Source organism: Ostrinia nubilalis, chromosome 7 (genome assembly GCF_963855985.1).
Source record: "Ostrinia nubilalis chromosome 7, ilOstNubi1.1, whole genome shotgun sequence".
NCBI lineage: Eukaryota > Metazoa > Arthropoda > Insecta > Lepidoptera > Crambidae > Ostrinia > Ostrinia nubilalis.
The window spans coordinates 8,460,882-8,605,060 of NC_087094.1; the positions used below are offsets into that span (position 1 = coordinate 8,460,882).

At 39.0% G+C, this 144,179-nt stretch overlaps 2 protein-coding genes and 2 long non-coding RNA genes across 5 annotated transcripts; 3 read left to right on the forward strand and 1 right to left on the reverse strand.

Annotated features, from left to right (window-relative positions):
- The first annotated feature begins 4,553 nt into the window (after positions 1 to 4,553).
- LOC135073442 (transcription factor SPT20 homolog) lies at positions 4,554 to 22,090 on the forward strand. Its single transcript, XM_063967624.1, has 18 exons — positions 4,554 to 4,742; positions 4,839 to 5,087; positions 5,859 to 6,014; positions 6,145 to 6,384; positions 6,729 to 6,950; positions 7,234 to 7,386; positions 7,642 to 7,951; positions 9,138 to 9,277; positions 9,385 to 9,467; positions 9,693 to 9,753; positions 10,265 to 10,483; positions 15,638 to 15,787; positions 16,262 to 16,394; positions 16,819 to 17,039; positions 17,447 to 17,587; positions 18,014 to 18,203; positions 20,038 to 20,226; positions 22,005 to 22,090. Exons 1-18 carry the CDS (start codon positions 4,707 to 4,709, stop codon positions 22,088 to 22,090), a joined length of 2,979 nt encoding a protein of 992 aa, XP_063823694.1. The 5' UTR covers positions 4,554 to 4,706.
- A 5,090-nt stretch (positions 22,091 to 27,180) lies between these two features.
- On the reverse strand, positions 27,181 to 82,201 carry LOC135073201 (teneurin-a). Of its 2 annotated transcripts, XM_063967290.1 has the most exons (24): positions 82,134 to 82,201; positions 72,699 to 72,987; positions 66,040 to 66,099; positions 55,903 to 56,156; positions 49,248 to 49,367; positions 48,473 to 49,153; positions 48,188 to 48,382; positions 47,892 to 48,101; positions 47,628 to 47,813; positions 47,031 to 47,177; positions 46,475 to 46,682; positions 40,653 to 40,772; positions 36,164 to 36,328; positions 35,487 to 35,661; positions 33,926 to 34,168; positions 33,351 to 33,578; positions 33,046 to 33,236; positions 32,635 to 32,870; positions 31,808 to 32,536; positions 31,313 to 31,716; positions 29,311 to 31,196; positions 29,069 to 29,222; positions 28,626 to 28,980; positions 27,181 to 28,540 (listed from the first exon to the last, which is right to left on the reverse strand). In XM_063967290.1, exons 2-24 carry the CDS (start codon positions 72,824 to 72,826, stop codon positions 27,552 to 27,554), a joined length of 8,064 nt encoding a protein of 2,687 aa, XP_063823360.1. In that variant the 5' UTR covers positions 72,827 to 72,987; positions 82,134 to 82,201; the 3' UTR covers positions 27,181 to 27,551. The 2 variants fall into 2 exon arrangements, with proteins under 2 accessions (XP_063823360.1, XP_063823361.1); XM_063967291.1 differs by lacking the exons at positions 66,040 to 66,099; positions 82,134 to 82,201 and having other exon boundaries at positions 72,699 to 73,063.
- A 37,289-nt stretch (positions 82,202 to 119,490) lies between these two features.
- Positions 119,491 to 120,766, forward strand: LOC135073595 (uncharacterized). Its single transcript, XR_010257652.1, has 2 exons — positions 119,491 to 119,948; positions 120,040 to 120,766. It is a non-coding gene; the product is annotated as an uncharacterized LOC135073595 (long non-coding RNA).
- A 5,709-nt stretch (positions 120,767 to 126,475) lies between these two features.
- LOC135073202 (uncharacterized) lies at positions 126,476 to 128,254 on the forward strand. Its single transcript, XR_010257595.1, has 2 exons — positions 126,476 to 127,436; positions 127,528 to 128,254. It is a non-coding gene; the product is annotated as an uncharacterized LOC135073202 (long non-coding RNA).
- The last annotated feature ends 15,925 nt before the right edge of the window (positions 128,255 to 144,179 follow it).

Genomic DNA, 144,179 nt, shown 5'->3' on the forward strand with positions numbered 1-144,179 from the left:
TTCACCATTAGGCAGTGTTACCAATATTAGGCGGGGGAAATTATACAACCATAACTACCAATACTGTTGTCCTTCACTACCATCCTAATTCCTAGTTTTCCTACCAACGACAACTACCATTATCAACGACAAGTACCATCATCTACCACCAAGTTGAGCAACTACCACCATCATCAGAACATCACCAACCTGACAGCAGCGGATCAGTTACCGGCCTCCCGGAAATGGGTCTCACCGGTAACCGAGAAGTCACAGATGCTGTTCAGCGCAACATAAGCCAAGAGGGTACCATTCCAGAGGACAACATCTACACACCAGCCTGGCCACACCAGCGCCAGGCCCACCATCAGCCTGACCACACCAGCCTGGCCACACCAGCGCCAGGCCTACCACCAGCCTGGCCACACCAGCGCCAGGCCCACCATCAGCCTGACCACACCAGCCTGGCCACACCAGCGCCAGGCCCACCATCAGCCTGACCACACCAGCCTGGCCACACCAGTGCCAGGCCCACCATCAGTCTGACATCACCAGCCTGGCCACACCAGCGCCAGGCCTACCATCAGCCTGACCACACCAGCCTGGCCACACCAGTGCCAGGCCCACCATCAGTCTGACATCACCAGCCTGGCCACACCAGCGCCAGGCCCACCATCAGCCTGAACACACCAGCCTGGCCACACCAGCGCCAGGCCCACCATCAGCCTGACCACACCAGCCTGGCCACACCAGTGCCAGGCCCACCATCAGTCTGACATCACCAGCCTGGCCACACCAGCGCCAGGCCCACCATCAGCCTGACCACACCAGCCTGGCCACACCAGTGCCAGGCCCACCATCAGTCTGACATCACCAGCCTGGCCACACCAGCGCCAGGCTCCACACCACCAGCCTGGCCACACCAGCGCCAGGCTCCACACCACCAGCCTGGCCACACCAGTGCCAGGCCTCACCAGCGCCAGGCCCGGGAGCATCCTGGCATCACCAGGAGCCAGGCCCGCGAGCTGCCTGGTCAATCAACCAGCCAGGTGGACACCAAGTGGACAGCCAACCAGAGGTCCACCACCTGGGTCATCAACCACTCATGGAGTCACCGGTCTACGGTCATCGGGCAGCAGGGCAGCCACGTGCAGCATCCTCCGCGCCTTCTTCTTCTGCGAGGTGCCAATATGTACGAGCACGATCGTACATCCTGCTGCACCGTCAGCATCGACCGCCGGGCATCGCCGCATAGGGGTCACTTAAAAATTAGGTATTGATGGTCAAAACGGGCATAAGCCCCTAAAAGCTCAGTTTTGACACGTTTTAAAAAACAGGGCAAATGACCAAAGCGGCTGGATTTGACTGACCGTCATTTACGGTCAAATTGGTCAAAAACAAGTCATAAACTACCAAAAACGGTCAATTTGATTTCAGTAATAGTTAAGTACTTTTTTAAGTGTTTCTTAGATTTTGTGATTGATAAAAGACTACAACATCATAATTGGAATAAAAAAGTGGTTTGTAATGATTTCTTATAATTAAACATTTTACAGTGAGTACAACTTCTAAATTGAAAAAAAAAATGTTTTGTAATGGTTTATTGTGCTCTCTTTCTTTTCCTATGCAATTGCCTCGCACCCCGCTCACATTCATTAAAGGTGAATGGCATCTCTGCGCATGTCAACTTTGATGACGTCTTATTCTCTCATAATTTATTACAAATTAACGTTCCTTCATTTAAAATTGCATATAAATCTAAATAAATAAATTATTCGGTGGTAGTACACTATTGAGTCAAATTGACTGTTGTTGACCGGTCATTTATGGTATTTGACCATCGTGACCGGTCAGATTCAGTCAATTTACATCTCCAGTCATAATCCGTCATAAAATGTTATATAGATGACCCACGCTGAACTGTCCCGCCAAACTCAATGACAGGGGGGCGCTACCATCGTTCAACTATATGGTTTCCAACATGGCAAAAATTGGAACTATAGCCTGACCAGGAACATAAAAACCCTCGCCATGTTGCGGAAAACTAATGGTACTAATTTCTTTTAATGGCAACAATTACTGAAAACTTCATTAACATGTCACCTTGCATGTCAGTCTATTGCTGTCAAAGTGTAAACAAACTTTATTTTAAATGTGTGCAATTGATTTTGTGAATTAAATTGCTAAAATATTTTTATAGTCGTGAAAGAAAAGTGGTTCACAATGTGTTAATGTATTTGTCGAAGAGAAATACCAAGGGTTCGGACAATATTTTCATTGAATAATGTTTCCGACAAAGGTTGTCAAATTGACTGACATGTTTATCGTATAGTACAGTCCACTATGAAAATTAGCTGTAGTTTGTTTCAACTACCTATTTTAAAGTTTTTTGTCACTTTCTCAGTTTTGAATTTTATGGAATTGGGAAAGAAGTACCGAGTTTGAAGCGTTCATGAGCAGACATTGCAGTTGAATATTCAAGTTCTGAATTTGATTATTGATGAATAATAAAATAAATCCTACTAGCTCGATTGATGATTTCATTTAATTTATTTAAACCAGGTTACCTTTAATAATATTTTTTCGTTAATTTATGAAAATATCAAATTAGCCCGTAATCCTGAATCCTGATACATAAATTTAGCCTATTAATTTAACACAGGTACGACTGTACTCAGTGTTGCACTATCAAATGCAATTGACGCGCCTCTATGCCAGGGTTTTTATGTTCCTGGTCAGGCTATAGATAGCGTTCCGGTATTGACGGTGGCGCCCCACTGTCAATGTCATGCATAGGACAGTTCAGTATTTTGGAACTATAGTTCCAAAATACTGAACTGTCCTATCGATGACATTGACAGCGGGGCGCCATTTAAGAGTGCGTGCAACTTTGGGCACACTGACCGGAAGCGCGAAGTGCACGTGCAGTTTTACTCATACATAACGGTCAGCCGTAAGTTTCGGTTTTTCGATTGTTCGTCTAAAAAAGGACGTCCACAGCTGGACAAAGGCCCAAGAATTTCCACAACGACCGGTCCTACTCTGAATCGAATTCTTATAAAGAATCATCGTTTGACTATGGTTAATAAAATTAATCTTATTAAATAAGATCTAAACTTTTTTTAAATCGTAACTTTGGACCGTGCATTCATCAGAATGTGCCCTCATCTGTGATGTGCCCATGCGAATGATGCTGTGGAATATGCGAACAATAAGGTAAAGTGGCAGTATTTATTTTATTTGATATTAATCATGACGAGGGATTCCCTGCAGGTACTTTTATAGAAGTAATAATTACGTGCACTGTGCATAAAACGACACGACACTCCACACAGACACAGTTCTGTGGACTTATGGTAGGTAGGCCCATGAAGCTATAGATAAAAATGGAGGCCACACTCCTTGAAGCACAACCTATGTATCGCTATCTCGCTCTCTGTGGGCAGACTCTCTCTTTCTAAGTAAACAAAAAATATAAATTTGCTCAAAGTCAATCTTTATTCCTTGACATAGGTATCATTAAATGACAAGAACTGTGAAAAATGTTTACAATGATCCAATGTCGGAAATCACGAAATAAGCACTTACGCGTGGAATCTTAAGTGACTTCCGGGACACCACGTACTACCGCAACCACGCACTACAAAATTTTGCACCATTTGTTGTGAATTTCCTGTAAAAAATCTCAAACGAAATTAACTGCTTAATAAACAAAATAGTAAACAACCGCCATGATGAGCCGGATTGGGCCAATGTTGCCACATGGTACCGATTCCCCAGAAATTGGGATTGTAATTCCCTGATTCACCAACACATTAAACCTAAACGGCCGACAATTTTGTGATTTTTAATTCAACGAGGTAATCGTAGTTCAAATATTAAATTATTTATTTGTTTAACTTCTGATTTGGTTAGTGTATTGACTATTTCGAAGAATTTACTAGGAGATTTAAATAAGGAGATAGCAATACTACAGTCCACACTAAAAAGAGAGGTCGGCCCACAGAGAGCGAGATAGAGATAAGTAGGTATTTGACTCAAGTTTTTGTTCCAAGTCTGGCCTCCATTTTTATCTTTAGCTTCATGGGTATATAGGCCCGGTGTTCTGTGGGCCCATAGAGTAACTTGTGTATATGAGGCCCGGGCCCGGGCTGGCCCGGGCCACCCGGGCCCTTCAAAGCAAGTTTCCTTTGCTGGCGTTTATAAGTTTATAAAATTTTAAATAAAATACACTCCGTAGTTGAAAAAATGAAAAAAATACGTAGCTTGAGGATTTGGTGTATTCTTCAATAGTCGAAATTAGCTTTCTAGAGGTACATAAGTATTTTTCATCGCCAGTACCACCAGCACAAAGCAAATCCTTATCATTTATGAATGATAGCCTATTAATTAGTGAAACTGCATAAATCCTATTTGTAAAAGTAAGAACAAAAGCACTAGCATTTATTCATCCATTAAAAAAATATATGTTTAATTTTTCTACTGTATAGTCATTGATTCCTTTGCTATGGAGTATAGATAATTTGACCAAAAAATAAAATCCAGTTGTCAAAAATGTTGACGGACATTGGACATGTTATTTTACTGTCATGCAGTGTGAAACATAAATAAAGCTAAATAGTTTTTACAAAAATCATGACTTAATACTGAGGCCTAAACGAATAATATGAAATATTAGATTTGAAAATACAACCATCCATTAAATATTTGTTTTAATTAATGACATTATGGATGGTTTAATTCACGCGGCATTGGAGGCAGAGGTATTTCACTACTTTCTTCATTTTTAATTACATTTATTTTGCGAAGAAAACATTTGATCAGTGCATGTAATTGTGTTATTAAACCTTTTGTTTCAGTTAATACTTAATCGAGCGAAACATGTGAATTCTAACTCGTCACAATTTGACAGTGGTGTCCCAGACCATAAAATGACTTGGACTCATGATAAGATGCATCTGGCTGAGTCTGTTGATGAATCTAGAATGAAATTTCAAAGAAACTCTGTTGGCTCCAGTGCTTCTAAAGTGGAAAAGTTCGATTTGTTTAAGAAACTACATGAACTGTACACCGAGTTGAGTAGAGATGAAACGTCTCTGTCCAACTTTGTAAGTGCAATAATTAATGCTATTTATTAGCTTTTCAATCAGTTCTTAATTTGTATATTACTGGAATAAGAACCTCCAAGACATTTTAACCATATTGTTTGGTCTTGATATTTTTATTTATTTTGCACAGCAGTGTAATAGTAATATAAAAATAAAAGTTCAGTGAATGTATAAAATTAGTATTTCAAAGTTTACATAGAATTGTAAAAAAATATGATAAGTATCTTAATAACTGAAAATGAGGATGAAATAGAAATATTCCTATGAAATAATCCTCTTTTTGCTTATACACATCCAAATAAATTCTTAAAAAGTCAGTTGGATGTATTTTGTAATACAGCCCATTTTATGTTTGTTATAAGATTATGGTTTCACAAGGTTCCACTTGTAATAGTAATGTAATTAACTTTTTAATTTAAAATATTTGTTGTTGTTTCTAAGAATAATTTTATGTTATCTTACGAGGATGATAAGATAGACCACTCCCAGAACAGAACTTGAAGAAATTCTTGCAAATAATCATAAGTTTTGTCAAGTTGTTTGTGAAATTAAAATTAAAATTGAAAGTCCAAATGTAACATTTAAAACAAAATTGCTATTTATAATTGACTGAGCAGGTTGTGAATAGGTATATTATTATTTAATAATAATGTGTAAAAAAAAAAACTCAAATTTTTATATTTTATATTCCTCTGATTAAATTAATGATGTAATTAGTGTTAAGTATTGTCTAAGATCATTGGATGTTATATGACTTGTTTACCATTGCAGCAAGGGTTAAAGACTACATCAAATCTACTGGAAAAATTGTTAGCCACTTATAATCTCAATACTCTGATAATTAATTTATACCCTGGCAATAAAGGATATTCTCTGTCACTTAAAGTGAATGGCAATACACAGTATCTCCACCCACCTGATGCTAATGTAAGTATAATCACTTAAAAAGAAATTATCGTTATTTTTATTGAACTACTATTTCCAAAATACTGGTCAAAATTGAATATAATTTTATTTTTGATTAAATTTGAGTAATAAATGTACAATTTCTTTCCAGACCTCAGGAAACCAAGACGAAACGTTAATAGAAACTCCTCGGTGGCCTTACGAAGAAGAAGAACTATTGAGCTACATTGACAATGAAGAGTTGCCAGTGGTGTTGCTAGACTTATTGGAGTCTGAACACTCCTGCCTGTTTTACTCCGGGTGTATAATAGCACAAGTGCGAGACTATAGACAAGCCTACCCTAGTTTCTTATGTGATACACATCATGTCTTGTTAAGACCCACCAATCAGGTAAAAAGACAATCAGTTTATGACTAATTGATACACATTTGTAACGTTATAATACTAAGATCTAAATCATAGCTTCAGATTCATTATCTTCTTTATCATGAAGAATTAGAGTAGACAATTATTTGAACTAGTCATGTCAATGAAATCATCAATCATACTATCTTAGAGGAAGGTAACCATTGTGACATGGCCTTAAAATTACTTAGCCTGAATATGTCTTCTATAAACGCCATTGGCCTTTATTAATACAGAAATTATGTGGTCTCTTTCACTGAATTTTCTCACGCTGCAAAATCTGACGTCACGTCACGTAGCCTTTTCTAACTTACGTCATTCTGCCGCAGAGTATATTAACAGACGCGATGTGTATCGGCGGGCGGTGCGGTTGGGCGGGCGAGGATCGCAGCGCCCTAGAGGCAGTTGAGGCGGCGTTGGTTCACGCTGCGGCGCCTCCGCTATGCCTCGATCCTAGGCCTGCAGTAGGCCTGTTAGCGGCTCGCTTGCACGCCGCCCCTCGTCTATTCAACACGCCAAGAATAAGGCGGCAAGCGAAAAAATTCTCGCAGGTTGGTTTCTTTAACTTATCATTCATCATCTACGTGTTAAGGCGCTATTTTGTTACATGGTGCATGATAAGTACAACACGGTCGAGTTAACTGCGCACCTGGCAGCTGTGACGTCACATCGGTGCGGGTAAGTGGGGGAAAAGTCGCTTTCCAGCGAGGTGTGCAGTTAGCTCGATCGGGTCTTATCAGTTTTTTTTGTACAATTTTATAACATTAGGAATGTTTTGTGGTTGGTAAATTATGTTCTCTGGACTGTTATAACAAAATATTTTATTGTTTCAAGGTTGCTGTGAACAGGAAGAGAAAATTGGATCAATTCACTCACTATCACGGATTAGAGTTGCTCGAGCTAATACACAGGCAAAGGGCGAAAAATAGCCGGCAATCAGTACCTCACACTAGACTCACTTCTAAATACCCGAAGAAACCACCAGAGGTACACATATTTTCCATAATTATAGAACAAAGTATACAGGGTGTTAGGTAAACAGGTATATGAGCCGACACTAGCCCATGTTAACATATGCATATAAATGGTATGGTGAAGTCAGAAAGTTGATATCATTTTAATTATTTTAATTTTCATACAAATCTGATGTTATAAATTTTACCCATACCATTTACCTAACACCCTGTATAAATTTTTCAAATAAATTTACTATTTATTTATGTGTCATGTTTAATTCCACAGGTATTCAAGCCAATAGAGCCACCGAAAATGGATTCTCTTTCGCTAGCTATGCCTTCCGAGCTCACGGGTCCAATACGATTGGCGCGGGCCTATGAGCGTCCGCGACCAACTCCTGACTGCCAGCCCCAATTAGTTGAAGAGTACATTCTAGAAACCGAGAAGACTTCACCACACGCTGGCGCGGGCTTCTTCCACATAAAGCTCTCAATACTGCAGAGACCGTCCGATCAAGAGTTCCTGGGAGAGTTGTATGTGGACAGAGATCACGTTGAGGGCGAAAGAAATGGCGCCGCGTGTCGGTTTACCTTAGGTTTGTAAAGATTTAGGGCGTTCATATAACTATCCTCTCCTTGAGTTGTCTGGAAGAGATTGCTTCCTAATGATAACCTTTAACCGACGACGTGCGGTCTCACAGACCGCTCCGGTTTTTGAAATTTCTGGATTGCAATGTTCTACTTACTCCCGTGTCCCGAGCGTCTCAGTACCTTCGAGTTTAGTTGCCCAAACGCCATTACAGGTAGTGGTTACATTGATGAGGGCAGTTTTAATAAGATAATTCGATTTAAAGTTCAACAGCGGTCTGTGGGACCGCACGTCGCAGACTACGTGACATTTTTGTACCATACTAAAACTTGCGTTTTTGTTTTAGACGACTCATTTTTCGTAAAAATGATAGATCCTGGGCCAACACAACCTAGGAAAAGACATTTCCTAATGATATATTGATATTAGGACATACAATTTTGTAAAAGATGGTAGTCTGTAAAAATACCGCGAAACGGGTGGTAAAGCAAACAGTGACATGTATTCTAGGCTCTGATATGCCAAATCAGCCTGATTTCATTGCACCAGCTGCAAAAAAGACTCTACATTTCTACCTACCTAAATTGAAAACGAAATTATCTTACAGGTGTTACCTATGCATACCGAAAATGCTTGACATGCGCTAAAAAAAATGTCCTGATTTTGCCTAATGTTTACCCTTCGTCAAAAATTTTTTGTGCATGTAATGTACGTGTCATTTATTTTTCTTTTATTCATTATGTTCACTATATTAAGGAAGGAGTATAGTTTTTCTTACTTTGATTAAAATTTACAAGTTATATAGGTATTATTGAGCTCTAGTGTAATTTCAATGAAATTTAGGGTAAAAAAGTTTTAGCCACATTTAAATAAATACTATACATTGATTTTTCACAAATTATACGTATGTTAATACTATAATGTTCTCAAAAAATATAAAATCAGTATACTTTTTTACAAAAAATGATTACTTTTTGAGTAAACGGTATAGCGGTCCCACAGACCGCACGTCGCAGACGGCGTGACAAAAAAAACACGTCGTCGGTTAAAGGATAAGACCGCCTAAATTGTACCACTTCGATTTTATCTTTCTTTCTATTTATCAGTTTTGTGCGCTATGAAATAATATTTTTTATTGCATCTATAAAAAATATGAGATGACAGTTGAAACATTTTATTTATCAACTTTACAGGATCAAGAGTTCAAGCAAACAAGTACATACAACAGTTCACGGAGATATTTACAGAAGAAGGTCGTAAGTCAGTTAGGATAAAGCATATTGTGCCAGGACAGTTGCCAAGAGTCTCTTTCACTGGTGGCATGAGAGAACTGGTAAGTAACAATTTACAAGAGAATATGTGATGTATTCCTGGGTGTTAAGGTCGCATTTAGCGATCGGTAGAAATACGTTAATGTTTAAAAACTAATGTAATATACAGGGTCAGCAATTATTGCTGCAGCAAAGATCTTCAACCGCCACAAGTGCGACAGTTCAAACGCACGCCACAACTGTGCCGATCGTGTGAGTACAATATTTGTTTCCGGAAACCAAATCTACGGAAATTGTAATATAAATACATAACTCATAAAAATTTATTACCCGATTTAAATCTGTCTGCAATAAAATATAAATTTGCTATGCTCACCTAACATACACACAAATGAACACGGTGCTTAGATTAAGTATCACTTAACCTACAATATTTTCTTTAATAAGTTAGCAATAAAATTAAATGTTTGTCCACAGGACATCGGCAATAGCGGCAACTCCGAATACTCATACCAATGCGCGTCAGTTACCTATCCTGGTTAGTATACAAACAATTTCTCTTTACCTGATTAACAACAAAAACATATTTTTAAAGAATTTGAACCTTATTTTATCTTAATAAAGTTCAACATATGGTAGCAACGAAATACCCGTTCTTTGAACAAGCTAAATGCTCAATCAACTGACTAATAGTTTTCTGAAAAACATTTGGTGCCCTAAAAAGCGTCATTATTACCAGTGGCGGCGTAGCATGGGTTGGCACCCGGGGCGCCAGTGAGTACTAATCTGCGCGACTTGTGTCACCCCCTGATGCTTAGCACCCGGGGCGGACCGCGAATTTTCGAGTTATTTGGATTGGTTTTTTTATTTTTCAAAAACAACTTAAAATATTTTTTTATCTACATACTTGGTCATTCCTTACACTATCTTCTCATTATGTTTGGCACAGTTTTCTTCGGTCACAATATTTTTAAGACACCCTGTATTCAAACAATCGGTGGTAAGCACCACCACGGTAAGATCATAAATCTAACGATCGCTTATTCCAGCAGGCACAACTTCAGCAAGTAGGCAGCATAGGCACCGTGACTGCAGTCGGGAATGTAGTGGGCAGCGTGGGTGCTGTGGGCACCGTGACCAACGTGGCCAGCGTTGGCAGTGTGGGCAGCGTGGGCAGCGTGGGAAGCGTGGGCAGCATTGGCAGCGTTTCCGCCGAGTCTGCACTGAAGCAGCAACCGTCGCCGAGCACGCCGCGTTTGTCGCCGCAGGTAATAGGGTCAAAAAGCAAGAGTTTTAATTAGTCCGTCAGTTAACTTATCAAAAAATACTCTACACGTATTTTTCACTTTTTCAAACTAATGAAAATTGAAAGAGATAAAGCGCGCCAAAGTTCATAAGAAGAGGCCCGTGACGTCAATGCGTGCATAAAAGTGCCGCACGTTGTGACGTCGTGCGGAATTTCAACGCACCATAACTATGTAATTATTTGTTAGATTGACAAATAAAAATATATGTGTCCAATATTTTTTGATATTAAACATGACGGACTAAACTTTTTTAGGAAACTAGCCTATTATAATGTAACTCATAGAACCGTGTTGTCTACAACACTGGTGGGCATAGAGAAAAGTAATACATAGGAAATAGAGAACCCTCTCTGTCAAATTTTTGAACCTACTAATTGACAGCCTGGTGTTAAATTCCCTGTACTTTTTTTTTTTTTTTTTTTTTTTTTATGTGATAGGAGGCAAACGAGCAAACGGATCACCTGATGGTAAGTGATTACCGTCGCCCATAGACACCCGCAGACCCAGGGGCGTTACAGGTGCGTTGCCGGCCTTTAAGGTAAAGATACGCTCTCCTCTTGAAAGCTTGCAGGTCGTATCCGTCCGGAAACACCGCAGACGACAGTCCATTCCACAGTTTGGTTGTACGGGGCAGAAAGTTTCTAGAGAAACGTACTGTTGTGGACTGCCAACCATCTAAGTGCTGGGGGTGGAAGTGCTGTCGGGTAGATCGGTGGCGAAAAGTGGCGGCAGGAATAAGTCCGGATAATTCTTCGGAGCACTCCCCGTGATACATGCGATAGAATATGCACAGTGAGGATACATCTCTACGCAGCGCCAAGGGGTCAAGCCGATCCGAAATGTCCTGGCAGTCAACGATTCGAGCTGCTCTCCGTTCAATGCGGTCCAGAGGGAGAAGCTGGTACTGGGGTGCACCTGCCCAAAGATGAGAACAGTATTCCATATGAGGCCGAACCTGCGCCTTGTAAAGTTGCAGACGATGGGCTGGAGTGAAATACCGTCTCGATCTATTGAGCACACCAAGCTTCTTCGAGGCTAATTTAGCCTTACCCTCTAAATGACCACGGAACTGGACTTCGCTCGATATGTCGACACCAAGGATTCCGATATTGGCTGAGGCAGTTAGGGGAGTGCTCTCGAAACAGCGGGATACGACAAACGGCAACTTTTTGGCGGTGAACGCGCAAACTTGTGTCTTTGTAGGGTTAAATTGGACCAAATTGCGTCGACCCCAGTCTGAGACCTCCTTCAAGGAGGTTTCAATGTCGGACACAAGTTTGTTACGGCTCTCAAGGACGTTCTCCCGAGAGATATTTGCGCGGCCGGTATAAGCGGCATCAACCGTGCTGTCGTCCGCATAGCAATGAATGCCGCTAATTTGCAGCATATCATTGATATGCAGAAGGAAGAGCGTAGGCGATAGCACACAGCCTTGGGGGACACCAGCATTCACAGACATAGAGTCTGAGCATTTACTGTCGACAACGACCTTAATGCTTCTGTCTGCTAAAAAGCTGGCGACCCATCCGCATAATTTCTCGGGAAGCCCATAGGAAGGGAGCTTCGAAAGAAGCGCTTTGTGCCAAACCCGATCGAAGGCCTTCGCCATATCCAAACTGACCGCCAATGCTTCCCCCTTAGTCTCGATCGCCTGTGCCCAACAATGTGTCAAGTAGACCAGAAGATCACCAGCCGAGCGACCTCCACGGAAACCGTACTGTCGGTCACTTAGCAACTGGTGGGCCTCTAGGTACCGAAGGAGCTGGCTGTTGATAATGGATTCCATTATCTTCGAGAACAAGGAGGTGATTGCTATCGGCCTATAGTTGGACGGATTTGAGCGGTCACCTTTTTTAGGGATCGGGTGCGATCCATGAGGTCGGGACTATGCCAGAGAGGTAGGAGAGCCGAAAAAGGCGCGTTAAAACCGGTGCTAACTCTGGAGCGCACGTCCTCAGCACGATAGGAGGGATTCCATCGGGCCCACTCGACTTATGGATATCCAGGGAAAATAGAGCCAGGCGTACTGAGCTTTGGTGGAACCGGATATCCGGCATACAGCTCTCACACCTTGGTATAATCGGTGGCTCATGTCCCCCGTCATCCAGTGTCGAGTTGGACGCAAAGAGTTTGCCCAGAAGATCGGCTTTCTCCTTTGCATCGTGGGCCAACGAACCGTTTCCCATGTGCAGGGGTGGAAATGATGGCGTGCAGAAATTTCCTTGGATAGCTTTGGCAAGAGACCAGAACGCACGAGTTCCAGAAGGAAGACGCTCTAGCTTCCCACCAATTCTACCAATGTGCTCCGACTTCGCCCTTGCAATGACTCTTTTGAAAGACCTAGAGGCAAAGTTAAACTCCTTTTTTAATGCGCTGGTGTTTTCATCCCGTAGCCTCGCTGCATTTGCCCAGGCTTGGTAGGATTCCTGCTTCCGGCGTAAAACCTTTTTGCAGGATTGACTAAACCAAGGCTGAGATTTGCCACCAATGGGAACAACAGAAGACGGTATGAAAAGTTCCATACCCTGCAGCACCACATCAGTAACAAGATCAGCAACGACGCTGGGATCATCCTGCGTGAAGCAAACCTGCCTCCAGGGGTAAGATGCGAAGAAGGACCGCATCTCATCCCAGTCTGCTGACCTGTAGTGCCACACGCGGCGACTGCATGCAACTCGTGGTCGCGGCGAGCACGTGAGTGGCACCGTACTCCGGATAAGGCAATGGTCCGAGGAGCCCAGAGGGGCGCCAACGGATAGCTGATAGCCATCCGGATGGGAAGTCAGCAGAAGGTCTAACAGTGAAGGTTCTTGGCTCTCTACATCTGGGATTCGCGTGGGCGTAGTAACCAGTTGTGTCAAGCCATATGCGAAGGCGAAGTCGTGAACAGATCTCCCTGCATGATCGGTTTTGCTCGATCCGAGCCATTCGGTGTGATGGGCGTTGAAATCGCCAAGTATCACGATCTCTGCAGAGGGGATCTGCTGCTGCACTGATTCTGCAGCCATTTGGACGTGCTCAATGAGTCGGTCAGTTTCGGCATCACCGCTATGGGACCTATAGAGGCAGGCGTAGACGCGGGGGTGGTCATCGCTGTCTACGCGGAGCCATAAGGTGGAGAGGTCCCTGCTTTCGAGGTGGCTGAGGCGTCGAGAACTGATATTGCCCCCTACGTACACGCACACCCCGGCCCTAGGCACAAAGGCATGTTCCAGTTTATACCCAGGGTAGGAGAGATAAGATGTGTCCGCAGGAGACGATATCTGAGTCTCGGTTAAGAAAAGCAAGGCCGGCTTTGCTGTCTCAAGGTGGTGGTGAACAGCATTGAGGTTAGAGTGTAAGCCCCTGATATTGCAAAAGTCCACGGCCAGCGTGGCAGGGGGTGCCATGGTAAATTTGCTCTTGCCCCAGGTGTTGAGCGCGGTTTTGCCCTCCCCAGAGTACGAGGGGCGGCCTGGGCATCCACGCTCAGGTGTGTTGTGTCCTGAGCATGGATGTCCAGGGAGGGATTCTCCAACGCTAACGCAGCTGGTACCCTCCTGGGGTAAAATAGTTTTTAACTGCGCTATCATTAGGAGGTGGGGAGGGGGGGGGGGGGTGGGCCTCCGGTACCCTCACTCACTCGGCGAAACACAACACAAGTGCTGCTTCACGCCGGTTTTCTGTGAGGCCGTGGTATCACTCCGGTCGAGCCGGCCCATTCGTGCCGAAGCATGGCTCTCCCACGGTTAAAACGTACTTAACCTACGTACGTAACGCTCACATACATACATAGTACACGCACACATACATACATAAAGTCCACGCACACATACACACAGTTCACGCACACATAGGCCCTCATAACCTTCAAAGAATTATTGTTTTTATGATGTACAATGTAGAATTTTTTCAAATCCATTATTTTGAAAATATTTATCTTTATGGTGTACGTATTGTATTATTTTCAAAACAATGGATTTGGAAAAATTCAACATTGCACATGGAAATGCAAATAAGTAAACAAAAACTTATGAATTTAATAATTTTACTTTATTTATGAACACACATAATATTATACACCAAAAGCGTCTTTTCGCAAAGTTTTCAACAACACTAAAAAAGCATTTGCACATTGAGAAAACTCAGATCACTTGTGAACATAACAGAAAGTTTCTTCGCGATTCACGAAGGAACGAACAAAACTCCGATGAACCAGAACAGCAGCAGGTACGAAGGAATGAACTTGAATTTGACTCGACGGCTCTTCAATACTTTAATAGGGCCACAGAATACTTAAATGATGGCTAAGAAAACAAGAATGCATTTCAATGCATTTAACATAACAAAAACAACACCGGCCATTTTGGAGGAAAAACAAAGTTGCCATATGTTAAATAGTAATTTCTACTACTCTATTATGTAAATTATAACAAAAATGTCAATGTTCAGTTTTAAATTAAAACAAATTAATTTCATTTAAAAAAAGTTTTCACATTGTAATTAACAATATTCTCAAATATATTTTAATTAAGAAAAAAATGAAAATATGAAGGAAACAGGAGCAGCGACATCTAGAGCGTTTTAGGGTAGTTAAAAAGTATTTGAATTTATTCACCGATGTCGCTGTTTGGAAGCAAGTTTCACTTCGATGACCGTTGTATGGAAGTTTCCACACCCTGCTGGTGGGTATTACTTTTATTTCGAGGGAATCTACTGACTTCATTATCAAAAGACTGCCCTTGCCTACATATTGTAGGGTGTAGGTAAAACGTTAATTATTTCATCATTGGTTATCTGCCTAGTCCTTGAAGTATGTACAAGATAGGTTGAAGAACTCCGCTAACACATTCATTATTATCGACCAACAAATGTCAATAAATGTAGGCCGGAGTATAGCTTAGCCGCAAATAGCTTTGGTAGGATTATGTGCTATGCCTAAAGCTAAAGGTTTTTCAAAACTTCATAACCATTCTTCAGCAGTAACAGTGACGTTATTGGTCTATTTTTTTATCTTTTATAAATTATGATTATCTATTCAATCACTCATCCTTTGTAGTTGGGTTTCAATAAATCTCAAACTGTACATCCTTACTATAGTCCCGGTTTTATAAATGGTTTATTTCTTCTTCCCAGGTTCACGACATGCATTCGTCGCAGGCGTCGACAAACCAGCTGCTCGCGCAACAGTTAACGAACCCGCCGCAGCCGCTGAATCCACAGAAGATGCAGTCAGCTATCATACATATTCAGCATCCACTCATATCCACCGCTGGCACCTCACAGGTATAGTATTGTATGGTGAAGATAGTAACATTTGGACTTTATGAGCCGCCTAAGGTCCGAATAGGCTCCGAAGCACGGAATCATTGGTTTTCCGATAGATTGAATAAGCCTTTACAGGAAACGAATTTCTTTGTTACAAAATTTAAGGCTGAGTTCCACCACCTAACTTTAACTATAACCGATAACCGGTGTTTTTTGTATGGAATGTGACAGATTTTTGACGCTTGTAATAGTTAAACTAAGATGGTGCAACCCAGCCTTAGACTAAAGATTTATACGTCAGTTTTGTCAAAACAGTTCAATATTACGAGTATCACATCATCAATCCATCGCATTTAAGTTTGTAATACTTTGGTTAATTTATGAATTGACTGAAAACTATTAGTTTTATAAGTTCCACTCATAAAGCTAAAGCATGCGTATGCTGTAGCCATAGCATATAGGTAAGTCGAGTAATATCTTTGAACATTGCAGGTACAAAATATCCAGTACACAAGCAGTACAACGGGCCAACAAAAGGCTACAATCACAAAGCCACGGACGACGAATCCCGCTATAAGCGCGCTCGTCACCAGCCTTATGAATTCAGCACAACAGTTTCAGCAAGGTAAGCAGGAAAATATACTCTATGTTAATTATACAGAACACTACCTTCGGTCCATGTCATAGTTTTTTCTATTGATAGAGCAATACATGTTGGATGCTTATCAGATTTTCAGTAGGAATTTAGTATGGTTGACAGTAAATGAGATAAATCCCACTTGTTACAACTACAGAACATGCCACAAAGTTTATCTTGATCATATACCATCGTCTAGTAAATATTACTTAACACCAAAGATCGTGTCAACCATTATGGTTTGCACGTAAATTTCTCACATAAATATTCTTTATTAGTAGGCCCTTTTCAGAATCAGCACTTATACGCGTCCTAAATAAAGCTAGCCATACCTATCTTTATTTGTTTATTTAGCGCCATCTATTATCCAGCTAAGAAAGGCTTATTCTACGTGCTTAAACATGTTTTACAGCAAACGCGAACGCAGCAAAGACATCAGTAACCACAGCAGGCGGCAACAACGCCACGATATTGAACCTTCTGAACAGTGCGCCGGCGGCCATGACGCATGCTACGTCATCGGCGGACAACACTATCGACGCCCACAAGTTGCTAGGCCGAGTATCAATAGCTGGGGCCCGGCTTATAGCAGCAACTACTGCCTCGCATACCCTTCCCACTTATACTCAGCAGGTAAGACTTAAATACCAGGTACACTGGCTTATGACGTCATATAAATCAGCGCGATTTAAAACAATATTCTATGTGATTTTATAGAAAATATTGGATTTTATCTGGCACTTAATAGTAGCCATTAAAATTTGGTTAGTTGTCATAGATAGACATCTGTTATTCTTAAGTTGGCAGCACGGCTGCAATGCCAACCTACCGACCTATTATCTCGTAAAGTATAGATTACGAGCGTCTGGTATAATGAAAGCTAACAGTAGCTTAACGTCATTATATTTTTGTGTACATGAATCAAATTACATACATTATGAAGATTACACGCGATAGATTAGCTATCAAGCATTTTACAACACCCTAACAAACTTATTATGTATGGATATAAAGACTAAACAAAACCACCTGTGTTACAGGGAGTCGGTGTCCAAGTAATGAGCGGGTTCACGCGCGACAACGACCAGACAAACGTGTCGTCTAGCGAGAGCGCGTTGCTCGAACGGCTTATAGGGAACGAGCCGTCTGGCTCGCAGCCACAACCTGTTTGCCACTTACAGGTAAACTAATTACAGTTCAAAATAGCCTAGCAATTATATTACCTAAATGTAAAGTTACTAAAATACCACGAAATATTACCACCATTAAAGTCTTTTTCATGCTATGTGTGCCTATGTAAAGTGTGTGAACTTTTGAAGTCTTTTTTAGGCTTTGTATTTGAAGAATACAGGACGTAATGATTTAAATTAATTGTATTTAGAGATAGGGTGCAATTTATTATGACCATAATTTTCGAGGTTTCGACTTTGCTATTAGAACAGCGTTTGTGATTCTTTGGAATCCTTAGTACTAGTTTTTAGATGTTCACAGTTAAACTTAAAAAGAAAAAAAAATGGCATATCGTGCTTATCAAATAATGATACTTTAGGCATTGATAGAGTGCGACACTATTAAAAAACCTCACCTAAACTGCACCTTATTTCCAGGGCTTAAGCTTAGCATCGCTACAAGGGCTGCAAGGTCTGCAGAATGTTCAAGTGCAAATCCCCGGGTTCTCGGCGCCTATATCTTTATCGCTGAACGTATCGGGCGCTCCCAGTGGATTGCTGGTGTCGGTGCCGCCTACCACGTCTGTTGTGCTGGCTAACCAGCCTTCTGTGCTGTCGCTGCCTATCGGTAAGACTCAATTTTTCGCTTTCCCCATGCATAGAATTTGCCACGGGCCTCGGATGATGCATCCACGGCTTATCATACATGGTCAGGGCTCCGCGATCGAGGAGGCCCTCGTCTGTTCTCATAAAAGATCTTTTCCCAGATGAGAAGGGCTACCCAAGATCCTTATGTGCCCAGGGTAGTAGTAGGTTAAAGACGGCCCTGGACATAAGCTTAGTGTAAAACAACCTTCGTTGGTCTCGCGGCACATGACGTGAGTCGGTCAAACGATTGACATTCACTTACTCATTACAGCACCGCAGTTCATATTGGGTGGTCTTAGGGTGCCTTCAAATTAGAGCCAAGAAGAAGCGCTATACTGTGGCGGGCTTGCCGCGCATCGCGTTTGTCACGGCACTGGCGCTGTGATTCTAGTTTGAAGGCGCCTTTCTTCTTCTTTTTTGATGATGTTGATACACGTCGAGGTCGACTTGATTTGTGCCATTTTCAAGTACACTCAGCGGCACGGAATTTGGCCCAAGCCTAAACACCCAGATAACTCCATCCTTCTTCTTATTGTGTGCTCACTGATATTCACTGGGCTTGCTGTTTGTAAACGCTGGCGTATCTCAAACGTAGTGAGAACCCGATTTCTTGCTATTGCAAGCACGATAATCGGGTCATCGCGCGCTGATTTACACCTTAATTCCTGACTTCTGGATCTTCTTGTGTAAAAGGCGGTCTGGTCATGCCTTTTTAACGTGTATCTTAAGTTTGTACGCCATAAATTGAAAGTTTCAGCCATCTCCCGCTTCATACGCCCTTGACTTCTAAGCAACACTATTTGAGCAACTTGAGCTGGAGTAATGGGCATTATTCTCAAATTATGGAAACGAGAATAACCCTAAGATTAATTTAAAAACAAAAAACCAAACGCCAAACCCTTACAACATTTAATATCGAATTTAAACTTACCCGTACTCTTTACGCTCCAACAACGAAATGCGTTTCTAGGGTCAAAAAAGTTAAACAGACGCATTTTTTTAGAAATCTAGCCTCTTAAATTAACAAAAACAAATGTTCTGTTAACAAGTCACACGAAACTTAGGTATACAACACCAATTTGGACTCAAATCTGGTTGTTTAGGCTTTTGCCAAATTCCGTGCCGCTGAGTGTATATAAGTGATACGAGTTATAAAATGAGATCAAGTAATGATATAATGAAGGATGATAGATGATACCCCTTTCCACCCTTTGAGTCTCAGAAAAGTTGTCCTATGGACAACTTGAGAGGACCAGAAGAATCACGATGCACTGTTTTGCTTCACTTGCCCACACTCATGCACGTTCACGAACACTTAATGGTTAATAATCCACCATTATTACTACACCATTATTATTAATAGTCGCCCAAACACGAATTTGAGGAAATAAAACAAAACCGCTAACATGACGCTTCAGATTCCCGCCTAGAAGTCCGAAGACGCCTTTAACGCCACGGGTCTTTTTAATGAGGGCTATCGTTTTAGCGCTCACCAGTTAGCGCCACTGTAGAGTAAGGTCCTGTCACTTGCTAGTAGCGAAGACAGTGGCGCCAACTTGTGAGCGCTAAAGTGGTAGGAGGACTATCGTATTTGCACTCATCAAGATGGCGCCACTGTAGAGTAAGGTCCTGTCACTTGCTAGTAGCGAAGACAGTGGCGCCTACTTGTGAGCGCTAAAGTGGTAGGAGGACTATCGTATTTGCACTCATCAAGATGGCGCCACTGTAGAGTAAGGCTGTCAATCGCCAGGGGTGCCAACTGTTAAGTATAAAAACGATAGCCCTCATTGACGTTCACTTGTTTTTCATTCCAGCCCAGCTGATGTCGGGCGGCGTCAAGGGCGCGGTCCGCGGCGGCTCCGTGCAGGTGGTGCGTGGCACGCGCGCGCCGCGGCCGGTGACGCGTCTGGCGGGCGTGGCGCCGGCCGCGCGCCCGCACGCGCTCGCGCCGCTACAGCCCGCCGCGCCGCACGCGCACCACGCGCCGCATGCGCAGCCCGCCGGTAAGTATCATACACCAGTCTTATGCCTGTTTTCACCATCAATGCCTAATTTTTAAGTGAAAACAAAAAGACAATGCCGGAAATTGGCGTCTTCTTTTTTTCGCGCGGCAATTACAAAATAGTGTAATAAACCAAACTTACTATGACATGTATACCTCTAAACTCAGTCTGAACTGAGTTACGAGCATTAGAAGTTTGATGATTTTCATACTAGATTTGCTTTTTGCGCGCAAGTTTTGTAAGAAATTGCAACAAAATAGTGACATTGTATGTGTAAACAAACAATACCATCCATTAAAGGCTCCAGACATCGGTATGCAGCAGAATCAGCGCAATAAAAAAATAGTGCAATATTTTGTTGCAATTTCTTACAAAACTTGCGCGCAAAAAGCAAATCTAGTATGAAAATCATCAAACTTCTAATGCTCGTAACTCAGTTCAGGCTGAGTTTAAAGGTATACATGCCATAGTAAGTTTGGTTTATTACACTATTTTGTAATCAAAAAACAAAGTTTGGTCGATGGCCGCGCGAAAAAAAAAAGACGCCACCTTCCATACAAAATCTGGCATTGCCATTATTCTGTTATATGTTACCATAGGAGTCACTTAAAAATTAAGGATTGATGGTGAAAACGGGCATTATTCACGTAAAACAGGGTACTCATCTAGCCGTGTAGCGTGTAATGTATCAGATACTGCATCAAGTGAGTACTAAGGCACGAGCCCGCTGCGAGCTGCTCGCGCGTGGTTCGCAGGGAGATCGCAGCGACCCGCCGAGTGGCGGTATCACTGCGAGCACAAAGGCGGCTCGATGCACAGCCAGATACGCGATGACCGTGGACGAACCGTACTCACTTGAAGGTTGGTTACGTTACATGCTACGTTACGTGCTACATGGCAGGTGAGTAACCTGACAAAGATAGACCAGTGTTCCGCAAACTTTTTGTGTTCAGTGTGGTCAAACTAATTCTTTTGGAGGTACACCACAAATTGAAATCAGTTTTTAAGTAATTACCTTTATTATACTCGGCGCAAAGACTCGTGGCAGGCGGTGTCATAATAAAACAGTGCATATCACGTTTCCTCTTGCACTCACACTGGTTATGGGTGACGTCACATAGAGGCAGACATAGCGTTGTTCATAATACGTAATAATTAATAAAATTTTGGCGAGTGTGCAAGTGCATCTCTGTTTAAAAAATTGACCGCCTGACACGAGTCTGCGTCGAGTATAATCTTACCCTTCGTAAGACTACCACAGATTAGCTTGTCCAGCCAAGCTAGGATGTGTTCCGTGATAAAATCTTTTAGATGTTATTTTTTTAGACGACAAATGTATAGGGTTATCGCGTAAAATCGATAAAATGGCGCGATAAAAACTTATCGTGATGCGGATCCTAGGCCTATACTGATCATGTCGACAACTTTTTCTCGTACCGGAGGCAATAACGGTGTCCCTAGTAGATCGACTGTAGGTAGGAAAGATCCGCTAGATGGCGGGACGTGGATGTGGGGTCTGACTGCTGCGTGATTGGTGGATTTTGACATATCTGTCAATGTCATGTCAAAAATAACTAATCATGCAGCATTTGGATCTCGCGTCTACGTATTGCGCGGATTTTTCATTCGCGATTCGGTGTTACCAGATCTGTCGTCAACAACGAGAGTCACGGTATGTACCACATCACTAGCATTCGAGCTAACGTCATTAACTGTTGTATATTTACGTTTTTTTAATTTTACGTATTATTCTACAGTTAACAAAACTGTCGTTGCAGGTACGACGCAATTCATCACCCAGGCGCAGGCGCAAGTGCTGAACGCGCACCAGGTGAGGCGGAAATCTAACACGGACAGTTCATAGTGAACGCTGACCGTAGCTCACTGCCGCTCTAGTGAAATAATGTAAATAAACCATAGGTAAATTATTATCGTAGGCGTAATACAATTACAGTAACCGTATATGGAGCAACGACAATTTAATACGCTGTAACCGACTACAGGACTAACCACGTAAAGACTACCACGTTGCATGTTGAACTTTTTTATCATTGATTACAAAATATTCTTTGGTCAATACCGAAATTGATAGTAGATTACGATATGTATTTTCTTACAATGAACTTAGTTTTGTTTTTAATCATGTAATGTTACGAACTATATTGTTTATGTATACGTTTCACAATCATGTATTTTTTTATTTTATTTGAAGGTCACAAATTATAAATATCAACATGTAAATTAATTTTACTTCAGCTGACATTAGAGGTATTCGCATCATGACATGAAATTGTGACTAAATTTAAAGTGTTATACGTATTTAGTGAAGTAAAGATGTTGAGAGATACCAATATATTATGACTAGTGAAGATTTTTATTTGTTGTTAGGAATGTGGTCTGTAAATATAATTGTTAATGGTTTATGAAAATTTTAATTTCGCATGCGCTCTTAATTACACAAAGACCGAATTTAATATAAATAACGTGATTCGTTTATAAATTGGTACTTAAATTTGACTTCTGGACTAACTCCCGTTATAGAATCTGACTGCAAGCTATTGCTAAATCAGTATTAAAAACATCGGTTGTTGAGAGCTGACGATATTTCTTGGAATCAATAAAGTACAATGTCTTCATAGTAATTCGAGAATCTGTTTAGATAAGTTGTAAATATGTATCATATGTAGAAAGAGCGTTGTAAGCATCACAAGTAAGGGATAGTTGATGGATATTTGGATTTTGGTTTGTGGGGTCAATGACATGTTTTGTGGTTTTCGGTGTAGCTTATTTATGTCCAAAACTTTTACAGAAAAGGCTAATTGGGGTTCCATTGTACGTATCGCATGCATCCGTTAAAATGTTACTTATATTATTCTCGAAATATAGAAATCACGAGAAACAGAAAACATCTTAACACAGTGTAACAAATTATTAACTGAATATACAGGGTGGAAACGATAAGTGATCTCACTCGATTATTTCTAAACTATACAAGATATCAAAAAGCTAGTTACTGATCCTGAAAGTGCTTCATGAGCTCCATCAAACGGTATTAATAACAGGTTACAGAATAAACTGGATCTATCAGAAAATTCAATGTTTCCAGCTTCCATTAATTTGGTAAAGTCACATTATTTTAAAAACTACAAATGATACCGTAAAACTGATTACTGATTCTAAAAGTGCTTCACAAGCTCTATCCAATGGTATCAATAATGGGTTACAGAATAAACTGGATCTATCAAAAAATTCAATGTTTCCTTCTTCCATACATTTATTACTACCACAGTCATGACACTCATCTCTTCACAATATTATAGCAAGTAAAGCCTAAAACCAATGTTTTCCATGAATAATTTTAAATAAGAATACAATTTACGAGTTTATTTTAAGTTTATTATTCAATGAAAAAAAATACACTTCTAATATTGTATGTCTGGCATACATTTAGTATGGAAGCTGAAAACATTGACTTTTCAGATAGATCCAGTTTATTCTGTAACCTATTATTAGTACCGTTTGAAAGAGCTCATGAAGCACTTTCAGGATCAGTAACTAGTTTTCCAATATCTTGTATAGTTTAGAAATAATCGAGTGAGACCACTTAACGTTTCCACCCTGTATAGTATACATTTCATATTTTAAATGATTAGCCTATTATGAAAACACATAGGTACCTATTGTTGCGTATGTTTCATAATGGAACCCTCAAAATGACTGCCATGGGAACAATAAATTTATTTTCAAAACTCAATGCAATACAATACAAATCGGATGGTTGTACTATGTAGTTCAGTTAAGCTAAGATGTAATTATCTGCATAATAACATGTACAATATTGTATAGAGTTTGAATGAAACGGGTCTAGATAGATTTGGTTTTAAAGATTCTTAATAAATTGCTTTGAATCGCGTATCGGAAGTAAATTAATTCGGTAAAAAAATGTACCACGCGACTTCTTAATGTTAAAGCCGTTCATTGTAAAATACGTAGAGTGAGATCTAATGAGCATAGATTGAGGCCTGGGGTGTTGCCAGTTAATAAATAGCGTTATGTACAGGAGACTATGTATGCCATAATTATTACATATCTATATATTTGTTTAAACATTATATTGGTAGAAGTGTCTTAAACTAAATACTGCCTATCGACGGTAACTGTTAATATTACTAGTGATAATCACTTTATAGCTAATAACCCGTTACTTTATCGATTAACTCATAGCAATACCGGAAAGACTAATGCAATATTTCAAATATATTAAATATAGACTTTAGTTCAGAACGTGTTATAAGAAATCTATTTTTGTATGTTCTGTTTTCACTAAATATGCTTGGATACAGTTTTGACGGTAGGAGTAGAACTAATTGCTTGAACTAATAGGGTAGAAAAATGAACACCGATAATTACGTAAGTCCAAATAACTGATATATTATGATAACTTCTAAGGAATTGCTGTTAAATATTTATCAGACCTGCTAAATTTTTTAAAGTTATTGTAGCTTAATGCTATATAAATATTCATATATAAAAATATAACTAAAATGACGGTAAACACATATTTAATGAAGGTCCTGTACAGACTTGCCAACGTCATATGGTTTGTAGAGTTTGGAGGATTAAAATAAATGAAAACGTTAAAATTATATTTTGGCGATTCCTATTGTTCATTGATTTTAATGTTTCCAGTAACAACAGGCCATAAGACCTCGGTAGGCCTATGAATGTAGTATAATTTGTTTCTAGGTGGTAATGCTGAAACCATTTGTGTTTTTACGAGTTAAATGTTTTAAAATGACAGGCTTTTTAAGAATGATGATTTTTAAAGATTACGAGGACAAGTTGTTTAATAAAGTTTGACAAGTGTGGGCAGATCAAATAAATAGAATGGTAATCAGCTCTTTCACCTGAAGAAAAACTTGGCATTGTGACAAGTTATTTGATGATGGAAAAATTGGCCAAAAAATCAATACTGTCAAAACTATAGTTAAACTACAGTTTTCTTTTTTTCCTAAGCTCGCATCACTCAACCGTGAAGAGACGGTTTTGTAAAGATGCACAGTAATTGATCTTTTATTTTGATTATGCTCAACTTACCATTATGTCCTCTAGCAAATGTCACTAAGCTGCTTCAGCTTGCTTATTAATTACCTACTAATTTTATTATTACTACGTCAGTGTTGTTAGCGCCAATTCTGCTGTTCCATTATAGATAGTGTGTTTTATGCCTCACTAGTGGATAACAAGGTACAGCTGTAAAATTTAGAAGTGTCCAACTAAAATATGTCATTTTACGCCAGAATACTGTAGTTAATCCGCTCTTTATCGTTAGTTAAAATATTTCATTGTTTTTGGGACTATAATGATTGTATTCCCAGTATTTACATAAGTCATCTACACTAATATTATAAAGAGGAAATCTTTGTTTGTTTGTTTGTTTGGTTGTAATGAATAGGCTCAAAAACTACTGGACTATTTTTAAAAATTCTTTCACCATTCGAAAGCTACATTATCCACGAGTAACATAGGCTAAATTTTATTTTGGAAAAAAACAGGGTTCCGTAAAATATGTAGATAATGTAGTCCAAGCGCGCGAAGCCGCGGGCGGAAAGCTAGTGTATTATAACTTTATTTATTTATATCACCCTGTATTTGACAGCTTTTTAGTTTGACACTACAATGTGTTTACCATGAGTTTATGTTAGGTGTGCTCGCTAGCGACTGCGTTAAAAAATGTCATTAAATATATGACATATTGTGCAGCGCCCCTAGCGGCTACTTTCATAAAATAAAATGTTTGACGTACTCGCTAGCGAGCACACCTAACGTAAACTCATGGTAAGCACACAGATTTTACGGTTTCATTATAATAATGGTGCAACCGAATCGGCAACTTTGTTTATTGATTTTTAGCGGTTGTTTGTTTTATCCTATAGTTGAACCTCATTGGTAGATTAATCAATTTTAATATTTTCGCAATCATAACGCCAGACAAGAGTGATTTAATAATGCAACGATTATATGAATTTCTCTGATGCTATTTATACTACAGTTTTAATATTTTAGTGAATGATTGTTATAATTACCGCGACATGTTATACTGTCATACGCACAATTATCTTGTTTCATAGAATATGTTACCTGCCAAAATAATATCGCAGACATGTTGGATGTAAAGTCATGAACATTTAGTTTTCTATATTTTAATGGATATTGTGTACCTATACTGTTGCTGTAATTAATGATACTTGATATCAGAGATGTGTTCAAATAGGCATTCTATGATATGCCTAGTTAAATATTATTGTGCTTTGTTTTTCTATTTAGAATATTTCCTGGGCATTTGATAAGTAGCGTGAACATAATGTTGCCGAGTTATTATTACTACTGTTGCATTGCATATTATGAACTTTTAGTATGTGAGTAATTGTGCGAATTGTTGATCTCATTTGTTTACGGACATACAAGTAGCTCAATATGTAAATGTGTTTGTAAAATATACTTTATTCAGAACATGTAAATGACTATTTTAAGAGATAATAATATTATTATTGTATATATTTTGTAATGGAGATTTTTACACGTAATCCAATTTTATTCAGTTCGATAGTTGAATGTTTCCGATGTCCACATGCATTGATTTATCCTACTGCGTTGTAAATATTAATTTAAATGAGATGTGATATGCATACTGACATTATTTCTTAGTGGTGTATCATAAAATTTATATGATTGCGTTGACATGAATTTGTGTATAAATTGATATTGTAAAAATTAACTCGAGTACGTTGTTCAGACATTGACGTTTCGGACATAAATAAATAACTTTTACACAATCTCCTCTTTTATTTATGCATGATTTTAAATTTCTTCCTTGTTCATAATTATTATCTAATCTCTCTGTATGATTCTTGTGACACATGATAATAAAACGAGGAAATATAAAACTACATGTTAATTTGGTTAAAAAAGTATGCCTTTTTATTCTTTCAAATAGTCTTCATCTAAATTTTATAAGAACATTGGACACAATCGAAGCTTTTTACCGATAAATAAGTATAAATAATTTCATATTCACATAAATCGTCTTATTTATACATACATTACATTTATTTAATATCAGTCCTCTCAAAAGGTCCATTCTCTCCCTGCAAATTAAATTTTATTATTTACATAGCGATAGGGATTCGCGTCTACCGTACATACATACATCAACAATTAACAATTAATAGAGACTATTTACAAAATATATCACAATCACTCGCGCGTTCATCCGTCACTCAGTCGTCGACACACACAGATTTGGCATATGGATGGCGGCGTCACTAGCAGTCGTTCCACGCGAGCCACCAGGGCGCGCGGCAGTCCTCGCGCTTCCGCCGCCGGCGCTCGCTGCGGTCGGCGCGCTTCTTCACGAAGCGCACGTTGTACGGGTCCTCGGCCAGCTCGGGGTAGCGCGCCACGTCGTGCGCGTACTCGCCCTCGTAGCCGCCCGCCGAGCCCGCCTTCTGGATCTCGTCCAGCTCGGCCGCCGACCAGTCCAGCGAGCCGCCCAGCCCGCCGCGCAGCGCCTCGCGCTCGCGGTGCCACGCCTTGCGCACCGCCGCCGCCTTGGCGTGGTGCAGCAGCCGCTGCCGCTCCCGCTCCGCGCTCGTGCCGTAGCGCAGGTTCACGATGCTCGTCTGGCCGTGGATCTTCACGTCCGCGTACGAGCGGCCCGCCTCCGCGATCTCGTGGAACGTCACGTTCAGTTTACCCTGCATCCGCTTCAGCTGCTGCTTGTCGTCGGCCGCTCGCCACGTCTCCTCCTTCACGAAGTAAAACACGTCCTGCTGGTCGCCGTGTACCACGAACGAGAACGGCAGTAGGTGCGAGCGGTTGAACACCGAGGTGTAAACGTCTCGGTAGATGGCGTTCGCCGACGGGACCGTGGTGACGACGGCGCGGCCGCGGGAGTTCCGCGACACGAGAATCCCGCGGCCGAATGGCGGCTCCGAATCTGAGCCGATTCGCTTCGGAGCCAGGTCCAGGGCATCCGTCTTCAATGCGGACATGGCAGGAATAGATAGGCTTCGGAAATCAGCTATCCGCTTGTTAGACATGTGCGAAAGGAAGCCTGACTCGATGGTGACGCTGGGAAGTAATGCCATGGCGCCTGGCATGCCCGGTCCGGGATTCGTAGGAGCCGCGCCCCACACCGGGCGGGTGCGAGGCACACTGGGAACTACCGCTCCTCCTGGCAATTCATCAGGATACAGCTGTGGCGCCAAGCTCTTCGTGTCATATCCTAGTAGTTTCAGCCATGATAAATGATCTGTAAAAGAATAATGGTGTTAAAACTTGCTGAGACTAAAACTCAATTTTATTTTGATGATTAAGTTTTGATGATAATTATGTACCTGTTGGTTTCTTATCCTGCGGTCTAACATTGATAGGATCGTTTCCATTGAATCTGTATAAATGCAGTTGAGTTGGAGTATGTATTCTTTCAATGAGATTTTCCCAGAGAGGTGACATCCATTGGCCAATCAGAGGGTCATATACTTTTCCGTTTGCCATGTGGACCAGGGAAGTCACTTGGTCTAAGAGTCCTCCACAGAAGTCAACTGGCAGATACAAGTAGGGGTTGGAGTCGTAAACGATATGACCGTACGGTGATCTCATGATTTCTCTGATACCCTCTCCGTATTGATTGAAAACCATTACTGGTGTTCCACATTGATCAGTTGCAATGTAGTATTTATGTCGGGCGACCTGAAATTAAACAATTTATTAGTTACTGTACTAAGAAAACTGGGCCTTACAGTGTAGAATTCGTCTGAGGGATTTTTAAAGTACACACCTGCGTGTAAATAAGATGACCTCTGTCGTCGTAAACCAACGTCATGAATCTATTCTCACGAGGCGAATAAATGTGGCTCACTTCATGCGGCTTCTCTTTGTTGGTGTAGAAGAACTGCGTAACGTTGCCGAAGTTATCTTTTCTTGTAGAAAGCCTGCAAATAACAGTTTCATTAGATACCACACACTTAAGTACATCCATACTAAGTGCACGTGCCAAAAAATATGTGAAATAAAACATACCTATCCAGATGATCATAATAGTAGCGGACATCAAATCTTCCACGTTTAGTCGCCCTTATCAACAATCCTTTGGAATTGTATTGGAACCTTTCTTCCCTGGCATTTTGGGATACCAATCCACGGCTGTCGTATCTGTATTGACCTTCACCGAACTTGATTATACGGTCCATGTCGTTGTATTCCATTGGAATCGTGTTTCCTCTGTACGTCAAAGACAGCATGTTCCCGTTATCATCATACCTAAAGCCCCAAGGCTCTTGAGCCTCTACTCCAGTCAACTGCCCATCACAGTCCCAAGTATAGTTTTTAACATTCGTGTAGCTATTGACACCCACATTTCTAGTGTGAGTTCGTGTTTGTGATATTCTGCCATGTTTGTCGTAGGAGAATTCCATCCTGAAAACTTCCATCCTGTGAATATTTACAGTTACCTCCTTTTCTAGGAACTGTTCGTTCAGAGTGCGTGAAAACATGGCGATTCCATCGTAAACTGAAGTTTCATTCCACTTTTGCTTAGACGCTGTAAATTGTCCCAAGATTTCAGGAGCGCCTGTCTTGCTATTATAAATGATGTGATGTGGAATAAGGGTTTGGCCACCAATTCTGCCTTGCACGGATGTTATCCTGTAGTTGTTGTCATATTCGTAAATTATTTTAGCATTGCTAAGGCCAGTTTTAGCTCCGTAGTCCAGTCTTTCTTCCATCAGAAGACCACCGGCGTAGGTTGATTCCCATCGGTAGTCGACGTCTCGATCAACGTGTAAGATTTCAGATGGTAGTCCACTGTTCTCTGAGTAGTGTATTTGAGTTTGACCATCTCCGTGAATGACTTCTGACACCTTGTTAGTAGTAAAGTATCGGTAGACTACTCTTGCACCATCACCAGGGAACACTGTTTGCAGCAGTTCACCAGTATGAGAGTAATGTTGCAGATACTTCTTAGAAGATCCTGGGGGTGTGTATGTCACTCTCAAGAATCCTATTGATGGCTGGACGCTAAAGGAATGATTTGTCCCAGAGGGCAAAATAACATGAGTCAAACCACCATCTCCATCATATAAATATTTGAAACTTCTTTGACTAGCTAAAGTAATTTTAGAGACTAGATTGCCCTCATTATAGTAAATAAACTTAGTGCCATCTTGAGGACTTGTGATTTCTGACAGCATGCCGTGAGGATCATAGTTGTATGTTTCTTCGCTTTCTCCCCATTTCCAACCATTGATTCGGTAAAATCTGTCATACGAAATGTTGAGAGGCACTCCAGCGCCGTGCGGAGTAAACGATAATGGTAATCCAGCAACATCATAAGCTATAGTGAAAAGCGGGTTTCTGTCAGCATTGAAGAATGTTTCTTTACTCTTGAACTGATCAAATTCGATGATTAGGACTCTCGAATCGTTTACCCATATTTCTCTATTCAATGTTTGCTGGGGGTTTCGGACATCTCCTACCAAGGTGTATAGTGAGTACATGTTGTTAATTAGCCCATCGCCGAAGGTAGATGTTTGGTGTGACCACATGTGAAGCATTTCTGCTTCAATAGGTAAAGCAGCTTCAAGCAATGGATGTTTAGCAGCTGCAATGCTCTCAAACTTCCCAGACCATGGTGTTTCAAGCATCAGTGTATTGTTTGAATAGATTCGACCTTCGGTGATCTGTTTGCCATTATTTATAGTGATCTGCTTAAACGACTGTCCATGTAGTACGTATTCGCACTTCTTTGCTACACCAACCGGGATGGTACTGGCTGGGTTGGATACTGTAACAGCAAGCCCGTAGTTCTTAGCCAAACCTGAAGTTATGTGGACCTGTTCTCCAGAAGGCATAATAATCCTGGTGACGCGGCCGAGTTCGTCGTAATTGTAGATAACTGTTTCACTGGCCTGAAAGAAAAAAATAAGTATGAGACAAATTGCATAATACATGGTGTAAGGTAAATAGTTGAATATGCGGTTATTTCTGAAATTGCAATTATCGGGATTATCCCATAAATGCTTACCCCTGATCGACTGTTGAGTAAACCACTATTAGCATCATAATCTAACTCGATTTCGGATGTTCCCTTTTCGCTTATCTTTGTTAGGTAACCAATACCAGATATCTTCAGTTCCAACTTGTGATCTTGCGTATTTTCTATCGAGCTGACAACATTGCTGTAGTCCCTGAGCAGCTGTATTTTATTTCCAGACGCATCAGTAACCGTTGACAATTTTCCGAAACTGGTGTTTTTGGAATACAGGAATGAATATCTTGTTTTGCCAGAAGTCAAGTCTTTGGTAGTAATGTGTTGACCGTAACGGTTGAAGACATAGATTTCTGATGTGGGTGGATAAGGTATCCTGAATTCTCCATTCTCATCATGCGTTGGCAAGTAATGCTTCAGGGCTAATATGTGTAGGGAACCTGTGAAAAAAATACGAAGATTAATATCATATTTATAACACCAAAGTCTGTATCACATCACACCTTTAACATAACAAGTATAAATATTTACCTTGGTCTACAACATTCAAAACTCCATCTGGGGTAACGGCTAGAGCTGATATCGTTTGGAATTTGGCGTTAGACGATAGCAGAGTTTCTGTACTGGTGGGCGGTTCGTCTCCTGCTGCCACGCTTAGCCTGCATGGGCATCCAGCTTCTTCGCCCCGAGGGTTCATTGGAACTACTGTGGCAGAAGTAGAAGAATTGCATTCACAGCTAAGTTCTTTCAGATTCTCTTGGACCTTGCCAGCAAAGTGCATTATCTTTCCTGAAGGATCAATAGACTTGATCGTGTTCGATTTCTTGGAGTCAGACTCGGCAACGTACAAAATCCCACTCGGTGCGAATGCTAGAGCTAAGATTGTGCCTAAGCTGGAATCTTCTCTGAAGTCTGTATTCGTTTTGTTCATCGGCTTAGTAATTGGCTTTCCATCGCTTCCAAGCCTGCAGTGGGACGGCTGCCCAGCAACTACCTTGATCTTCATATCCGCGGTCAGCTTCAGTATTATTCTGTCATCGATGAAGTATAGCGACCCATCGAGAGGTGAAAGAGCTACTCCAGTCGGCCATTGCAGCTGAGCTTCATATGGTGGTATAGCGCCCCTGCATGGAACTGGCGACCAGTGGTTGTGATGACCATGGTGGCCTACCAATGTGTGGATGATGCCATTTGGATCAACTGCTCGAATGTTAGTTCCATCTGCTATGTACATAGTTCTATCTGCAGCAATAGCAAGACCTGAAAAGAAAAAAAAACGAAATGAGTAATCATAATTCTTAAAAGAAATTAAACTGCTGAGACTTGCATCATTATGGAATTGTAACTAATTTCCGTACCTTTGGGATGAGCCAGTTTAGCCTTAATAGCAGGGCCTTCATCACCACAGTTGGAGTCGTCTCCAGGCACACATCGATCACCATTGCCAACAACAGGTTCTGAATTAGTCGCCGGATCACGTACTTTCTCCAAGAGAAGCACTTTCCGAACTTGGTGCCTTTCCGAATCTGATATGTAGAGATTTCCGTCGGCAGGTGATATGCAAATGTAGTACTGGTACGCCACTTGGGTGGTTCTGTAAATGCAACGGTGTTTTATTATAACAGGTTTTATTAACTCTATAAAGCAGTAGTAAAATATTTTACAGGTATTACTCTTATTAACATTTTATGAGGGAGCTGCAATTAGCTTTTGTAGCACTTTTTGTTGGGTAGTATAATTTTGCTGGCTCATGAATTAGTAAAACTCACTCTAGTTTCAACACGGTGGTTACGACGCCCTCGGGGGTTATTCTTCTTACAAGGTTGAAGTCGCCGACGTATAATGAACCATCTGGGCCAGAGGTCAAAGCGGTAGGGGTTAGGAGACGAGAATCAGCTGCTTTGCCGTTGCAGTTGTCAGGACAGTCCAAGGATCGTTGAAGGCCTGTGCCCATCACGACCTGAAATTAAGCAGTTAACAATGTGATTACCTACTCCTTCCTTATTGAAAATAAGTTCCTTATTTACTAATGTATTTCAGTCAGAAATGACTGACTATTCATTTTTGTATTTACCTGGACAGTTCTAGGGTACTGCTTCAAATGCAGAAGCGCTCCGTCACCCTTTTGCAAGATGCCCTCATGGAAGTTGTAATGGTGGTGGATATCCAGGCCCCAGCCGCCGATATCGGAGATGTCTACGTCGAAGCCAGCCAATGTGGCTGTCTGAGTCTCCCACACGATGGAGGAACAGGATGAGTATTCGTAGCCGATGGAGATCTTAGCTTGGGCTTGACCGTAAACCTGGGGTGAGCAAAGATTGATGTTATTTTTTTTTACATAAAAAGAATCTGGTCTGGTCTGGTCTGGTCATAGATGGATCAGAGAATGATATTTTCTTCTTTGGAACTGTAGATCACAGGTAGGTTAGAGGTAGTAATTTTAAGGGAGTTCTTTATCTCTAAGATATCGTAAATTCTCCAAAGCGTTTCCTGTGTGTGGTGAGCTTAGCTTTTGCCTATTATTTAACTTTTTATCAAGGCAGCAGATGAAGAAGAGACCAGTAGTAAGACACGACCTCGATGCACGATGTACTCCATGAGTGCCAGATTAGAATATAATATCAAAAAAATCTATAGCCTGTTCCTTACCTTCTGCTTGTAAACGTTCCTCTTATTCCACGCGAACACATGCGTCAGGTCAGGGTCAGCTTCATACGTGTGCGTGTGCAGCGAGCCTTCTATCTCGACGCGCACGTGTACTCTTGCTAGCGCGGCGGGCACAACTCGGCGTGTAAGTTGCACGTGCACGCACGATAGGTAGCCCGCGGATTGGGATGACCGGTACGTCAGTTTGACAGAAGAGCCAGGGATGCCGATTGACTCGCTCACGATCTGTGGTAGATTAAGCAAGGTTAAGAAGGAAAGTAGGTGTAGGCAATTTCGTTTTCCCTACAATTTTGTTGAAGTTAGAATACGAGTTTACTCTATTTTATATTTTGGTACTTATTACTTATTTTGTATAAGTGAAAAAACTTTTTTCAGGAAGTTTCAGGAACTTTCTAATTGGGCACCAATCGATACCGTCTCTACAGTTCACGCATAGTAGTTAGTCGGTAGGTTACAAGGTAAAATTGTATCAGAACATCAGACTAGCACGATGTGACGATTGGAAGCTAAATCGTCACGTTGGAACGAATATGAACGGACATTTATTGCAAATAACTCCTGAAAATATAATGCAAAACCCGACTGTAGCTTTGAATATTTATAGGAAATGTAAGATTGCGTCATGGGGTAATTTTAGTAAATTGCCCGCAAATTCGCACAGAGCGATACGTGCGCGAAGGGAATAATAACACGCTCGCAGGACGATGACATATTTACGGACATACTCGTTTGAATGTACGGAACCAATTTAATAACAGTCATGTAATTTTGCTTTCGTTTTGATAAATGAACACATTAGCCTCATTCAGCTTGGGTTCATAATACTGTTCATTAGATACGTTATATACCTACTCGTAATTCTAATGTCAGCCGAGCAAATACCCACTATTTATATTTTTCTGGGTACCTGATTACGAAGCCATGACCTTTACTAAAAATATATTCGATTCCTGTTACTAAAAGTAACGAAACTGTTTTAGCGATATTTCAATCATGATTTCTTACTTGAAATCGATTGACTCAGATGGGACTTGAACCCACCCACACATGACCTTTCGCTTTTCGATTTATTTTGAAAGCGACGGAAATGTCTCAGTTATTTCACTCTGCAATCAAAAATTGTTTTTTTCTTAAATAGACCATTCTGTACCAATAATTTGAATTGATCGGCCTTATTTGTGAGACTGGTGAATTCCTTATTGGTAAATGTATTTTTATCAGGAAGTTGATCAAAGAGCACTACTTTCATACGGCAGATCAGGTTGAAATAGGTAGCCCAATAATAAGCTATCATTCATTATCATCAATTCACTGAAAGAGGAATTAACCTAGTACGTAAACCACGCTGGTAGGCTAGCCCTGGCGTTATCCCCTTTCCCCTTTAACCAGTATGGAGAAAAATGTAATTCTTTATTGGATTTGAACCATTATATTATGTCAATAAAGTTCAAATTACGGTGGCAACAATTCAGCCACTATCGGTAAAGTGGTTAACGGCTTTTCCAAACAGAAGTGACGTCATAAAATTTAGATCAACATTTACCTGAGCCTCCGGGTAGACAACGGTGTTGGGTGTGTGGTGTGAAGCAGCAGGTGCTGCTAGAGGCGGTACAGCAATCACTTCTGGTCGCAGTCGCTCGTGGTCGTGTGAAGGACATGGCCCAGACTCGTTTTCCCACCATTGTGGCGTTGGCGACCAATCTAGACGAGGTGGTGCTCTGGGGAACCGAAAGTGTCGTGTGAATAGTGTTGTACACGTTATCTTTATCTATGTGATGCGAGTACCTAATGTTCTTCATCGTTATCGAGAGAGAGCGTTTAAAGTGTGGTTTTAATTCAGAACCAGGAACTACTCATCGATTCCTAGATAGAGGGTAGTGGGTTTGTTTCTTGTTGAAGAAAACATGATGACTCTTATATTTTGGCATAAGTCTGTCGAATAGTTGAAATATAATACATATAGTAGGTAGGTACATTTTGAATCTCCCCGACTACTTACTCTCCGAATAATAGAAAGAATCTACATCTAGTTAGGTAAAGCAAGCATCTCTACATTTTGCTTAGCAAGCTTTAGTATACAATGTGTCAGTCTAAACTGTTTCTACATTACGTACACTTTAGATGTGGACAGTCCAAAACCTGTCAATTAAAACAAAACCTTACCCATTTGGTTTAGCTCCTATTTTCCTGAAAAGCTCATAAAAACAATAATTGACTAACCTCGGTGTGGGAACTTTGACGCTCTCGTCACTAAGTTCCATTTCAACAGGCGGCAGCACGACGATCTGGTTCCAGGGCACGAAGACAGTCTTGCGTAGAGGCTTGAACGGTGATCGTTGGAACTGCAGCGTCACGGCGCCTCCTCCGTTGACCAGCACGTCGAACCTTTAGGGATAAACAGCTTTAATGCCAAGTAAATAAAGCGTATACTTCCAAAATCACACTAATCAATCAGTTTACGTCAAACTGATGAAGGTATTGTACTACCGACATAATTAGGTACACATACAATAAAAATTAAGGGTTCCTAACCCACAACCGTTGATTGGTAACTAAAGACCCAGAAAACTGATAAGTTGAAGACAATGAATATTAGTATTGATTAGATCACTAAATTGTATCATAGAGATTTCACGAGAGCATTAGTTAGCGCATTTTTCTTTTCATACTCATTTTAATCTGCCATTAGAGTCAGTTAACATTAACCAGACTGCTTGGTTAATATAACTGACTCTAATTCAATTCGCTTCGCGACTAACGCTTGTAATTTTAACGTTTTTGCTTGGTTCCAAGCAAAAACGTTAAATCTAGCGCTTTAATTATTTCTATTCTAGTCTAATCATTCCGCAATCTCTAACCTAATTAGGTTAATTAACCTTTATTAGTCGAACAAAAAAAATAGATTCGAACGAACGGTATAAGTAAATTGCTGACGACCGTTTCATTTCAACTCATTCTCTTTTCAATAAAAATCAGTTTTAACGGGAAGTTAAGCCCAGAAGCTAGTTGCAGTAAGTTTTAAGTATCTGAAACGTATCTAACGTGTGAAATTGAAATCCGCAACGCGATTGTTTTTATGTTTAAAGCTTATTCTACGAACGAGGCGTGTCTGGGGCAGTGCACGGCAAATTGTTTTAAGTACCTACTTAAAGGTACCGCTGTTATTTCGGCAGTAGTGGGTGCTTAGGTTAAATCGACTGGACAACATTAAGTTCGTCTGGAGTAGATTATCGAGTTCTGTAAAAATCGTATTATTATTTGCACAAAGTTCAGACGGTTACGTAGTAAGTAGGTAGGTACTTCATGAAAAACGTATTCGTTAATATTTTAACACTATCCGGCTATAAGGTAAACTTCAAGGTAAACAAACTAAACGTATACTAAAAGATTCCCATTTCATTTTGATTCTAGAGTTGCGTGTAGATAATGTATTGATTTAACAATTCGTTACCCTTAAGTCCGTCTGAAACGTAAACGATTTTACAGCAGATTCACGTTAATCGATATTTAAATGCTCGAACGTGTCATGTTATTCGATTACACGTTCACATGATACCGGTTGTGTTCCGCTGGCGAGTAATTCGATTTCGTACGCGATGCTTTTACGGATACGCGCAAGGAATCCGTAACGACCGTGGCCGAACAATAATGATGATTGCTATAAAGCTGCCTCAAATATTTGTGTTGTTGAACGCTAGTTAAACTGTTTACGCACATCACGCGAGACGGAACGGATTGGACAATATTACTCAACAAATCGATTGTTATAATAATCTCCTAATTTTGTCTTAAAGTTGAATGACCTGAAGTCGTTCTTTTAAAGCTCTTTTCCATGGAAATGGAAAATTGAATTCAGCCCACTAAAAGACATGAATAGGATTTTCAATTAATAAATCTTTTTTTCTGTGTAGCTACTCTAATTTAATAAAACTGTTGAGAGTGTGATTCTGTCCATTGACTAGAAAAAATAGTTTCAAGGTCTTTTTTAGAATCAGCGGAATTCAAAAATATTCATGTTATTTGTGGACTACCGAGATGATTTTATTTTAATTGTTTAATGGGGCACATATTATCGCATTTCAAAAATACTAATGTAGAGTCTGAAATGTATTTTAACCAGGGATGTTATGTATATGAAGTTTCGGTTATGGATACGGTTACGGATATTAGAATAATATTATACCGGTTTCGGTTACGGTTACGGACAGTAAATAATTTCAGATTATCCGAAAGTTTCGGATAATTTCGGTTACGAATATTAGAATTTTAAAAAGGTAAAATTCAAAGATCAAGATGCTGCACGACCCACATAGCCACTTTATGTATACTATGACGGTACCTATGATGGAGGTAAAACAGGCGGGCATATCAGAATGGTGCCAGGGGATGCCAGACAAGTAACAAATATTAAAAATATTAAGATTTAGACGCCGCCTTTATCCGAAACTTTTGAATCGGTTTCGGTTACGGATATTTTTTATTTCGGATATCCGATAGTTTCGGTTACGGATACGGATATCCATAACATCCCTGATCTTAACCCTGTTGTTGTTAGTCAGTCTTGACAAATAAGAAGTTAAGGTTGATTAAAAATAAATATAGCCGTGACGACTACGGTTATTTAACAGAAATGTATTTCAACACGCACGTCTCCGAGCACAATAAACTATAGACAATGCCGGTTATGAACGCAAATGTCTATAACTAAATCCTTGAGAATTGGTTTTAATGGTCACTCCTGCGCTCTTCCAAGGTTCTATAATGTGCTATGCCTAGTCCTACTATTAAGTAGATGAAGTATCAACTGACACGAATTTTAATATATTATTATCTTTGTTTCTAGAGTGAGAGCTAGTGAACGCCAGACCTACGCCATTTTATAAAAGCTGAAAGTTTGTCAGCGTATGCTCCCAATATAGAAAGAAAGAAAGAAAGAAATGATATAATGTTGGTGAATTATGAAGTTTGGGTCATCGTGGCTTTCGGAGCTACCCTAAAAAACTGTCTGGCAGGGAGTTGGAACTGTCAAAACTGTCTGGCTGTTGGGGAAAATACTTCTAATTATTGTCCAAATATTATGCATAAAAATCAACAATGAGTTAATGGTAAGAGGCATATTTCCACAAAAAAAAAAATTTCAGGCAGGGGTGACATCTCCTGGCCACCAGAAAGCCTTGATCTCACTTCAGAAAACTCCTTTTTGTGGTGTTACCTTAAGAATAGAGTATGTATACTCTTATAATCCAACAACCATGTAGCAACTGAAGCTGACCATTTGGTAAAAAATGGAAAATAGGTTTCGAGGGAATTTTAACGAACGCATTTCAAGATTTTGATGTAGGTATGTTGATCGAATATTGTAAGCGTCAAAGAAATCTCCTGAACAATGTAATTCAATAAAGGTAAATTTAAAAATAAATTGCATTACATTTTATTTAAATTGTAATAAATAAAGTTATTTTAAATTGTAATAAAGTATTTTTTTCCTTGAATTTTCAAAAGTGCATTTCATTCTCGGCCACCCTGATCTGAATTAAATATGTAATTAATCAAACAAGCGCCTACCGCGCTATTGATAACGTTATTATATTTTGATAATTAGCCACAACTCTGTTTATTTTAATTAGCTGACTGACCGTTGTTAATGTTTGGCGGTTAATTCTAATAATGTATCCCAATATTTGCATAATAGATACAGTCAAAAGTTATACCAAATATAAATTCACAGCAAATTGATGTCGAATTTTCAGGGTGTAATGTTTAGTTAGGCCAGTTATTTAGAATATTTTTTTCTAATTAATAGATTATAAAGCGAAAGCAATTTTTTTGATTATGTATAATGTAGTTGGCATTATTAGTGTAAAAGTTTGCAAAAGTAAAGTTCAATGAAGTCAATAAACTTTAAATTATCTGTTAGTAGGCCAATTTATTAAGAAATCGACATAATAGTCGCTGTTTTTGAGGCAGACTGTACGCGATAGAACGAGGAGCAATGCCTATTTATTTTATAAGTAATAAAATTTCCCTGGAGCGAGCGCGAGTGCCACAAATTATAAAATGGCGATGTCTGTAGTATACGAGTATTATACAGCTTTCATTATAGAGCTGCCTCTACGATTTTAATCCCTGATACACGTCGGCTTTCATTTCTCATTTACAGAGAAGTTAATCATTTCGATTCCTATGGGATTTTCGCGGTATAAAGGGATGACGTAAAAGCTGTATTACTATGAATTACATCGAAGCGTAATATTCAATGAGAGATTATTTCTGATAGAGGTCGTAGTTTTTGAAGAGAGTCAATAATATGGTTTTAGGTAACTTGTTATTTGTTATTGTTCCGCAGATTATAATAAATTTTCGACGACATAATCAAGTAATATTTTATAGACCATATCACTATAATGTTTGTTTTGCTTGTTTATTCAAATGTTGTTTTTTAGTTTTTTTTCAGCGTTCTCTGGTGTAGAATTTCATGACAATTTCTCTCAATCACAAACCAGTATTTTAACATTTTTTATACCGACATCGGAGAAGCTTTATTCGTATATATTATTGTCTATATGTACTATACTACTATATCAAAATATCCCTGTTTTTTGTTGGATTTAATTTAACTTTTTCATCACGTCTTAAAAATAGATTAAAGGCTTAGGTACAATAAAATAAAATACCCAAATACTTTTTATTAAACCAAACTCATACGTACCATCCACCTTGCCTGGTCAGCGTGAATCCGAACCGGGCCTCCCGGTCCACGGAGACCCTGATGCCGATGATGCCCAGACCCTGGGGCGAGACCACCTGTCCCCTCATCACGGAGACTCGGCTGCACAGACCGGCCCACGTCAGTAATGAAAGGGGGCAAAGCACTAACACTGGGCAACACCGTTTTTAAAGACATTGATATTAAGAGCTGTGGAATCGCTGAAAGCCATATATTTTTTATTGCATTAGAACAGGGTTACAATAGAATAGATATACATAATAATGGGTTAGTCTTATAGTAGTTAAAATAAGTTCTTGTTCTTTGCCAAAAGAATAAATAATAGGTCAAGGAATTAAAGTTTAATCGACAATATAAAAAGCAACTTCTCTCCATCATTCTTAAGAAAGTTACCGATAAATATCGGCTATACTTATTAGGATTTTACTTTTATTTACACTTATTACTTAAGTACTTATTTGAAAAAATACTTAATCATTCTCAATCATCTCAGGGAGACAGCTTAGGAGACAGGGGTGATTTTTAGCAAATAACAAGAACCTTTGAAAAAGTGGTTCAATCAATCATCATTCATAATAAATTAAGTTTTGTTATATTACATAAGTACATAGTTTCAAATAGGTTGTCTAAAATCTATCTTCATATTTATATCCATCAGACAAAATATCTCACATATTGTTTTACGATTACATTATAATTGTATACATTTTAATAAACATTGAAACATACTTAGTAGGCTATTTGAAAACATTAAAAATAATGTGACTGACAACCCTTTAGTTAGACCATAGGTTCATAAACTGAAACCTTAAGTAAAAAATGATATCTTTGGATGAAACAATAAGTTTCATCCAAAGATTTGCAGCTTTAAAGTTTTGATGTCAGTTGTCTTTGTCTTTGACAACTGCACAACTCACAGCTTTATCATCTGACGATTCCCGTGATTCGTAGCCGTAATATAGACCACTAATAAAAATCGAAGGGGGTTTTTCAAATAGCCTATTGAGTATACATAATTGGATGAATTACTTTTACCTATTTATAGTTCTTGTCATCATCTTCATCATATAGCATTTGTCATCAAAATCGTTGGTCTATTAATTTATTACAGTACGTGTACTAATTTTTGCTCGAGTTTTTAATCACTCATCAGCAACCGAATAAAGGTTAATAAAATATGTCCGTCTCTACATTTTTAGATTTGAAGAATATTAAAATAAGGTAATTATTTTAATTAACCTAAATTAAAAACAATTACGTAGAGACGTTTATTTATGCCCCAGGTCGACATCCAGTGCGTTGGTTAGCATTTTATTGCAGCGATATTTTTTATCGCCACAACGCAATGCGGCATTTTCTCATAGCCCCAACGGGTACTAGGCTAATGTCAAAGGAAACAGAACATGAATTTTGCTTTGTTGCCTTTTGAATTTGCCACAATGCCTTTAAAACATTTGGAAAGTCTAAAATTCACTTTCAATGTGCTCTACATTTAACGAAAAGTATTTTTGGTTAAGATTTAAGTAGGTAATTTTATTTGTAATAGTAATAAAATACTTTATCATTTTATTGGTACGTAGGCTAAGTATGATACCAAGAATTACTAATTACTGTTGCTAGTGTAATTAAATGTTATTTTGGTTAATCAATTAAGACTACTTACGAGGCCTTCGAAATTGATGATCGTGACTAAAATTTAATATTATTGTGTTACGACTTAAAAACAAATACGATCTAATAAATACGAAGTATTACTTTTATATATATTTTATGGTTGTTATTCCATTATAAACACACATTTAAAAAAAAATTAAATAAGTTAGTATAAATTTACTTATATTTGTGGAGAATTAACTAAAATTATTGTAATAACAGGGTTAGTAATAAATAAACATTACACATTTTTATTATTTTATACATGTTATTAAGTATACATTATCTTATTAAATATGGCTTCCAGCAATTACAATAGAGGCATATTACTATTAAAAAATATGAAACGGTTTCACCCAGTGGCTACTCCGACTATTATAGTACGAAGTGTACGTGCTATGCTCTCAGTTTGTGAAGTAATAAGTATGAAAATAAAATATTGAAAAATAAAATAAGAAGTTTTAGCATTGCACATTCTCGTATCAGGAATCAGCTAATCGGCTAGGCTAAATTTTAGTTTCATAATTATAAACGAAAATAAAAGACTACAAGATTACTTTATTGCATGTATGTATAAATAGCGCGAAATTAACCCTTTATTATATTCACGAAACCAAAATTTACCTAGATAGGATGTTTTAATAATGCATGTAACAGCTGCCACACAAACCATAGTCATAATATTTTGGTACAATTTTGTATTTTTAGCCGGCTGATTTCATACTCATACATTATGTAGAAATTGGTGCAAGAAAAATATCTAAACGCAAAATTTACAGTGTAACTAATCAAATAAAAGAGAATCTAAAGCTTGAATTTGAACTCGATGAAATTATATTCGCAGAACATTAAGCTATTTACTAAAAAGACGGTTAAAATTCGCATGTCACAGTACCTATTACACATGAAGGTCAGTCCTGTTGTAAGACACTATGTAACAGCTGTAACCTTAACAAGAATTCAAAATGTGGATAATGTTGGCAATTTTAATGCTAATTAACGTAATGTAAACAGTCGGTTATAAAATAGTCCAGCTGCACTTCATTAATTGTCGTTTATAAATTAAAATTGAACAAGCGTGTTTGGAGGAACCAGTAGTCGCGAGCTACGAAGTGTCTAGGTACTGTTCCAGACCAGGCCAGCGGTCATAAGCTGGACCGTTTGATGCACCGGAATATTACAGTCATGGCAAATCTGTAACATCTAAATACAAAAATATGTACACACTCGTAGTTAGTCACGGGTTGGATTAGGCAACCTGGGTATTTATAATGTCGTTCTGCACAGTTTAGAATTATTGGATTATTGATTGATATGTGCTCATTTGAATACGATAAAATCATGATGTAAAACCATTTTTCATCGAACGGATCTGAACACTTTCCATCGATTCAATTCAAGACCATTGAAATGGAATATTCATATCTCAGGATTACGCTGAAATGAATAGTTGTTATCCTGAAGGGTGATTTATTGAAACGATATATTATATTGGAATTGAATGGATGTGAATCGAAGGATTACTCAGGTAAAGAACACACCTAGCGAATATGTAATAGCGATTTTGGCAGTAATTCATTTAAACCAATAATTCGCTTTTAGGTGTTAGATACCACACGTTTACATTGACTTAATTTATATATTTTGATGATATTTGTAGTTAATCTTGTAATACTTAAGGAATCATTACACATTTTAATTACGTAAAACAATTTTGAATAAATTGTAGTAACAGTGAATGATTAAGATTTGGTAATAATTCCTTCTTTATTTAACAACGTGCTAACTGTAACACAGTAAAGACATTTTTGTTGCACCAATTTGAATGTGTTGTATGTTTTCAATGGCTGATTGATGGAAGCAATGGCTGTAATGTACATTTGTCGACAAGACTGCTTTATTTCGCTGTGAAATAGTCGGAATACATTCAAATAAGTAGTGTTTTGGTTAGTTACAGGGGTGAGGATCTAAACACATAAAGAGCTCGGGCGAAGGGTAGGGGGTTGGTTAACAGATGAAAGACGCAGACAAAGGGTAAGGAACACATAAAAGGGTAAGTTTATTTGAAGCTAAATTTGCGTGTTCGCTGAAATTTTGCTCGATTGACAATATACAAATCGCGTCTCGATACGTATATTTTACATCCCTACACCTAACCGATTGTGTTTTAAACGTTTTGCGTGAAAGCGTAAATGATTTTCCTAAGTTTTAGTATAACAAAAGTATACCATAGTATATGTGAACTATAACATATAAGCACAAGTAGACGAGACAAATAAATATTACAAAAATACGGCTGTGGCTGCGGCAAATGATATTTGAAACGAGATATAAGTCGCGCGGTGACGGGTGCCCGATTTATGGGGCACATCGAGGGCTTTGTCGCAACCACATAGAACATTCAAGACAAAATACAGATGTTACATACACATAGAGAATGAAACGAATACAGACAAAGGAGTTAACAAAAAAGTGAAAAAGCTTTAGTGGCTCCGCTCGCGTGTCAGTTGACGGACATGCGATGGGCGCCGGCATCACACACATATGCAGGAGTCGCAACAAAAGGGAAGAGGTTAACAGATACTGAACACTGAGGGGCGAGGGCGGGCTGACTGACACTTACCATGGTGTAAAGGAATTCCAGAACTCGCTAGGAGTGGCGGACACGGCGGCACAGGGACACAGAAAGACAGGACAGATTACTACACAGATACCTACATCCCTCAGTGCAACCACACCCCGGCTTTGCAACCGCTCCGGTCGATTGCACTCGTCTACACTGGTTAACTTGCGTTTTAACATTTGAAATTAACGATTGAATACTGTCACGCGTGCCGAGTCATCGACGAAGCCCGTTTGCATTAGAACAACACCACCACTGTAAAACTTGCGTTTGGACGCGAACGGAAAATTTGGAAAAAATATTAACGAATGCTGTAGGTTGCACCAAGACATACGGAGTTAATATAAAAAAGACATGCTGGATTGTGATGCATGGAGGATCTCCGTCAAGTAAAGTTTACTCGGGGCTAATGGAACAAATGCCAGAACGCAATATAACCACTCTAGACTCGTCAACTTAAAAAAATAGTGAAGCGGCTCGTGTTTTAATGCAAACAAACTTTTGAGGCGCTTTTGCATATTAAGCGAGGTGGGTTGACTACTTTGTTATTCAGTTTTGCTTTGTCTCATTATTCAAATCAGAAGATCGTATTCGATAATTTGTACGTTTTATGATTATCTCAAGAGCTACTACTTTTAGTCGATGTTTTCTGAGCTCGGATCATGAAAGAGTAATTGGATGCAAATTTCTGAAATTATCTTGAATTAATTTACTGATTCTAAGATTGAGTAAATTATTCAAAAACTTTTAACTACAACGAAAGTCTCTCATGATGCGAGCAGATTTCATGAACCTTACTAAAACAGTATTAACTTGTTGTAAAGACAAACAAAACTGTTCGAAAGCTTTTGAGCGCTCAATCGATTGTGTAATTCAATTTATTTAATTATATTAATAGACGCTTTTGTTTTGTTTAGACAAACAGGTAGGGTTAGACACACACAAGGGATAAACATTAGACAATACACAACACATCGGATCTGGTGTGAAAACAAAAAATTAACATAAAACTCAACGGATGAAAAAATAATGGTTAATGTTAAAAAATAACCATGCTAGGATTGCAAATGATAAATCAATATTTTACACGCGAGAAAACAGAGGAAAATCAAAACACTTCCACCAGATGATAAAATAAATCGTAAGTTATAAAAGTATTAAATATTACCAATTAAATTAAAATAACCACACCAAATCCTCGGAGAGGTTCAGGAAGATGAGTGGGATCGTAATGGTAAAGGTGCTAGCTCCTAATAATTACTTTATGTCATATGAAAATTGTTTCTTCTTCTTACTGATAACATTACATACGGCGATGATATCACGAATCTAAAATCATTGTAAAGTGCAATTATATTAAATTCATGAACTGTGCAAAACCGACAGGTCAGTCCTAAACCAATTGGTGTAAAAGATATCGATAAGACTGTTGGTAATTGATTTGCGTCTGGATGATATCTTTTACGTACATGAAGTGATTTGGTGTTCATCAAAAATTTGGGTTAAAACTCGCCGTGGGAGTACTTACCTCTCGGAGTATTCGTCCATGTGAGCGTAGCTTTGGACGGAGTTCTCTTCGATGAGGAACTTGACGCGCTGGTAGAAGGAGGCGGTGACGGAGGGCGGCTGTTTGCGTAAAAGCACTTCCACGGGGTCGTTGGACGAGAGGCACATGATGTGCTCGGCGCACTCGGGCCGGCTGCAGCATTCCGAGTCCGAGCAGTCCGTCATGCCATCTTCAAAACGGTAGTCATTTGTCAGATGACTGCTTTTGTTTTTTTTCACTTTCGATAGGAGTTAATAAAAAACAAAATAATAACAAAAGAAATCAAATTCTGAAAGAATCACATTAAACCTCTTTGTCGTGAACGTATTGTCAATAAGTTCCCGGAAGAGACTGTTGTATTGAATGTTCAATACTCATAATGTAACTTGATGTTATTGCCCCTAAGAGGAAATTTCATTTCCCAAATACATACCGGAGATGACAAAAGTCTTCTGATGCATAACAATAAATTATTTTCAATAGGAATAAGTAAGTAAATGTACGTTGTTTTGAGGATAACTGATTACAAGAATCCTACCTTCATCATTGTCTTCGTTGTCGTTGCAGGAGAGTTCGAGTGCTATGGAGCAGTCAGTGCCCGCCCATCCTTCGGCACAGGAACACCGGTATACTCCGTCTTCGAGGAGGCATTGGCCATGCCGGGAACAGCCGTTGGGACATCCAGCTGATCGTACAAGATACAATAAATAAAGAAGAATCTATTCTATTCTATTTATAAATGTAGCATGCTTCCCTAAAGCCTTGAAAATGTCCAAGAAAATATACTAAATCTAGATATCAAATTAGGCGTGGGCATATTCCGCCAAATTGTTGTACTTAAGTAAAAGTTTAACCAAAAACATCGCCCTGTTATATCTTGAAAGTCTGCTGAGAAGTTTAGAAGTTGAATATTTGAAAATGAGATTACAAAAGTTAAGTTGAAAACTTAAAGATTCTTGAGACCTAGTTTTTATTCTAATAAAGAAAGTCGAAACTTGGGTGGTATTTTATGCAATTGTTTTACGAAAACTTGAAAAAATTGTTAGCATTCATGTGGATTGCTCGGAATTTCTTTGAGTTAGAGGTACTTATTCTTTCAAATAAGAGATTTGAGATGTATTATGTATGTACTGACGTATTGTGCAGTGTTTTCCATTCCATCCTTGTGTGCAGACACAGGTGCCGTTCTTGCATTGGCCGTGATCGTGGCAGCGGACATCGCACGGTCTCTGATCGCAAAGAGAGCCAGTCCATCCGTCGTCACAACGGCATACTCCTTCGGCACATACTCCATGAGGTCCGCAGTCCAGTGAGCATACCACTGAAAAGTATTGACAAATTAATTTTCTGCAATTTGGTTTCCTGTTTTGATGAAGGATCCAGTTTGTTTTTTATATACCTTGTGAGCAGTCGTCTCCGGTATACAGTGGATCGCATACGCATCGGCCAGCATCTAGATCGTAAACGCCACGCTGCGAGCAAGCGGGTAGGCAGCGTTGTACGCGCGCGTCTCGATCAGTGCACGCTGCACCGCGCCAGCCCGCGCGACAAACGCAGCGGCCGCGAACGCAAGATCCATGGCCACCGCAGGTTGGGTCCAGGCAATCCTCTGTACATAAATTTCAAAATTATCTTCTTATTTCTCCATCATCATTCAAAAACAACACGTGTTTAAGAATTTAAATCGCAATATACCTTCGTCACATTTTGATCCTTTCCATCCAGCTTTACAATGGCAATGGCCGGCCACACACTGTCCTCTGCCCGAGCAGTCAGCGGGTTCACAATCGTGGGCGGGAATATCACATTCTGCACCTTTCCAACCCTCGGAACAGTGGCAGATACCGCCTGCGTATGCACCATGACCAGAACAAAGAACTGGGCATACACCTTAAAATAAAATGCACGTTAATTAAAACTATTATTAATATCTAGAAAAACAATAATATCAGCTATTAGAGTCATAGCTATTACACTTACTTTTTGAACAATCATGACCTTCGTAGCCGTCCATACATTCGCATTTCCCCAAATAGCAAGATCCGTGCCCAGAGCAATCATCAGGACATGAGTTCGTTACACCTTCTGCCTCAGATACGATCATTTCAACATTGTGTGGCTGGAGCTCGTCATTATATACCGAAATAAACCACCTTCCTGTGTCAAGATACTGTAATATACTAACGTTTACTCTCATATCTGTCGATCTTTTGCTTATCGTGTGGTTCCATCTCTCGAATGGGCTAATCGTGCTTAATAATGTATCCCAGTTATCAAGATTAAGTCCAAATGTCTCATGTCTGTGAGGACTTCTTCTTCTTCTTAATCTGTGGTCGACTCTACCGCCTCGGATAAATTCTACAAAGTCATATTGTGTAACGCTGGGAGCGACATTTCGTCTGCCGTAGACAGCGAAGTTGGCGCCCCATGGCACAGTGAAATTAAGGCTAACATAGGCGGGTTGTTTGTTTCGGAATTCTGAACTCCAAAACTGGTAGGCGGGTATGGTAGCGCTGTGAAGTTCGTCAAACTCTCTTAACTCTAGCGCGGGAGACCAGGGCGGAGGCGCGGCTTGCTGTGCTTGCTGCGGAACTATAGCTGACTCTATCGCGGCTTCTGCTGTTGTTGACCACCCACCCAGTGAAGATGTTGATATTGATTCTACAAATACAAATTTATTTTAGTACGGTGTTCATTAAAAGCTCACTGCGCTTTGCAAACAAACCTAAATACGAGAGCAAGTATTTGTGTTTACCATCAGAAGGCGATGATGTTGATAAAACATCTCTGATTCCTTGTGCGTGTGTTACTGCTTTTACATCTTGTACGAGAATACAATTTGAATTGTCTATATTACTTTTAATTGACGATAATGCTGCAACAAAAGAAAAACACATTTTATTTATCAGTTTTCTAATATAGGTAGAATAGATTAAACTTTGATCGAGTTCAATTGAGCTTAAAATTAAACGATTACTAATCATTCATAATATCAAGAAAAAAACGTAGTAAGCGTAAAATCTTTTATGTAATCTGGACTTCCAATTAAGTTGCCGTTAAGTTTGCGTCTTATCGGTGGCCCACATCGATAATGCCCAGTAGCCGAAAACTAATTCTATTAAAGTTCACACGGGTGTCGCTTTGAGCGACATGTATTTCGAAACGCGACACAATTGAAGATGTCGTTTTAGAGGAGTACGAGTGCGGGGTAGGTGACGTGACGTCCCGTCGAGTTTTAATTAAGCGAAGCATGGGCGAAGCGCATTTTCTAGCGGTGTGACTGAGCGATTAGTTCCGCTGCTGCGACCCAGACCGAGCACGTAGGTGGTTCGGCGACACCCAACCACTTTTTTGTCCCGGAGAATGCCGTTGTCTTCTCATTATGCGACAGTTGCCATCGATCGAATCGATCATAGAATACCGCGCTACGCACCTTAATTGGATCATTCTCCACGCTACTACTAAGAGGAGCACGGGCTCCAATAGCACGAGTTTTGTTCTGCCTGATACGATTTACTTTTTATATTGAAAGGATAACTCAGGCGTAAAATAATTCCGTTCAAAAAAGTGAATCAGTAAACCTCGGTAATATTTCCCCCGACTGCGGAGCTCGGCTAAAAACCTTCAAACGGGGCAACCGAATTGCTACGGAATCGTAATGTAAAGAGAATTTATTGTGTACATTTATTAGTTTTGTAAGGAGCACGGAGGCGGCCTGGATTTGCTTTCTAAAGGGGATGTGGTGTTTATTTGTTCCAGAACGCGTGCGCGGCGTGCAGGATGTTCGCGTAATAAGTTACGCGCGCGTTAAAGGCCATATGTCAGTCATTATAGACCTAATTGACATGAGCGATTTGGCACTCGCCTAATTAAGGAGTGAACAAGGAACACATATTTTTGAAGAAATACGATCGCTGCCGGTTATTTGAAGACCATAAATAAGGCAACAACACTTCAACCGAAAATAATTAAACAATTGATGTCACAGTCTAAAAAAAGCTTTTGTGACGGGATTCGTTAGGTTTAAAATGTTGCTGGCTTTTGTGAAAAACGTAAGAAATTTGGTTAATGCAATTTGGGGAGCTGGGCTAGAAAGATAGCAAGTATTTCCATAATTTGTGTGGCTGGCCCAGGGCGGTGTCGAAGCAATTAAGTTATCGTGGCGTTCCCCGTCACTCGACGGTCTGTCCCCAAGATTTAACCACGATAAGATCTCGAATTCTCGATGCGTTGACGCCATTTGGCTATTTACGCTTCGAATTGGACAATTTACATTAACTTCTGCGAGCTGCGCTGAGGGTGGATGGATCAACTACAATAACTATTATATCGGACCAAGCATCAATAGATAAATGAGCAATTTATATTCAGTGCCAACCATTGCACAAGTAAGTCATTCTTAAATCCAAATGCCAAATTACCATAAGAAGTGAGAAAAGTTTTTCAAACTGCCGTAGAAGTTAATGACATTTTGTTACCTAGTTCTGTTACGACAACAATTCTTTAGTCACAAAACGAGTTGTAACCTTTTTTGGTGTGTTTATACATTTTCTTGTTCTCTCTTGGTTGTCAACACTGTATTATTTACACGCTATAAATAAGCGGTTAAGTTAAGCGTTCCATAAGTAATGTCTTATATCAAAAGCTTTTATCTGAATCGATTGTCTCGCTAAAACATGTAAATGTTCCATAGCCTATTTCGAAATAAATAAAAGCTCTGTATCATCATAAACAAAGTCTGTGTTTAGATGAACGAGCATAGATGACGTAATTTCCGCCCACGAAAATGAAATATGGCAATGTGGTAAGTCGCAACTTTTCCCGATGATCCCTCGTAAAATCTATAAATTTTCGACACAGAGCGGCGGCGAGTAGGAAATGGGGGTACTCCGATGGCGCGGCCGGCATGCATGCGACGATTGTGTGCAGATGGACGATGTTTGCTATCTCTACCATTTTTCGAGTTAATACAATTTATTGTAATACGATTCAGCATAGATTGCATCGTGCGATGGGGGAACGAAACTCGTTTGATGGAGTCCCGGGGGATCGGCAGCGACGCGCCGTCGCACTGACTCGGTATTAGTCACGTGATAAATCTTCCCGTTGCTCGTGTGCGTCCCCTATCTCTGTCTATTATTTACGGGATCTCATATGACCGTCCTTGTCGCTTGTTCACATGATCCACATTCGCGGTAGGGTCGAGGTCTTATTTGGCTCATTTTATAAGAAGTGCGGGAAATGTATGTTCTACGGCGTGTGAAGTGTAAATGTTTATACCATAACTAATCGGCGTAATAAATTTCGAGGGAATCTCAAACGTTTTGTGGGTAAACTTTAGCGATTTGAGGAAACACACCTTAATTAGTTTAATAAACTTAATATTTTTGTTTGTGAGCTTTGTTCATACTGCCTGCCTACAAGTGGTGGTCTAATAAAACTACCTACATTATTATCAGCCAACCGATTTTCATTATATCTATGTTTTTTTATAGAAACTAAGGCACATAATTTAAAAAGAGTCTCTATCAAATATAGTTCTTTTGACAGCATTATTATTGCTACAACAGCAGGGCTCAAGTCTGAATGTTATGCTAACCCCAAAAAATGGTCCATTGACAGAAACAAACGAGTGCGGAGACCTCTTCACAAGCGTTAATGCTCGACACTGAGCGGGCTTTAATAAAACATTTGGGGTCCTCACGATTTCAATTACATTAAAAAGTCGGCGCTATGTTGCCCCCATCAATCGAGCACTATGTACGTAATGAAGGGTGCAACAGATGGTCCACATTTTTTCATTACAGCACTAAAACTACGCGCGCAGACCAGGAGATTTATGTCGGATTAAAATACAAAACTGCCTTTTATTCGGCACACATCCGAAACACCAGGAGGCGTGTCCAACAAATATTTTATTGTGTTTCTGAAACCCAATCATTACAGGACAAAACTTGTTTGATTTATTGTTGTGAGCGGAACGCAATGAGTTAGTTTTTATTGGAACATTCATTTAATTAGGATTTAGTTTCTTGCTTCCCCCATGCATTAGATGTTTTAAAGTTCAACGAAATGATTGATTTAAATGATTCTTATGGTAATGTGGTCATTTAGAAGCGATAGTTCATTCAGAGAAAAACTTATTCCGTTTAGTCTGTCGATGGCGGCATCAGTAATGCGACATTCGCCTCTTATCTACTGTCCCTGTAATTTAACGGGAATCTAAATGAACCGAGATCCGATACGATAAACCTTATTGACTTGAAACACCTTACACCGAGCCGGTTCATTACATTACTTTTAAACGCGTTGAAATGTGAGAAATTTATTTTAGTTCCATTGGTATACTCCTACACATCATGGGTTTCACAGAAATAGTAGTGATTTGTAATACTTAATACGGTGTAATAAAAACTAATCAAAAACGAGTTCTACCAGGTTCTACCGCTTTTTATTTCTGTTTGACAGCGACTTGCCGAAATTAGTGAAGTAGTTATTCTGATATCGCATAGCGTGCTGGAAGCACATTATTTAGTGTGTTGGAACTGTTTAATAGAGCTGTGGGTGAAGTTAAATTAAACGGCAGCAGTTAAACCATCACTAGGGATAGGAGGTCTTTTGAAGAAAAACAGAAACTTGTTAATTGACTTGAACTTAGTAACCATGGGACGAAAATCTCTTAACATGTAGAGACGCATTATACTGCGTTACCCACAATTACACAATTTGATTAGTTAATTTGGTTGTCTGTATGACTCTACCTACAATAAAATTGTGTATTGTAACTTTAGGATGTTACGATACCTTGACATCAATCATACCATTCAATTCGTAATATCAATCTTAGCATGAAAGTGTTGTAAGAAGAAAAAATTGGGTCAAATTTTTGCCAATTGTATTGTAGAGCTTCTTCAGTAGAAAATAAATTATGTTAAACAAAAGTTTAAAAGACTTCGAAGAGCAGACGCTCTATCCGAAGTAGGTCGTAGGTAGCGCTATGGCAGTGGCCCGAATCACCTTTGATGCTATTTTTGCTGTGATATACTATACGTTGTCTGTCTGCGGTCTGCAGTTTTATCGCCATTCTCGCTCGCGGCCGATTGTTGGAAATCCTAAAATTAAACAAACTGCTCCTAAGATAAAAGCATCGTCCGGTGCACAGAGCGAGGAGATACTTGATTATTCCCAGCATTATGTTACTCACTTTTATGCGACGTCTACTAAGTGAACCCGCTGTCATGTTGTTTACGTCGTTCCGTGTGTTTCCGCCGTTAGCGAGAAATGCTTTTGGTACATATTTACACAGCTCAACGCAACTATTCTGTAGTTGTGGCAACGTGCAATTCCGTTAGAAATAACCGCGGCATTGTTTTAGTCCAAGAATGGTTTAGTAATTTGGCTTAAATCGACTCAGACCCGTGGATTTATTTTGCAATTTATGAAGCATTAGGAATGCGTAAATTATGATCGGTCGTTTGGCGGGTAGGCCGGGATTGCGCGAGTCTGATATATTATCCATAGTAAAATAATACGGGACGTAGAAGTGTATGATAATTTATAACGGGCGAACACGGGCGCTCGGCACGCGGCGCGTTGCCTTGGGTTAGGCGCATCATTTATATTTTCCTATGTTTGTTTAGTTTTTATGAGCCTCTCTGTGGACGCCGCGATTCAAACAAAGAACGGTGAAAGACTAATGGTTGATGTCTGTTTCCGTTGCCACATCCATGTTTAATCAACTCATTTGCATGCCGGAGTGGATATTGGAATTTATCACCATCAGTAATTGAGTTTCGATGTGATGATGGAAATGATATATTTGTATTAAGACTTACTTGTAAAACCATAAATGAATAAACTTTTATAGGCGCTATGTGGCTAATCTTTTGGCGTTTCGAAGAACAACCGTTATTATAAAGTATAATTTTGATAGTTGGAGTCATTGAAAAAAGGTTGCTGGGAGCGTAGCTAGCTCGTAAATAATAGTCCAGCATGAATAATTGGAATTCACTGATTGTTGCTACTGTTTTCAAATTGTAGCTCGAGGCTTAAGTCTGACTTAAAGGTTAAATGTTTCGCTTGCAACCAATCATACGAGACAAGACTGCCCCTAATTGGAGGGAGTCCATCGCTCCGGGCAGCGCTGGTGGGGGGAGCTCACAGATACAGACAGCCCGCGATTTTTCATCTCGCAATCAGCGGGGGAATAGCGATCTACTTTAATAAGTGAGAGGATCACGGAGCGATAATTTTCTGACGTTTTAGACGAAGACATAAATTGTTTCGTGACTGCGTTTACTCTCCCGCCACGAAAGGATATCCTATTATACCAGAATTATTGTTAAATAAGAAACGTTAAAGAAAAAGTTTGCAATTATTTATGCTTCTTTGGGAGCGTCAACGGCATTCACTATGGTGTATGGACCGTGAGCCACTAATGGATTGGATTGAGCAAGAATAATGTTATGAATATTTTAATCGGCATTCCGTGCTAGTTAATAAAAATACTGCCTTAACGAGAGCCCCGAACACCCTGCTGGGTTTTTATGAACAAAGATATATCGACATTATAACTTGTACTTAAAAAGTTTCAATACTTAATCGATTGTCTCTGCTTTTGTCTTTATTATAGCTGTATTTTTTATCGAAAGTTTATTGGAGGTTGGGGCACGTCTCGTTATAAGTAATGGTTGAATTTTAGTGTCTGTGCACCTTTTTCATTAACGGTCTATGTAGAAGCTGTAACATTTTACGAGCATATCGTCGTAACATAGTAGGTATATGGAATATAGAGTTACCGACAAAATATTTTTACTTTGTGATTACGATGATCATGCCCAAAGCAGGTTTTATTTTTATTGCGACTACCTATTATGTCTTTATAGTTTATAATATGTACGTATAATTACCTAGCCTCTGTATTGTGAGCTATACATTTTATTGTTTTTAGCCTTCTACAGTTTCCTTACATGTACAGTATAGGACATGATAAAAATGCTTTATCTATGTGGATAATTATACGTAAATTTGAAAAGGTATGACAAAAACGTAAACATTACTTTGTATGATAGAGAAGGTAGAAACTTCAGTGTCACAAAATGTTGACTCTAGGTTTATACATTTTCGATATTGTATGCTGATTAGTTGCAGCATAGCATCTTATCTGGCTACATTATAGGGCTATTTTGCAACAACAATAAGTAACTTACGTATATTAAAATTTACGTAAGTACTGTGTGTTTTTAGGGCGGTTCCCGCAGAAGTACATCTGCTTGTTCTGGCTATTGGACAACTTGTGAATTACCTACTTACCTACATAAAATTTGTTAATTTCTCATGTAAGTGAGTGTTTTAATGAGAAATAAATGTTCTTTAAACCTAAGTAGATTGAAGTTGATAGATGGACTTACCTATAAAATACGCGAGCATCGCCGCTAAGATGACACAGAGGCATATCATGGCAATCGCTAGGCACTTCCACGTGCAGCGGTGCTGACACCGCTTGTCGATGTGGAAGCGGGAGGGGGAGTAGACGGGCACCGGGCTGGGCTGGCTGGCCCGCAGCGGGAACACCGGCATCACCAGCGGCTGGTTGGCCAGCTGGCAGTGGCCGCTGCCGAGCGTGCCGCCGCCCATGCCGCTCGACATCGCCGCGCTGCCCAGTCTGTGGACAAAGATAGATAAAGTTAGCATTTTTTTTGTAAATTAGCTAGTTTTTATTCTGGTGCCTTGAATAATGACGTCACTATAATAGAAATATGCAGTCGTGAAAGAACTTCGGTAGCAAAAAAGCTCCCCGAAATATCGCAATTTTGGATTCCCAATAAAGCTCGGTACAAATAACCGCTCATAAGATGAATTTATTTTCAGTAAGTTGGCTTTAAATGGCACTTTTACATGTCATAAATATGTGGACATGTGCTAAGAAGAAGCAGCGCAAGAAACTGTCACTACTTTCAGCATATTTTTCAAAATTTTACAAGTTGTAAAATGTATTGGCGAAAGTTAGACAATTTCAATTACACAATTTTTTACCAATTATGATGTTACGTTTACTCAAAGTCAGAAGATACCTATGTTTTTATAACTTAGTCCTAAATAGGTCTTAGATTAGGTATTCTTACAAAAATAAAAGAAGTTGCCAGCAATAAGCGGAAACTTCGGCGATCTATGATGTGTTTATTATTACGACTGGCAATCTTTAACGCAGTTCCAAACAGTTTTACTACCCACCGCTCGTATTCAGCTATCGAGCCATCGATGTGGAATAAAATTGTTTTCCTCCTCCAAGCTCTTCGGTAAACAAAACAGAAAAATATGTCAAAAGTTTTTTAATTAGCGTAGTCACGACAACTGAGCCCCGACTTTTTAAGTTGTTACTCAATACACGCATTTTGAAAAAATATTTAGACGTATTTTATGTGTTAATAGGGAAAAAGGAAGATTAAGTGTCGAATTTGGGAAAGTTTTTCTTCTTGTAGAGAAATGAATTGGGATTATAACTTTGCCAAAATAAGTTATATCGGATTGTAAGAAAAGTTCCTTATCGACCGATGACAGTAATCTTCAAAAGTTTGTTAAAAGAGGACGGAATTTCATAACAAGTAGATCGTAAGATTGTGAGGACATATTAAGAGCGAACATTGTCTTAAAATACAAAATCGACAACATAATCATTTACAAGGCATTGAACAGTAAAATCCGTTATCGAATATTTATTGGTTCTATTAGTAGATAAGATCCGAATCCCAGGTACCTGTCCGCGACAGGTTGTAACGAACCCACCAACTGTTGGCGAAGCGAATCTGTGCCGCGCCATATGGCGAGTTACATAATGCTCAAGACAATCAAAACGTATCATTACAGGGATTTCGACAAAAAACGATCATCGGGGCGTTTAAACACGTCCGTTCCGAGAGGCCATTAATCAATTATCCGAACTTCACTGTCACGACTAAATTTAAAGGCCCGAGCTGGGAACATATGGTGCTTCGGCCGACAGCGCCCACCAACTGACGCCGTAATGACCTCTAGTATAAAGAATACGCAAAAAAGAGAGTAGGAATAATTGGACCAAGTTTAGCGAGAACGAAGCGTGACTCCTAAAGGGTTTGTTTCGAGGAGGCTCTCGACTGTAATTTTCTTTTGAATAGCGGCCGAGAAACGTTCGGAGGAAGGACGAATTCATTAAAACGTGTACAGAAATCACAATGCCGGGCCACGCAGACTTTGCTTTAAATTGCTTTAAAAGCGACCGTCGGCCGTTTACAGTTTACTTAATATTTTCGATTTCTAGGTTTTGAAAAACTTTGGTTTTTCTTTCAATATTTATTGATTGACTATATTTTACAGTAGTTAGAACTTGTAAGGTCTTGGTATGAAAATAATTAATACGTAGATAGATAGCATTATAACTGATCAAGTTTCAAAGTGGATCGATTAAATCGTGTGATCGTATCTGTAATAGGACCAGATATTACTGTAAACGCATTTTTTATTACATGCACTACGGGTAAACTGGTAGAGCTAATACTACACTAAAACAAACTTACTGTACTATTAACTAGTTATGAAGAAAAAGAAGGATATCATCCGGTGTGCCACAGTCGTTACGAGACAAAGCATGACGAGAGTGTTCTGTGTGGCGATTGTTGATTATTATGTCGATCGTTCGTAACTGTACTTCGAATTGATTTTTTAAGTCTATCATCATTATACACAATTTTACTGTTTGTAATCTTGTGTAGGAGCTATTACTGGTCGCAGCGTATCATTTCCGCGCGTTACCGAAATGAGTGCCGCGCGTTCATTACCTGTTTTTGTCGAAGGAAATTTTGTGGTGAAGCAATGAAACGTTGCACAATACCAGCGCTTTTCAGTTTAGGAACGGAAGCGCTGTCTATTTTACGAGCTCAAAACTCGAGCTCTCGAATAAAGGAGAGCCGAAGGAGAAGCGACTAAGACAATTAACGAGGCCGACGACGGTGTTATTGTAGGACAATACTGCGATATTTCAAGCGGCGGACGAGCGTTCGGTGAGATTTTGACAGCCGCCCGTCGTGAGTGAGCTCTTAATGAAGCGGTAAATAATGAGGAGAGGTGTTGCTCCGCGCGAGAGCCGTGTCTAATTAACGCGAGAGAGCCCACAACCAGTTTACACACCGAGCTCATGACACGATCCATTCACGCCATTATTTCGAGTATCCAGAGACACAGCGTATGTCGGTAAACGACCAGCAAGCAAGGGAACGGTGCGATAAGGGAAAAAACATTAGCAGGTAGCTGAAGGCTCGTTAGCTGTTCGCGGACGTTGCAAAGTTTTTATCGCGCGTCCGTCGGTCACTTCTAGAGTCGCAAGACGACCTCTAACTCGGAAACGGTTTGAAACAAAAAGAATAAGGCTCGGGCACGGGCCGTGAGAACGCGTCTCCGTCGGCGGAGCGCCGTGCCGTCCATTTATCTTGAACAGTCGTGCGGGATTGGACCGGACAGCGATGTGCTTTTATTGCTTCGCCTCCCTAAATATAGGCTTACAGAGGTAACCCAGCGATTCTTTTTAGCCTTAAAATGATTGAACTGATGTATTGAATGCAACGCGCAAAGTGGCATGAGTACCACCTATTAGACCGAGGTTAAATTCAAAATGGGAATAAGCTTTCGATATTCTTGAAAATGGCTGCTAAAATATGAGCTTTATTAACTATGTATAAAGTTTGAATGTGAACAGTAAAATAAGTCTACTTAACTTGACAAGGATCATTCATGCCTGCTGAACGCGGACAGTTGTTCAAAATTCCATCAGACAATGACATTCAAGTCGATGTCCAATATTGGACAGTACCTTACTTTAAGTCAGGAATTTGTTTTTTAGATATTGCCAATTCTATGCTGAGCCATTCATAGCCTACTCGCTAGAACAGGTGGCACGTGACCGGTTCTAGCTGGTATGTAGTTGTTTGCATCGTAGGCCCGATGAGTTATGGACGGACGCCATTAATTTTATCACAAGCATCACAACTCTTGTATCAGCTAGCCATTATTTAATCGTACAATGATGGCATGTTTAATAGCAAAAAGCCTGATAAGATTGAGTTTAACATGCTAAATTGCATATGATAAAATTAATATAGTACTTTTGAATATAATTATTAGTTGAAGCGTTGGTATCGACGAGAAACTAATCAGTTTGCCTATACTGTTTTGGATTGTAGGTAGAGCTTGTGTTCACTATAGAACCCAAGAAGGCTTATATTTTACTACCTTGCTGTCACCTTTTTAGATATTCCACCGTATGTTTCTTTAACCGTTTAATTTTAAATTTAAAAAGATATAGCCCTTTCAAAAACGTAGGCAGAGTCACTTCATTTTCTTATTGTGGAGCCTTAAACGCCCCTTTTACATTCAGCGCGAGGGTCGAAGCGGTCGAAGCGAAGATCTTATCGACTTTATTTAATATACATAACGTTTTGTAATAGTGTTATCGAGTCGGTTTATTTTCAGGTATCTTCAAACTAATTACTTTGTGGATGAATAGAACAAAGAGATTATCGAGAACCGCCTGCAACATTGAGACAGACTTTCAATGATGATTGTTTCGCATGATTCATATTAAGCACAAATTAAGAATATAAAAGCGCTCGTGTTCGACAATGGAGCATCGGAGAGCCTTTACAAGACCAATAAAGACACAGCACATTCAAATGTCAAATGAGAAAATGTTGAAAGAATCAAAGCGCCGAGAAAAGTTTATAAGAACGAACAAACAGTTTAGTTGGGCAAATCGATACGAACTTGTATCCCCGGCTTTGAAGACGGTCCCTCGCCGCCGCCCTCCTGCAAGTCATGGGTGTAAATTCAAGAAAGCCCCTCAATTTAAAGCGAAATGTGTAACAATAGCGCCGACTCGCTATGCCAATTTCCTCCCCCAATAAACGCTTCGGTACAAAGAAACGGAATAAAATTATCACTTACAGGGCCGCCTATTATTCGGTGCTAAAGTTAAAAGAGGATCTCCAAATAAAGATCGACGTGAGGATTTGGAATAACATAAACGAATTTAAACAAGTGGCGATCATGCGTCGGCGGAGCCACGCCTGGAATCTGTCCACTTAAACGGCTGCCTCGCTCGACATCGATCACGCCCAAAGAATTAATTAAAAACATTCATCAAAATGGACTTCTAAATGGGCATCCTCCTCCGTTTAGTTAATCTACGGCTTCATTAATTACATGTTATAGTAATAAAATACGTAATCTATGACAGTCGATTAAGTTTACAATCGTTTAGGCCGGTGAAATTCATACATGGAAATTGTTATAGAATGCTATTAATTTCCGCAACGGCCAGCTTTAAATCTCATTAAACGGATAGCGGAGGTAATCTGCGCCAATAAATCCGCATTTTGTGCAGTGCACCGCGGAATGGTGTGCGATTTAAATACGCTAGGCCCGGATTCATTGAACTCGCCACTCTTATTAATAACTCTCATAGCCGATGTTTGTTTTGGTCGTCTCGGTTAGGTAATGCTGAAGTTGATTCATGAATGGAGCGCCCGTGCTGCCCGAAGTACGCGCCCACTCGCGTATATTTAGCGAACATAATTTTCCAAGAAATATGTCACACGACGGAAGTTCTAACATTTGCATTTAACAAGCAAATCTGGATTACATTAACCACTATCTAGTGCTAATTAAAATTCATAAATGGAATAGGAAATCTCGCTGAGGCAGTCTTATGTTGTAGAACACGGAGATAATTAACGCTTTCCTAGAAACAAGATTTCCTAATAAATTAAAGAGGTTTAATTTATTAGGAATTTCTTTGGAATACTAATGTTGTATGTTTGCTATTTAATATCCCAACACAGAAATTTATCCTTTCACTATATATTTTTTTCATAACTAATAACGATAGAGCTTAATATTAATCTTATCCCATCCATTCTAAATTATATAGATGGGCAATATAACAATCTAGATAGCTAATCTAATGCGGTGGCATGGAAGAGCTTACTGCGGCAGCCAGAGCGCTCTAGGCTCTCGGGCGAGTTTATCGCTATAAATGAATGGAGGCGATAGCGAATAAGCGGCCAATTACACTCGCCGCTAGACTGCGAGGACCCGCACGTAAATAATCGTGCTCACGCGCACTAACCCGATACTGATAAACAATTTTCCATTAGCCGTCGACCGACGCGCGCAGGGCGAAGCACATTTCCAATCTACATACCTAACGGAGAACCCGTATGCGATAGCCTTTATTACGGAGTTTGTCGTTTCAGGATATTATTATGATAATACTCAAGTTATGCAAACTAAGTACTGTAATAACTAAGGGAAATATCTGAGCTGGTTCGAAACCGCTCGACCTTTCCTGGCTTTGATTTGAACGATCGCATATAAAATTCAATTTTAACGTCTTTCCATGGAAAACGGCTCTTATAGAAACGGCCATCTAATTCTACAAATGGAGAGTTGAATATAAAATTTTATGTCGCGCTGAGATAACTATCAATGTGACCCGATTCCTCGAACGCAGGTCCTAAACTAAGCGCTCGGTATTGTTCAGCGAGACGGAAAAACGTTTTCGCAGGAGGCGTCCCACCGCGGGCACTCGTATTTCACCCGGAGTTCAATATTATTTCGACAGTCGCCGCACAAAGAGGCGGAAGGCCCGTGCCGCCGCGGGCTCCTCTCGCGTATCGCTCCACAATATTGTCCTCCCGCCTGCTGCCTCGGGTTACACTGTAAATATTTTTCGGCGGTTGCCTGATTGAAAAATTTTATCGCATTCCACCCCCACCTCTTCCGATAATGGATTGTGTTCGCTTTTAGGCGTACATTGACATGGGTACTGTCTACGAAGTCCCTCGGCCGGCCTGTGTACACAGCGGCATACGGCGCGCCGAGATAGCCGGCTATTACTGCTAATCAAACCGTTTGTACCCCACATATATATCAAACATACACGCGTTATTGGCAATTACGTTGGTATAATATAACTTGATCCAAATGTTCCAATTTGTTCCAGACTATGCAACGTTACAAAGTGAGCAAGTGATTACGGAATGAGATGCTCACGAGAACTAACTCATCTGCCTTTTCATAAGCAACTTTCGAAATATGGTTGCCCGACGGACCGGTTTCAACTGGGGAACTTTTGATGTATTATGATATCATTTTATACTCGGACAGTACGGACGAATGTATGTGCTTTTCAGTTGGAGCAAGCCAAACGAGCGCGAACTTGTTAGAGTAAGGGTTTATGAGTCTGCGGAAGTGTCCGAGACCTGTGCTGTAGCTATACGCTTGTGTATACGGTCCTGTCGCGGGCGGGGACAATATCTCTCTAATTATGTTTGTTTTGGGCGTCCGTGAGGCGTGCGGATTGTCGCTCGGCGCCGTTATTTATACAGTCGAAGATACAAATGAGGATCCATTACTGGATTTCCTCGATCTGAGCCTAATGAAAGACAAATAACTTGGGAGTTCAAAGCGATCGATAAGGGCATTTGCGTTAATTTGGTCGGAGAGATAACTTCGTAACTGGCAGTAGGTATTTATCTTATCTTACACCCAGACGTTCTACAGCTATGAATGAATATTATGAAAAAGAATAGTAAAAGTAATACGAGTATACATTATTAAGTTCCCCGTGCTCTACCATTCGGAATAAAAACAGCATCATAATAAAAACGCCGTAAAAGCAAAGAACAACCGCAAGTAGTACGGCAAGCTATAAATATTAAGCGGTGACAAAATGGCGTGCAGTGTCGGTATGTTCCTAACGGAGTATTTTGAACGGGGGAGTGATGCCGGCTAAGCATATAGGCTATACATTCCAACAACTAAAAGTTGGTGCCATTTTCAACCGTATATTGAGGACAGTAAGCGAGTTGGTTCGCGAATATTTCGTCACAAAGATTTAACATTAGCCCAGAAAACCACTGAGATGAGGGGCGCGAGTCATCCGTTGCACTACATTACCCGTGTCCCGGCGATTCTATGGGACCCCGTTTTGAATTAGAACCGATTGACATTTTCACTCATCTGCATTTTTTGGCTATAACCGACTCTATGATCCGTAAAATTTATTAAACGAATTTCCATGTGTAATATTTTACCAATTTAGCACGCTCAGTTACGATTTTGGAATTATGTCGTGTCATTACAACCCGCAATTTATTGCTTGCCTAAAATATATTAATCAAAATTTCACGCTTTGTTTTTTAACACGTTGAGTGCGAAACCAGGTCTATAGACCTTGTGTACGTCTCGCTTACCGTGCGGCTAAGAAAATTATAGTCTTCCTTGTCGTGCGAAAGGCATAACTTCAATTGGGTCCGGTGTAGGAAAGTGATGAATATATATCTATGATGTATTCTTAAAATAGAATCCAATGATGTACCTACCTTAATACCAGGTTTTTAGACCTGGTACCGCACGGAAGTAATAAAATGTCTTCACAATGCGAAACCAGGTCGAAGCACCTTGTACCCTGTGCACCTGGTACCGCACCCCACGCTAGCTTCGTGCAGCCAGTGTTGCCTCGCATTCGTAAGAAACGCACATGTCGACATGGCGTCAAGAGAAACAAACAAAATCAAAACTGCAAATTGATTATAATTTAATTTGCTACACGATTTATTGCTAATATAAATAGTTTTTCGTGACAAACATTTGAAGTTGTAACTAAATGTTATTAAATAATATGTTTTCTTTAAATATAGCTTATTTAAGTATTTATGCACGTATGTCTTATTTGTAAAATATTTAGACTTAATTATCAAAACATCTTTGTTTGTCACTTTTTTAAATTTTTATTAAAACTTAATTAAAACTATCGATATTTGTATTTCACATCCCTAGAATACCCACCAGACTTCCCTACTTCAGTGCGGCACAGGGTGCATAAGCCTTGTATTTTGAATATAGCTATAATTTTTATACTAAACAAGTTATTCACGAACGCCTTCAGGTGTATGTCAATAAATGCATTATTATTAATATTCAAAGAAAAAAAACACAATATCTATTAACATGAAGCCAAAAATAAAATTAATATATCGTAAATATTACAAGGTCTTTAAGCCTTGTGCCGCCACAATGTAAGTTTTAATACCAGGTTTACTGACCTTGTACCGAAGGAATGGAAAGTATTAGAAAGTTACTGCCGCAGTAAAGGTGTTAATGGATATTCCGATTTGCATGTGGACAATAATACCTACTGTGGCAAGTTTCCAAGTTCTTACACCGAAGTAATGAATTAGGTATCAAGTCTTAATCGCCAGATGAATGCCAAGAAAATTAATACCTGAAAGAAATGGTCTCTCCTAATTTTGTATCCAGAAAGTCAATGATCTACAAATATGCCAGACTCATTAGTGCATTAAGCTTTTAATGTGCTGAGTTGAAACTCTGTGCTTGCATTCACAAAGTGGAAACAGTTCGCGGTAAACATACTTTCAGTTTTCCTATACAATATTAATGGGGGATTCCAGCGCAATCACTCTACGCTTGACCAACCCTCGGGTAATTCATCGTTTGCTTGCACTAACCCATTGAATTGCTAAGCGCTGAATATTTACAAGCGTAATGACTGTAACGTTCTCTAATGATCAACGTATTCTATTGGCATTTAACCACTGTGAGAAGATAAACCAGTTGTCAGGAATGAACTATATTATTCAACTATCGATTCTAGGTAATTGGCGTTAGTCGCTTCAGTAGCTTTGTTTCTTGTAGCTTCAGTTTGTAAACTTGGAACCATTGAACCTTCACTAAGATCGGCATAATTTACATTCAAGTCCTGAATATTAAAATAATATAAATACATTACGAAATGATCAATGAAAAAATATGTCATCTAAATCCATGAGAGAAAAATTACATCATTAATTAAACCACAAAAATAGATTTAACGCTATTCGAATTTTATTAGATGACATTTTTATTACGGTCCACTGGCAAGTATAGAGCTGTAAATCGAAAGAAGGGCAATCAATGATGATTCTGTAATCTCACAGATCTTCTATATGGTAGGTAAAACAATTAAAATACTTTTTGTAGTTAATTATACATAATGTAGTGTAACATTTAATTAAATGGTGGAAACAAATGTATACGGATGTGACAAGGTTAATGTGAGTAAGGGCTAGTAATGACAAATTCTACAATCCGTGTATTTTCACATGTTAGGTGTCAACTGCTACATTATTACGTTGTTTTCTTGGTGATCTTCATACTGAACCGCCCACGCGAACACGAAGTCTGCGACCGCCTATCACAAGTCACAGTCATTTTGGTGTGTTACGATTATTTTACAACTGCCGTACTTGTAAAAGTGTATTAGAATCCCTCGGGTCGTAATAATGTTTGATGTACGCTTCGGAGCGTTAACCCTATCAAATCAAAGCGGATTAATGTGTCTCGAGAGTTGTGTGTGTTACTGGTGTCTCTAATTACGTTTATGGTTCGGCTAGAGTTATGGTAATGTTCGGCAGCCCGTAGATGCCGGGCTACGGTGTTGTCGTGTCACTGATACTTACGACTCTGAATTTAGGGTCTGTAGGGCGAGCCATTCGTTAGTCACGCCCGATGACGTGTACCTTGGACAAGACCAAAACTGTTATTAGAAAAGTTTCGTCGTTCTTTTATTTTAAGGTACTCGTCTTAAAAGGTTTTAATAGCTTCAAGTTAAGGAAACATTCCCATTGAACACACCTTTAGAACACAGAAATTCTTTAAATGACACACATTCGTTTAATCGCAGAAATATGGAGTTGTTTACGAAAAGGACATTCTTACAGTGCCCTCGTGTCTCTTCCCTTAGTTGCACATTGCGGCAAAATGCATGAGTTTCCGGACACAAACAAAGGCACTCGGCACGCAAAGCCTGCAGTACCGCGAAGCCCTAAAGGGTAAAAAGAAAAGGCGTTTCGTGGTAAAAAGTGAGTTAGGGCGAAGCTTTGTTTGTGTATGGCGCGAGTTAAGTGTTTAGATAAGTGCAGCTGAGAGCGGCATGCGCGTTTGTTATCGCTCGGAGAGCTAGGAGCCAGACAAATGGAGCCACCCTGTGTGGTCCACTGTTGGTCCACTCTCTCCAAATATGTGCACTCCCAAGAAACTCACCTAATATAAGAGCGGACTTTGAACCACTTACAGCGAAAACTATTTACAATTTTAGTAGAGCAAAATGTTAGAGCTGAAGGAAAACTCAACAATGGCACAGAATAAGTAATAGTACAGGTACAGAAGGATTACTCCGCAAGACGATTTAAATAAATGCGAGTCTTGCTACGACGCGATACAGTGGAATTCAGCTCGTACAGCACTACGTACCTACAATTTTATTCACCTACAAGTTTTGTCTCTTTCTATCGCGTGCCTCTGAACTCTTCTTACGCTGTTAGGGTTGCTGTCTAGTAGTGTCTAGTAAAAAAATAATTAATCTACTTATTTTTAATGAGGTACGATAGTAGGTAAAGTACGCATTCATTATGGAAAACCTTGGGAGAGGCCTTTGTCCAGCAGTGGACGTCATTTGGCTGAAACGAACGAACGCATTCTGAGCAGTAGTCATGGTAGGTTAGGTTCCTATACTATCCTAAGAATTATTGATTACCTACATGGCCAACATACCTTTCAGCATCTTTGGGAAGCGAAAAAAAAGATAAATCCGGTAGATTTATTTTCGAATTTAAACACCCGAACGCCGCACAATAATATTTATTTCTCTTTATGTCCATTTTGAAATAATACTTCGATCATAGAATCAGGTACTACAACGCACGCTGCCAGCGTCCTGACGGGCGCGCGCGTGACACTCGACTGATATAATACCCGCCGGCGGAGCGCTTCGCTGTAGGTAATTATCGGATGTACCGCGCGGAGTGAGCCAGGCCTGACAATGGTTAATGAATTTTATGAAAGGGTTAATGATTTTTTTTGTTTGGTTGAAAGCTATTTTATTTATGTTTTTTTCATGTGTAGGTATTTGTTGTCATTAATTTCCGATTTATGAAGTGCTTATTGCTAACATTGGTATATTTATAGCATGATAGCGTGACCTAGGTCATCATTTAATTCGTTTAATAGTTAATTTATTATTGAAGCAATTCATCAATCGGGAAATTATTTTGTATCGATATCGAATATTTATAGTAAAACGAAGCGGACTGTGCTCCTGAATTATAAAACATTCAAATTCAAATAAGGAGAGAAATAAATCCACGCGAGGAAACGTCGACATTACATATTACTGCGGGAATGCCAGGCGCCTATTCATTACAGTTATTTATAGGAGGTAGTGTCAAAGCGAGGTTTGTATTTATTCGGACGGCACGGCAGTTTGTTTATTTTTAAAACGGGTTAGGCTAAATACCCTTTCGATAAGCGACCAGTGAACTGAGCCGTGTGCCGTCAAAATAGTCGTGATCAACCGTCTGCGCCGGCGCGGCTCGGTGCTGCCCGCGTCACTGTCATACTGTCACGGATCCAATATGCGCTGTCTCTGAGATGACGGAATATTGGATTCTAATAATAGACTTTCATCATTACCCAAATATGCGTTCAATGAACTCTCTAACGGTTGCATCTTCTCTACAACTTTGAATATAAATGGATTTTCATAAACATTAGGTACGAGCACAATACAAACACAATGCTCAATCTTCAGTATAATTTGAATCCTCAAATAATATCAGTTATTATATCAACGCGACGGACGACACAAATAGTATCTTCCGAAGGCGAACTGCCGGAAAACAATTTCCAATAGCAGCATTTAGAATAGGCACATAGAGTCGGACTTAATCAATATTGAAAGGAGACAATGGGCATCTCTTATTCAAAACGGAAACTATTACAGCTTTGCCATTGTATTCGGAGCCTCACCTCGATGAGACATTATTCAAAAGAAGAGTGGTTTGTTTACAAACGTTAGGAGATAAGTATTAGGAGTCGTCTACACAAGATTACGGGTGCGCGACAGTAACTCTGGCTCGAGTTGGATGCCGATCGATGTCAACGTGAAAGATTTATGTCGAGCTTGGTGACAGAATTTCGTTTTAGATGCACCTGGATTATCCTTTGCAGTCAAATGCACTGACATACATTATTGATGGGCTCTGTGGTCGACCTGATAAAGTCTAAATAAACAGCCCGCTCGAATAGCAGTGTGGGTTTTATTGTTTGAAATATCTCTTTAAATTATTCTCACACGACCCAATAACTACATCTGCATTGCGTTGCGGGGATATATTGGTAGAAATTGGTGATAGTGACTTGGCATATTTTATCTCATTTTGAATCTTTCAACTCCCAACACTAATAAAACAAATTAAGTTTTCAAATCGATGTCAGTCAAATGATCAATGTAATTATGTATTAAACACAACATGACCATATTGACCATACGTCGGAATGAAGATGTACGTACGTACGTACATACATTAAATTGAAGACTTATGAATTGAGTGTTCCATTTGTGCCAGACAATGAAACGTGCGATGTTGTACTGATGGCTGATGACACAGAGTAATTGGTTCGTTTGATCGAGCCAATTATAACCGATTGAGTAGCAAGATTTAGTTTAATGAAATGATTGTATGGACATTATACATTAGGTTACAGGCAGATAATTGAACTTCCTGCGGCGGGCTACGATTGGTTTGAAGTAAGCGCCGAAGCCGATGCTGCGCAGTGCCCCTTTCATAGCACAAGAGGACATGTGGTGCTGACTCGATGAGGCATTTCCTCTAATTATATGGGCTATTAATAAGACGCTCAATTTGTTATCGGCTGTATTTTATTGACTTTGAAAACGGTTCAAAGCCAAGTTTAATCTACGAAGCCGTGAATGGAAATTATTCGAAGATTGACGAATATTTCTAATGCCGTATAATTTTTACTTTTTGAGATTCACGGGTTACTATAATTAAATTGACGTACAAAAAAGTTTCAAGTAGGTACTCGTATGTAAGCGTCCGTTACATGCCTCTATGTTTAACTCAACAAAGGTGAACGAAGAATGTTTCTTGTCAAGTACAGTTTACTTTTAACCGCTCGTCGTTCCAGTTAAATGGTTTTTGTTTATTTGACCCCATCGTGCAGTATCTGAATGCATAAATTAATTAGTAGATATGGCTTATGCGAATCGGATGTTGAACAAAGCGAAACTCTGCAGGGGAACGTTTGCTTTGGCAACGATCGTCTAAACGCTATTAACAAAGTTGCCAGTTTGAGTTGGAGTTTGATGGGTGAACGGTGTTTGCGTTGTCCGGGACGTATGGAAATCATTTCTTGCTCGGGTGAACTTCCCGGCTCCATATACGGACAAATATTTGCTGTCAGTCTGAAACTGTCTTGCACGGCTTGGTGATCGTGTCTCTGTACACGATTGCCGCATTTGCGCTGATTACCCCGCGCAGCCAATTACAGACTTGCGACTGGATTCCAATTTAAAAGTTTGTTTGCTCTATCGAGTACCTAATACATTATGTATGGGCACACACAGCTTTTGAGGTTGACTGACGTGTTTGTTTTAGACTGTGGGAGTAGCTTTAACTGCATATTTTGCATTTTTTATGGTATCACAAGATTGTATGATATGATGTTAAAAAATTGAAGAAGTATTATTATTTTTATATAGATTACAATTTTGGTATAGATTACAATCTGTCGGTAATTTCCCACGACCGCTGACCATGAAAAATGAATCAATTATATCAAGTCGAAACTGTTTATGTTGATGACTCGTCGATGGTCATCGGTAATTGCGCAAGCGTCGCTCGGGGTTGTTACCTTTATAATGGCAGTTTCCTCCTCTGAGCGTGTCGGGCTGGGCGCGAGGGGCGCCCCACGATGCTATCTGTGCTCCATTGTTGCGTGCACTTAACCGACATATACACTCGACATCAAATAAATCGCACCTCCCGCGACAAGCATTTTCAAACGTATGCATCCCCACTTCCCACCAATATTGGCACCATTTAAAAGCCTAGTTCTAACCTTCATTTCATTAAAGGAAAGGTTTTTACCCCAAAAATGTGTCTAGGGAAGGATCCAGAGTCACTTCTTCAAAAAATAGGTAGTTACGCTAAAGCCAACTTTTATGACTATAAAACTGTTAAGTTGGGAATAATCGCTATCCATCTGTTAAAGAGGACACGTGAGATCATTATTTGGTTTTATAACCATAAAAATTGGTCTAATTGATCCCATAGGTGGGCCCAAAGTGAGGTATTTTTTCGAGTCACATTTATGGTATATGTTAATCATTTATTAAGAAATTAAATGTGTTTTTCTTTAAGGATATTTATTGGGCTTTCAAATAACACCAATATTGTTGGGGCACCATGATTGTGTCAGAAGAAAATCGTTAAAGTTCGCGTCGCGGAAGGTGCGGTTTATTTGATGTTGAGTATAGTTGCCTTGTCCGGCTCTTGTTAACACATTGTATAGGAAATTACATTCTTTACTCACCGCTAACTCAAATAGCAATTCCGTTATAGATCACCGCTCGAGCATATCAAATTGTTACCATTAGACGACCCGACGATAACGTGAGGCTATTAAGCAAACTAATACTGCTATTAACGAATTCAGTATTACAAAGTAAACAAAGCAAGACCAAAACGTACACGAATATGCAAAACAAGCTTTCGGCAAAGGACCCGAAGCTATTGACAAAATAAATCAAAGCTATGCATATTGAATATCATTACATACTTCCTTTCCGTAATGGTATGGCCATTTTGTACTGATATTGCAATATTAATAGTTGGGATTCGCTCTCGAATCTGTCGAAATTAAGTTGAGCGGCGATTGGGGTGGCGCAGATGGCAGTAACGGCCCCGCCCGCGGCGAACGTGTGCCAAGTATAAAAATATGATTTATGGCGAAGCATATAGAAAGAGCATCCGCACGAATTCTATCTAGTTCGCGAGCCATTAGCACACACATCTGCATTCAACTAGTACTCGGAAAAACTATTAATTCTTTCTTATTCCTCGAACTCTACTCTTTACTCCCTAAGGAAGATCCGGAGAGCTTTCGAATTAGTTCTGTACTTTAATAATGTTCGGTGGTCTTCCGAGGTTTGGAAGGGCTGTACTCGTACACTGCCATGTTTATGAAGCCTTGCAATATGAAATAGATGTTTTCTGGCTCCAGGCTCTTTGTTATTACTTCGAGAGTAGCGCGAGGGGCGGCGAACAGTTGGGGTCGGTAAGTAAACAAGTGCTGCCGACTGATTCAACTAGTCAATTTAATTGAGTATTTTCCTCATATCTTTCAGATTCATTTTGTTATACTTCCGCTCGTATATTGTTTGTCCGCAAATAGCCTATTGTCAAGTAATAATATTGAAAACTTTTGCCGTTTACCTTGTACGTTAATCTTCAGATAATCTTTTATTTCTTTTGTGATCTTTTTCGCACAAATCTTTTGCTCGAGTCGGATGTTTAATCACTTTTTGTAATTGAAAAGTTAAAGGGTTTCAGGAGTCTCAATTTATGTTATGGAAGTTCTTTAAAGCCATGTGGGACCTTTCCTCTTTGATATTTAATCATTAATTGCTTGTAATCGGAAATAAAACCAAAGGGCTCGACATTAATTTATATGCCTATGAGAAAGCTTTGAACGGCACTGTGGTGTTTGGCATATTTTCCGGGTGATTATAAACGCTTGTTCCGCGGTGAGCTTTCGATGTAGTCGGCTTTATCAAAGCTCAGTAATTTATGTGCGCCGTCGGCTCAACTGTTTGAGCTTTATCTCGCCGCTGCTGAATGTTTCTGTGTTTGATAATGTCTATTATAATTAAATTTATCTTTTCTCGTTTGTTTTCTCTTTTTAGATAAGATTCTCTGTGTCTTATCGGTGATGCTAGACAGTTAATATTTGTTGCTGGACACCTCTTGACTATAACTGACCTCTGCGTCCGTTACCACGCGTTGATAGCGTGGGAAATACTCGTGCACTACTGGTTAATTAACTATGATAAGCTATAAATACTGTTATTAATTACTGATAAATAGAAATTCTAGTAACCTTATCAATTTAAATGTAATTGAAAATAAACAGCAAGAAATCTTATTAGAAATTAGGTTTCATTCATTAATGATGTTGTTGGAACGGGTTAGTTCGATTGATGACTTACCTGGTGTTCGATGTATTAGTACAAGCATAGGGTCCTGTGGTGACTTACCTAGGGTCCACGAAAGGCTCCGCGTAGATGTTTCTGACGGGCTGGCGGCGCGGCAGCGGCGGGGGCACCGGGCTGAAGCCCTCCATCATCTCGTCCCGCTCGCTGTACTTCAGCGACTTCATCGTCATCCTGCTGCTCCTCGGTACTACAGTCCACTTCACAAACTCTCCGGGCGCAACATCACTTAAACGTCAACTTTCGTCACTTACATCGTTACTAACACTATTATACATTTTCACTGAGTTTATTGATTGATCGTTGACATTTCCGTGCACTATCTTATTTGGTTCTGGAAGAGACGTGTTTGTTTGTGTCGGGGTTCGGGATACGCGTGACGCAGCACAGCGCAACCGTGCGGGCCGAGTGAGCGCGGTTGACTGTTGCGCTGCGCTCGTATCCCGCGCCCCGGCCCTCGACTAGAGACCTTACACCCGAGCTTTTGTCGTTTTTTGCGCCCGCGCCGAGGTGCCATCAAAGCTTGCTGAGTTATTAGAACAGGACAAAAAACTCTACAAGGACCACATAGTGCATGGAGCTGGCGCAACCGAACGTGAAGTCGGACGCTGCACGTGATGCGGTTAAATTTTTCATTGTGTTTTTATAAGAACGACTGTTGTGAAGTGTGAATAACAGTTTTTTTTATGAAATCGCGGGGTGTCCTTTAAGATTAGCCGCCTGTGTATTGCTAAATGCCTTTTCAAGATTTTTTTACTAAGATTTATGATCAAAATATTATTATTTTCTTAGGTTCCTAACTAATAAGTGTTTGTAAAAAAATAAAACTTTGTTTTGACCAATTTAGATGGATGATTCATACGACAAGAAGACGACAAGTTATATCGATAGGTACCTAGGTAGATAGGACTATAAGACAAGATTAAAGACAACATAATTTATACAAGACAAGATTTTCGAATCTTAACCACGATGCGAATAAAATTACGGGCTCGGACACGATACATTTAATCTCAAACTAAATTACTTGGGGTGATTTCGCTTATTACGGTTGAACCTGAAGCCATGTTAAAGAAACGCAAGGTAAAACTGCAAATAATTGGAGTTCAGACAAGAAAGGAGAAAGCATTTAATCGATACGATTATCGAAGGATGAGGGTCGGGTCGGCCGAGCACGGGGTTTCTACGAATTACGAATGGGGGTAAGTGCTGGTTCACATGGAAGAATTTCTTTCAGAATAGCACCAAATTTTCGAAGCAGACTTGTATATTACACATTGCAACGAACATTTTACTACATGCGCTTTGTACAGCGCGGTAAAACCCAAGTTATATGCAAATAATAAGATCTAGATGGATATATTATGCGGAGCGTTCGTGTATGGCAGTGATAGTTCAAAGTCCCCCTGCTGCGAGCGGCTGCCTGGTTGATCTCACTGCTTTGCATGTCAAACAATTACCCCAATACACATTGTTCACGACAAATACGAGAGGCGTACACACAGTAACCTTTTTTGTTCTCTAAAATATTTGTTTTCAAAACTCGTTACCCTTTGCTCAAATTTTATTTACGATCGCCGAAATTGTGTTGCGAGCGTGATATATTGAATGTTTACTAATTTAACGGCGCCGCTCCTGTGTGACCAGCACACAAAAAGTGACTTGGCAAAGGCGCGCGTCGAATAGAAAGGGCCGCGCCGAAATTATGTAAAAACCTGTCCTATGGGCCTGAATTATCCCGCAAGGATAAGGAATAAGAATATAAAAGAGGCTTAGAGTTTTCCATACGGCTTTTTGAAGAAGCAACGAACGCGAGATTTACATACATACATGTGGGTAAACATGCTCGTTGCCGAAGTGTCTCCGAGTACCTGTATAATAAATTGATTTAAGCGCCTCCTGACAGGTTTAAGTATGTTTTGACAAACATTAGGGAATTTAAAGCCCCTGTGACAAAACTTTGTTTTGTGTCTCTCAAGTGACGTCTGTCGCAGACACGAAGTGAATTTTCGTCGAGTTAGGACGAAACTCGCTTTGTGAACGAACTTCTTTTTGAGGACGAACTTAAACGTGGATCATTTGAATAAGTAATCGCCGTACTTAATGCGAGTACAGTTTGATGAGACCGTTCCGTGCTAACTTTCATATTGATAGAGTTATCGAATGTTAAGGTTTCTGATTCTTTTATAAAAAAATATAAGTTACTAAAGCTAATCCTTATTTTAAAAAGATAACTTATCTTTTTGTTACATCTTTAAATGCACCAGACAAGTATTTCGTTCGTTCGTTTCAGCCAAATGACGTCCAATGCTGGACAAAGGCCTCCCCCAAGGTTTTCCACAATGCACGGTCCTGCGCTGCCCGCATCCAGGCTCTTCCCGCGACCTTTACCAGATCGTCGGTCCACCTAGTAGGAGGCCTGCCCACGCTACGTCTTCCAGCCCGTGGTCGCCACTCGAGAACAAGTATTTACTATGACAAAAAGTGCAAAAGCAATATTTATTGCAAACTTATAGGACGAGGTTCAATAATATTGTATAGGTAACAATACAGGACAATGTTAAGTCTTGCACTTTATAAGACTTGCAAGTTACATAAATCGAGTTTTGAATGTCAGTAAATTGTTAATCTTCGTTACTGCAGCTAAATCGTTTGATAACGTTGAAGAGCTTTTCACTGAAACTGCTTACTATTCATGTGTCATTTCTCTATTGGACAGTAAAAGCAAAATCCATAACGTGTCGCAGTATCGCCCACGTAATCGTCTAATATTTTAAGGAATGAGCTATTTACGACTTTGGAGGCATTCGATTGTTGCTCAGATAGTAAATTCGAAGCCACAAGGGATCACAGAGAGCAAGTAATGTACGTGCGTGTACACGACCGATGCATATACGGCGAGTAGGAAGCGCATCGTAAGATCGTTTCCCATGGCACAGACGCTGAGTGATGTATTTCTGACCGGATTGATGTATAGTGCAGGTTGTTCTTGCACTTGAACTTGTAGCATTTACGCTCGCTCTGGGCTCGTAACGTACTGTCTCTATGGATGCTTTGTTTGTGCAACAGTTTCTGATCTCACATACACTTAAATCTTAAGCTTCCAAGTCCGATTTACGCTACTTAATCGCATAAAATAGAACAATTACTGTGTTGTTTACATTTTATGAGCATTGTTGCCTGTTTAAGAGCAGTTGACTAATAAACACGTTTTAGTCGGTGTATTTACATAGACATTAACAAGGCGCCCGTTCGTTACAGCCGTATTAATCTCCGCTCCTGGCCCAAATAAATTTCGACATCCGTCAGCTACTAGTAGGCCGCCCTACAAAAAACGCTCAGCTATTTTAATTGGCGTAGCATTTTAAAAAACATTTTGTACAAAAAATGTCACCGACTTAGTTTGTAGAATGTGCAACTTGAAACGATGTGACGACGACGACGAGGAACTTAGATCGTTTTCAAATTAATTTCAAAGTAAAAACGTAAACCAAAATTAATAAAGTTTAATACTCTGGTATGAATAATTTCCCAGAAATGACGTAGACGGGACGTGGAGGGTAAGTTTCGCTAAGTTGTAGTTCCGTCGATCGTTGTTCGTTCGTCCCAACCAAAACAATTTACGTAAGCAATTAACTGACGGAATCGAGCTTTCATTAAATGTTCCGTAAGTTTTGCTAGTGCGAACAAGTTGTGTAAGAGTAAAGAAATTAAGATTAATTAACGTACCTATGGGCGTTTGTTCGCGTTCGTTAGCAGCCCTAGCGGTGCATGAGTGTGCGCGTGTGTATGTGGAGCACGTTTCATAAGATAAAAGACGATATTGATTCCGTGACGAGCCAAGAGCGGGCTGTGGGAAACGATTCCTGCACGTTTAATAGATGCCCCGAGGAAACGGGCACATCAGCACTCTTTGTTCGACGTTCTAAGAAAAATCATTAAAAACACTCTTTTAGGGGAGGATCTCGAGGCTCGAATTATACGGAGTTGCGGTTTCAGTTTAAGTTGCGCGACTCGTTGAATTTGTAACGTGTATATTAAGTTTCCGAGTGTAATTAACGAGTTAAGGGTACCATAGCGGGGACTTTATTCCTAGTTTAGCGACGGTGGCCGCAGGACGGGCCGCATTCCCGCCGGGTAATTACGCACGCCCGTCTCGTTCCCAGCCGCAGCTCTAACATTTTATGCCTCATTTCGTACTGTATGATTTGCTGCACACAATATTTACTGTAATTATCGTGGGAGCAATCTACGTTCGCGTGCGAATCGAATTCGCGCGTTGAACTTCGATGACAGGTATTGTTTTGGTCGCGAAGCGTTGACTGGCAAAGTGGCAATTATGACGTTGGTAGTGTGATTTCCATGTCCAAGTCAGAACATTGTATAATTTGAACTTTATCAATAAGAACCGGTTAAAGAATTGTTTGTATTCACAAACATATTTTTTTGTTGAAAGAAAATGTCTAGATAGTTATGTCAGAAAAGCTCTGGGAAAAAATTAATGACCGTATAGTAGTCTTGGTGACACATCTAAAGCTCTACTCAAGGAAATCTATGTAGCAGCAGCTGAAGATGTATCTCCCTAAAACATAAAAGATTACGTGTGCTCGCTCAGTTAGGCACCTGAAAACATTTTAAAAGTATTCGTCGAACGAAGGCCGATATAAGCTGTACCTACTATTTCTTATGTTCAATTAAAACACTGGTTGGTTAGTTATTAACACGTTTAGTGCTTTCTCAAAACTAGATACCAGAGTCTAGAATCTAGACTGAAGAACTACTCTGGAAGAACTAGAACTGCTCTCTATAAATAGTTTTAATAGGTACTTTAAATGTCACATAAAATCGCCATTTTTAATGCCCGATTTGCAGCAAAAAAGCAAGTAGGTATTTAAATATCGATTTTAATAAAGCTGACTTAACTAAATAAATTATTTAATTACAGAAAAATACAGTGCAATGCCAGATAAAAGCATTCTCCTTGGAATACCAGTTCTCAACCTCAGTATTTTTCCGTCGTGGAAATGCCTTAATTTATTTCTTGGCTATTTGGGTACATTAAAGCCATGGCCATGTACCTATAAAAATAGTTATATTCAGCAGATAAGTAATGCGGGTTTGGGATGCGGAAAGTAAAAAGCGTCTCTACAGCTTTCCTTCACGTCTTTATGTAAAATCGATGCGCACCTCGCTTCAATCGGATATTATTTTTTATAACTTCCTCGACAAATGTCGCTGAAATACAGATAAAAACAGAATAATATCAAAGCCGTGTGCTACCGAGAATCACCTTTCCAATAGTGAGAAAGCAGTTCTGGGAATGTTATTTTATAATGCTCTCGGTTTACTAGTAAATACGTTTTCTGAAATAACCTGACATTTGTCTTCGGGATAGTACCTACATCAGTTTTGTTGTAATCCCAACTAATATTATAAATGCGAAAGTAACTCTGTCTGTCTGTCTGTCTGTCTGTCTGTTACGCTTTCCCGCTTAAACCTCGCAACCGATTTTGATGAAATTTGGCATAGAGATAGTTTGAGTCCCGGGAAAGAACATAGGATAGTTTTTATCCCGGTTTTTGAAACAGGGACGCGCGCGATAAAGTTTTTCTGTGACAGACAAAATTCCACGCGGGCGAAGCCGCGGGCGGAAAGCTAGTAATGAACATAATTGATGATCAAATAATCAGTCAGCGTTTCTACAAATATAGCAGCGGAAGAGTGGAAATAGCAAACGTGGTTGTCATTCTTGCGGCTGCGATATACAGCATATTCGTGCGCTATATTTTAGAAGTGGAGATCAAACGTTTCTGAGTTAGTGTGGATGATTAGACCCGACAGCGCCGGCCGGCGGCCGCGGCTCCGTCACAACAAGTCTTCGCGAAACACGCCCCGAGATAAAAGCGACTCGTAGCTTTTTATTCCCATGTTTTTTCTCCTTTGGCGCTGGCTCTTCACAAGTTTTAACGGTTAATTTGTCATTAGCTCTGCATCTGTCAGCGCGTTTGTCGCTTGCAGGGCTGGGGTAGAAAGAAATGTGTTAAGCTATGAGCGGTTTTAAACGAAAGCAATACATAAAAATTAAAAATTTGAGCGATGGAAATCAATGAAGACGCCGGTAATGACGTCGCGGCGTCATTAATGATTATAATGGCCGGGGAATTGTTTCTAGTGCGTAATGGCGGGAAGGTAGGGGCGAGTCCGGAAATTGTCCTCTTGTCGGGCCTCCGGCGCATTAGCAGAGGACATTAGGCCGCGTGCGTGTCGTATCATTTGTGCCACGACACACGACTGTCACTCATTTTTACCTTCGAAGACGAATCTGATGTGTAACGGACAATGAGTCGGCGGAATTGTTGGGTAGGTACAGCGTGAGAACGCAAACAGGGTTCGGGCGGATCGCGTCATGTGTCATGGAAACTTAGACGAACCATTAACGATCGACGAATCTTCCAGCAATTTAGTTTGAGCACATAATTGCGAGAACAAGTTGAAGCTAATTGATGTCCGGGCCGGGCGAGCCGTTAGCGAGCAGGTTCTTACATACGGCCCCACATAGTTAATAGAAGTCGTGAGACCCCAACCAATATGGTGTACGCTGATTTGACTACATTATCTGTGATTTATTGCATGAATAGTGAATAGGTAGCGTAATTGGTTTTGTTCTTAAAGTTTTTAATAGGTAAAAGAAAGTAGTAAAGTTACTTATGTCGTAACACGATGTTTGAGTAACTTCTTAAGTGAGCTTTTTCACTTTCCCAGCAATAAAACTTTTACAAAAATATATTTTCTAAGCACAAGTATATCTTTCTAAAAAGTACTTGTGGCTTCTTTCGTGCAAATTTCGATCAAGACCTTTTTCAAGCCTTATTTAACCCTATTAATCGTTTAAGTAATACTTATTATTGCAATAAAATATAGTCATATGTCCTTTTCCGAAGATCCATCCATGTCTAAACCAAAAAACTTACGAATGAAAAACTTTAAAAATAATCTTAGGGTAAAAATAGCCTACAATTTACAAAGTTACTTTCGCAATTATTAAAGTGGATAATATGGATTGTATCTCAAATTATCGGTAATTAAATCAGAATTAATTCCGCGTTAAATAGCTACTAGGATTGTTATCAATGCTGTGTCCATGAATAAATAATAAATGTAGGGGAATACGAGTAATTGTCGGTCAAGATAATTACTATGTTAAACCGGCCGCCTGGATTACGCTGCATATGACAAAGTAATGTCATTTCCATGACATAATATGACATTTGTAAGTTTAATATGCCTAATTGATATGGATATGAATAAAATTGAGCCTGGTCACGCTATAAATGTAAGTTACAGGATTATTATATCTTAAATGTCAATTAATTATAATTATAAGCAACCTATTTCTTAATTAAAAATCCTTACACAAAGATGTTCAGACTTTCAAGTAAGCTTTTTTGTTTAAGAAAATGGTTTAATAATAAGGCCTCTGTACTTTGTACGTAGGTGATAAGGTCATAAAAGTGGTGGCTTGAGCCTTCATACCTATATACCCGGTGGTTTGCGCACCTGAGTAGGTAATGTGATTGCGGGTTCAATTCCCGAAGGGGACTAAAATTAAATGCTTTTAATACTTACTACAATATCAGGTTATTGTTTATGAATCTAAACCTCCTGTAAATATTTAAATTAAATGTAAAATATCAATTTCAGCCCAATACAATTAGAACATATTTTAAAATGAGTAGATTATTAAAATTTTACGTCCCTCTGGGCTTTCAGTCGACATTCATTATTATTAATTTGTCAACTGGGCAGTTTTACACTCATCAACACAATATTAATTTTATATCCTAAAAATTGAGATTAAGTACTGACTTTTATACCTCTGTATTATTAAAACGATGGCCGAAGTTCTTGTTCAATTCTTAAAAGTGAATTAAGGAAAACTGAATATTACTTAGAAATTATTGAATAAATAAAGCAAGCAGTAATTTCTACGCAAATTCGTAAATTAGGAATATGAAATGTAGAGTTATTATATACTAAAGCGTTTGTAATTATATATATGTTACGGTTAATGTGATAAATTGAAAATTATTAATAATAACCGGTTATTATGAATAATTCCCGACAGTCGCGGTAAATTGATAAATTAATCACATTTAACAGTGATTATTTAATAATTCAACCTTAGTACTAACAAATTTCATAAAAGAGAACAACATCTTGTGTACGTGTTCGTGTACAGCCAAAATTTTGAACGTTTTGATATCATTATTAATATAATTTGGCATAATTAGTTTGGAATGTTTCTTGCATAATATTACTTTTCCATGATGCCTATAACATAATGTTTTGATTTAAAGTGAAAAATAGGTTAAGGTGCGGCGGGGGTGGCCCTTGGGCCACCCCTAAGCCGCCTATTTAGTTTTATACACACATAAATGACCTCATATTAATCACATTTACCAAATCGTGCGGTAATTATTCATAATAACCGGCGATTATTCATAATTTTCACATTTATCACTTTGACCGTAACATATATACTGTGCTGACCTATCATTACTGAAAATACATTTTTGTAAAACATGCCTAGCTACAAGTACCTAGTAGTAATAATTGAAAATTTAATATAAGTAATACGCGTTAAATCATAATTTTACGTTTTACGTTAAAAATAGCGAAGGATTTAGGCTGTATGGCCAGTAAAAATTAAATTTTTTACACTGACACAATGTATTGCAAAATGTTACGGTTGACTCGATTGTTTTAGAAACTTACATTTTTATTATATCAGAAGGTTTATTTTAAACGAAGAGTACTTGCTAGCTTTTTTACTCGTAATATGTTAGTGATTTATAACCTCTCTAATGAGAATGAAAACCGATAGAGCTTTAACGTGACGTGCGCCCATAAACATAGGCATAAGAACTTAATACTGTAAGTATGATCAAAAGTTAAACTGGCCATGTTTTGACGCGAAAAACAGCTGCGCGTATAACCTACTTTAAAATATAAACTTAGGCAGCGTTATAAGTGTCAACATGCTAATAACGAAAGCTTCAAAAAGCTTAACGTTATAAAAGAGGCGAACGTACTTACAAAGCTCAACGTATTATACAAACATACTAATTTGGAACAGTCCATCAAAAACTCACGTCCGTAAGACGGCGATCATTATTCACAGGGAACACGAGACCAACCATGTAATTCAGGGCATTTTAATAGGACGAAAACACATTTTAGGAAAACAATAAACACCAAAAACAATAAAGAACAAATTAAATTCGGACACAGAAAAGCGGCGAGGTGGCATATCGCGGGGATATTGCTGGGTGTCACGCTACCGAGGGCCGGGGCTCCTGGTGCCGCTGGTGGCAGATGGGGCGCGGGCCACCGGGCCACGGGCTCGGGCCTCGGGCTACTTGCCACTTGTGTGGCCGCGGATATCGGTCAGTGACCGCGGCAGGTCGCCGTGCACCGTACCTCTCGCCGTCGGAGGTGTTGTCAAGTGACCGCGCAGTGATAACGAAACGCGCGCGGACCGAGCGCCCTCCGCAGGCGATTTGATGCCCTCCGCGCGACGCCTATGCGCGCGCATTCTACGCGGCCGGCTAATGCCGCCCTATCCCTTGTCGAGAATCGGGATATCGAGTTATCCACTGGCAGCTATCTCGTTTAACCCTGTCAGATCTAATAGACATACGAAAACTTCAAAGAACTCTACACATGTAAACACAGTGTGTGTTCTAACTAACTTGTAATCGTATTCCGTTCTCTACCAGATTGAGCGTAAAAACTAGCGACAAAGATGACTATACGAATTAATTAGTGCAAAAATTTATCGCAATTTGCATATAGAAAACATCAGTGTTAATCGACAGCGGACATCACTAAGCAGATTATAATTGGAGCATGCGTGGTGCGAGGGTTGAGGGTAAGAGGAGGCCTGTAGGGGCGGGCGGGGCGCGGGGAGGGTCGTGTCACCCGCGGCGGCGCGACGTGATCTTGACACCGCGTATGCACAGCCTGCACTACTCCACACTTTGTAAATACATTTTTTAATCACATGTTCGAAATAAACAAGTCATACATGACGTCTGTTTTAATGGAGCCAGCGCCAGAGAAAGTAAACACGTGGCGGGGTGTGCTCACATGGTCAGGACAGTAAAATGTTTGTTTATAACGGAGCCTCGTTAATGAGGGACGTGATCGGAATGATAAGGTTGGAAGTAGGTGTAGGGTTGGCGTCATCATCATTAAGTTTTGATCGGTTTCATTTTCTTTGCGGAATTCTTTTTAGAACTTAAAGTGACGGAAGACAGGCAGTAAAAGGCTTTAGCAGTAAACTGCGGCTGGCACCTCTCTCGCTGTATGTGAGCGCTTTTCCGTAGGCCGCTCGGAAGCTCGATTCTTTTTTATCGCAGTAGGTTTTGGCGAGAGCGAATAGTGATCACGGGTCTTTTGCACATGACTCTGCTTCACTTCATATGCATTCAATGTACTTAGACGCGAAAAGCGTTGAATATGAATAGGTATTATAAAATTTTCAGTTTTCAGGGGATATTTACAGTTAAACTGAAGTAATTATAGAACTCTATAATTTCACAAGACAGGCAGTAGGTAACATAAACTTGATTATTAATTCATTCGGGTAGTTATAGTTCGAGTATTTGTATTAAATATGATCTTATTTCCAAGTTTTGCTTTCTAGACGATAGAGTAAAACCAAACAGGTAAATTAAATTTAAAACAATGTTTTCGGTACACACCAGCCATCGAAATCGTCAATAATTTTACCTAGAACTGTTAAACCAACTGGTGTCTTGAAACAGCATAGTTTACATTATTCAGTTAAGCTACGAGTTTCGTTTTTCAAGCGGATCTTTTTCATTTCTTAAGTAACGCCAGGCGAACTCAGACTTTAGTAGTAAACTGAGACTGGCATCGCTGGATATGTAAGTAAGCCGTTTTGAAGTAGTAGGCCGCTGGGATGCTCTACCATTTTGTACAAATGTATGAGTTGCTTTCTGTTTCTAGTTTTTGCTTTATTTACTACACGATATGAAATTATACATTCAGACTGAATTAGCTATGTTCATTGTTCAGTAGTGGACGTCCTGTGGCTGAAATGATGATGATGATGATAAAGTAGCTGGATATCATACGATTAGATAATTTACGGTTAAATTTTAGTGTTACGTTTAGGTATAGGACACAAGAGCTTCCTCGTTGTGGATAAACATACACATATTTTTAAACTAAACACTATAGCTTTGGTCATTTAAACTTTTTATGTCACTTAAAAAAATAGCCTATGCCACTCAAAATTGTATTTATGCATTAAATCATTTCTCCTGGCCATGCTACGGACTACCTTATGTCGACATTTAATTTTGCTCTATATTATGGTAAGTCCAAATAAGTTGAAATAATTAATTTGGTTACAGCCTACGCAACAGGAAAAAGATAAATTAGTTGAATAAATGTTATCATGGTTTGTAATTTAATAGCACATTATACGTAGTCTATCACTATTAAACATCTGGGAGCTTTTTACCCTTAAAAACAGAAACAGTCAAGCGTGAGTCGCGACCGCAGTCCCTTCACGCGGAACTCTCCTTCGCGCTCCATCGAGTAAAATGGTTTGGTTACACACCGCTGTTAATGATCCGGCGTGATCGGAATGACTGATAAGGAATCGATTAACGATATTGGTATCATATAACTTACGTTCTCGATTCTAATTTTGGACTCGGACAATACAGCGATTCTCAAATCAATATTGGGTAAACTCAATCGTATATTATTCTTACTACACGTGTCGCTAGTTATTAATAGCATTCTTATTCTTTCTAATTCGGGAACAAAAGTTATGTCCTTTCGGGATGTTTTTCTCATTATTACTACACAAAAACAAGTTTTGGACAATAATAAACAATCCATATTATTTTAGTATTGTTTTTTCTGTGGACACTGTAATGTTATTTCTGCACTTGAATTGCCGATGTTAAATACTTTATTATTTTGGGTATTAATACAGTGTACCTACCATGAGTTTACGTTAGGTGTGCTCGCTAGCGAGTACGTCAAAAATCTCTATGAAGATTTTGTTTCTTGAAAGTAGCCGCTAGGGGCGCTGCACAATATGTCATACAATTAAGGCCGGGTAACAGAGAAAATGGCGAAAATGAGGTTTTCATTTTTCATTTTTGAGGTACTAAACAGTAAAATAAAAGGCTAAGATTTTTTTTGGGCATAGTTGAGGATATTTTCTAGGGCTATTAACGGATGGAAACACGATTTGATGAAGTTGACTCGATAGAATAAATTCCCAAAGTTACCTCTATTCGTTTTCTAATAATGGTTTTATTTTTAAAATAAGCGATTTGAGATTCTGAATCTTTTACTAAACTAAAGTTCAGAAATAACTTGAGGGCTTTTAACGGATGAAATTTTTATATTGCGTCTTATTTAGTTACTATGTTAAAAAATGTGGAAAAAATCGCCCATGACGGCTTGGACAATCTCAATCAGGCGCGCGGTGGCGCTTACGGAGGACGGACGCGTGCCAGTTTTTTGGCCGTGACAGTTCTCGATATGTCAATATTTTTGACAATGATGACTTTGATGAGTCACAGTATAATAATACCAGTGTTACTGGAGAAAGCTAAAATTTTTGATAATTAAGAATTCTGAATTTTGTCTACCTATTGAAATTTAAATCGTTGGCATCCTTTTAAACTAAGACTCTACTCATGATACATTCCTCAAATATGAGACAAAACCAATGAGTTAAAATTACATTTTAATAGTACCTACATACAATCGTCTTCACTCTTTAGAAGAGCACACTGACACAAATAAATAATAAAAAATTAGGTCAGTGGGTCAAATATAGGGGCAGCTGCACGTCACTGAAAGACGATTCTGTTTACTCGGCATCTGGGCTGGAGAACATGAATCCTTGCTTACAGATGCAGATGTAAATAGAGTTATAATTGGACAAATTTTACATGAAATGTTTAACAGAACTCAGTTAAAAGACACATACATGGAATACCAAAAAGGTTGCGGAGGGAAAGCTACCTATTATAAACTAGCGGCCGTTCGCGTGGACCTCGTTTTACCCCCGTTAGATATGATGTTTTACCTCATTTTACCCATGTTGATAGATGGCGTTTCACGGTTTCCCCCGAATGAATATTTACGAACGTCATACCGTAGTTTGTCCAGTGCTGTAGATTTTAACCAATGACGATAGATGGCGCTTTTAGACACGTCTTATTTATTTATTGAAATTTATTTGCCACATATCGTCATAATGTTAATCTGGGTTATAAACAATCATACTGTAAAGTTTCAACAAAATCCGTTCAGTAGTTTTTGCGTGAAAGAGTAACAAACATCCAGACATCATGACATCCAGACATCCAAACTTTCGCCTTTATAATATTAGTAGGATATTTCACAATCCAAACTAATATTTACGATTTAGCATTTCCTTCAGTAAATATTAGTTTGGATCGTGAAATATTTAAAATAAAAAAAAGAATAAAACAAAATAGGGTTTCAAATTACCTATCTATAATCTAATATTATAAAGAGGTAAAGTTTGTGTGTTTGTATATTTGTTAAATTGTAAGGGGTAATCTCGGGATCTACTGAACTGATTTTAAAAAATCTTTCACCAATAGAAAGCCACATTATATCTGAGTGTAATAAGTTATATAAAAACCAAAAAATTCCACGCGGGCGAAGCGGCGGGCAGAAAGCTAGTTTATTTATAATTATGTAAGAGCATAATTATTAAAGTCGAAGTCAAACATTCTTTATTTGTGTAGACCTATATTAACGAGAGATTACAAGAGATTACAAGGCGTCAAATATTTCAAGAAAAAAATTAAAAACTATTATAAAGCTAAATTTTGCTCTCATGGAGCCTTTACCTACTCTGACAAATTAAGACTTAGAGAAGAAACTAATAATAAAACTATTTAACTGTCCTGCAATGAAAAGCTTGATCGGGTACAACACCTCAAGTTATTTCAGAACTTGATTTCATTAAAAGACTCCGAATATCAAATCGCTTAGGTATCAAAGTCAAACGATTCTGAAATGTCAAGTGGACTAATGAATAACCCATTAAGATAGTAGCGCCCTCCTGTCAATGAAATACCTGGAACGATAGAGTTTTGAACAACTAATAAAAATGCTTTGTCCTAAATGACTGACGGATATCGTAGAGACCTGAAAGTTGGAAGGTGTGTTCTTTTTATGACGTAGGCATCTCATAAGAAAAGATTTTCCGAAATGGGGTCATGAAATGAAGGGGGTGAAAAAAGGGGGCAAAGTTTGTATGGGACAAAGTGATTCCTTGGTTCAATCTACTTGAAATTTAGTTTAACAATACCTTAATATAATTCATGAAAGACGTGTGGAACGGGTAGAAAGTAATTTTGGCAGTCATTTTCTTCGAAGTTGATATCAATACTTACTTAGTGCCTTTGATTTAATAACTTTTTATTTTTACAAGTGTTTGAAAACTCCATTTCAGATTGTGTTCAATGTCAAGTGAAATCTCAAATTGAAATGTCTCAATCTCAATGAGGAGACTCTGTATTTATTCCTAGAATTCCCCAAACACCGTCAAATTACCCTTTCGAATTCAAGACAGTGCAGTTTCCCATCAGTCTGCTTCGTAATGACTATAAACAAAGCTCAAAGTCAAACTCTAGGGACCTCTGCTTAAACTCCCATGAGTGCACAGAGGTACGCAGGTAACCGCGTGTGATGCTTATAGCAATTTTCGATAGGTACAGAACCCCGTACATACGTCATACATATTATAGAAAGAAAACACCCAGACCAATACAAACAAATATGTTTCTGCAATTTTAGTATGATATTTTTATTTATTAATAAACAAAGAGACTGAACAAAATTGATGCGTACCTATACTGATTAATGTTATTAACCACATGCAAAGCTTCGTGAATTGCAACAACTATAATTAAATTTATTATCCAAGCTCTAAATAATCGCTACTAAGAGTAACTTATCATAAAAAAAAAATTCCAATCGCTCAAGCTTCCAAGGGCCTACCGATAGGTCGGGTTACGTAATCTTGAAATTCTTTAAGCCGGCGCAGAACTTCCAGAAGGTCGGGCGACGCCACGGCCACTTTGAACAGTGTTTACTTCTGCAGTTATATTTTATATTTATTCGATTCTAGAATATATTCCCAAAAAGTCTGAAAGGTGTTTTAATTTGTATCACTTGGATATGATTTCTATTAGAAAGTGTTGTGAGTGTGACGCTTGAAGGGAAGGAAGTCAACCTAACCTAACCAACTGCGTATTTCTATACTGTGTAGCTGGAAATTGTGGCGGGAGCTCTTTGACGCGCTGTTTTCGGCGAAGAATTGCGCGCGCAGATTTTGACAGCGCGAAATACCTACTTTAGAAGAAATACCAAGCCTTAATGTCATTTTTTTACGCAGTCGCTAGCGAGCACACCTAACGTAAACTCATGGTAGGCACACTGATCCTAAACAGATAATAAAATCTGCTTAAAAATGATGTTTACGCGTTCTTTAGTGAAGTGCTCAATTTTGTTATAAATTACACGTGAAAATGGTGGAGCTTTTTACAGCTAAATATAAAAGGGAATGTTCTTGAACGTATTTTGGTCGTGAAACGCTAGACTACATATTTCCATCGCTGTAAAAACAAATTTACAGCGATGGAAATATGTATTGTGATGTACTTACCAATTTCAAGGATTGTGGCCTGAAGGTTTTTAAATCGTAGAGTTATTTATATGCACGTCAAGGACTGAAAAACATGAATTCAGGTAGGTATCTAATTTTTAGATATAAAAATCTTCACAATTTATTTACAGACTAATTAGGTACGAGTAGAAATTTAATTTTCAAGCAAAAGCAGTATAATAGCATAATAAGTTTACTTATTGCGTATTCTTGAAAGAAATATGAAAGCTTTTTTGTTTTAGTTTACCTATTATAATATTCTAATTGTTATTGATCCTAACCAATGTATTACATCTCAATCATATTAGTGTTCAAAAGAAGACCTAAGCTATTTAAGCACTTTAAAGCGCTGAGTTTAGGTATTCAAGCATTAGACGTGAAGACGCTCGAAGGCTTTAGCTTTTTACAGCGGCGGGTAAACGGACAAGCGGGACGTGTGGATTGGGAATCCGTCGCGCGTGACTTTCGTTCGCGCTCCATCGGGCTTTAGGTATGCTCCCTATCTGCCAAACAATCTATGAACGTATACATTGCTTCTTGCTCACAATGTATTTGTGACACAATACAACGAATTCTTATGTAACAACGTTATTGGTTTTTTGTAGCTGCCGAGCAAAAATGAAGATTTTGCGATAGATACTAGGACCAACAGAATACTGAGTGTGAGCTGCGAGTGACGATTTCATGTGCGAATAAATATGAATAAGCAATGTATTTCATATGAAATCTTCTATTTATACCTACTCTAAATCAAAATTCACTACTATGTTTATCATTGGTAGCAAAATAAATCCCACCAAAAACATTCTGTAAAAAACTAGCCAAGTCTCGATGGAGCTGCTTGTTTATCTCTAAAAAGTAATGAAATCTAGACAAAGTCGCGCCAAGTCTATGGTTCTTTACTGCGATTTCTTTATTATTATAGTTAATGTTGTGTGACTTGGCCGTTGAAGGGTACAAAACCAGGTGCTCCATGACACCATTGCACCAATCTGTTGCCAGAACCGCTACCCATTGACGATGGAAAATTGCCACTTGGAAAACGTTCATTTAATAACCAGTCAATTGTAGGCTTAATAAAGCTGCGTATTTCAATAATACTTATGCATGATTATTGATTATCTTAATAAAGATTGTTCAACGGCCAAGTTACTCCAGATCTTCGATTTTCCTAGTTTTTATAGTTTTCCCTTTATGTGGCCATTAAACCCTAACTCTGTACCAAATTTCAGCTCTCTGAGTTTATGGGAAGTACTAGTTCTATTTTGATGATCACCAGTGAGTGAGTGAGTGAGTGAGTGTCATAAATGCGAAACTTTGCTTTCGCTTAACTTCGGAACTAAATGACCTACAGACTTGAAATTTTTGATTTTAAGTATGTGATTATAGCTTACTAGATGACGAAAATTTCTGCGTTCTGGTCTTATCCAGAGGTTCTCAAATAGGGGCCTGAAAATGCGGCGAAATGGTTCCAGTAAAGGATGGTACGGCAGTGTTTGCTTCGCGCTCGACTTGGCGGGGGCACTGCCGTGCCCCCAGATTATCATAAAGTGAGATAATTAACAGGTCTGAAGCAGCGTAGTCGGTGATAGTGCTCATCGAAATGGAAATAAAGGTTTTCAACCAAGATACAAGAATATTATAATATGGTGACAGAATTATAAGATGTTGAAGATTCTAGCTCTAATTGTTATGAAGATTAAAGTATAAAATTTGTGCAAGTTTTCTGAATAACCTCAGTCTTTTTATTTGTTCCTTTTGATATCTAGCCGTTACAGTGGTAGAGCATAATAAAAACTTTCCCGTCTTAAATCTTGTAGACCACATAAAGAAATAAAAATTGTAGGTTGTAATTAATGTTTTTATGAAGCATAGAGTTTTATTATTCCATCGCAGTCGCTGTAAGCGGTAAGGTTTCGCTGGCGGTCGGCAAAGGGGTTTGTTTTCTTTATAAACAAGCGCGAAGGTGCTGCTAACGACCCCACGAACAAATACGAAATTCGATCTTCCATTACGCATACAAATGGCTCCCCTACAGGCGCCCGCCACCTCTACCGTGAACGCATTGTCTTCACAATCTGATCGCTCCTGCTTCTAGTACTCACAACTTCACCCCCACTATTGTTTATGCTTATTAATCTATTCAAATAACACCTGCGTCTGACGCCTGTGCCAATATAAACAAGATCCATTAAATCTTTTGATACTTTTTTGGATGATCAAACGAACTTACCAAGTGAAGTTCGATCTGAATTATCCTGTTTTCGCCGAAGAGATTTATTTTACCGTGTAGTACCCCTGTACGACAAGCCAATCCGCACACAATATTCAGCGCAGTAGTAGTAAAAAACAAAAGAGCGGGCAACCCCACCCCTACCACGCTGTGGGCTCGGTGTCCGAGCGGTCTCATTATATTTAGAGAAGAGATGACGTTGACGTTTACCTCCAGGGAAGAAGATATAGAAATCTTCGGGTTGGGAGGGACCTTAAATCTCTTCGGCGAAAACAGGATAATTCAGATCGAACTTCACTTGGTAAGTTCGTTTGATCATCCAATTATCCTGCTTTCGCCTCCGAGATTTATTTTACCGTGTAGATGTTTAGAGCATGGATCAATGTCCATGTTAAATGGTTAAGAGAGTAAATGTCAATGTACTAAATACATAATAAAGCAATATTTTTGTATTATAATCGTATTGCATCACTTATTCATAACAATAACAAGTATCACGGTCTCAACAAGATTTTGTTCATTATAGAGTATTATTATATACATTTATTTGTACTTCTATTAACTGTTAAGTACGACTACTGATTGTAAAAAGTTGCCAAGACAGTTGACAGAGCATCCTGTCTATCCAGCACACTGGCTAATTGTGTCAACGTTGACAGCGGCGCAAACCGCAGGCCATACTGCCGCGTGTCGCGTGCTGTGTGGGCCGAACGCCCTCGTGTCGACACTCCTTTCCTATATTTATCCAGTTTCATCTCAGAACTGAGCTTGACGACGGTAGTGGTTAACACCGAATCGATCACAGTGACTGCAAGGCTAACACTCTGATTGTTGTAAAACATAAGCTCACTTGCATTTTAATTAAATAAATAAATAATGTGGTTAATTAAAACTTATTAATTTATTTGGATACAGTTTGACCAGTATTCCAAAACAGTATTAATTTGGATTCCAAGTAACACTGTTGCGAGGAAAAAGTTTGGTTTCTATTTAATAGCACTATTTAATAGCAATCTTTTGATTCTTGAAACCTGACCTATAAATTATAATATTTATTTAAATAATTATATATTTCAATAAATTATATGATATCACTAACGATATTGCTAAGCGGTGGTTATTTAATCTTATTATAGGATGCACCCGACTTTAGAATATGCTAAGAAAATAGAGTAAGGTAGGTACAGTGATGTAATTGAGCATTGTAAAAATATTTATTTGTCAGTCATTTGGTGTAGTGGTTTCGAAACGGACTACTATGCCGAGAGGTCCCGGGTTCGATCCCCGGCCGGGCAGAAATTGAATTGATACATTTTAATTTCTGTGATGGGTCTAGGTGTTACCATGTACAATATGTACTTATGTATATAAAAACGGTATTTAAGTATGTTTATATCCGCTGTCTAGGACCCATAGCTTTGCTCAGTTTGGGACCAGGAGCGCAGTGTAAAATGTCGAAAGAAGGATATTAAAATTTATTTATTATTTGCGGAGTGTATAGCGGAGTCTGGTACGTTTTGTTTGATCAACGACTGCCAAATACAAAACTCACTGCCAAGGAAAGGTAAGCTTAAATGGGCAATATGGTACTACTGATGTACCTGTTGCCCCGGCATTCTATTTTATTTTTATTTTTTATTTATTTATTTTTAGTGAAAAAACGTATTAACGTCTAAAAAAAAAATGGTCGCCATTCTAAGGCGAATTAATTGAAATTAATTCATGTTAATCGTGTAGAAATCTCTACGCCAGACGATAAAATATGAATTATGACTAAATATCAAACAAAGTTCAAGAAACAAAAAATAGTTTTATGTCATGTACTGAAACCAAAGCGTCTAACATTTTCTGAGACAATATTAAACCAAGCTCCTACTCCGTGTCTTTATTCAGACACCTTGATTCAGTCAGCTTCAGTATTATGACTGTGATGATTGAATTTTTATAATCATGTTAAGAAAAAATAACAAAATACTAATTCTCAATTATACTTCATAGAAAGGGAAGAAAGACTCATTCATTATTATGAGTTTGTGGCAGCGTTATCGATTCGTAAAATAAAATCGCATTATTTTTTGGTATCATTAAAAAATGTCCTTAATCTAAATTGAAGGTTACAAGTAGTGGTAGTACTGGTAGGTACCTACATAATACATAGTTTATTTTATGTGGTTGATTCGTTCTTTGACTGACCAAAGTCCACTAGTCCGGTTGTTATTACAAGCGGCCCGATTTCTTTTTTGATGCGTCAATAATTTTCTATTACATTGATTACAATGTAATTATTATTGTGTTATATTTATAAAGACATAGTTATTATCGCTTTAACGCATAATTAGATACTTTGCTTGTCTAAAAGATTTAGCAAGATAAGAAATGATTCAATGTATTTCATGATGTCGCATCTCTTCTTATGAGAATTCTAACGTTATACATAAATAATTTATACGAACCAATTGTAAAACAGTACATGGAGTTAAAACTGACCTTTTTTTTTTTTTTTTGTAAATAAATAATAATAATGATGATGAAGCCTTACTTTGTAAGACTATCAATAGTATTATTAGCATTAATCATACATTGATTAGTAGGTACAAACCTACATAATAATGTTTTTCCAATACAAGAAAAAATGACATCATCTTATGTACCGATACCGATACAGTTTAAGGAAGCTCTTAGATTTTATCTATTATTTATAGATACAAGCTGGTGAGACGTCATGAATAAAAAAATAAACTTTGTAAAAATATCAGGGCTAAAGCAAGGCCGCAAAGAGACAAACAAAAATGTTGCCTGTTTGTTCAGATACAAAACAAACATCCGTTAAAATAAGACCATAATTCTATTTGCTTTTCAATGGCTATCGTGTTTATGTAATAAACATATATTAATAAGTTTCTTTAAACCATAAATGAATCTTTTGTTAAAAGTTTAATTGCGGTTAAAATATCATCCCTTTTGAAGTGCTTAAACCACATAAACTTTGTTTAGCATCTTATATAAACGCTATCTAAGTCCACCATCAAGGAACATTTTTTTTTTTTTTTTTTTTTAACAAGTGGGTAATCTCAGAATGTACTCGTGTTGACGGATGCGATTAAGAATATTCTTAATATCAACGTCTCTGCGCCGACGTGTATAATTATTTGTTTGTATAATTAATTATGTTTACTCGCATGGTTATGATGATTATGAAAAAAATCATCTGGGTTCGATTCGGGAATCGAATAGGTATCTCGGTACAATAAATTCTGTAACCGGATAATATGTACATTGCATTTAAAATAAAAATATTTTAAGCGGCCAGCACATACCTGTACATAGATGGCGCGTCGTCTAGGGACGCGGGTTACCTTGGTGTTCTGGTCGGTCTTTAATGGCGCTTCCCGCGTTGCGCTGGCAGCGCTGGGCATGCGGCGGCGGCGGCGCGGCGCTGCGGCGTAAATAAAGGCGCCTGCGCTTGTGGAAGGCGGCGTAATTGCGCCGCGGGCTGGTGATAGGTCTTAGCCCATCATACCATACAGCAGGGCGTAGCTTGTCGGTACGGCCTCTGTATAAAGCCTCGATTCACACAGTTATGCGAACGGCTAAAGCTTAAATTATATATTCAGTGCAGCAGCCTGGATTAGTTGTCATATCAAATAAATACCTCTTTTCCCGTTTTAGAGGATTATAATGAGTTATAGTTGTCGACCGTCGATGTAATTGGTCGACCGACCGGAAATGTAGAAAGATCTTTGTAAGTTTCCAACAAAAAAAAATGTGAGACTGATAAGTACTCACAATCACAATGTCAGTTAATATGAGTCGTTGCATAGAAAAACACGACATATTGTCATACTTCATATATAAAGTAGGCATTTATTTCCACTTCGACTCGGTTCGGTCAACAAACCGGCCTAAGGTTTATTTAGGATCTTTTATTCTGACCTTATAATAGCAAGTAATGAATCTACATAAATGCACTTTGAATTTTGATCTGATACTTATTTCTTTCTTACTAGCCTTTGTATTTAGACCAATATCGATTGGTGTAATGTATAAAAATACGAAACAACAAAATTATTCAGTTACCCTTTGTAGCATTGAACAATGTGTATGGCCACAGGGTCATCGGTCGTTATAAAAGCAGGCGGAGGCAGAGGCTCGACTGGGGCGAGTGCGTCCGCGGCGCCGGGTCATCATGCTCCAAGACGGTTGATGGTTCATAAGGTGTAAGGCCAAGAAGGCAAGCTCTTAATGTGGGTAGTTTCGTAGAAACGCAACATTTTTCTGTATGAGCTCATTATGTTCTGTTTTTACGGCTTTTAAAAATGGCCGAAAAGAAGATACTTAACTCGTAAAAGTGAATAATATTACAATACCTGGCTATCTCGGTAGTTAATATCTCGTTTTTACTCGCTAGAGCAAAAAACGGCTACTGGTTAAAAAATAACCGAACATAAAGTGGCTGCTGGTTAATATCTTGTATTAACGCTACTGGTTAAAAAATGACCCGCAAAGATGACCGAATATAAAGTGGTTGCTGGTTAATATCTCGTATTAACTCGCTAGAGCAGAAAATGGCTACTGGGTAACATCTCGCATTACCTCGGAGAAAAAAATGGCTACTGGGTAACATCTCGCATTACCTCGGAGCAAAAGAATGGCTACTGGGTAACATCTCGCATTACCTCGGAGCAAAAAATGGCTACTGGTTAACATCGCGCGTTAACTTGGAGCTAAAAATGGGTCAAAGTTACGCGTCGTGTCACAACGCTTATAATAAAAATGTACGAGCACTTACACAAAATAGTTGTTACAACCAACCTTGTGTTGGGTCTAATTCTCGTCACTACACTGCACAACTTAAAATAATTACGTTTTTTGTCGGTAAAAACGTCCTGGTGACGTCACTTAAGCATTTTTCTTATACTGCGTGCGGTCGTTGCGCGTGCGCACAAAGGAATGAGACCGCTCGGACACCGAGCCCACAGCGTGGTAGGGGTGGGGTTGCCCGCTCTTTTGTTTTTTACTACTACTGCGCTGAATATTGTGTGCGGATTGGCTTGTCGTACAGGGGTACTACACGGTAAAATAAATCTCGGAGGCGAAAGCAGGATAATCTGATGTTCTTATCGCTTTATTGAATCCACATAAAAAGGAAATTAATGAAGAGTAGGTATCGGTTCCACAAAAAGTTGAAGTGCCGCTATCGCTTTGATCTCGCTTGGGTATTGCCGTCAATTTTTGCCGAAGACATTTAAATTCGACGCTCCTCGAGAGTTTTAGAAATTGGGACGTCTAATCATTCTATTATTGATAATTACACTGATAGCTCGATCGCGTTTCATGGAAATTCCATTTCATTTTTGTGTATTCACAAATTCATCTGCCGTAATCAAAACAGTTGGGGTTTCGGTGATCGTTGCGGAGTTGGAAAATAAAAAGGCACCTGACAAAAAGTTGAGGAGGAACGGATCGAAGTATTTCTATTGAGGGCCATGACGCGGCATAAGCGCACAGATGTTGTTTGTCACAGCAGACCTGCACCTCGATGGCCGATAATGCCACAAACCGAGCGAACTCTACCTCTAATACTGAAATATTATCCATTCAATACTTTGTTTTATCAGAGGTTATTGCATTCCTATCTGATCGTGTAATCAGACAGGTTACAATGAAACAACGATCTCTTTACAATGAATAACAATAATTCGACATTATGTTTTGATTCTAAATTCATAGATTTGACTGATGGGGCCAATCACTGTGGCATTTTGCATGGTTGTAATAGGTGCTGTTTTTCAATGAAAATTGATAGCTTGTTCATGTGCTGAGTTGCTTCCGACGGTACATAAATTGAGTGTTACAAATTACATTTCGACGACAACTCAACGACTTTTACCATTACTTGAAAAGTTATAATTGAAGTTTAACGTATCGTTTCATCTAAAAATAACTTGTAGATCTGTGTTTTACGAGCATAATTACGGAATGTAGCTGATGTAATCTCGGACAAAAAGTTTCACCAGTACCTTTTTGTGATCCTTGGAGCGCCGAGAATATTTGACACGATCTTTTTCAATTGATTTGAATATCTGCCCGGTCCGGATAGGTGGGGCGTCGTGATTCGTGACGTGTCTATCAATCTCCATCTGATACCGGACCCGGATTAATATTTCCAACTTAAGCTTCTACGTTTTTAGACGTGAATATCGAGGCGTTATTTTATTTATGTGCTATAATTAAACGAATTTGTCTTCGGTTGTAATCACTATTTATGTTGTTTCAGAGGTAACTTCTTTTTAAATTCTTACTGTGTTATGGATGTATGGTGCCAAGGTGGATGTGGTCAACAACTGGGAACAGATTTATAATACATTGGAGGCAACCTTATGAAGTTCTTTTTTCACCCTCAACACCAAAGCAGTCTGAAATCTACTAGATAAGTTACTTTTTTCCAATGCTTGTATTCTATGGCTGTACTCTCAATTTCCCCATACTTAAAACCTTTCATAGACAAAACAAGATCCTTAACACATGACTTATCCTGTTCCAATGTCAGTCAAATTATCATAGTTAAGTTTATAGTGTACAGCAAACAAGCAGCGAACTAGACAGCATGTGAGAGTTCGTAAACAGTGTTCGTTTCCACAGAGGTGCACCCTCCATTAGACAGTTTGGCGCTCATTTAATTACGGCGCTACACCGCGTGTCACCGCCGCGTCTATCGGGTTACATTCAGATTTCGCCCTTAATACATACATTTGGCCTGTAATGCACTAAAATTCAGTAAAGCCAGCTCAATAGCCGTTAATACACTTCCAGAATAGCATCCGCGCATCGTTCATTGAACATACATTTTATTTATTTTACATTTATACAAGTGAAGTTCGCTTCCACCTTAGGCCTGATCATCACTTACCATCGGGTGAGATACAGGCCAAGAGCTTCCTCGTTGTGGATAAACAAAAAATTGGTACAGGATGTAGCAAAAAACCCACCTGGCCATAATTCCTTCAGTAGGTATCTTTTTTATTTTTGACTATATTTTGACGCCTACCCTAGCTAAATACAGCCCTGGACAGATTGTATCGCAAGGATTATTTTGTAAGAGTGCGTTTGTTGCATACGCAGCAAATGGATAGCCGACGTGATGGCCGTTTGCACCCGGATTTTTAGCAAAAACAATGATAAAATTTCATCGGCATTATCGACGGGCCGATGCGAGCGAGCCGGCCGCGGCCGTGCATCAGTGGGCGCTTGCATGACTTCCTATACGAATATTTCTAAAATCCGTTTGATGTGGACAATGCGAATCGGTGGACTGTGGAAAACCACATAGGTATTCTTTTTTTATATTGCACTAATATTATGTAATTTGGCTTAGAAAAATAACGACAGGCGACAGAAATAATTTTCACGACAATAAAAAAGAAATTACCAGATCTTAGGGAATATCTAGTATGTGTAACAACCTTCGTAGTAAGACTACTGAAAGTACTTAATATTGTGCGCATATACCCGACAAGGGTTCACCTGAAATCTCCGTGAGCGCATTTAGTTTTCAATAAAATAAATTGAAGGCAATAGCGCCTGACGTGCGGTACGGTAAAAGCTTTACGCCGAGAGACAATATAAATTGGGGCACGGAATTTGCGCAAATGGATTAAACGCCGAAAACATAATTAATAAAATATGAAAATGGTTTACTCCACTGGCTATTCAATACGTATATTATGTAGTCTCAACATCTTTGACATGAAAAAATGTTAACTTATTGTATGTTTTTTGTAATTGCCACTTTGAGCTTAGTAGTAAATTAATTAAATTTATGTAAGGCAAAAGCACAATTATTTCAACGCGTTGCGTTGTCATTTTTGACCATTTGAAATAAAATTATTCTTCAAATTATGAAGCGCTTCATGAGATTAGTCTAAAGACGAAATAACAAAATGTTATAGAAACATCTAAACACAAAAAAATGCCTTTTTCGTATAAATTCATGAGCTTACTGCGAATGAATAAAACGTAACACAATCGAAAGCCCGTATCTTTGTATATTCAGCTATTGAGTTTCAAAGTATTAAATGTAATATAAAAAGGTAAAAAAATCACTGAACAAACGCGAAGCTAGACAATGTAACAAGAAAAAAACGTTAGTGTAAGTATTACTTTTGTGTAAATTTGTTTTTGGTAGTCGTAAGTTATCGAGTATGTTAGTATTAAAAGATGAAATTATTCGCTGGGACTTACAAAGTAACGGTATAACAAACTAGAAGCAGTGCTTGTGCTCACGTAAAGTTTTTGTTTACTTGTTGTTAAGTCTGTTTACACTGTCTTACAAGCAGCAAAAATGAAGCTGGTGTCGCAACATGAATTCAAATTTTGTTTCTCTTTAGATACTGAGCCATTTATAAAATGTTTTCTAGAAAATCCATGGTATTGCTATCCATTCAAATTAGTTTTTGTGGCTTTGCAAAAGGGTTTGTTGCAAAAAAGCAGGAAATAACACTATGCAATGCTTTACAAAAGCTTGAATGCGCATTGAAAAGCAACACTTGAGAGTAAATCCGCAAAAATTTCGCGATATTCGGAACATTCGGCAGATGTGCCAATGATGAGTTGCGCTGAGCGATATTGCTCGGCCGGAGTGTGACAGCTTATGTTTTGTCTGCGGTAATAACAGTTTTAGAGCTGGATTGAGCCGCGAGTCGCGACGCGCTAGGCCAAGCAGACGAAATGAGAATACGTCGGCGTACGATTTATGCGCCAACGGCTATTGTGCCGACACTGATTACTCTTTATGGAGATTTGACGTCCTAGCACGCCGCGCCCTACATGCCCCGTTTGCGTACCAACGGGTTGTATGGACGTAAAACTTTTATGCCTCCACCGCGTTTTACAGCGGGCCTTTTATTATTTAGTGAAAGGAGCGACGGTGATGTCATAAATCTCCGCTCCTGCGTGAACTTTCGCCTCTTATCTCGGCAAAGAAATTATGGAACTTTCTGGCTTCTTCTAGACAAAGTGTTTGGCTTTTCGGGATCTTAGGTTGCTAAAGCTTTTCGCGAATTAATGAAAATTTTTGTCAACAATTTTTATTGAAGGCAAAAAATGTGGTTTTACATTAGACAATACATATTTCAGAAAGGCCCTTCACGTTAAGCCGTTGTAAGGCTTCGTTCACACACAATATGCGGGTGAATGAATTGCGGTGAATAAATGTGTGAAGCCAAATTAGCGATACACGCTCTTTATAACAATAGATCCAGTTTTCACATTAAATGTGAGATGTAGGTACCGCTATTATTACACGAGATTATCGTATCAGAGTACGACTGAAGACAATGTAAACGATATCGTTTTGATAAATCGAAGCGATCGCGATATCAAATCTGTCATAAAAGAAACATTACCTAGAGTCTGAAACTTGAATGAACGAAAGTAAATGGTCTTCCTGATTTGATTCATCTAAGTACAACGAATCCAATTCGCTAAGCCACGCAACGGCCCAGTTGTAGTGGTGAAACAAAGTGCGGCCATGTTACGGCCGAGGCGACCATTAATCTTAAATTAAATAGATTCTGTGTGGGCTCAGTGACAGGCTCGCCGTGTAATTAAATTAAGTTTAACGTCAGCCAGTGTGGACGCACCTTTTAATCATATCAGCAGTAAATGAGTCTCGAGGAAGCCGATAGCTGGACGTAATGGAGCACTGAGATGATAAACAACAGCTTTGTAACAAACAAAATAAGATAACCAAGATTGCATATTTTGTTTCTTTTTCCAAGTTTTTTTATTATAGCAAATAGTGACTAGATTGTTTACCTTATCAGCAAAAAGTTAATATGATCATTTTCTCTTAAAAACAAGAACTTTTGCTTAACAAAAGTTTAAAAGCTAACATAGAATTTACATACCATTTTGTTGGTTAGTTAGTTTTAACTCACTGTATTTTGATGCGTTTTCGTTTAATACTTACTTAGGTACATTTTACTGACAAAATTTTAAACGGATTTCCTCTTTAAAAACAGAAAATCTCGTTGATGTTTTTATAAAAACTAGTTACCTTTGCAAATAATTGCAAACACATCGCTCTGAAATTGTAAAACCTAAATTATGACACTTTGTATTAAATCCAATCAAACTCACTATGTCATTCCTGGATTTATCAAGCTTTCTAATTCCTACCTGATGGAATGATTTTCCTACATTGATGGATATTCATGACGACGGAGATTTGCGTATTCAAATCAATTTTATAATAACTACTTTATATGCGAATAATACCACTATAAACACCTTTAAAATGTTAAACTTACGTTATACGACTAATCAAATTATACAGGTTCTGGGTATTATACAGGGAAATAGAACGATTTGATTAACAAGAATACCAGACCATCTCAGTTTTATGTGTTCCTGGAGAATTAACGTTTCAGTTTAGTGCTTTAATTTATCGATGTGATCTTAATATTATCGAATATGATGACATGAGCAGTAACCCATAATAAGCCGCCGTAGTCGACACTAAAGACTCGTACAATTAAACAGATAACATAAAATTAACGAAGACAACTCGTAAATATGTTCATTTTATTATCTATAAAAGTCACTCAGTAATTAATTGAATAATGATTGAGCGTTCTCTTCCCTAATGTGGACCGGTCCGCGCTCCCATCTTGCGGAGGGAGTGATAAGTATTGCGGCGTAACGCGGTTGTCATCGCGACCATCACAGTAAATTAAACTTTGATAGCTAATTAATGAACTAGATATAACGTGTAGTAATTTGGTCAAGCTTTCAAATAAATTCCAGATAAGATTCCCCAGTCGGCGTCTGTGTAGTCTATTTTCAAGTCCATCGTGAACAGCTAGAGCGGCTATTTATTATTTAGCGGCGTTGTAGTCTTTGTACCGTACTAAATCTCTGCTCCTGGCTGTGACGGCACTTAATGCAGTCCACCTAGGCTTTGGGAGATAAGCTAACAAGCCTCTTTAGCTAAACAAGAGGCGGCCGAACAATAAAGGAGAGCTGAGCGTCGTGAAATATGGTGGAGACGAGGTGCGATAACTCAGTGCTTGCAGGGGCCGCTTCTTTTCCCCTAATTAGCCATTCAATTCCCGTAATCTTGTTTACTCGTCGGGCGGCTCGCTGCCCAGGTGCGATAATGGCCGAGCTATTTGCATGCCGCCATATTGTTTCCCCATGTTCCCGATCCGTCCGATGCGAGCCCCCGCTGTTTTGGCCGGCTTATTGGATCCGTTTGCGATTACTTTGTATTGATCCCGCCGTCCATTATCTACATTCGTTTATTTTGGTATCACAGTAATGATACCGGCTGATGTCCGCAAATCCAATGAACCCTCATTTGTAGACGTTACGTGTCAATTTCATGTGATGCTGCTTAAGTGAGACACTAAGGCTGAGTTGCATCATCTTATTTTAACTGTAACAAACGTAAAAATCTGTCAAACTCAAAAAAAAGCACCGGTTATCTTCATAGTTACCGTTAAAGTTAGGTGGTGCAACTCAGCCTAAGAAAGCAGCGAGGCAAAAACGAATTTGCTCTAGAAACGAGAATAAACGTTTTTTTGATGTAAAGTTTTTTAGTTTCTTCTCATTTCTAGTAATCTTCTTTAGTTGATCCGATAGAGACTTTATATTTTCGATAGAAATAGGATTAATTTTCCCAAAATAACTTTCCCTATAGCTAAAAGGTTTTAGCTTTCATGGTCATCTCAAAAATTAACCTAACTTTTCGTTTCGATAAACAAATTCAATACTATGGTAATACTGAAACCTTTCAGTTAAACCGTAACTGAATTGTGACGGTAATGGCCACAAAAAAGAAAAGCTACATGCGGTTATTATTACCTACATTGTATAAATCCATTATACTGATTAAAACCGTAATGGATTAACACAATGTAGGTAAGCTGTGGAACTTAGCTTCTTTCAAAGACAAAGAATTTAAATTCAATTATCCTAATTCGTGCACGATGTCACATTTTAGATTACACCCTTTTTATTTGGTGTAGAATAAAATTAAAGTGAAACATTATACTAGGTACCCCTAGCAACTAGATAGCTTTTGAAACGCCCTAACAAACATTACATTAACGTAATTATACAGATTTATTTTTGGAAAGCCGATACCTCTATGAAAAACGAAAAAATCCAACGAGTCTATGAACTATGAATGTACTCGTACCTACTATGAGGAGGGTAGAGGATGACTGACCTCACGGCACGGACCAAAATCTTATTTTATTTTCCAAATTACGAGCTAAAATTTTCCATCTAAAAGATGATTTTTAGTCTTTGGCTAGCAATTTGCCTACAGAAAAATAACTAAATTAGTTTCGGGTGTGATTCTGTGTAGACAATAATTAACTTTAAAAAAAAATAAAACCGACTTCAAATGCGTGAACACAAAAAAAACTAAAAATTAAAAATATTGCGTATAAAAAAGTTCATCCCCAATTTTCCACCCTTGGGGGTGAAATATTTTCTTCAAATTCGCATGAAACCACCCTTTTGATAATACCTATTCAACAAAAAAATAATCGTTCAAATTGATTTATAATCGGCGGAGATATTGCGTATAAAAAAGTTCATCCCCAATTTTCCACCCTTGGGGGTTGTTTTTTCTATTATTAAATTTAAATGGGACCACCCTTGAGGTATTACCTATACGCCGAAAAAAGATTTGTTCAAATCGGTTCATAATTGGCGGAGTTATCGCGTAACAAACATAGAAAAAAAACATACGGGTCGAATTGAGAACCTCCTCCTTTTTTGAAGTCGGTTGAAAAATAAAGTGCACCCTAAAATTTTTCAAAAACGTATTACAAAATCCACAAGAATGTTGGTTGAAAACGAAAAGGGCTCTAAGAAATTCACTTAGGAAAAAGCTTTAACTATTTATTTCATTAGTTTTTTGAAAGTTTAACCGTTTATAAAGCTTGATCTGAATATGAATCAAACTTGGTTTTGTACTTATATCATTGGAAATTGAAGGGTGCAGTCACATAGCTATTATTGGTATACTCCATAAGTGTATTACTGAACACGTTTTATTACTCTATCCTCATCCAATCCTATTACTTAAGTATCTTCACGAACGGTGCTGGACGCGTTCAGATTTAGGATGGGCATTTTTTAAAATAGTATTAGGGGTCGATAATGGGTTTAACACGGGCACCCTCAACGTCTGTACTAGGCGATGGTGCGGATTCAGGAGATATGCTAAACGCGCCGCGCTGACTGCGCGTCTGGGCCGCGGGTCTATTACGAGAGTTCAACTTTGACAATCGCTTTCAATTTGACATTTAAAAGCCATAGGAATTCACATTCGTTTTACCCAACTGAAAGAAGAAAGGGACTGCAAATAATGTTTTTAAAAGTTTTTATTATGAGCAGTAGGTAAGTGGAATTAATGTGAAATGTCAAAATATATTTTAAAGAGTTGTAGAGCATTGCAAAGCTAAGCGAAATATCATAATCATATTTCGAAGAAAGGAATTTTGGGAGTTAAGACACTCAACTACATGATGAACTGTCGACGTTGACCTCTCAAAACTAGGTGATTCTGAAAGTCATAGAAAGAGTTGTTCAGTAGAATGCATAAATCTTGCGATTATAAATGATGTAGGACCTCAATATTGCTTAGACATTATCACTTGACAGTTCCTATCAGAATCGCAAACACTATCACTCGCAAAGCGATTGGTGTTGATCTAACAATAGGGTGGGCCGCGCGCGTCGTCGCCCGCGCCGCGCGGTGCGATCAGCGACGATAATTTGACGACAACGCTTCAGAGATTTCCCTTCGAGCGGCGATATTGCCGATATTACGTCTTGTGCGGACCACGTTTTGTAATTTAGACAGCCGTAGCCTTGGGCGGATACTTACATTATAGAAATTGTATGCAAATTTTGTTTTGCATTTTAAATATTATAAGGAATATTAACCTTCGTATACCCGCGCCAAAAAGCATTACACATATACCCGCGCACGGTCTCTCAGACCGAAAGTTGAGCTCGTGTTTTATAGTATAATTGTGTACTGTATTGTACTATAATTTGCTTTAAATTATACGTTAAGGTTAATAATTGCATAAAAAAATTAAAACAAATTTTATATTTATAGATATTTTGATTTAATCAGCCTTTAAATCAGACTTAAAATTTAAAGAAAATTTTACATCAGCCTAAATTTAATAACAAAAATAAACTTTTTTTATTTTGAAGCCTAAAAAATTACTATAAAATATAATAAATGGAAGTATCCTTAGTAATATAAAAGAACAAAACAGTATTTATCACTAGTGGTTTCAGTGGAATAATAACCGGAACATACCATAACTGCATGCTCGTATAAAGACAAAAATACTTTTTGCATCTGACAAATCACCCTTCTGCTCAGAATCGGCGTTGTTCTCCTGCACTTCTAAATCATCCACCACCTCATCACTGTCACTCTGGTCATCATAGTTGGAGTCCGAATCTTCACATTCTAACAGCGCCCCTATCCTTTCATCGTTCATTATGACGACAAAAATGGCTAAAACAAATTAATAATAATAAAATAAAGTAATACTTAATTGATATGAAACGCCACTAAAATATGACAATACATTTTATTGAGTAATATTGTAAAATAAAACAATAGTAACATACCTGAAGTAGAGACACGTATACCCGCGTCGGTCTCACAGACCGAATAACAGCAAAAAGTGACAGACGTACACTTGGCAGCAGCGATCGCCAAACACTAAACAATGGCAGGCCACAAATCATGAAGCTACTAAAAACCGCAAAGTCATAGAGTTAATACTTTTTGAAAAAACTCCGAATTATTAGTTCGTCGGTCTGAGAGACCAACGCGCGGGTATAGGAAGGTTAAGGAACCCTTTCATATTCATCTGATTTAACGTAATTGTACACAAAATTGGATACAGTTTCATTTTTTGTGAGACTCTACATGACTTGTCTGCAAAAACTTTTGAATCATAATAAGAATCTTCAAAAATATTCACTGACCTAAGACAAGATGCATTTGATTTATACATAAATTAAAATGTGATATTTTAAGCATACCCTAGCTAGATTGTGTAAGTAAAGACATCATGTCACGAGCGATGTTATTGTTCGCACACAAGCAACGATTACTCCAGTAATCGTCTTTGACACGCTTTGTGTTGTGGTTTTAACGTTCAGCCAATTTGGCATTCATAAACTGCAAGATTAGAGGGGCGTGATTTATACACAGAATAACTTTAGAAAATCTGGGCAATTTGAATCGTCCACTCGCATTACTATAATTACCGCCGGGTAATCTGGTTGCGCCGGACCTGTATAATTAGGGGTGACAACACAATGCTGCGACGCGCACAATACGTCTACACAAACCACATGTCAATTTAATTTGACCCCCGATCCAAGATGGCGGCCACCCTCGGCGCTCGACTCTCCGAATGCCTGCGGTTACCCGTGACTACTAATTGACGTGTTTTAGAGAAACACTGTACGGTCTGTGTCACTCCGCTGGATTTTGTTTTAAACACTTTTTTACTGAACCAGTTTTTTATTAACTCCCGAGACCTCGCTGCAACACGTGGGAGCAATCGAATATCGTTTACATAACATTCTTTGTCATTATGCAGATCAAATTTAAATTTTGTGGTAAGTAGCATATTTCTTTCCCATAAATAGAATGGTAAGTCTTTTCTAATAGCTTCACATACAATTTATGATTCAGTTGATAACGTAGGCAGGTACTTGAGCACAATAATTTATTGTGCTTTTTCTTTATACAAGAACTTGAATGCTTCACATTCTAGGAGAAAAATAATTAATGCCTCGACCTTGCACACGACCCCGGAGGTATACAGCATAAAACTTACTTGAAAGAAATAGCTGCTTCGATTATTTGTGCATTTTATGTGCTTTGCTTTCTCATATTGTATTCATAAGATAAAGAAGGTTGGGTTGGATTCCTATATGATAAGTCTTTACCCATGAGACCATTGACCTGCAATAGAGGTCTAAGTTTATTAATCGCAATCAGGAATCTTGACCCTTGCGGAGAGCGTTCAAAATGCATAAGTCGTTTAACTGACTCATATCGGGATTAATTTAGATTTATACGACTAATACTCTGTATTGAGTATGAAGTTCGCAATGATACCTAAGTAAGTGACAAAAGGCAATGTTAATAAATATACACTGCTTTAAAAAAAGAGTGCGGTTATAATATGGTAACATAGTGCAACGCACTTTTAGTGTGACACAATGATCTGAGCACTGTACCATAAGATATGGCATATTTTATAGTTAGTACCGCATAGAATCGAAGGTAACATGGAAACTTCCAGATATGTTGCATGAACCCGTTAGCTTATAATCAATCAATTCCACTTCATTAAATTGAAAATCCCTATTAATATTTCAATTTCTTTCGGTTTGAAGTCAACGAAGATTTATTAATGGTTGCAATCTTGCATAAAGTTGACGTATGAATAAAGCAAAAAGTAAAAGTGACACGACTCAATAGATGTATCACTTTATTCTTTTATTTATGGGCCGAGATAAAAAGTCGTAAATATTTTTATGGAGATTAACGCCACGTGACGATGGCAAATAACGCTTTTCATGTGCATTTTATCTTCGTCATAATATGGGCATGGGGCAGTTTAATAGCCTGCATCTTACATTGTTGATTTTAATGACATTTTTGTGTAATAAATTAACAAAACAAAGCCTTTACTTTAAATAGTTTATCTTAACGTTCCATTAGAGATAATCTTTTTAGATTATTTGTGATACACGAGGAAGAATATTAATACCTACCCAGAATTATTGTAAAGTTAAATATAGAAATGCGGCACGAGATATAATTTACGCAAGCGTTTCTACCGTTAAATATCTTCTTTAGGGCGTCATACCACTTTATTGCGTTATAAGTGTGTCATCGAACCGCGGGTTATGACTATTTAACGGCTATTTAAATCATTTTCTAAGAAAAGCCACGAAGACGACGCGTGATGAAAACTCCGCTTTCATACTGCTATCTTAAAATGTGCCAGTAATGGTAGGCACTGACATGTAGCTGTAAACACTGGTACACATTAAAAGTGGAGTTTTGTTACCTTACCCATAATAGATTGAAAACTAAATAAGAGTTTTTAAAACTATACATACCTATTCGTATTTTATTCACATGGGAGTTAGCGCAGGTAACTGTTCCTTCCGTAAAGCAAGAACCACATACTTATATGGAAATGTTCGTTCAAATATCTATTTTCGGAAATCATTCAGCCAAGACGAACGTGTAAGTAGGCACCTTTACGCTTTCGCGCGAGGAGCACAATGGCGTTTATTTTCAAATTGAGACCGCCGGCCGTCAATGGAACCGAATGACATTAAATTGGTTAAATTGCTTTGCCGCTCCGCTGTGAGACTCCTTTGGGAGCTGTCCGCTGGTGAGTACACGGCCTGGATTGATTGCCATCTCAACTATTTTCCTCGATGCATCCTCAGATAGGCGAGAGTTGGGAGCTGTCTGTTTAATTATGAACTTGATTTACTAGCACAGTGGGCTAGTAACCTTGTTTACCTCAACAGACCATTTTAATTAGTTAAGTAACTTTATGTAGGTATTGTGTACAAACAAGAAATTAACGTAGGCCTTATGGTTCAGTGGATAATAATGGATAATGGATAAAAGCGCATCTTTCACGAATGTCACCGAAAAAGTGAGCGTAGCTCTACGTCGTTAACTGTAGCGTCTCCAACGAATTTCTTGGTAAATCCAATTTTACATTTCTGTTTATTTTTATTTGGTGCCGTCATTGTTTTAAAATATACAACACCTCCATTTTTGACGCAATTTTGTCAGTATTCCATTACTGAGACCGAACGCGACCCGTTGTATACCACATGTCAAAGTTGTAGTGCTTCACTAATTCAGTGTAGATATTGGCGTGGTGTGTCTATCACGCCGACGCGTACAAACAGGGCCGAAACCAATCAATCAGCCCGCTGGAGCGTCGCGCCATAATTGAACTCTTCCCTCGAAGCAATGCGATTCAATAGATAATTACAATCGCAAACCAAAAATTACACGCAGCATTTAACCGTAGGACCCTATTACCTTTCACAAAGCTGGGTCGGTCGCATTCGATCGGCGATCTTTGCCGGACGGAGGATTAGCTCGCTACTGCGTACAATGAGGGCTTGGAGAGGAGGCCGGGAGGGGATGTATTAATAATGGTCTCCGTAGTGAATGGAGCACTTACACGGTCCACCGGGAGGCGAATGTGTGACTATCGCGTTAGGGCAAATCGAATAGCGCGGCCGAGCGACCGCGAGCCGAATTCGCCGTTTGACCGGAAACCGCCGGGAAGAAAGCCCGAACGGAGTAAACACAGCAAATTGTCTCGGGGACAAAGAGTTCCTTAACGTCCCCTAAATACATATTTGCGCATTGCAATCATCAAATTAGGGACGCTGTTATGGTATATTGTCATAGACGTCAATTCAATTACAATTTCGATCAATTATTCTGTATAAAAAACTTGTAATTAGGTAAGTAGGTACTGTTTCTTTTTTTATGTCGATGAGCTTCCTTATGGACTATCGGACTACTAATGGACTCTCCTTTTAGCAATCTGGCCGTATTAGGCGAGCCTACCTTATAACATGACAGTGATTTATTTTGCTATAAGAACTTTAATATTTATACAGTATTGTTACTACCTACTCCTGTAACGATTTTTACTGCTCAAAACAATTTCTCATCATAGTGTTTGTTCATAAATCAACACAAGTTTGTTCATAGATCATAACTCATCCTATAAAATATTTTATAAAATACCATTGTATTCCATTGACGAGTATGAAAATCTGCTATTGGCTTATTCTTTTATTGAATGCATCACGTAGCTTTATGTAAATAGCTAAGTGAATTTGAATAACTTTATAAAATGTTTTCTTGCCATAATGTAAACCTATCACCTGGAGATAATGGAAAAACTTTAATAAGCCTCTGTAGACGCTGCTTTAGAATAATATACAGATATCTGTATACAGGGTGTCCCAGAATGGGTGAATCAAACTGCTAGGGGAGGTAGCTCTACTAATGAAATATGCCTAAAAAATATGAAAAAAAAAATAAAGCGCATAAGGAAACAACATTTTTTTTTAAAAAGTGAAAATATATCAGTTTTGCCTAAGTATCTGGCTATAATTGCTGCGTTTGGAGTTTATTTGTACTTTTTTCTTACTAATATTAATTGTACATGATCGCTTCTTTTATCTGTAAACAAACTTTTGAAAATAATGACTAGATTTCGAGTTTAGAAAACACTTTATTTAAAAACACATTTTTTTTTCATATTTTTTAAGGATAGTACATTAGTAGAGCTACCTCCCCTAGCAGTTTGATTCACCTATTCTGGGACACCCTGTATAGGTACAAAAAGGTGCAGTGTACTCCGCGTTGGATTGAGAGACGTACGAGTAAACATCGTCGAAAATAAAATTGTTATTACAGTAGGTATGTTATTAACTTTTCCCGCGGCTTCGACAGCTTTGATTTCGTTCTGTTACTGAACGTCTTAAGACAAAATAATCTTACCAAAAATATTAATTTTCTCATCAATAACTTTTAAGAAAATTTTCATTCCCTATCCTCATTTTGAAAACGTTATGAAAGTTTTGCCAAATGTTGTTCTCGATGCGCTAGTAGGGTAAAAAGATGTACTTAGAGGCTCCTTAAGAGCAAAATACTTGACGATTTGTAAGTACTACCAGGCCTGTTCATCTCCACGAGTTTACATCGAAAACAAAACACGCACGATGGCCCACCTACAGGATACTATTCGACAAGGCCTCACATACGAGGGAACATTGACTCACGCACGCGTATTCTTGTGTATGATGGAAGAAAATAAAGAAAATGGTGTACTAAATACTGTGCAGTATTTAACTGCCTAAATAATAATAAAAACACAATGTACTTTTTTAAGTTGCTTCAAGACACTGAGAGGTAAATAAGTAGTTAATATTATTCATGATAATTCATGCTAAATCATGTATTTCCTCCGCCATTTTCCGCAGTTTGGCACCTCACGTCACATCATTTTACCGAAGTCAGCCCTATAGCTTCGGCGCAGTGCCCATCACTGACGTTTGTCAACAAAATGGTGCTTGACTCTTGAGACAGGCTAAATTACACCATATTGTTAATGACATTGAGCATACATTTTTTTAAATACCTTCGCGAAGTAAAACTTCTGTACGTAGTACTTATTATTATTCTGTGGTACTACTATTTAAATAGTCTATACAAAATAGAAATTTTGACTTTGAATTTGACTCTTTCAGGTCTATTATACGAGTATTCCTAAATTCATCAAAAGTTTAGAGTCTTCTGTGGTTTAGATGTGAAAGCAGACAAACAACCATACAGAGTTACTTTCGCATTTTGATATACTCGTACGTAGATTACATAATGAAGCTCGTTACATGTTTGATCTTTGATATAACATGACAGATCAACTCATTAGGTTTCTTCGTAAAAGTGTTTGAGCGCTCTTAATAATCGCATTAATGCTTGTTTTTGTATTAAAATTATCCGACTTATGTTCGTATCATCTTGAATTATCGTCTTATCTTTCATTTAGCTGTCTTTTGCTCTTTAGCTATCGTCTATCGATTAGACAAGGCGCCATGTCAAACCAAAGGTCATCTGAGATCTCTTATCTTGTTCTATTGGTAAGTGAAGTGTAGAAAATCGTGGATTTTCAAGAATGATTTACAGCGATTATAGAGTTAGCGTTTTTGTTCTGTAAAACAAATGAATCATTGTCTTTGGGTTGACAGAGAATTATTAGCGAAGTGATCGAGTGATGCAATTTTAGTATTCTTAGCGAAAGTTTGAATTAAGCAATTAAGCTAGATTAATTAATCAAGCTCTTTTTTCAATTGCTAGAAGTTTGCTCTGTTAGGGTTGTAATAAAGTCATAATAGAGTCAAATATAGCACCAAAAGGTTATACAAAATACTATTTTACTAATACCTCGATACTTATTCAGTACCTGAATATGCTTCGTAGAGTAAAATATAGCATCAGAAGCTAATACAAAACATAAGTTTACATGACCTCAGAACTTATCAGTACTTTTGTGAAGTTTGTTTTATCAAACTCGGGAGTGCAAGCTCATCTCCAGCCGTATTATAACCACAGATATGACTAATCCAAGTCGGACGTAGGTGTTTGAATTCAAAACGGAAAGTTGACGGGAAGGAGGGAAGTTTCATTGAAAGTCGATTTTCGAAGTTGTCTCGATACAGGCGGGCCGTGGCGCTGTGCATACCTATCTCTTTGGGTACAGTCGGGCTTAAAAAACAACTCTTTTTGTCTTAAAGTCTGTTTTTAACCGACTTCAAAAAAAGGAAGAGGTTCTCAATTCGAGTGTGTATTTTATAAATGTACCTACATTTTGAGTAAGGGAGAACGTTTCGATTGAAAATGTAAGGTTTAATTTCACAACCACATTCTTAGACATAGCCTGAAGAATTAATGGAAAAGAAAATCTTGCGTAAACGTGCAGGTAGGTTAATGAGACGTGAAAAAAATATAGTATGGGAGGAATAAATTAATCAGATTATGCCTCTGAAATATAAATATGATATTTTTATGTTACTCGTATTTACATGAATACAGCATATTTGAGAATTGAAAGTGTAAAGGAGACCGAGGTAAGTTGTAACAAGAAAGTTGTGACTCGGTCTCTCCTACTTGAGGCGTTATTTAGTGCCTTTCGAAGCCTTAATCAAATGTGTTTGGTCCATATTTTTGCATCTGACTGTACACGTTCGCGACGCACGTGACATCGCTGTCGTATCTATTTATCGGATACGATCTGATACAACGAATGCTGTATAGGGTTGTAGGTCAAGTTGTTGGATAGTCGATACCAAACGATATTATGATTTGATATTGGATAAAACTTTCTAAGTTTTTGATTCATTCTAGAAAACCACTCAATAGAGACGTAATTACTTCTTGAAGTGAAAATAAAGACATACCTATAAGGATTATTCTTTATCTTAGGATCTAGAGCAAGGGCGTAATATCCTCAGCAGATGATAGGTAGCTACTTAATCATGTTATCAGCCTACTAAATTATTTTATTTATGGCACTCTTTCTGACAAATATATTGCCTCATTATTTTTAAACTATCATCATTTTATTTAACTAAAAAGCTTCAAAATATCGTTCATACAAAAATCACGATCGTTCTATAAAAATGAATCGCGCATCTGAAAATGAAGACAAAGTGCAGTGTGGTCGCTCGCTGGCGAACATCGATGGCCTCATGAAGACGTATTACGCTAACAGAAAATATCCTGCCTTCCCTCACAAGAACGGGGGACTAGTCTAGACCAAGTTTTCGTATTAAAACACAAAGTGAACACAAAATCACAAGTTGAATTGCATAGACCCGCTCTCCACCTTTGCGGGGAATTTCTGCGGATTCCGCGGTGTATTGGTTAGTGGATCGACATTGACTTGCAATGGGTTGTGGGAGTTTTTAAATAAAACATAACCGACTATGCGTTTGGGGTTTTGTTACGTGACAAAAATAACGTTGAGGACTTTTTCGGTGTATCTATTTTTGGCTAGTTTTGGCAATGTTCCGTTGAAATAAACTCTCCACAGGCAGTTAATCAGTATGACATGTAGGTAAGTGCGCACATTACACAGATTTGGCATCTGTCGATTCCACATATAGATTAAAAGAGATCAAACTTATATCGGTTGATTAAAAGTCTGTAGTCTGCGATGACTCAATTACAGCAATGCTCGTAATAATATTATGTGTTGTTGTTATAGTGATTATAAAACAACTTTCTTAAGACAATTTTGAGTTAGTACCATTGTTCTCAAGATGAAATATGTGCTTGTACGCGCTTTGTACTCTAGGTTAATGCAAATTGAGTCTTCATCGCGCTACAAAGGTTATGGCGTGAATCAGTTGATTTGTTGGACTCAACTAAGAGATATTGCTGCGAGAGCGTCTGAAATATAGGCAATTCTGTTTTATTTATCATCGCCGAGGATCGATAAGCGAAACTAATGTTAGGTGCGAGCTAATAAAGGAAGAGAGGCATTTAAAGTTAGTTCGCGGAGACAATGGGCGGTAGTGCGGGTTTGAACGAACCTAATCGAGCGAATCTTTCTTAATCGGAAATTGGACAAATAAACTAGAGAACAAGTAGGCAACTAATCTTATTTTACTATTACTTTACTTGCTTACTTTAAAATGCATTTGAGTTGAAAAACATTTTCCAACCACTACATTTTGCGAAATACGTTATGAATGTGTTTATAGAGACGTTTATGAAGTATGTATTAACCCATTTATCAACTTTATTTACAGAAGAAGAAGCGTTAGAGGCGAATAACCTTGGTTTTAGTTATTGAGTATAAAGAGAAATCATGTTTAGTATTTCGTGTTGTTCACAGATTTCAATTTTAATAATACATAATATTAATAAACGTTTTCGTATTCACCTGTAGTTCTTGGGCAACGAACGTATGATTTTATTAATCAAGGCCTAATACAAAATGTAGCTTTCTTTAGACGTAGTATGTTTCGATTTCGTGATTGACTGATACGAGTACATTAATAAATCTAAGTACAAAAACAGTAGATGTGACGTGTGATGCGACTTGGAATCCCTCGGGTAGGTACTTAGTATGGATTTGTACTTAATTAACCCAGTAAAAGCTGTCCACCGCGAAACCTGCAAGCTGACCACAGGCGTCTTCACACTTTTAAGGCTTATAGGATGCGCGGGTCACGCCAGCTGCGGCGCGTGCGCTTCCGTTTCCGCGCGCGCCGCACATGGCCAGTATGGCCGCCCCAGGTGGTCACTTCATAACCAATACGAATTTACGATTCCGGCTGTAAATGGGTTAAGCTTTATGGTTTGTTGTCGTTTAAGTAGCTTAGTTACAGCAATATAAATTTTAAGGTCAATTTGTTATGAAATGTTGGGATTGAATAGGTGAGTCGATTACTCAGATAATCTATCTTAATAAGCGCACTGATGTTTACATGAATAATGTTTTCATGGATATATTTACAATGCTGAAATAGTAGATAGTTTTAGATGTCGCAAACCATTATTTTCCTACTTATTTTCAAACACGTTATTGTTTGTTATTATAAATTATGGGAGATGACAAAATATATTGCCATAATTTATCTATCAGACACTATAGTCGTTATAAATGAGCAAATAACTAAACCACGACTAGACACTAGGAAATAAACTGTCCAGTTAGAAAGGAAAATAAGAGCAAAATTACAGCTTGCCTGCAGCGCAGCCATTCCGCATGTGTATTGTTGCAATTTCAAAAATTCCCATTATAGTGGAGCGTGAAGAGGAGAGAAATAAGAAGCGGACAATACGATATAGTGGGTTCTTTGGACAATGGCAGGCGGCGAGGGCTCCGTCGCTCGGCAACGCCGCTCGCGCCGCCGTCGCGTCCCTTATAGAACCACTTTATTGCAATACTGTATGAACTATAACAAATTCTTGGGACAATTAGACATCGTACCGTGAGTCTGTTTGTGAACTTCATTTCCCAGCTTTCATTTCGCTAAAAAGTTCTCGCGGACAATAGTAAAGGTACCTATTGCATGGGTGCTCGAAGGGTAACTCTTTGCTTGCATAGGTACGAATACAAGCTAATTTAGTGATTTTTAGAATAAAATAAGTAGTCATAAGAAGTTTATCTAAGACTTACTTCAGATTAAGCTTATTTTCATGCAATAATCAAGGTCGTTAATGAAAGTAATAAACATGGTGAATTTATTTTACTTTTAATTTCACAATAACAAAAATATGTATACGTATCTACTAAAGCCATATAAGCTTTGCTTCTCCCTCGATTTATTACCTCGTATGGTGCTATACGAATACGTATAGCCGCTTAAACGCCTACGGTTAGCGTGGCATTCTTTTTGTAAGCTTTCAATAACCACAAAGAGGCGGCCCTATCTCGGCTCCGAACTTGGATGTCGGCGTCTTGCAAAAAGCCTCCTTTTCTGGCCGATCGATTGAGTATTCCGCAGCGTTCTAATAACATTCCTGCCCGATACATCACACCTCGACGCTTGCCGATTACGTGTGGGTGTTAAGTATAATTTGTACATAAAAATTTACCCATAATTTGCGATACAGTTTTTTACTGGTTTTCTTGATTGAGTAAAAAAGAGAAGACAAGATTTAGATTTTATGCCGGCGATTATGTTCATTAAAACGTACCATTTTTATTGTGGGAGCAACATTGAATTTGGGAAACAAGTTTTCACCTCTCCATGCTAATCAGCGCTCTACCTCGACGATAATTATGCATCAGAATTATTTTCAAGGTTGTAAGTTCATGGTGGAACTGGTTTACTTTTAACAATAATTATTTTAATAAGATTACCACTGTTTATAAGTTTGGATTAGCAACACAGCATTAGATATGAAGACCAGAATTTTAGATTCGAATAAAAGCACCTACTTAATGAGCTTTTAGCAATGGTTTTACCTTGAAACTTTAAGCATATTGTTTATAAAACAGACATCAATATTTCATTACATTCCATACAAGTGGACATTGTTCTCACGCCACATCCACCAGAGGCCATGACGCAAACCCTGTCTGGATATTGTAGCAGGAAGGTGTACATTGTATATGTATGGCTCTTCGGTGTTTTGGCTTATACAATGCTACACGGAGGATTTATTGCGTACAACCGTGGCGCGATAAAGGCAGTAGACAATAGACTTCCAGATGGCAGCCGATTGGGCGACACGTGTATGCTTTTAGCCTTAGTCTTCGACAGCCAATTACGCGGAGTCTGTCGCCGGCGTCATTCATCACGGACAAACGAGCGATTTTTTATTACAGCGAGGGAAAAACAGGGAGCCGTCGGACGGTAAATGATACTACAGCTAGGTGCGGCAATTAGGCCGGGCTACGTGGACGGATTCCGTGGATTAGCCGCTCCGGAGATTATAAGATAGATGCGTTTATTCCACTGTTTTACTCGTAGTTCAGTCTAGGCTAAGCTGCAGCGCGGAACAATTGCTACGGTACTTGTTTATTACTCTACGAATGCAATTTGTATCTTGTTTAATTATAATTGCTTTATAAACGTTATCAATATTATAATTGCATAGGTTGATGTAATTTTGTTAGTTAGTTAGTTAAGTTATTTTTAAAACCAAAAATAGCTCTTCGAAGGGCCATAGGCCTCTCAAAACACGCTTTATTAAGTTTTTAATAGCTTTATCTAACGTTTTCAACTGCAAGATACCTAATTTATCTAAATAATCACGTCAACTTAACAGTTTTCAGATTCTTATGAGGCTATTAACTTTATCTATTCATTTTATACTGCGTGTCACTAATTACGCAATTTATTCAATAGGATCCGACAGCCGCTGGTTGTCGCGCCACCGACAGGGGTGCAAGTTAATTGTGTAAGGAATTTTATATAGCGGCCATAAAACTCGCATTGTGACACAAAAGGTGAAGTTGAAACAATAAAAACGGGCATAACTAGACTGAGTCGGGGACGCACACTAAATCCCTATTAATTAAAATGCATTTGAATGTTTAAAATTTCCTTTATAAACTGTTTCTCCCGTTCTTTTTAAGGTAAGCTGAAGTTTCACAACTAAGGTTTAAAAATGCCGTTGTTTTGAAAGTGATTTGGCAGTCACGAAAAATTTAATATAACAAAAACAACTCGTAAGTAGAGCGTACACAACAATTTTTATTGCACTTCTCGTGAGCAACATGGTATTCCATGGTTCCCGTTCCCCATTTCCCCGGCACAAACCCCTTGAAATGGGGGGTAGTACGACAGAGTGGAGTTCGTTGTCGTCATTACGAGGCGGCCGTATTTTTTCATGCCACAGGTTGTGGGCATCTATGTGAACGTTTTGGCTTCAGCTGCGAAACTTTCGAGTAAACTTTAGCTACCTATTCAACTCCTACGAGAAACTATAGTTAGATGACTTACATACGTATACACGTACGGAGCATTTACTGCGGTCAATTCCAGATACCTGTGGGTCTCGATTGCAATCTCGTTTATGACGATGAGAGTAATTAAACCCGTAATTAGATGAATGTATACAGATATTGAGGGGTAGGTAATGATAGTCATATTACGACTATGTCTAATTTGTATTGTAAATTTTATTGTGGGTACACCTATTTGGTAAGCAAATATAACTTTGGACAATACGGATGTTTTCTACAAAGGACCTTACATAAAACAGACAATTTTATTGTGGATTAAAGACAGGAATATAGGAATAAAAGGGTTCGAATTCAAATTGAAAAAGGTCCCTGGAGTGGAAGCAGTTTTGCTTTGGTTTGCGCCGACGTCATTAAGCGGCACGCGTCGCGACCGCGATCATATTTTTTCACACACCACTAGTTGCGTTACGAACACCATATCTCAGGAGGACGGCTTTTGTTTTGTTTTGTTTTATGAAAATTTTGCACAGGTTTTCTTCTTTCTTTACTAGCTTTGTCTACATAAAAATTGATTTTATTTTTGTTAGACGATAATAAATCAAAAGGTGCAAAAGTTGCCCTAAAAAGTAAAAAAATTCGATACTCAATTATTTATTTCTTCCATGATGTTTCAACATTTAATTACATAATTAGTTTTTTAAATAATTCCGTTTTTATAAAATATCGGAATTACAGGATAGTATGTAAGCGGGGGAACCAATAGCTAAGTAACTATAGCACATTCAGGTACACACTTTTCGCCCCTCTTAGGTAAACACTCGTTTTTCCCCCATGGTTCTCAATATTACCCAGTATTTCTCTCTATGTTTCCGATAATTTGAGCAACTTTATTCTGTTTCGCTGCGTCACTAGATCTTGATAAATTTATTTCTGTATCACGTATTTCAGAACTCACTCAGTCATGGTTATCGTTCAGATTCGGAATGGATTCGAAATTCTTACAAAAACGGCTTAAAATAACTTTCTATACGGTAGAAATACCTATGGGCTAAAATGTTACCAAAAATATATGATTTTTCAAATAATTTTCACGTTCCCAATGAGAAAGCTATTTAATTCGAGAGCCACGATCGTCTATTAACTTAGTAACAACTTACAATAAAATTACTTGAATCTTAATTTGGCACACTAACATTTTTTATTTTATTTTTTTTATTTATGTGATAGGAGGCAAACGAGCAAACGGATCACCTGATGTTAAGTGATTACCGTCGCCCATAGACACCCGCAGACCCAGGGGCGTTACAGGTGCGTTGCCGGCCTTTAAGGTAAAGATACGCTCTCCTCTTGAAAGCTTGCAGGTCGTATCCGTCCGGAAACACCGCAGACGACAGTCCATTCCACAGTTTGGTTGTACGGGGCAGAAAGTTTCTAGAGAAACGTACTGTTGTGGACTGCCAACCATCTAAGTGATGGGGGTGGAAGTGCTGTCGGGTAGATCGGTGGCGAAAAGTGGCGGCAGGAATAAGTCCGGATAATTCTTCGGAGCACTCCCCGTGATACATGCGACAGAATATGCACAGTGAGGATACATCTCTACGCAGCGCCAAGGGGTCAAGGAGATCCGAAATGTCCTGGCAGTCAACGATTCGAGCTGCTCTCCGTTCAATGCGGTCCAGAGGGAGAAGCTGGTACTGGGGCGCACCTGCCCAAAGATGAGAACAGTATTCCATATGAGGCCGAACCTGCGCCTTGTAAAGTTGCAGACGATGGTGTAACGTTGCCGTTTGCTGTTTTTTCACAAATTAATATTTCTTCTCAATATTCTGATTTTGGATACCACTAGCGACATCTATTGGCGTGATTTAGAATTAATTTGCAATAGATGGCGCTTTTTGCTCAGTTAATTGAAATATACTTTGATGAAACATTTCCTAGTGTTTTTATATTGATTATTCTATTTTTCAAATAGAATATTTTCAGTGTTCTGGAAATTGTTTTCATCATGGTTTTATTAGTACAGTATTTACTTTTTCAAACGGCGAAACGAAACGTATCGCGATGTCTATGACAGAGCGGCTGTCAGTGGAGCTGTCAAATGACTTAGGAATTTGTCGATCGTGCGCAACCGCAATTTGATTATTTTCGGGAATGTAATTCCTTTTATTTCAAATCGGGTGGTGCAAAATGCATCCACGATAATTTCTTGATGAATAAATAAAAATAACACACATGAGGTAAGTTCCCGTCGGAGAATTTATTTATTTTTCGTGATTGATATTTTTCGTATTCCAGTACGTGGTTATTTCATGTGATCGTTTCTTTCAGAGATTCCCTAAATTCTATTCGGATGAGGGTATTGGGTTGCTGAGGGCTGCGAGCGAAGCTCAAATTAGTGAACAGCCTTCGTAAGTATTTCTTTCCCATTGCGGTTTTTTTCATAACCTAATGCCACGTTCCACATGTGATGCTGACACACGTATTTTTCGTTTCAGATGCGGGATTTCATAGATTTCATATTTTACATGTTGATATTTCATATATTTTAATTTCTCTTCATTTCGTATCAAATATTTGTCCTTTCTAAACTGCTGATCTCTTCGCATTTCCTCCTTGTCATCAAACCTCTGTCTCTGCAAGAGTTTGAACGCTTACCTGTCGAAGAGATGCAAGAGCTTCACCTGGCACTGCGCGCTTGAGGCCGTGGAGGACGCTGCTTGGAGCCTAAAAGTGTGCGAGACCCGTTGGACCCCGGAAGAAGAGAGGAACGTTCAGGGTAACGGCTTATAACCGCATGGCTTCCAAGGTACCCACTTTTCCATCCTTCAAGTAGGAGTCTTTCCGACCTGACATAGTGCAGTTATCTTAACTATTAGAGTCTTTTAATATTTAGGCTGAGTTTTAAGAAATTTGTAGTGGCAATAATATTCACCAAACCGAACCTAATTAACGACCCTGAATCCCTTGAGATTGGCACTATTACAGTAGTTATTATAATATCGTAATTGTTAACTTTATACGAGCATACGAGATAAAAATAAATTGTGTCAATTGAGAGGGAGCTGTTTTATTTACATTTTTTTAATTTCATACAAGGAACGGTAACTTATATAAATTTCTGCAAGCCGGACAACCTCTTTTCCACGTGCAGACAATTCACCATCTTCTCAGTCTGCACCGGTGGCGGTTCAATTCCAGTCACCAAGCCGCCAGGGAAAAATCCTTTCTTGCAGTGGCGCCCAACGTGGGGCCCCTCTTTGGTGTTTATTATTGCCACCCTTTTTGTAAAAGGTTTATGGGTGGATGGTTAATAAAAGAAGCGACATTGTTTGCTGACTATCCTTTCATACACTTTTATTTAGTTATTTTATTATTGTAATTAGGGAATTTCTCATGTTGTGTGTTGTGTTTGTCCTGTATTTTATTTTTGTGGCCCACATGTTATTTTGTTAACAACATAAACTTATAACCTATTTATAACAGAGCGTACTTACTCTTATTTATGAGGAACTACATAATGTTTGGTTATTTTGTTGAGTTGAAACTTGTTTTATAGTTGGGACAAGTAAGTAACATTTTTATTGTTAGGTTATCGATTTAGTATACCTACACTGCTTTTGTGTTTCTTTATGTAAACATATAACCCGTTACTTACTTTAATTTTAATTAATTTTTCAAGGACAAACACTTTTGTTGAAATTTAAAATTAGTTTATGTAATAGGATAACAAAGTACCTATTTACCTGTTATTTTGTACTAAGGTAACAATTTCCTTTGTGTCACTGCGGACATATAACATTTATTTGAAGTTACCTAGTACATTTTTTTTTGTAAATTATTTACATACTTGTTAGTTACTTGTATAATTTTTATAACAATAACATTATTGTTGTTATTGTGTGTTTTAGAACATAAGTGAGAGGTTTTATCCAATCTTGTAAGGTGCCATTCTCAACAAATTTGACAATTTAAATTCATTTTCATTCAAAAATTTTAAAATAATATTTTTGCCACTTAGTTTATTTTACACATAGTTTTTTACAATGGATACCAAAACGGTTTACTACCATTCATTATTACGCGACGAACTTATTTATGAGATAACTGTTCGATCTGAGTCGCCGGAAGATACAGTTCCCAAAATGAAAAAACAACTTAAGTCATTGTGTTCTGAGTTTAGTCCTGAGGAAATTATTGATGAAGAACTTAAACCTAGTGTGGAATTGCCCAATATTTCTGGCAAGTTAAAGGAATTACAATCACACTTAGATAATTTCAAGAAGACTAAGGAGCGGTATCAGCTGACTCGTTCGAAGGCTTTGTATTGCCACTTGCTTCACCGACTGGATAGGCTAGCAGCGTGTAAGGAATCTGTTGACGCAGCTATTCATGCTAGCTTAAAACAGAAGTTGAACTTGTGCTTTTCAGTTTTAGAAGGCTTCGTCACAAACAAATCAGATGGTGAATCTAGTTCCAATTTATACTCAGACGATTGTAGGGAAACTGTTGTTGTGGACCAGTCATCGAAGGTAAATGTTTTAAATTGGAACATAAAGTTTTCAGTTGATTCCAGTGTGCATTCCTTTTTGGAATTAGTTAATGAACGCGCGACAGCTTTTGGTGTTTCTGATAGTATTTTATTTAAGTCGGCGTTTTGTTTTTTCCATGATCAAACACTCTTATGGTATAGAGGTGTCAAAGATCAGGTCTCGTCGTGGAAGGAACTAAGTGAATTATTGGTTGAGGAGTTTGCACCTGCAGATTATGACTATAGGTTGATAGGAGAAATTCGTTCTCGTACACAAGGTCAGGATGAACCTACCCACATTTATTTCGCTATTATGAATGGAATGTTTTCGCGTTTGAAACGGCCATTTTCTGAACAAGATAAGATTGAGATCTTGTTACATAATATTAGGCCTATCTATGCTGAATTGTTAGCTTTACACGACTTCGACACTGTTGCTGACCTCAAAGATAAATGTCGTAAAATTGAAGTAAGACGTCAGCAAACTAGTACCTTCAATGAACCACCTAAACAGCCGTGTATGAATCCGGAGTACACCTACAAGGGTAAATCACCAAAGCCTGTTACTGCTGTCACACAACCACCCTTTTCTGACAGTAAACCTACTTCTAACAAAAAACTCTTGTGTTTGAAGTGTAAGGCAAATACACATAGTACAAAATACTGTACGGATAAACGGTTGCTATGTTTTAAGTGTGGTGAAGTAGGGTACACTACTAAAAATTGTGCTAAGTGTAAAAGTGCTACCAATTCAAAAAACTAGCAGGTAACCGAAGTGATGTTTTTTCAGAAGATGTCGAACCTTCTGAAAATAAACAATGGTTAGACATTGTTGATTCTTATTTCAAAAACAACAACGTTACTTCGGTTTTGTTTAAACCTAATATAAATGATGTTCGGCCATATTTGAACGTGAACATTTTAGACATGACTGTTTGCGGATTATTGGATTCTGGAGCTGCAATTTCAATTATTGGTAACGGAGCACACCAACGTTTCATTGATCTGGGTTACTCTTTGGATGAGTCGTGTGCATCAACGGTTACTGTTGCTGATGGGTCTTTCTGTAGCACTATAGGAACCATCACATTACCTATTACATTTAAGGACGTCACAAAGGTAATTACATTTTATGTCATTCCTTCAATTGTCTCTGATGTCATTTTAGGAGTAGACTTTTGGAAAAATTTTAAATTAATGCCAGAGATTTTTCAAAATATTTGTTACGTAGAGGCACCTAAAAATTTTCTTAAAACTTCATCGAACATTGACAAGCCTATCAATTTTATTCAGTCTTTTGAAAACTTAAACTTGGAACAACGTGAATTGGCAGACAGGATGATCAAACAGTTTCATAGTGTTTCTTTTGAAAGCAAGGGCTTAGGTAGGACGGATCTTATTGAGCACACAATAAACACAGGCGAAGCTTCACCGATTAAGTGTAGGCCATATCCCATGTCACCTGAGAAGTCTAAGGAGTTACATAAGGAGGTAGATAAGATGCTGGAGCTAGATGTTATTACACCTAGTGAAAGTCCGTGGAATAATCCCGTACTTATGGTTCCTAAATCTGACGGTTCATGGCGATTTTGTTTAGACTGCCGTAAACTTAATGCAGTCACTAAAGGTGATGCTTACGCTATCCCGTACATACCTCAAATTTTAGACAGCCTTAGAAATGCTAAGTACATCAGTTCTGTGGATTTTAAATCTAGTTTCTGGCAAATTAAATTAGACGAACAGTCACAAGAGAAAACTAGTTTCACTGTTCCAGGGAGAGGCTTGTTCAAATTTAAGGTAATGCCATTTGGTCTTTGCGGAGCACCTGCTCGTCAGCAAAGATTGATGGACATGTTGTTCGGAACGCCTTTTTGTAGTGACATAACTAAAGGAATGATCTTTTGTTACGTTGATGACGTCATAATAGTTGCAGAGGACTTCAATACGCACTTATTATTACTACAGCGACTGCACCAACGTATCCAAAGTGCAAATTTGACGATTAACTTCGAAAAAAGTAAATTTTTTAGACAGTCGCTGAAATATTTAGGGTACATCGTTGATGAGTATGGTTTGAGGACAGACCCAGACAAAGTGCGTGCAATTCTTGATTTCCCGGTACCAAAAACTTCGAAAGAGGTTAAAATGTTTATTGGCACTTGTTCTTGGTACCGTCGGTTCATCCGGAATTTTGCATCCATTGCTGCGCCTTTGAATGCCCTCACCAGTACTAAGACTAAATTTTTGTGGAACCCAGCTGCACAAGAGGCTTTTGAATCTTTAAAAAATTGTTTGGTCTCTGCTCCAGTTTTAGCATGCCCAGATTTTGAGAAGCCCTTTTCTGTTCATTGCGATGCGTCAAGTTACGGCATAGGTGGTATGCTAACCCAGACAGTAGACGGGAATGACCATCCTATTGCATATATTAGTAGATCACTTAATAAGAATGAACGTAACTACAGTGCAACCGAAAGGGAAGCACTAGCGGTAGTTTTTGCGGTAGAGAAATTTGAACCGTACCTAGGCACCAGACCATTTAAGGTTATTACGGATCATGCTTCCCTTAAATGGTTCATGAACTTAGAGAACCCGACAGGTCGTTTAGCTCGTTGGGGATGTCGTCTGTCCCAATACAATTTTACTATCGAGCATCGTAGGGGGAAGGATAATGTTGTCCCAGACGCTCTCTCGCGTTTATTGAATGTAGATGCTATAGATACCTCAGTTTCAGTAGACGTTGATGACGAGTGGTATAATAAAGTGATACATGGTTGCACGGCTTATCCAAAGAACTACCCCAACTATCGCATTGAAAATGGGAAACTGTACAGGCTTAGTAAAGGTAAATATACCCTGACACAGGAGTTTGACTGGAAAGAAGTTGTGTCCAAGTCCAAGAGGAAAGCAGTCATCGCCGAAAACCACGAACCTCCGACTTCAGCACACTTTGGTGTATTCAAAACACACCGAAGATTGAGCCTGAGGTATTATTGGCCGGGGATGTACCGCGACGTCATGGACTTCGTAAAAAATTGCACAACTTGTTCCGCGTACAAACACAAGACTACCTTGACACCTGGACTCATGGGTCAGCCTAAGCAATGTTTCAGACCGTTTCAAGCTTTGTCGATAGACTTAGTCGGACCTTTGCCTAGATCCCGATCAGGTTACATTCATCTGTTAGTGGTCACTTGCTGTTTTTCAAAATATACAATGCTATTTCCCTTGAGACGCGCGACTAGCGCAGCTGTGGCAAAGGCGTTCGAGAACTATGTCCTCCTGGCTCATGGAATTCCTGAAACCGTAATTACCGACAATGGGGTTCAATTTACGGGATCGGAATTTCGTAGCCTGTTGGAGAAATATAACGTCCCTCGTGTACATTACGGTCCTAGATACACGCCACAGATAAACTTGGTCGAAAGGTATAACAAAACAGTAATGACTGCTGTATCTTCGTACGTGAAAGAAGATCATAGAACCTGGGATCTCAATTTGTTTAAGATTCAGTTCGCACTTAACAGTGCTGTGAACGAATCTACCGGATTTACACCGTTCTTTTTGGTTCATGGCAGAGAACCTATAATAAATGGCTCCTTTTATAAGCAAACGGACGACTGCGAGTATGAAGTTGCTATGCCAAGAGAAGACTATGCAGGGGAGTTTGGCGTCTTGAAGGAAGTGTTCGAGAAGGTACGTTCGCATTTACTGAAGGCCCACGCTACGAACACCAGGTACTACAACCTCAGAAGACGTAACGTCAAACTTTCAGAGGGTCAGGAGGTGTGGCGCAAAACGTACATTCAGAGTGACGCTGAGAAGTTCAAGGCTACCAAGCTTGCCCCAAAGTACGAGAAGTGCATTGTCAAGAAGGTACTATCTCCGCTTGTTTACGAGTTAATTGCTCACAATGGCAAGCCTCTCGGTACTTGGCATATCAAGGACATCAAGGTTTAATCCTTGTCTTTTGTTTTCACCCTCAGTTCGCCGAATAGTTTTTTTGCCAGGGTTCTCAGCCGTAGGACTTGTTTCACAAGTGTTGTTTGGTATTCTACCAACAATGACGCCAAGGCTACTTTTCCCTTTTAGGGAAACCTTTAGGTTAGTTTTTTTTTGTGATCGCCCCATTTAGGGTATGCGATTTATTTTTCTTTTTTCGAGTGGACAAGTATCTGCTGTATACTTGCCTCGTGTTTTTTTCTCTGTGACTTTATAGTCCAGACTTTTGTTTCCATGTGTTTTGAGCACTATTCCCTGTGGTTGTGTTTTGTTGCGATGACGTCCAATTATATTGTGATCAGCGACGTTTTGTTCTGCGGTTTATAACCCAGGCATTTTTATTTTATTTTAGCAAATAATGTTAGTTATGGCCGAAATAGCCTAACAACGTTTTGGAAAAAAAACGAGTAGAATTGCATGTCAAGTTCTACTTTACTGGGGAAATCGAGTACCACTGGTTCACAGTTGGGACTTTATGGGGAATTTTGGATGCTCGGACAGGAGAGATTTTTTTTTGGCTGGTAGAACATCAGTCCTGGTAGATGGATTATTTTGGTTTGGTATTGCTTTTGTGAAAGTTTAGTTATAGTTAGTAAGTTAGTTTTTTTTCTCAATTGGACTTTTTGGGGGTCTTTCTGGTGTAAAGATTCATTTTTTTTTCTCTTTTTCAGTTTGTAGTTCGCTGAGGGCAGCTCAGATTCTTTCTCCGTGCGAATGTCTAGGGGGGAGGGTATTGTAACGTTGCCGTTTGCTGTTTTTTCACAAATTAATATTTCTTCTCAATATTCTGATTTTGGATACCACTAGCGACATCTATTGGCGTGATTTAGAATTAATTTGCAATAGATGGCGCTTTTTGCTCAGTTAATTGAAATATACTTTGATGAAACATTTCCTAGTGTTTTTATATTGATTATTCTATTTTTCAAATAGAATATTTTCAGTGTTCTGGAAATTGTTTTCATCATGGTTTTATTAGTACAGTATTTACTTTTTCAAACGGCGAAACGAAACGTATCGCGATGTCTATGACAGAGCGGCTGTCAGTGGAGCTGTCAAATGACTTAGGAATTTGTCGATCGTGCGCAACCGCAATTTGATTATTTTCGGGAATGTAATTCCTTTTATTTCAAATCGGGTGGTGCAAAATGCATCCACGATAATTTCTTGATGAATAAATAAAAATAACACACATGAGGTAAGTTCCCGTCGGAGAATTTATTTATTTTTCGTGATTGATATTTTTCGTATTCCAGTACGTGGTTATTTCATGTGATCGTTTCTTTCAGAGATTCCCTAAATTCTATTCGGATGAGGGTATTGGGTTGCTGAGGGCTGCGAGCGAAGCTCAAATTAGTGAACAGCCTTCGTAAGTATTTCTTTCCCATTGCGGTTTTTTTCATAACCTAATGCCACGTTCCACATGTGATGCTGACACACGTATTTTTCGTTTCAGATGCGGGATTTCATAGATTTCATATTTTACATGTTGATATTTCATATATTTTAATTTCTCTTCATTTCGTATCAAATATTTGTCCTTTCTAAACTGCTGATCTCTTCGCATTTCCTCCTTGTCATCAAACCTCTGTCTCTGCAAGAGTTTGAACGCTTACCTGTCGAAGAGATGCAAGAGCTTCACCTGGCACTGCGCGCTTGAGGCCGTGGAGGACGCTGCTTGGAGCCTAAAAGTGTGCGAGACCCGTTGGACCCCGGAAGAAGAGAGGAACGTTCAGGGTAACGGCTTATAACCGCATGGCTTCCAAGGTACCCACTTTTCCATCCTTCAAGTAGGAGTCTTTCCGACCTGACATAGTGCAGTTATCTTAACTATTAGAGTCTTTTAATATTTAGGCTGAGTTTTAAGAAATTTGTAGTGGCAATAATATTCACCAAACCGAACCTAATTAACGACCCTGAATCCCTTGAGATTGGCACTATTACAGTAGTTATTATAATATCGTAATTGTTAACTTTATACGAGCATACGAGATAAAAATAAATTGTGTCAATTGAGAGGGAGCTGTTTTATTTACATTTTTTTAATTTCATACAAGGAACGGTAACTTATATAAATTTCTGCAAGCCGGACAACCTCTTTTCCACGTGCAGACAATTCACCATCTTCTCAGTCTGCACCGGTGGCGGTTCAATTCCAGTCACCAAGCCGCCAGGGAAAAATCCTTTCTTGCAATGGGCTGGAGTGAAATACCGTCTCGATCTATTGAGCACACCAAGCTTCTTCGAGGCTAATTTAGCCTTACCCTCTAAATGACCACGGAACTGGACTTCGCTCGATATGTCAACACCAAGGATTCCGATATTGGCTGAGGCAGTTAGGGGAGTGCTCTCGAAACAGCGGGATACGACAAACGGCAACTTTTTGGCGGTGAACGCGCAAACTTGTGTCTTTGTAGGGTTAAATTGGACCAAATTGCGTCGACCCCAGTCTGAGACCTCCTTCAAGGAGGTTTCAATGTCGGACACAAGTTTGTTACGGCTCTCAATGACGTTCTCCCGAGAGATATTTGCGCGGCCGGTATAAGCGGCATCAACCGTGCTGTCGTCCGCATAGCAATGAATGCCGCTAATTTGCAGCATATCATTGATATGCAGAAGGAAGAGCGTAGGCGATAGCACACAGCCTTGGGGGACACCAGCATTCACAGACATAGAGTCTGAGCATTTACTGTCGACAACGACCTTAATGCTTCTGTCTGCTAAAAAGCTGGCGACCCATCCGCATAATTTCTCGGGAAGCCCATAGGAAGGGAGCTTCGAAAGAAGCGCTTTGTGCCAAACCCGATCGAAGGCCTTCGCCATATCCAAACTGACCGCCAATGCTTCCCCCTTAGTCTCGATCGCCTGTGCCCAACAATGTGTCAAGTAGACCAGAAGATCACCAGCCGAGCGACCTCCACGGAAACCGTACTGTCGGTCACTTAGCAACTGGTGGGCCTCTAGGTACCGAAGGAGCTGGCTGTTGATAATGGATTCCATTATCTTCGAGAACAAGGAGGTGATTGCTATCGGCCTATAGTTGGACGGATTTGAGCGGTCACCTTTTTTAGGGATCGGGTGCACCAAAGCTGTCCTCCATGAGGTCGGGACTATGCCAGAGAGGTAGGAGAGCCGAAAAAGGCGCGTTAAAACCGGTGCTAACTCTGGAGCGCACGTCCTCAGCACGATAGGAGGGATTCCATCGGGCCCACTCGACTTATGGATATCCAGGGAAAATAGAGCCAGGCGTACTGAGCTTTGGTGGAACCGGATATCCGGCATACAGCTCTCACACCTTGGTATAATCGGTGGCTCATGTCCCCCGTCATCCAGTGTCGAGTTGGACGCAAAGAGTTTGCCCAGAAGATCGGCTTTCTCCTTTGCATCGTGGGCCAACGAACCGTTTCCCATGTGCAGGGGTGGAAATGATGGCGTGCAGAAATTTCCTTGGATAGCTTTGGCAAGAGACCAGAACGCACGAGTTCCAGAAGGAAGACGCTCTAGCTTCCCACCAATTCTACCAATGTGCTCCGACTTCGCCCTTGCAATGACTCTTTTGAAAGACCTAGAGGCAAAGTTAAACTCCTTTTTTAATGCGCTGGTGTTTTCATCCCGTAGCCTCGCTGCATTTGCCCAGGCTTGGTAGGATTCCTGCTTCCGGCGTAAAACCTTTTTGCAGGATTGACTAAACCAAGGCTGAGATTTGCCACCAATGGGAACAACAGAAGACGGTATGAAAAGTTCCATACCCTGCAGCACCACATCAGCAACAAGATCAGCAACGACGCTGGGATCATCCTGCGTGAAGCAAACCTGCCTCCAGGGGTAAGATGCGAAGAAGGACCGCATCTCATCCCAGTCTGCTGACCTGTAGTGCCACACGCGGCGACTGCATGCAACTCGTGGTCGCGGCGAGCACGTGAGTGGCACCGTACTCCGGATAAGGCAATGGTCCGAGGAGCCCAGAGGGGCGCCAACGGATAGCTGATAGCCATCCGGATGGGAAGTCAGCAGAAGGTCTAACAGTGAAGGTTCTTGGCTCTCTACATCTGGGATTCGCGTGGGCGTAGTAACCAGTTGTGTCAAGCCATATGCGAAGGCGAAGTCGTGAACAGATCTCCCTGCATGATCGGTTTTGCTCGATCCGAGCCATTCGGTGTGATGGGCGTTGAAATCGCCAAGTATCACGATCTCTGCAGAGGGGATCTGCTGCTGCACTGATTCTGCAGCCATTTGGACGTGCTCAATGAGTCGGTCAGTTTCGGCATCACCGCTATGGGACCTATAGAGGCAGGCGTAGACGCGGGGGTGGTCATCGCTGTCTACGCGGAGCCATAAGGTGGAGAGGTCCCTGCTTTCGAGGTGGCTGAGGCGTCGAGAACTGATATTGCCCCCTACGTACACGCACACCCCGGCCCTAGGCACAAAGGCATGTTCCAGTTTATACCCAGGGTAGGAGAGATAAGATGTGTCCGCAGGAGACGATATCTGAGTCTCGGTTAAGAAAAGCAAGGCCGGCTTTGCTGTCTCAAGGTGGTGGTGAACAGCATTGAGGTTAGAGTGTAAGCCCCTGATATTGCAAAAGTCCACGGCCAGCGTGGCAGGGGGTGCCATGGTAAATTTGCTCTTGCCCCAGGTGTTGAGCGCGGTTTTGCCCTCCCCAGAGTACGAGGGGCGGCCTGGGCATCCACGCTCAGATGTGTTGTGTCCTGAGCATGGATGTCCAGGGAGGGATTCTCCAACGCTAACGCAGCTGGTACCCTCCTGGGGTAAAATAGTTTTTAACTGCGCTATCATTAGGAGGTGGGGGGGGGGGGGGGGGTTGGGCCTCCGGTACCCTCACTCACTCGGCGAAACACAACACAAGTGCTGCTTCACGCCGGTTTTCTGTGAGGCCGTGGTATCACTCCGGTCGAGCCGGCCCATTCGTGCCGAAGCATGGCTCTCCCACGGTGAAGAACATCTCCAAAATTTATCTAATGTAGGCACATTTAAAACAGTAAATTATAACAATAATAAGATTCAAAAATATATTAAACATATCATACGAGTATGAAATAAAATTATAGGAAAAATAGTCCCATAACGTCACAACTCACAAAAAAGGGAGCGAAGCAAATTCTTCCTCGGGGTTTGCAAGATATAGTCTTAAGGTATAATAACTAGGTGTGTGAAAGTAATTTTCTTGCAGTGGAAATATACATTCAGTGAGCGTGTCATGTCTTGGTAACCCCTGTGATCTTATTTTTACACATCACCAGTTGCGCAAAGGCCCGTTTCCTGCATGCATCGTGTTAATCGTGACGTCATGGTTATAGCAAGTGCATGTATTGATCAAATAATGTTAATGTCTCGCGAAGCTCACAAGGTACATGTTTATGTCAAGTAGTACCTGGGTACTTACTTAGTCGATGTACTCGTATTATAATAAAAATCATTCAATCGAATCGAAATATACTTTTATTTGGGAGTAAAAGGGAATTTGATTTAGAAGTATTGCTTTGGTTTCTCTACGGGCTTTTCATTATTGGCTTTAACTTATAAATGGCATCAAAATACATTTCTGTGAAGTTTATTAACAAAGTTGGAGTACTCATAGTTAAAAATTCAAAGAAAACAATTGTATTGGACTACGAAAAGCTTATGCCGAAATCAGAAATTCTTAGAATATAATTTTGCAAAAGAATAATATTTTCAGTTCATTTTTGTTGTCTTTTTGTTTCCATTAAAATTAAAATAAATTGAACAATATTTGAAATTAGAATGTTCTTTTTAAAATGTAGGTAGTTAAGGAATTTAATTACAACCTTTACTTTTTTATGTCATATAAATGATTTTCCGAAGTTCAGGCGACACGTTTTAGCATCAATCGCACTTTCAGAGTAATTTTCGGACAGACCTCAAAGACCTGTATGAGCTAATCCGTGTTCTCTGACAAGCAAGCACTTTAAAAGAGAATTATTCATAATCCACAGGCAGCGTGAGTCGTTGAACCGTGGCCGAGTGCGTCGCGGTTAGGGACCCGCGTCAAGAGTGACCTATATGTTTGGATTGGCTTCAAAGACAAAGAGTGTTAGGTAATACGACACGGTTCCGCTTGAATGCACAGTCAACCAATGTAGCACATGTAGAGTAACCAAGAACCGAGTATTGGATTTTGATTCCAAATCGTGAATTTGAAATTGTTGGAGTTTGATTTGCGATCTCTTTGCTTCGTTTTCAAGTTATCGCACATATTTTTTGTTGAAAAACAACTAAACAGTGTTTAGTTTGATAATCCGTTGTCTGTACAAAACACTAGGTGTAAGTAAGACTGTAGACTTTATCAAATCGAAAACTATGATGCTACGAAAAAATAGCAAATATGTAGATACTGAATTGTAGGTTTACCTACTAGTCTTGTAATCCTGTGGGTTATGATGACAATGAAGTAAGAAGACTATGAGCCGCCGCAGACGCACAGCTTAATCGGATCGATGGCCAAACGTTTTTTCCGAAATATAGAGTCATATTATTTATTTTTACCAATTTGTTTCAATTGAGATAAAAAAAATTGTTTGTCTTGTATTTTTAGGTTAAATTCAAATAAACGTTAAAACAAAAGTTCAATAAATAAACTTAGATGTGATTGTATATTTCAATTTTGGAGTTATTCAGTGTAAAACAATCTGAACACGACAATTAAGTTACAAAATAAATTATATTGTTGGCGGTGAATCTACCCAGTTTACTTGTATACCCCAAGGAATAGCTGGGAAAATATGATTTATGTTACAGATGCTAAGCTAGCTTCAGACGGAAAACAGGCACTATCTTGTAGTCGTTTTATTGTTTTAACACAAAATAAATTGTGCAGAAGTGTGGAGGATAAAACGTCGATGTTAGATGATCGCTTTTAAATTGAGGAGAAACTAAATTCGTGAAGCCATTAGCGAGTAACGATTTTCTGTTTTATTTCTATTCATGTTCCATAGTTTATTTGTTCAGCTTCTTTGTTCAAGGGTGGTGATTAAAGATACGTACCGACTTTATAATGATTTGAACCTTCAGTCACACAAAAAAAAAATTATACTTTTAATAGTTTTAACGATGCTGTTAATAAATGACATAGTTGAATACATAAATTTAATTTTGTAATAGATGGAGGACGATGTTGATAACATCCATATTTGGCAACAAACCCAAATCCGATCCTTTCGGTCATTACTGACACTATCGCATAAATTAAAGTGGCTAAGCGATTTATTTTCGTTACCGAAGTAAAATAAAGCGGAAAACCGATGCAGCAAACAACATAAATGGATGTCGGGGATGTTTAAATTAAAATGCCCACATAAAATGTCGGCGCGATGGAGAACAATCAATTTTGTTTTGTACGAAAATAATAGTCGGTTCGTCGCCGCAGCCCTCGTCGTCTATCGGCCGTGTGTCACAGTCCCAGAAGGCATCAGTACCCGTCTATACGTAATGCTAAAGTGATTTTTATTACATTCGATTCGGTTGCTTTGTTCATCCGCGGGCCTCGGCGGCGATAACTCTGTCGCGAAATACTTATTACTTGTTTGGGAATATCGATATTGGGATTTGTAAGCGGTGTCGCGGTAAATTAGGGATTGTGTTTTGCTGTGGCAAGGGAGAGTGAAGTTTGGAAATATTTTTATGTAGTACCTACATAAAGGCTAGATAGCCGTGGTGCAGTTTAATCGCTATAAGAAAGTGAGTTTCTGGTACTATTCCTGACAGAGTCAATTTAGAAAACGATCTATTCTAAATTAACAAAACCCTACATTGGAAGAGGGTTGTGAATCTGGTCCATATTTATTACTCTTTTATTTTGTCGTAATAATTTTGTTATTTATTTTTGTGTTCTTAAATTAGTATAACAATTCTGTTATTGTTCTCGCAATGAATCCATTACTACCAACGAAGTAAGAAGAAACTCCAGTACTTAGTACCTACGGCAAGTCTAAACACAATACTTTTCTTGCATTGAATGCACTAAAAAGATGTCACTTGTAGTTACATCTTTGTCCAATCGCTAACTGGCCAAGTATTCGTACCCGATAGACCAATCTGTAGTCTAACAAACTTGGTCTAAATCAATTTACAACGGCAATCTTGGAGATTGACATCCTGTACGTAGAGTTCGCCGGTTACTTCGTTGACCTGATTCGCTATTACCGATCAAGTTTAGCCGCAACCTAGTTTAAGCTGAGTTAATTTTATGCATTATAAACCTAGTAAGACGATATTAATTTTTAACTTTATAAAAACCTTCCTAAATAGGTAAAGTATTCTTATAAAGTAAGTTGGTTGTTCGCGTACCAGATTGAAAACCATCTTCGGTTGCTAGTTTGAATCCTGCTAACTGTTGTGTGTTCGAACATTTTATACCTAGAGTAATGACTATGATAATGACTAATGGCATTATATATATAGTTCTATATTTTTGTGTATGTTTAGTAGCCATTGTACGGACGACGGCACGTCAACGTAACCACTGTGGGTTCTTGTGCAGTTGTAATATGGGCGAGTTTGCAACAAAAATGGTTAACCTGATGTGCTGTCGTGTGTACATTCAGCGTCAAATATTTCATGAAGCTCAAAGTAGCCAAAAAGTTCGCAACACGTTTATCAACGCGTTTGTAGAGAAAAGTCTCTACCAACTCTACTTAATTGTCAAATAATGTATGTAACATGTAAGTTCTGCGGATCTCCTCATTTCTGATTCGATCACGTAGGGAAACTCCAAGCATAGCCCGCTCCATCGTCCTTTGGGTGACCTTGAGCTTTCTTATGAGGCCCATAGTAAGCGACCACGTTTCAGATCCATATACCATCACTGGCAACACACACTGATTAAAAGTGTTTTAATCCCATTAGTCTTCCATAAAGAATGCATTAAATTAATCAACGTATGTCGTTTGAAAAAAAAGTGCAAAAGTGCGCGCGTCACTTGATACCGTTCTTTTTTCAAACATCTGTCACAAATCAAGATGTTGCGCGGGCACATCAAACATGTGGCCTATATACAGATTATACTTATTATACAGGGCGGCTGAAACATGTGTTATAACACAAATAGTGTTTTAGCAACCTACTCTAACTATTTTACGAGTAGATCATAGATACAATCACTTTAAAGAATGAACGCTACAAAATAAAGACAAACAACTTTTTTATGATATTTCGATCAAAAACGAAAGTACTGAAACGATTTTGATGAAATTAATTAAATACAACCTGAAAATTTCTATTAAATAAATATTTCAAAGATTTATTCAAATCGGTTCATAAATGCCGGAGTTCTAAAATAACAAACAAGCTAAAAATAACATTCACCTTTTAAAAAGGACGTTAAGGAGGCATTATTTTACCTTCTTGTCTAAAAATATACCCATCCTGTACATGACGTAGGTACACGTGTCACAGACATGAGGCGTACGTACAGGCACTGCGTCAGGCTGATAAGGTTTCTGTTGCTGATATCACGACACCATGCCAGCAGCCCTTATGGTGCCTAGGCACGCGACCGCATTTTATGTACCTGGATGCACATGACTTCGGCCTGTCGCGGCAAACGGATGATTTACCACCAGGCCCCATTAGGCAAAACCTCATAACATAATGAGATGTCTGTTCAATATTGCACCGACCTTTATGCTCATTCACCGACTCTACCGTCACGCGTAAAGCAAACGGCCGGGTGTAGTTTCAACAGAGGCGTGTCTGAAAGTGGCAGCTGAACATAAAGGAACGGAGCACGGTGTGCCCCGAGATAGGCACTCTGAGCAGGCTTGTAATTTTAGATATCGAGCCTCCCCCACCTTCCTGAGCCGAATCCCCCGGCTCATACCGGCTCCATTGCGGATTAGAATGAAAATACAACGCTTTATTATCTTCTCTTTGACCGTATGTCTTACCTTCGCCGATCCACTGTTTCCCTCCTTCGTTTGTCGGACAAAGGTGAATGAATTGTTGATTTTTTGTAATCTAGCTTTCTTTTGTATTCAATTATCTTCCCCTTGCCTCTGAAAAATAAAGACGGAAATATCAGCGCTACGTTTAGAGATACTAATGGATTTTGTTAGATTTCAGCGTTGAGTTCGGGAATTGAAAACTGCGTTGTGGATCGCGGGGCGGTGTCACGGAGGATTTTTATTAGAAACACGTTTCTACCGACAGGAGATCGTGCTACCGACGACATTTATCTCTCGCTTGGCGCGGGGTCTCTTTGTAAAACGTTTGCGGGTGAAAGATTTTCCTCCTTTCATTATTTCACATGTAATTTATGACACCTCTTAGGTTCACGGCTTCCTCCAGTGACGACTCTTTTGACTCATAAGCGAACAATTTTATTTTTGACGTACTTTTCGTTCCGGTGTCCGTAAAATCTACGAAAAGTCTTTTGTAATGTTCCAGTGCATTTGTTATTCGCTTCCGCGTGGAGCACGGTTTTATTTTCTCGGTATTACGCTATTTGGTATCTCTGCGATTTAATGCAAACGAAGTGCGGAGATCAAAGGGCCTTATGCATTATATTAAAGTTTTATTCGACGCCGCCGCGGCGCGCCCAGACCGGCAATTTCCTTTTCAATTACGCCTACTTGAAATAAAAATACAATTTTTATTTGGGCCGTGGTAATTAAAAAGGGATTCTGTAATGAAAAGGTATACCGCCAGTTCCGGGCGCTCCTCTCAATTTCGTTTCCGTTTGTTTGTTCCAGGGCGGCCACGCCTTCGCCAAAGGGTTGCTCCGGCGGCGCTGTGACGCCGTGTCATCAAACATTTACTGAATCACGTATCGGGGGAATCAAATTTAATATTGGGAGCTTAATCACACAGTTTTTATGTACCTATCAAGGCAATAAAGACTTTAAGCACGATTTTCTAATGTTGTTTTAGGGGGCTGTTAATTTGCTACAAAGTCGTCGACTTGTCACTCTTTTGAAACATGGAAAGTAAATTCATCATGTGTCCGCCTCATTTTTTCACTATACATAATAATCTAAGAAGTGTGATGAGTTTACACATGATTTTTCCCTGTGACGAGTCGAATCTATGATAAAATATCAACAATAAGCCGTTTACGGTAACGGTAAGTATATTATTAAATGTTACTACATTACAATGCTTATTACTTTGGCAAAAAGAGCTCATAAGAGTACTTTCATTTCGCTAACATTTTCGCCCAACTCTCCTTGCCATTCCTCAACGCGTTCCTCAAACGTGTAATAAAGTTCACGTGTAACGCTGTAAACATGCGTTCAAAGGGTATTACTACGCAAGGGATGTTTGGTCGGATGCGGCACAGCGCGCCGGAAGTGTGACCGATTGCCTCGATACCGTCCCGAGCCTCCCGATACACTTCCTGCCTCCCGGGAAGCTCTGAATAGAGCCGTGTAATTATGTCGCTAATCTGCGCTATAGTGATTTCCACACTAGCACACTAGCTGCATTCGCTCTGCGCTAGGTAGTTGCTAAGCCGGCTGGGACTAATTTACGATATAAACAAAGGAGCCTGCAGCCTGATAAGTAGTTAGTCAACCGAATTAATGGTTAAAATGCTAAGATGTTTTGAATAGGCTCTGATGAGGAAGTTGTAAACTATTTTAAATTGATATTGACACATACTTGAGTGAAAGAAAATATGGTTCGTTCCTTACGTTCTTCAGCTTCAGATATTGCCTAAAAGTGAAATATTTTCAGTTAGCTGACATAAGTAAACGTCTGCGTCCTTTTTCAAAAGTGTCGGTTGGTCGTTTGGTATAGCTGAAACTACCAAATTCTTGCAAGAAAATTTGGTAGTTTCAGCTATAAGGCCTCAGCCCCGAACTTAGCGGGCAGCGGGGCGGCGGCGGCGGCGGCGCGGGAGCGGCAGGATCTTATGCGTAAAATCAAATAGACCGGTTCTCGAAAACAGCGGCGCGGCAGCGGCGCCGGAGCGGGCAACGAGCGGGCAGCGGCGAGGGAGCGGGCAACGAGCGGGCAGCGCACTCCTTCTTTTGCCCACAATAAATCGAGCGTTAGGAATAAATTTGAATCGAAATTAAATTGTCGCCGTTGTTCAGACATTTCGTTTGCGAATAAAAACAAATATCTCGACAACACAACCCCGAACACAACACTTCGCCGCTAAAGCGCCGCGCGAGCTGCCCGCTTGTTTCGAGAACGGGTCTGCGTTGCCCGCCCCGCTCCAGCGCCGCCGCCGCTCCCGCCCCGCTGCCCGCTAAACTCGAGGCTGAGGCCTAAGTGCTGCACGCAGCGCAAATTGCACACGTGCAAAAACACGAGCGTAAAGTACTTTTTTGACATAACAAACTTCAGTCTTATGTAAGTCTTGATAACACTGCGGAACAAAAAAAATAAAAAAATCTGCGGCATCTATTTTGTTATTGGATTTTGTAAACACTTGTATTAGACATAAATGGTGTGCATTTACTTTCTTTGGATTGACTCTGGTTCTTGAGATAAACGAGACGCAAGAAATCAATGAAAAAAATTAAACGACCCTCCCTAAACTTATATTAATTTGATTATACCCACTAAATTTTATTTTCTACTCATGTATTAGTGTAGTTGTAGTTACAACAATTTAGTAATCAGCTACTAGACCTTGAAATTATCAGTTTGTGTCTTTTAAATTAATTTTTAAAGAGCTTTTTGTCTCAAAAAATATGAGTTCATTATGAAAATCTTGCATTTACAACCCCAACAGTTTTTGTGAATATTTGGCTTCTAAACTTACAAAAGCAAAGAAATAAGATCACGGAGGTAGTGATAAAAACCTACCAAGCATAGTTTAGTATAAAACTTCCATTAAAGAATAAATATTGGGGGTCCAATATCGTCTGCAAGCCTTGCGTAGACTCTTTGCCATACTGGAGTCAAGCTGGACGTAAAGGACTTCAATTTGGAAGGCCAAAGATATGAACTGAGCTTTCTAATCATTAAAATGATCAAAAGTCAGCCAAATTAAAGTCCTTTACGTCCTGAAACGTCCGTTTGAATACGGAAAAAATAAATTCGATTGACCGCAAATTCGTACTCTTATATAAGACACTGTATTTGTAAACCACATAACACAAATTGAATCTGAAGCATGGCTAAGCATTGTTTTAGTAGTCAAACAATATTTGGGGAGTCATAGAGCACCAGACTTTTCAGAATTGGTTGCTAAATTGTTTTAAAAATTTTACACATAAGGAGTATTAAATTATTTTTTTTACAATAACCATTTGGACAGGTTCTCCCATAATCTGGGTGATTACAATGAGGAATAAGCAGAACGGTTCTACCAGAACATCAGGATAGTGGAAGAATGATATCCACGGTCAATGGGACCGCCAGATGATGGCTGATTACTGTTGCCATAAATATGGAATTTTCCTGACCAAAACCATAACATAAAAGCTTACAGAAAAAGCTTTTTGTAGTTTTTTTTTTCTATTATTTGATGAAAAGCAAATATATTTTTAATTTTTATATCGTTCTTAAATAGGATCTTAGTGTAAATATTTTTTTTATACAGATTGGTATTTTTATTTTGGTTTTTTCCATATAAATAGTGAATAGTATTTATCTCAAGATCTAGAGTCAATTTGACAAATCTAATATTTTTCTAGTATTCAGCACACTAGTCGCATACAGAATTGACTCTAAACTACCATGCCGCAAAATGACTGTTCCCCAGTGTAATCTTAAGCAGGTAAAAAAGAACTGTATTTGACACGTTTTTTATTTGACACAGTTAATAGATGGGTCTACCTTAAAGCATGAAGATTTCGCTTCAATATCTACGAGAATTGCTGATTCACAAACAAATATGTAATAAAAACGAAATCAAATAAGATATCGAGTTTTCATATAGGTAAGTATCAATAACATTACGAACAGATACTCAAGTATCTGACATCGATGTCATACAACCAATATTATCGACCAATAAACAACAGGAAAGGAACTTCCAAGTCGATACACTTTCGCAATACTCCCGAAGTTTGCAGGAGTGTCCTGTCGTTTTCGGCTTAATATTAATGTAATATTTATATACAGGATAGCGGTTCTACTCTTGGCTTGCTGGCTGGCGGTTCGCTAGGTTTGCCAACATTTAAATTAACTTTTTCGGGATTCCGAGATGAGAGCTGAATCAGTAAGTAGTAAACAAATTAGCGCTGCCTAAGTTTGTACAGATCGGAGATATTTTACATTTTCCCCGGGCAAACAATGGGAGATAGCTGTTTGTTTTTGCAGATAATGTTGGTAATGAGTCTGCGAGAAGAGATAAACATTTCTTGTCATTATTTTTTGAAGGTACAAAATACAATACAGAACTGGTCGGCCATATTGACTGAGTGTAGAGTTAGAAGCTTGGCTCTACATGATCTGATTATTCGATTTTGAAATGATAACACAAGATTTCTTCAGCTTCAAACTTATATTCAGCAAAACAAAACATACAACGACAACCGAAAAAGGCGGGGTCGAATAAAAAAATGACATCAAATGTCAAATAAAAAAAACAAACCATGGCAAGGACATCTACTCATACAGCCTACTTTTAAAATTTAATTCCAACACTGATAACTCTTAACTCAATATCATCTTGCCAACATTTTACATAAAAATGTTTTTTAGTAGGATAGTACCTATATTCATCAAAGGCTCCTACAAAAATCAGAAAACTTGGATACTCTAGGTCTGCCCTCCCGTCAGAGGTTACGGGCTGAACTGCACGGATTAAATTCATATACGTGGTTAGTTACATACGTACACGTGAGCTGTAGGTACTTGCGAACTCTCAACCTGCTACGAGTATGTTACCCTAAAATAGCGATTGAAATACTATCTTTAAACTAAAGCTACGATGGCTTTGAACCTCAAAACATCGCTATTTACTTTAGATTTAGTAACAGAATTTATGAGGTAAATGATAACACGCGTATTTTTAATATCCACCAAAAGCTAGACAAGACTAAAGTTTTATATTCTCCCTTGTTTTCCCTGAGCAAGAAACTTATTGTTAGTGAGGTTTACAAAGTTGTGTTTAGATATTTGTAGAACGTGTTCTAGTTTGCCCTAGTTTTAGCAATTTTATGAGATCTTTCATACAAACTTTTCAAACCAGGTCGAAGGTCAAAAGTTTAAGATCTTTAATGAAAACTATGAAAACTGATACCTATTATCTGATTCTTCGTAAAGCTAAATGGGGTCTTAATTCTTTGAAATCAATTACTATGTCTCTTAGAACGTCACTTCAGTATAATATAGCCACTGCATTGGACCTTTAATTTGGAAATACAATAAAACACTCAGCGGATCTTGAATTTTATGAAGAGATAATGTCCTCCAAAAGGCAGCGACCCTCTTGAAATATTCTAAGAAATTTGTGATTCAAATGCGCAAAGCCGTTTAAAACGCCTAACAAATTAAAGGCGGACTCGTTAAAGCAATAATTACTGATTACATTATGAAATAATACCCCGCTCAGATGTGAGGAGCGGTCACCTCCAGGGATTTCGCTTTCAGAGCGGTATTGGCTGCGTCCGGGTCTTTTGAGCCCGTTTGCGATCCAAAAAGTTGAGAGTGCAGAGGATTAAGCACACGCGAGATTGTCAGCCAAGCGAAGCTAGTAGCTTTGTAGCGGGCCCGGAGTCGGCGGGCGCTCATGTTTTAATATTTTACTCGAAGCCGAGCACTGAATCGTCGAATGCGCAAACAAAGCAGGCACCCATAATAACCGTGTCGCAGCGCAACTGCTGGCTGAGAGTTCTCATAATCCGACTCACAGCTCCCGCCGAAACAGCTCGCGACTAAACCTTTTTAAAAACTCGTTCCGCGTTAGATTAGCGCCGATAGAGATAAGTCGACTTGTCATCTTAGTCTCAGATATATTTTAGTCGACGAAAGTCCGCCGGGAAGAAAAATAAACAGGCGAAAGATTTAATCTGTGAGCGTTTCTCTGACTATTTAAATAGGAGTCACAGGAGACGGCAGGCACGGCGTCTTATCGGCGCGGCCGTACCTATTTGCCGAGCCGCAGCCGGCGCCCGCACCGCCGCCGTAACTTCCCTTGTTTGCAAACTCGGATTGGATCTCGCGTTCTACTTTCTTCAGGACATTCACAATCTAGTTTTATGACTTTAAAATGTTGGCGCCGCTGACCCAACCGCGTGATCAAGTTTTAATCCTGATCCGGGCGCTCATTGAGACAAATCGCCATAATTTAACCTACTTTTCGAGTTCAAATTCAGAACTGTTTGTGTAATAGATGGATGCGGATCATTCTTTTCTTAGAAGTGACTGATCGATCAGATTGGCGGGCGGGGCCCGTCGGCGACATCACAGTGGGAGTCCGGCTTTACAATTGATTTCAAAAGACGTTTCCACATGCGAGCCGACCGATGAATGTATAAATGACTTTGACCAATTGATTTTAACACCGCATTGTGTGTGACAGAGAAAGATGTGCTGTCACTGTTTAGTTGTGTTTACATATTTGATTCGATGCAGAGCAAGCCGTAAAGGTTAAGGTTGTTAAGGAGTCAGGTATTCCATAAGTATAAGTCACGAACGCAGTGATTTTGTTAAATTATCTTCCCCTTCATAATGTGTTTACAGAGCTCAAAATAACAACCCTGCATTTAACCTTCACGTGTCGGTGGATAGATTTATTTGAATGCCGAAGGGAATGATGTAAACAGTGTAAGGTAAACAGACGCACTTGTGAGCGTTAATGCCGGGAACAAGTGCAGGCGCAGCGTGTGGGACTCGGGGGAGGGGGGAGGGATGGACCAGCCTTTGTTTAGAACATAAAATTATACGACTGTAATAAATTTTCTGTTTACTCGATAAATGAATGTCCGTCCGTCTTCGAGATCGATCGCCTATCAGTGTCTCCAGCTAAGGTTATTACTCTCTCAATCAACGATCGAGGAACCAATCTAGGCTTAATAAGCTATCTTACCTAAAGGTAACAATAAACATTTCTGATTATTTGGAGTTAGGTAAGTGGAGTTACCTGCTTTACATTTCCTACTTGTATTGGTCGCAATTACAAATAAGAGATTTCTTCTAAATGATAAATGATTCTAATAAAGGCTCTACCAAAAAGTTGAATTGTCCATTCGCATATTCCCATCCTTTGTTTCCTTTAAGAATGTTCATTTCATTTTGGATAAAATACTATTATTGTCAGTTAATATTGTGAGACGCAAGAACCATTATTAAATACATAGATGAAGATAAGAATGTATTATACGAACGGAACAAAAAGATTATCAAGTCACCCATGTAATTGGAATGGCAGAAAAATGTGAACTATGGCCGACAATGGAGCTCGTTAGGATTTCAGATCGTAATCTTAATGAAGCACCGCTTTGAGAGTAAATCTCTCAAATAAACAAGCATTGTCAAAACACTCAACTCCACAAAAGTTTAAGGAACGTCAACTCTTTCTGAGATAATTCCCATTATCTGGTTTACCTGAGGACAGCTCAGGTTAACAATGGGCTCGCCGGCAGATGTCTCTGCAAAACAAACTTCACAACAAACCTAAATCATCGCGCGGGTAAAAAATGTTGGATTAATTATACCGCATAGAGTGTGTCGGTGTGGTGAACAATAAATCGTCATCATTGACATGAATTGCGGTACAAATGTTAATGCCGCGTATTATGTCGGACGACAATGACGCATTGTGCGAAGAATTCGGGGACAGCCGCATGTTGGAGACAAAACTTTCGAACGTCACGTTGTTTGTTTTTTTTTCTAGACGGGACACGCACACCGTCACAGTTTAAAGTTTGAGACGTGGGGTCCTTTGAAATAACTTTGCACAATATAGATAGGGTACGCGTCTTGTTGTCACATCATCTGTATAGACGCGTTTAGTGAGGGCTATAGTGGCTTATAAAATTGCAATATTTTCACACGATGTCAT

Excerpts from the sequence above, each read along its gene's own strand:
- LOC135073201 (XM_063967290.1), bottom strand. The coding sequence starts at position 72,826 with ATGACGATGAAGTCGCTGAAGTACAGCGAGCGGGACGAGATGATGGAG. Across the intron at positions 56,157-66,039 it reads CAGACCCTAAATTCAGAGTC|ACTGGGCAGCGCGGCGATGT; the intron begins GTAAGTATCAGT and ends CTTTGTCCACAG. Across the intron at positions 49,368-55,902 it reads GATGCTCGCGTATTTTATAG|CATTATCGTCAATTAAAAGT; the intron begins GTAAGTCCATCT and ends CTTTTGTTGCAG.
- LOC135073442 (XM_063967624.1), top strand. The coding sequence starts at position 4,707 with ATGGATGGTTTAATTCACGCGGCATTGGAGGCAGAG. Across the intron at positions 9,278-9,384 it reads CTGGTGGCATGAGAGAACTG|GGTCAGCAATTATTGCTGCA; the intron begins GTAAGTAACAAT and ends TGTAATATACAG. Across the intron at positions 17,040-17,446 it reads TTCCCACTTATACTCAGCAG|GGAGTCGGTGTCCAAGTAAT; the intron begins GTAAGACTTAAA and ends CCTGTGTTACAG.